The 144179-nt window shown below is 38.6% G+C and overlaps 1 long non-coding RNA gene across 1 annotated transcript; it reads left to right on the top strand.

Moving 5' to 3' along the window:
• Positions 1 to 45487: 45487 nt before the first annotated feature.
• On the top strand, positions 45488 to 103664 carry LOC110207668 (uncharacterized). The gene is made up of 3 exons (XR_013484316.1): positions 45488 to 45691; positions 93867 to 94010; positions 103420 to 103664. It is a non-coding gene; the product is annotated as an uncharacterized LOC110207668 (long non-coding RNA).
• The last annotated feature ends 40515 nt before the right edge of the window (positions 103665 to 144179 follow it).

Raw genomic sequence — 144179 nt, 5'->3', positions numbered from 1 at the left:
GCAGAACATTTCTATTTTCTTCCTGTCGTAATTCACATTATTCTCTGTTGGCTACTGCTTGTAATGGTGAGTAATGGACAGTGCACCTTTGGATTAGCAGAGCTACATTCAATACCTTTTTGAGCAGTGATCGTAGTCTGTTGGGGGGAAAATATCAATTTAAAGGTCAAGTGCTTTCATAAAAAAGGTGATTATTCAGTATTTCATACTTGGAACCAAAGCTTAGTGGGATTCATTGTGTCAGTTTCTTTTGTATGGTGCATATATGCAGAGAAATGGATACCTTAATTATATAATTATCTGTCTTCAGGGAGGATATCTGAACATGAATAGAAGCCGTCAAGATAGGTACATTGCTTTCTTGTGAGCCTTAATCGATGTCTATGGCTATTACAGGTTACAAGTTGACTTTTAAAATAAATATCTAAAATATAAATTACCTTTACAATGCAAAGCAGGCATTTTGGGTAGTAAAGGATCTCCTTAAGCTGACAAATGGACTGTGATTACATGAGTGGGACCCCAGGCTAACACCATTTCTTTTTCCTTCCTCTAATTTTTAGTCATCAGTCAGATTAAAGAAAAAAAAATCTAGTTTCCTAATTAAGCAGGAGGGGAAAGGGCAGACAGTCTACCTTAGTGAATGTGACAACTCAAAGTCGAATAATAGCATTAAAAAAAAAAGGGAGTCCTCTTTATTCTGAACCTCTACAGTAAAAGATGAAAATCCCAGAAGGACTCTGGGTCCTGTCAGATTGTTTGTAGAACTCAAGTACATGTGGCCAAACCCCATTAATTCTGTGTGTGCTTGTGTGCACCCCTAGTCTTCTTGGGGGGTCTTTATGAGTGGGATTCTCTGTGCAGAAAAGGTTAAAAAATGCACCACTGGGACAAACTAAAAATAGATGGAAAACCCATGAGCAGTCGCAACCCCTTCTAGCAGCAGGCAGCAAAGAAAGCTATGCATTGTCTTTCTGCTGAAGGTATATCTAGTAATGGTTCAGTCCTTCCCTCCCAAAGTCGGTCAGCTCCAAATTGTTCTCTAACAAATGGCAGCTGTGTCGTCTTGTTTCTGGGCTGGCTTTAGATTTTGTTTTATGCCCTTTGACATGGGCTCACAGAGTAGATGTTGTGGGTACAGAAAAAGAGAAATATTACTGGAAAACTTTGATAAAGTTGCCATATGTTTCTTGACCAAATGGCTCTGGTTGAATGTGCTACACTGGCCACAGATATATTGTTCTTGCTTCTAAATGGGGTCTAATTACTTCAAGCATCATGGCCAGGGGCAGCACTGGATATGTGCAACTTCCGTATTCCTTGATTGAGACCAAATAATCTTTATGTTTCTATAAAATAGTTTCATCTAATCTAAGAAGCATTTATTAAATGCCCACTATCTGCAAAGCACTGTGAAAGAAATTGGGGATAAAAAGACAAAAGAAGAATCACTGCCTTTGAAGAGTTTGCATTCTCCTGGGTGAATGTGACATATAAAGAGATACGATAATTTGGGAGGAGGGAGAGAACACTGAGAAGGGCTTTCTTTTTTTGGGGGGGTAGGTGAGATGGTACATGAGCTTGTCCTTGAAGGAACTTCAGGATGCTAAGAAGGAATGGTGAAGGAGGGAATGTATAGGGGTGGGAACAGCAGGGTGCTGAAATTAGGGGAGAGTGAGCAGAAAATAATTCACCTTTGATCTGACAAAGAAAAAGATAATGTGGCTAATGGGAAGGATACCCGTACATCGGGCCAACATTCTATTTAGAAAGTGTTTTATTTATTTTTTTAATGATCCCAAGAGGAAGACTAGACCAATTAGACTAATTCATTCCCAAGGATTGCCAAGAAAATGCTGTGCTTTGTTTTCAAATCTCGCCGTTGCCTGTGATGACATCATGGCAGGTGAAGCACCCACCTTTGGAAACAATAGACGTTTGCTCCTCTTGAGTTCGGTTGCCTGGTTTCAAAGGCTTTTTGCCTTGCTCTGATCTGCATGGCTGCAACACATGGTAAATCTTTAACTTCAAGTGTCCTTCTGTGGTGACCAACTAAAATATTAGCAAAATAAATGTTTTATGGGGAAATGTTGGCAGGAGCTCCGGCAGAAACAGGTGGTATTGGGTTATTTCAATATAATGTAATGATGCAGCCAGGTTTCCATCTGGACAGCATGTGGTTGTGTCTACTTAGAGAGTATCAAAGAGTGTGAGTATGCACCAGGGATGCTGGTGGTGTATAAATGCGCAGCTAGATGGCTACTTTACAAAATAATAGTCTGGGTTTCAGGTCCTCTGGGTTAAATATTTTTACTGTCAAAATCTGAGTTTCTTCATAAAATATTAAAGACGAAGCAAACCTCTGACATGCAATAGTGAGCCGTGTAATTATAAGGCAGTTCCTGGAAGCAAAGGAGTGCTCACATTAGAGCGAGGCGTTTATTATAAAAGAGTTCATTACCCTTGGAAGCAAAGACATATTTTAGTGGGAGCCTGTGAATGGAGAGGCTTTTAGCAAGGCTTACTGTACTGTGAAAAAGAGCCCATCCTCACTGGTAAGACTACAATTAGGAAATAGGAGAGGAAGAGATTAGTTGAAAGTAGAGGGGCCTGATGGTGATCCAGGCTATAGTGACATAGTCTTAATTTATAACTGGGGAAAGTTGGTGCTCAACCTTCCTGTTCTCACATAATCCCCCCCCCCCATTCCCAATGCAATTAGAGCATAAATAAAGAAGATTTGGGATTTTATTCAGCTTTTTTCCCCTATTCACTTAGCCCCATAATAAATGATGGGCTCAGTAACCCCTTACATGTATTCCAGGAAGAGGTATCTAATTATGTGTAAGTGCAAAGGTAGACCTTTTTCAGAGGCAGAGAGACATGTCTTTCTTTCTATCTCAAGGAAGAAGACCGCCCTTTGAGATGGAGAGGTGTGGTGCTGAATAAGGGCAGAAACAGTTGTTCGTTGTTTCAGTCATGCCAACTTTCCATGACCCCATGTTAGGATTTTCTTGGCAACGATACTGGAGTGGTTTGTCATTTCCTTCTCCAGATCATTGTACAGAGGAGGAAACTGAGGCCAACAGGGCAAAGTGACTTACCCAGGATCACACAGCTAATAAGCATCTGAGGCCTCATTTGAACTCAACTCCTTCTGACTCTAGTGCTGGTGCATTATCCACTATACCATCTAGCTGCCTCACAGAAAGAATACTTTTGAAGAAAGAAATGTCATTTAATCAACTGGTAAAGGGTATAAGGTATTCACTAGGTGAACAGTTTAATATCTAAAAGGAAGACGAAAAGGACTCTCATCTTTTTGGCCATCACATGCGCTTTTATTAATATTCCAGTGTAGCACAATCATCATTAGGACATGGTCCAGGAAGTAAAGTCGAGGAGATGTAGTGGACAGTATTTTTAGAATCAGGAAGATGGGTGGAGTCAGGAACAGTAAGAGATAAGAAAAGCAGCTAGGTGGTATAGCTGATAAGAGTGTTTGGATTTGGAATCAGAAAAATGAGTTCAATTCCTGCCTCAAATACTGGGAAATCACTTAATCTCTCTCAGCCTCAGTTTTCCTCATCTCTAACATGGGGATAATAATAGCACCTATATCACATGATTGTTGTCAAGGTAGATAACTTATAAAGTGCTTTGCAAATCTTATCCTATGGCTATTATTATCATCCTATCTTATCCTATATCTCCCTTAGCTATTATTATTGTATATTATTATTATCCTCTTATCCTATATCAGCCTTAGCTATTATTATTATCCTCTTCTCCTTATCAGCTTTAGCTATTATTGTTATTAAGCTGGAGGATGCAAACAGAAGAATTCATAAGCCCAAATCTGCTGATATAAGTAGGAGGGATTCTGAGTCTTGTTACCAAAGGGGTAGACGTTGGATTAATTCAGGGCTTACTTCCAAGCAAGAATTTGCTCTGATGGTTCCCTATGTCAAATCTAACGGCCTGATTTTTTCTTCTAGGTTGATATTTAACACTTAGAGCCCTGGGATAATCAGATTCTACTAAATTAAAAGCAAAACTGTCACTTAACATACTAGAGCATCTCACACTTTATCCACCCTCCCCCACTTTCCCTACCTCTGAACTATAAGCTTTGACTTGGTCTCCAAGTATAGCAACATTCCTTCTCCCTCAAGGAGAAACAAAACACATTGTACCATAAAGTGAAGCAGCTCTCTCTGAACTACGGACCCTCTGAGCCAAGAGAAGAAAGTGGAGTCTGAGCCAAGGTTTTGCAGATGGAAGAAAGCAATGAAGGTGAAATGCATATGGATGCTCACTCTCCTCTACTGGCCTTTTGTTTGTAATGAGGAGACAGAGGTAAGGGGGAGGCTTCCAGCTTGGAGACCTTGGGTTGAACCCCTGACTTCCCAGGCAATTGGCACAGGGCTCTAGGCCATGATTTTTTTTTTTCCTGGTTAAGCCTCCATGGAAAGATTTCCCACAGGAGAGCCCATCTGGGGAGAATGTCTCTTCTCCATGAACCTCTAGATCATGACATGAGATGAGGACCTGGCAGATCAGAAAGTCTACTTTGATATTCTGATCTGATCACTCAGGTACTCTCTTTCATGAAGTGAATCAGAACCCATCTATCCCTGCCTGTCTTGTACAACTAATGTCCATATCCTCCCATAAATCCTCCACAGGAATCTGCCCAATATACTGGGGGTTTTCCTTTATACCTCTTGCCATTGTACTGGCTACTGATGAGACATTCGCAAGCTATTTATGGCCTGTATCTATTCTTGCTATATGACTGTTGAGAAGGGTTAAGGGTGGGGAAATAGGAATCATCCCATTGGAAACAAGCAAATCCCTTCTGGGAGACTGAGCAATATGATCTTGGGAAAGTGAGGTTGCTATCCATCCTAGAGGAGTCAGTTTGACACAAAGAAGTATCCTTTAAGAACATTCAGAGTTTAATATAGTGAGCCATCTTATTTATTTCAACTAATTATGTTAATTCAGGCATTACTACTGCTACTCTCAAATCACGTATTATTTAAAATTTTTTTCAACTAGCAAGCATTTATTTTCTCCCCTTCCACACTCTTCCCCCTTTTGAAAAAGAAAAAGAAAATCCTTGTAACAAAGATAGGTGAAATAAATGTCCACACTGGCCATGTCCAAAAATGGATGTCACATTCTCTACATCAAATCCATCACCTCTATGTAAAGAGGTAGGCAGTATGTTTCATTATCAGTCCTGTGGAATCTTGGTTGGTTATTGTATTGATAAGAGTTTTTATTTTTTTCAAAATTTTTTATCTTTACAATGTTATTATACATATTGTTATCCTAGTTTTACTTTCTTCCCTCTGCATCAGTTCACGCAAGTCTTCCCAAGTTTCTCAGACATAATAATAGTATTTTGTTGTTTTCAGATACTATAATTTGTTCATCAATTTTTCAATTGATGAATACCCTCTTAGAATCCACTTCTTTGCTTTCCAAAAAGAGCTACTATTATAAGTATTATTGTTCATATGGGTCCTTTTTTCTTCCTTTGATCTCTGTTGGGTAAGGGCCTAGAAAGGATTTCAGTGGATCAAAGAATTTTGTGACTTTTTGGACATATTTCTAAATTGCTTTCCATAAGGCCTAGACCAATTTACAATTCATCAACGGTGCGTTCATAAGCCTGTTTTCCTCCAGCCTTTCCAGCAATCGTCATTTTTTTTTGACCGTTCTGACAATTTAGTGGATGTGAGGTGGAATCTCATAGAGTAGCTTTAATTTGCATTTCTCTAAGTATTCGTGCTTTGGAGCATTTTTTCATATGGGCATTGATAGCACAATATATTATTTATGAAGCACTTATCTGTGTGCAATCCTAATGTCACCCTTCCCCCTCCCCCCAAACTTTCTTCCCCCTCTCAGATTAATAGAGTCCTAACTTCCCTTCCAGGTGCAGCTTAATTGACTCTACTTCCTCTGGGAGACCTCCTGCAGTCCCTTTGCCCTTAACAACTGTTACTGATACTCATTTCTCTTTTGATGCAAGTGGTCTATCTCCCCAATTCCTCTGAGGTTAGAAACTATACACTTGGCTTAGATGGCTCCTCCTACTCACTCCCTTTCCTGCTTGCTTCCTCCAGCTATTTGTGTTTTCTTTCTCTTGAAATCTCTTTGTATTCTGTCATATCAGTTTACATTTTTTTTGACTATATGTTATATCCTCCTAATAGCATGTAAGCTCCTTGAAGATAGGGACTGCTTTTTGGGAGAATTGTTGGTGATGGTTTTTTTTTTTTTTTTTGCATTTCAAGGGCTAGCGTCATGGATGCCTTATACATAGGAGATGCTTCATAACTATTTATTAGATTGAATTATTGATTGTCTAATGTTTCTTTGTATTTCCAGGGCCATCACTGAATACTGTAGGCACTCATTGAGACGCTTCATAAAGATGATGATATGAATTAAGAAGAGCAGAAATTAGCAGGAGAGAGTAATATACTCCATACTCTGATCTTGGAGATAAAAATTTAGTGTGGTCTTGGAAGAGAGCTCTCCTATGATAAAACTGGATTATTCCAGAATTGCCCTGTTTTAACCCATGCTGATGACCAAAAATGAATGGCTTGGAGTAGATGATCTCTAAGGTTCCTTCCACCTTTAAAATCTATAATCACATGGTCCTTGTAGTACACATGAGTAATTGAGTTTGATGACACTAAACCAGATGTAGAGGCCCAGGTGGTCATCCTGGGATTATAAATTTAGATCCCAATGGGACATTAGAGGCTATCTGATTTAATATCCTCTTTTGTTACATTTGGAGAAACTGAAGCTGAGAGAAATTAAGTGACTTGCCTGTAATACATAACTAGGATTTGAACACAAGTGCTTCTGACTCCAAGTTCAACAGTCCATCCACTCTATGTGCTGATTCTCTGCCCGATGTTGAGAGTGAAGCTAGTCATCTGTTTTAGGCATATAATAGGATATTAAAAAGTAGGAATCAGAGATTATATTGCCTGAAAAAGTTGTCACGGTATCTGAAATATTGTTAATAATCCTTTAATCTTGCCATTTTCCAGGAAGTATATGAATTAATGTAAATGAAGTTCTTTTTTTGTGATTTCCATTTGCCAAGCATGTTAAGGTCGAGACTTATCCAATATACTTATAACTAACCCTGAGAAGATGGGGCTCTTCCCCAAAATGAAAACATGGGAGAAAAAGAACTTCCTTTCTGTTACAGCTGCCTCAAGTTTTTCTGGAGTTGTGAATTGCAACTGTTCCCACATGACTCTGACCAGGGATGGGCTAGACCATGCTGGGACAGTCTTCTGGGTCACTTTCCTGTACATCCAATTTACTCAAATGAATTTGCCTTGGGCACAGTTTTTGCTTGTGATACCCAGCTCTGGTAACCAAATGAACAAGATGCTAAGCCAATATAGATTATAATCATAGAAATTTAAAACTCGAGGGGCTATAGAGAGTATTTAACCCAACCCCTGACTTTATTTTACCAATGAGGAAGCAGAGCCCAGAGATATTAGAAAAGTTAAGCAACTTGCCCAAAGTCACACATACAGTTTACAGGGAAAATAGGAACCCAAGTTCTTAGTCTGATATTCTTTCCTCTCTCCCTTGTTGCCTCCCATGATTTCCCAACTCACACTATCTAAGGGCAGGTGGGGGAGGGGAGAGGTACAAAAGCAAGACCATTGATGGGATCAATGAGGGACAGTTCACAATTTGAGTGTGACAGAAATGACAGACAAATATGAAAAGCAGACAGAGGAACTACAAAGCCAGTGCAATCTGGGGGCATTTAGTGTAGGGCCTGACAGCTCAACGTAACCCACAAATCCTAAGTCTATCTATGAGTAAGGTACTCTCCCTTTAAGGTACTGCCCTTTGATAGGGAGTGATTTAGTCCTGAAAATGGACAGGAAAAAAATACTTTTGCATAAAGAAATATTTAATCTACTGGTAAAGGATGTAATGTAATATCTAGGTCAACAGTTTGGTATCTAGAAGGAATAGAAAAGAGCTCTGGCTTTTTGGCCACCGCACACACTCATTATCACACTTTCTAGCACAGCACAATAATCGTTAGGACGTGGTCCAGGAAGTAAAGTCAAGGATTTTGGACCTCAATGAAAAGTAAAACAAAAACAACCCTGATTCCTCAGGGAGAACTTCAAACCTCAAGCAAAATTTTTGAGACAAAGACACACGGGGGGGGGAGAGAATATTGCCCAACATTTACAATGCGTGCTCCTGTGAAGGCTTTTTGATATCTCTAGAGACTTCAAATCAGCTTGACTTCAAATACTTCTCAGGTCTCTTTTTTTCCTGTGTTCATCAGAAGTCTCCATTCTGTATTCCTTCAAGAATAACAATAAAAATGTCACATTTGTATAGCAATTAAAGCTTTACAAAATACTTTCCCTCCAAAAACTCTGTGAGTAGTCTAAGGCAAATAGAATTATCTGAATTTAAAATATGAGGAAGCTGAGATTCAAAAATGTCAAATGACTTGCCTAAGTGTGGAGGATTTAGGTCTTCTTACTTGAAGAAAAATACTGGCATTTTTTGAATGCCTGCTATTCACAAGGTCAATTGTCAGCTGCCAAGGGTGACAAAAGAGTCACCCATGGACCCTGTCATATTGGAGTTTATAATCTAATAGGGGAGATTATGTACAGAAGTGAATCCAAGAGAATATAAGTGCATGAAAGAGATTTTAAAAGTACTTCTGAAAGTTCTACAAGGAGGGAAAGACTGCTATTGGTTGGGAAAATCAGGGAAGGCTTGCTGATGGTGGTGGCCTTTGAGCTGAATTTTATACCTTAGCACCTTATAGATCTCTCTGTCGAGCCTCTGTTTTGGTGGCGATTTTCTCCAATTTGCTGAGATGACCTTGAATTTAGCCCTGGTTTTCTCAAGCGTGAACGATATCAACAAACTATGTGTGAGCTTCAGACTCGGTAAACAGAGGTTTAGAGCGGGGACCTTTGAGCTAGGGCTATTAAATGCAACTTCCTCATTTGGAGATGAGGAAACGGAGGCACCAAGAGGCCAAATGACTTGGTTAGCATCACACAGCTAGTGCTTAAGGTGGGATTTGAACCTTGGTCTTCCTCATTCAAAGTCCAGTGCTCTACCCACTATATGATACCCCTCCTCTAGTTCAATTCCTTATTTGATAAAAAATACTTTTCAGGAGATAAGCATCAACAGAGAGAATACTTACATTGATGAGATCATGGATTTGTTGACGTATATATTGTGTAATACTAGCCTCGGGAATAATCTATAATCTATTTGAGTGTCATGCAGATGCGTGCATCATAACTGATAATGACCTGCTGAATATCAACACCTAGCTAGAGTCATCTAGCTGAGAAGATGACTATGGCAGAGCCTACAGGAAATGTCACAGAATGAAATAAAAGCCCTTGTCAAAGTCCACAGAGATTGCATCTGGGGCTTCCCTCTTTGTCTCAGTTGCCTCCAATCTTAAATGGTCAGGGGAGTAATATATCTGGGTCACTGGTCTGCTGTTGGTCCAATACTCAATTATTTATTGGAATTGGGCCATCTCCACTTCCTTGAATATGCTGAGTCTGCTCTGAAGCCAGTGCCCAGAATGCCTATGTGCCCCACCTTGCCCTGGTTTAAAAAATCTAGGCATCTACTCCTAGATAAATCAAAGATTTGCAAACCCAAACCTGTTGCCTTCATTTCAAAGAGCCTTGGCTCAGTTCGGATCTATTGGAAGGCAGCAGAAGCTGGAGGATTGGAGAGAGTCCAAACCAGTTCAACAACCCTTAATGTTTTCAAGAAAGTTTTATTTTGCTATAGTGTCTAGTGGAGAGTTTAAGGCTGCGCTGGCATTGGATGAAAACCAGTTCTATTTGCAGCTAGTGACTTCATAAGCTTTTGTAGCATGGACTCAATTAAGCCAGGAACCCCAAAGAAGGTGTGCCTTTCAAGGTGACCTGGTTATTTAATGGAAAGACCAGAGTTATGGAATTAAATCAACTCTCCTCTTTGGAAGAGACATCCTGTATTTTGAAGCTCCTAGGAGAAACATACTGGTTCATTTATAGAATTGTGCTTTTTTTTTTTTCCCCCTGGAAAAGGCTTACCTCCCCTCACCCCTATCATGTCATTTTCACATGGATCTAGAGCAAAGTTTTACCAGGGTTCTTTGTGGATTGTGAAATTAGGTTCTTGAAGAATCCCCTGGGTATTGCGCATTGTATTTCTTTCTGTGATGCCTGTCGCCTTTTTAGTTTGACAGTCACTAATACTCTTATAAATATGACCTCTCTCTCATGTCATCCTTATAGTATCTCGTATGATTTGACAAAGTACAGGTGTGTCCTGTCTATAAAACAGGATCAGAGCTGAAAATGAAACTCAGAGGGATTAACTGACTTGCCTAAGGGTGCATCAGGGTTAAGGAAAAGTTGGGAATTAGTTCTAGGCTCCTTGCCTTCCAAATTAGCTATCTGTGCTAATGTTATCAAGGGAAGTTATTCCAGCTGAGAATTTTCATTTGCAATGTTGACTCATTAGAGAAAAAAACAAATATGAATTATTCAATCAGCCAGCATTTATTAAGCACCTACTATGTGTCAAACACTGTACTGGGCTCAGGGGATACAAGGACAACATTCTATTGGGGGAGATGATGCATACTCAAGCAAGGGGGCAAGGGTGTACAAAATATATGACATAAATACAAGGTGAATTATTTTTGGGGAAAAGCTAGGGAGGGCACCAACATCTGGGGGTCATCTGGAAAAATATTGTGTAGAAGAAGACAATACAGCAGAGTTGTGAAAGAAACAGAGGATTTTGGGAAGCAGAGGTGAAGAGAGTGCATTCCAGCCAGTGGTACAGCCAGTGAAAAGGCACCAAGGTAGGGGATGGTGTTCTGACCACTTTGTCTGGATCAGAGAGTGAAGGAAGGGGATTAATGTGTAATAAGGTTAAAAAAGTAGGGTGGGGCCGGGTTGTGAGGGATTTAAAAGCCAAACAGAAGTTTATCTTTGATCCTGAAGGCAATAGGGAGCCATTGGAGTTTATTGAGTTGGGGAGGGGCACGGGGAAGATACAAGTTCAGAACTGAGCTGTATGCTCATGTCTTAATCCTTGGTGACATCATTTAATATCTCCAAGCCTCAGTTTCATAATATGAAAAATGTGGTAACAAGTTTTGGTCTAACTGCTCTGGGGGATATAGGAAGTAAAGCATACTGCAAACATTAAGGTGCTGTGCAAATGGGAGGAGTTATTATTATTACTATGCTAATCTTTACAGTATTTTAAGAACTTTTTTTTTAAGGCAACTGGGGTTAAGTGACTTGCCCAGGGTCACACAGCTAGTAAGTGTTTGTTTGTTTTTGGTTAGGCAATGGGGTTAAGTGACTTGCCCAGGGTCACACAGCTAATAAGTGTTATGTGTAATCTACTGCACCACTTAGCTGCCCCCGACAGCTAGTAAGTGTTAAGTGGTTGGTCTGAGGCCGGATTTGAACTCAGGTGCTCCTGACTTCAGGGCTGGTGCTCTATCCACTGTGCCACCTAGCTGCCCCCATTTATTGTTTTATATATATATATATATATATATATTTTAGGCAATTGGGGTTAAGTGACTTGCCCGGGGTCACACAGCTAGTTAGTGTCAACTGTTTAGTCTGAGGCCATATTAGAACTCGGGTCCTCCTGACTTCAGGGCTGGTGCTCTATCCACTGCGACACCTAGCTGCTCCAAGAACTTGGAACATAAAGATCTCTGACATTTATAATGTCAATGTGAAAGGGATTCTCACACTGAACCGTATTAAGAAAGACAATACTTTAAGTGCAGAAGAGTCACGCCTTCTTATCAGAGGTCAATGTATGACCCTTGAATATGGGCCTTAGAGTTGGGTCTTTCTTTTTATCACCTGAACACCAAAAGGTAGGAAAAAGTCAGCATAAAGGACTGGTCCTGACCTTCTGAATGCCTCTCCCCGCATTCATTGTTCAACTATGCAGTCAACCAAAGAGGCTTCCACCCTCTGTGTGATTAGCTGATGAGAACCAGTTGTAGGATATTCACTCATGCTCCGAAGTCCATAGGGATATTACGTCATCTGAAGAGTGCACATGTTTGTAGGGACTGGACTTGTTGTCCAGTCCCCCCATAACACTTATCATCTACTCTGTTTCTTTCCTAGTATATGGTGAAGGAGGGCAGTCCACTGTTACAAGTGGATGAAATATAGTTGTGGCCCGGGGTTCTAGTCCACAGAAGCTAAAGAGGATCTGATAGCCAAGGTACCCAAAGCACTCCCCCAGCCTATTACCCCCAATGCTCAGGTTGTTGCTTTTGCTTATTAAGGAATACCCTTTCCCTCCTTAGCTACCACCATGGAGGGCTTAAAGGCATAATAAAAACAATCAGCATGTTCTCATATTTTCCCCCTATGCGAGAAGATGAAGTCATGGCATATGGTCAGATTGCCAGTGCCGTTAATAATAAACCTCAGATAATTAAGCACTGATTTATTCATCTACGTAAGTGAAACAAATTGCTTTAACTGCTTTTGCTCAAGACCATCTACTCAGATGGATTATGTATAGGAAGTTCAAACTAAAAATTATTAGTGCTCAAATTTCACTGCGGTGGAGGTTTATGGTAGCTACAATTAGAAACCTAACAGAATGTGTCCTGTATTCTCTTTGATGGAAAGATCAGATATTAATCTGGGGAAAAGGCTAATTCTCAACACAGCTGCTTCCCTTGCTCTAAGGTTCCAGTTTTAGGTTAAAAAAAAAAGCAAACAAACAACGACAAAAAAACCCAACCTGGAAACATGTTTAAAAAATTGATCATAGCTTATAATAGCAATAATCACCTTGAAATTGGTTGTTACTACAGTTAATGAACAGAGTATTAGAGCATGAGCCTCCCTCTGAGTCCCTCAGGCCTTTAACTAACAAGCTTCTTGTTAACTGCTGGGTTTTTTTTTTTTTAAATCTCTTTAGGGGATTGTTTCAAAAAGATGAAGGGGGTAGTGGGTTGCTTTGATCTAGAGGTGCCCTGATCTTGCCCTGTTTTTCCTCTGATACTTTCACTGTTTTTGCACCTTTGCCCCCAGGGAAACCCAAATACTTTATGACCCCCTGGGTCATTGGCCTCCCTCCTCTCCTCTGATCAACCAGTTGAAGCTGTTGTATGGTAGGATTTGGTGTTCTCTCCTCTAGGCAGCAAAGGGCAGGGCGAGGGGATGTTTTTTACACTGATTTTACAGGTCCTCACCTTCTGTCTTGGAGCCAAGTGGCTCCTCAGCAGGTCGGCTTTAGATCACAGCAGGTCCTCACCCTCTCTGCTCAAAGGAATCTGTGTTATAATAAGTGCTATTTTCCAGAAAGCGTGTTTCCTCTCTGCCTGGATTGTAGGAGGCCTTTCTTGGAGGAGGAAAAGGAGAAAGAGGCTTGTAGTGTCAGGTGAGCAGAGCGAATTTGCTAGGGGATATGTTTACATCAGTGCTGAGTTGCTAAGAAGATCCTACCAGGCCTGGAAAATCCTTACTGTGACTGCAGGCTGGCAAGCCAGCAGGCTTATACTTTTAGTAGAAGTCTGATTATTCCTAAATTATCTTAATGCTAGCATGGAACCACGTTAACTTTATTTAAATGCACCAACAAACTTTCCTATTAAACATTTGAAGAAAAACATTCTATATTTGTGAACTACTTGGTTTCATAAGACTGCTAACCAAACCTTTCTAAATAAGTAAGATTTAGCTTCATGCACTGCTTCAGGCCTAATGAGCTAGTATATCATTTCTTTTCTCTGTTTCTTTTACTAACCGTCTGTGGCAAGAGTCTCTAAAAGCTTAATGAAACCTGAAAAACAGAACTACTGTGTTTTATTGATATGCTACCACTCTGGAGCAGGTCGAGCTACTTTGTTAAAGAGGCAGCTTTTGAGATGAGAACAACCCGGAGCTTGAGTGAATGACATCATGAGTTAGAAAGGCAGCTTGAGAGTTGGAGGGAAGGGTTGAGGCCATAGTCAGAGCCTTGGAGATAAACCCAGAAATAAGAAATGACACACTCTGGGCTAAACATGAGCACTGGGGATTAGGGAACTATTAGGAGCCATCTGGGGCCAATTCACTTCCTCTGTCAGTCCCAGAGAGTTACTAAGGATGTGAAGCAGGCTCAATGGGAAGGCTGGGGTGGGGGGAAGGTGGGAAGTTACTAATGGAAAAGCAAGGGCATATTTTCTGTATTGCTATTATTTCAAAACTTAACTTTCTTTTCCATTTCCTCTATGGCTTCGCTAGGGGATGTCATGATAATTGGAACTGGAAGGGACCTTAGAAATCATGTGGTCCAAAGCCCTTATTTGACAGAAAAGGGAACTGAGGTCCAGAGAGACCCAAGTTTATAAAATTACACACAATCACAGGATTTCAGAGTGGTAAACAAACTCAGTAGCTGCCAAGACTAACCCCTATGTGAAAAGAATTCTCTTAGCTATATAACCCACCAAGTGACCATCTAGTCTTTGTCAGAAGATTTCCAATGAAGGAAATTCCATTTCCCATGGAAACCCCTTCCGATCTTGTATAGATCTAATTGTTAGGAAGTTTTTCCTTTCTTATATGGGGTGTTGCCTTTTTTCAACTTTCCCCTATTACTCCTAGTTCAGCCCTCTTATAAGAAACAGAACAGATCCAATGCCCTTCCAAGTGACAATCCTTTAGATACTTCAAAACAGCCCTCATGTCCTTTCTGGGTTTTTTCTTCAGTCCCTCTAGCTAATCCTCATGTAGCATAAAGATACAGACCCGAGAATTACTAAAGCTGGTCCTTTTACTGTTTCTGCATGAATAGATATTTCAGAACTCCATAGGCATCATAATGGTATTTAATTTTTTTATTACAAGTGAAAATTAATACCTGCCAAGTTCTTTAAAAAATTTTGTTTTTAAAACAGACCTATAATTTCATTGATCTATGCAGCTTTCAGTGATGAACTGAGCAGATCAGCACCTGCTCTTTCACTTACATTCTTAGAGTTGTCTGATCACCAAGGTCAAATGACTCGGCAAGGGCTTCAAAATCTGCTTTTGTCAGGTTTGGGACTTGAACCCGGGTCTTTCTGATTCCATGGTGACTCTCTCTTGCCCAATTAAAAAAAATTATTTTAATTTTCTTTTTAAGCAATTTTTTATTTCCAATAAATGAGGTGATTTTATTTTTAATTTTTATTTATTAATTTTTATTTTTAGTCAAAGATGGTATTAAAAATATGTGGTCAAATAATCACAGAATTTTAGACTTGAAATGACTTAGGACACCATTCAATTGAATATGCCCTTCCTCTCATCCACTCCAGCTCCCATTGTCCAGTTTTCACTAGGCACTGGACATCTGTCAGCTAGTTGCTGACCTCCCCTCATTCCCATCTTTGCCAGAGATGACCCAGAGCTCCACTCCAGTTGGACCTTGTACCTACCTTGAGGAATTTAAAGTTAACTTAAAATATTGATCTTACCATCTCTTCTGTTTCATCCTACCTACTCATCCATCAAGCTGCCTGTGTCTCAATGCTCAGTCAGCTTTTGCTGGTTTTCTTGACCTTACTGTCAGTTCCCACAGGTACAAAGGGTTAGTGGAAGCAGAAGCAGTGAGTGGAAGCTGCAATATTTAAGCCCAAGTACTTCTATAACCTAGGGTCTCTTACAGGAGACCTTAGAGGTCATGTAGAACAACCTTACCACTTTATAGATGAGAAAACTGAGGCCCAAAAAAGTTGTATGATTTGGCCAAGGCCTCATGGCTAGTTAGTAGCAGAATTGGGATTTGAATCCAGGTCTTCTAATTTCAGACCTAGGATTCTTTAGGAAGTGTGGTATGTGGCTGATTCTTCCATTCCTGGTTTCTTGATGCCATTCCCCTTCCCCCGCCATGCCACTCTCAGGATCCTTCTCATTGGAAAAACCTGTACTGGATGCCTAGTCCCTTCCTTTCCACTGGCAGAGATCCATAAGCTACCCCTCTATGGCTTAACTTGGGACCCAACTTTTTTTGTTGTTGTTGAATATTTTTCAGTCACATCTGATTCTTTGTGTCTCCAAGAAGAACCTGTGTCCTGTATACCAATCACTCAGCCTGGCTGGTTGAGAATTGGGAACTAACATTTTCCAAACTGGTAGCCCCACGTCATCAATACAATGTAATGGCCCGTTCTTGGTCATCTAATGGAGGGAGAATCTGCTGACTCTTGCAAATGAGAATTTACTGCAGTGTCATGTTTTAAAGCCTTAACTAATGATCCCTAAGGAGAACTGTTCCCCAACCTCATTAAGTAATTAAACAATTCCAGAAAGTTATTCATGCTGCAAAAATATTGCTGAAGTAACCCTGACGCTTTGAGCAAGGAACATTTTCTCAGACACCATAATGACTCCTAAGCTGGATTTGAGGTTATATTAGATACTTCTTCTTCACCAGGTTCAGTCATGGTAGCTCAAGTGATATTTCCTGACCAGTTGCCAGCTACTCTCATTCTATGCTAATTGGTTGGGCTTTCACATCTAAGCAGATACTCTTTAAGACCATCTGTAGGTCTTATGGGAAAAAATCTTCTAAATCATTAATAATAAGGGGAATGCAGATGAAAATAACTCTCAAGTTTCATCACATAGTCATCAAATTGATGAAGATGATTAAAAATTGAAATAAGTGTTAGGAGGTCTGTGGGAAGAAAGGCACACCAATATACTGTTGTTGGAACCTATAAATTATTCCAACATTTCTGGAAAACAATTTGGATTTGTGAGAAAATTGACTTCATGCCCTTTGACTCAATTATCCCACTACTAGACTGGGTATATACCCAGAGGCATACCGGTAAATGTTTAACAATTGCCTCCCTGGGGGGAAAAATGTATACACGGCATACTTTTAATTTTAATCTGCATTATTAATATTTTCTATCACTTTCTCAAAACTAGACAATCAACAAAACAATAAGTCAAGCCCTGATTTGTAATGCTTGCTGATTTCTGAGGTGTTAATGATCACACTGAAAATTCAACAATAATTCTTGCCAGTCAGTTTGAGCTCTCACAAAATCCTACATTTACCCCCAAGGATGTCAAGGACACAAGAGTTTTGTATATACCAATGTAGAGGGTATCCTTCTCCCTTGAAGCATGCAATTCTTGGTGACCATATGGAAGCCTGGAGTGATGCTACTTTCAGTTATATGTGACTTAAGGGCTTGCAACCTTCAACTGCTGAGCTGGCAAAGTTGATCACTCGGGGTTTTGCAATGAGTGAGGAATTCTCTTATTGACCATTGAACTCTATGTAACTATAACCAAATGGATCTATAAAGAGGGTAACCTACTTCTCTCCCTCTCCCCCTTCATCTCACGCCCTCACCCCTTTCCCTTTTCTCTTTCTCCCCCTTTCTCCCTTTCCTTTCTTCTTTCTTCCTCCCTTCTTCCTTCTCCCCCCTCTCTTACTTTCTCTGTTTCTCTCCCTCTTGCAACTGATTCCATTTTTTCCCTTGGCCTCCAGGTAGCCTTGAACATAGAGCTACTTCTGCTTGTTTTTGGCTGTTTACTTCGGATCACAGGTGAATTAATATCTCACGATACAAGTATCCAGGTAACCTTGTGAGTTTTGAAAGGTCTGGAAGTCTACTGGTATTGTGGTGGTAGCACTATCCATGAGCACAGCAACAGCAGTGACATCCCTGGAGGAGAGAAATAGGGCCATGCACCCCCCCCCCAACTTACTCACTCAAAGCAGTCCTCATGCATTAAGAGTGAAAGGGAGAGGGAAAGGGAGAGAGATTGCCCCTTTGTATACCTATGAGTAGATGCTCAGTAGTCAATTAGGGAATACTTTATCATCCTTGCATTTCAAACTCTTGGGTGATCATCACCTTTTCTGACTCTGAGGCTAATTAGAGAGACCCCACATTTCTCATTGCAGACTGCCAAGTAAGCATGATCTGAAATGGGCACACCCAAAACTTCCATGTAGTCTCTAACAAGGGCAATAAAAATTGCTCCAAAGGGAAGGGAATTTGCTACACTAAAAAATTAATAGAAACATTTTGTGGCAGCAAAAAATGCAAAGCAAAATGGATGCATATCACCTGGCTAAGCAAATTGTGATATATGAATATGATGAAATGATGAATATGGGGCATTCAGAAAATCATAGGAAAATTTGTAAGAACTGATGCAGAGTGGGGAAAGGATGAATACACAATGACCACAATGCAGTGTAAATGAAAATAATACACAAAGGGGAGATGAATTCAGATTAAAGGCAATGACTGATACTACTTGCAAAAAAGAAGTGAAACCCACCTCCCTCTCAGTAACCCATGTTGGGGAGGAATCTGTGGATTGATGAATGTTGCATATTCTTTCAAATGTGAAAGTTATTTTCCTTATATGTTTTTCTTTTAAGAAGGTAGAGTTCTTAGATGGTGGATATTGGGAAATGTTTGTGGTATAAAACAAAGGATCAATAAAGTTTAAAACAACAACATCAAAAGACTATCCCTGGGGATTTATGAGTTTATCTAATATTTCCATTGCATCCCCTCTCCCATCAGTATAGAGGGAGGTAGAAGAATGTTGAGCTTTCAGAGTCAGGGAGGGGTGTGTGTTTGTGTGTGTGTGTGTGTGTGTGCGGGATCATTGCTCTCTGCCCTACTTGAGGAAGCTGCATTTGCCTGAGATGCTTGGTTTTTCAATTGGCTTTCTCTCTTGTAGGAGGACCCCCTGCCCTGAAGTCTGCTGGTTTAAATTGCCAGGCCCTAAAATGGCAATCAACATAATTTATCAGGGAACCTGACTTGAAGATTCAGTTCCCTTGAAGCACTTGAGTGCTAAAAATACACAGGGCCTCCATTTCAACATTATCCAGGGAAGCAAGGCAGTGTGGGTGAAGAAAGGGTTATTTATGATGGGGTTAAGTTGACTTGGAGGAAGGGGTGACATCTGCATCCTGAGTAACTTTAGGAATGTACAGGTGTTATTCTAATAGAGATTCCTGTTGCTAGAGAAGCTGGCTGAGAGTGATTCTTTTAGGATGCTTCACCTCTTGCAAGAATACACTAGTAGTTTCTTCAAATGGTAGTCTGTGCCCATATGCCCCATCCCAGTCTCTCCATCCCTCTTCATTCTGGTTGATCAAATTGTCCAGGGATGAGCCTAGGTGGATTTGTACCTTCTTCAGAGCTCAGAAAAAAAGGGAAGGATTGGATCTATGTGACCTAAAGAAAAGAACTGAACCTGGGTTCAAGGGTTCAATCCTGAGCTGACCTTGACATCTGGAGAGCCAGGGTCTGTACAAATGGTTGGATTCTGGATTCAGTCAAAGGGCCACACCTGAGGACCTAGAGGGCCACATATGGCCTTGAGGCTGCAGGTTCCCCACCCTTGACCTATACTTTTAGTAGTGGGTTTGTATACATTTTTGTTTACCTCTATAAAAATACTTTGCCTTATGGTTTTCATCGTGATTTTCTGCGTGCATGATCTTTAGAGTTGGAGAACACTAAAGAATGTGTTATATCAGGAAACTGAACCCCTATTTGGATTAGGGTCATGTGGATACTTAACGAGAAGTCTGATCTCAGGGTTCAGGATTCCATGGTATCTCATACTTGATGAACTGGGTTCTGGTCTCAGACTCAGTTCTGTGGTTAACTAGCTATGTGACCCAGAAGCTTTTGCATCCAAGATTACACATCTTTGCTGGCAGTAGGGGTCACTTTAGAACTGGACCCCAGGTCTCTCCTAAGTTAGAGAACAACAAAGTAAGTATGCTTGGAGGTGAGGCCCCATATAAACTCATCCAGGGTCAAAGTAATGAATCAAAATGATAGAGGTTTCAGGATAATAACAATGACATGGGGCAGGTAGGTGGTGAAGTAGATAGAGCACTGGTCCTGGAGTCAGGAGGACCTGAGTTTAAATTTGGCCTCAGACACGTAACACTTACTACCTGTGTGACCTTGGACAAGTCACTTAACCCCAATTGCTTCACCAAAAACAAGACAATGACAGCTCACATTTATATATTGCTTTAAACTTTACAAAGGGTTTTGGATATATTATATATATTTGATTGGATATATTATATATTCAATATATATATTTGATTCTCCCAACAACCTTGTGAGATACATGCCACAGGTATAATTATCTTCATTTTACAGATAAGGAAACTGACATTTAGAGAGATTAGGTGACTTGCCCATTGCCACAAGACCCAAAGTATCAAAAGCATTTTGTGTATATAAATTCACCTTTTATCTCTTCACAGGTCCCCTCATTATATTTCAGGAGAATGTCAGTATTTCTATATATATTAAGTCAAAATACAGTGGGTCTTGAGATGATATATATTGGGAAAATCACAACCTATTTGGGTTTTCTTTTAACCTATGAAATGAAGGGGTTAGACTTGGGGGAATGATGATAAATATTTAACTCCCAACCCTCTGGGAGAAAAAAGTATGCACACTTTTAAATTTAATCTGCATTAACATTTCTCCATCACTTAAGTATAAACAATCAAAAACTAATAGATGAACCCCTGATTTTTACCATTGGCAATTTCTCAGGCATATATACTCGCACGTAAAATTTAATGATTGGCTTTTGACAGCTGGTTTAAGCTAATTCCAGCACTTCCCTAGTTGGGGAGAATCACAGGATCACAAGAGCTAGACAGGGTCTTAGTGGTCATCTAGTCTAGTCCAACCCCATCATTCTATAGATGAGGAAAACAAGGCCCAGAGACTTTAACTCTTATCTCCCTGCCAGGATTCTAGCCACATTCAGATCAAAGCACATCTGTATAGCTAATGGCAGGTTAATTCATTAAACTGGACTTTGTCCAAGTTTACTTAGGAAGAGAGTCAAAATTTGAACCCAGAACTTCCAATTCTCATTGGCTGTTCTTTCCATTATGCTAGAGTCCTTCTCTACATGAACTGCAAGCTGAAAAATCTTATGGATTAACTCAGATGTTGGCATGATGGTTGAATTACCTGCAATATGAATATTGTTTCTTTCTCTCTTCCTTTGCAAAATAAGGAGTGAAATTATAGCTCGTGTGGCTGAGAAAGTTCTCAAAATCCATCTCATGAGATTTCAAGGAATATAGCCTTATCTGCATTGGAGAGATGAAAGGAATAGCTCATGTGATACTCACTTGATTTTTGTATTTTATCAGTTAAGCTTTTAAATGTTTTCTTTGAAAAAAAATGAGTTTATTATAAGACCAATAGAGACTGGGGTATTATTTTTCCATCATGAAAGCAGATGTGCATTTGGAAGATGTTGTTTCTGGGGAACCTCCTCAGCCTTAGAAGGAGCTGAATGTGAAATGAGCAGGGACTTTTGATTCCCTCTTTCGATGATGACTCTTCATAATATAAGAGGTGTTTTCCAGTTTCAACAATGTGCCACAGAGCTGGCAGTTACACTCGGAATATTTATTCTCCTCAAATTCCTCACATTTCTGCCAATAGCGAATTAACCTGTCATTAGCTTTACAGATGTGCTTTGATCCAAATGTGGCTAGAACCCTGACAGAGGGATATCTGAATGATCAATGAAGATTTTCTAAGTCCGGAAAGGCAGTGTTATATCATGGAAAGAGCACTTTCCCGGCATCTGGAAATTGGGTTCAACTGCCAGATCTTCCGCTTAGTAGCATGACCTTTGGCAAATCCCTTTACTTCATCTGTAAAATGAAGAGGTTTGACTAAATATTAGATACCGAGCTTCGTTTACACTGTTGATAGTCTATGATTTGCAAGGGAAATTATCATTTGTTTTTGCTGTTGTTGTTGTTGCTGTTGTTGCTTTGATTTCTCTGCTGTTTCTATATGTGTCTCTGTTTACCAGAAATAATTATTCCTTACTGCTCACTACCCAGAAAAAAAGATTCTCTGCCCTACACTGTCTAAAATTCAGCAGCTATTCCTCCATTATAACGTGAGCTACTTGAGAACAATAGCTATCTTCTGCCTTTGTGTCCTCAGCACTTAGCACCCACCATGCCTGGCATGTAGTAGACTCTTAATTAACACTAGTTGATTGACTGATTCTGGGCTTCATCTGAGAAATAACTGTCTACCTCATGGCTTTTCTCTTTTTTACTCTGAAAGCTTCTTCTTTTGGGGGGTTAAGCTGTATACTTCAAATAAATCATGTATATTAGAATTGGAAGAGTCCTTAGGAAAGAACTAATTCAACCCTCTCATTTTGGTGGTGAAGAAAATGAAACTGAGAAAGGTGAAGTAATTTATCCATTATTACCCAAGTAGTAAATGGAATACCTGCCCAGGGCTCTTTCCACTACACTATGCTAGCATCTTAAACAAGAGTCAGTGGGCAAGAGTCTGATCAATGATTTCATATATGTATTTTTGATTATTGAAAGATAATCATGATGTCAAACTGTTAAAAAAGAATACATTATTGTATTGGTTTGAACATGAGGCTATTAGGAGTGTCGTTAGTAAAATCAAACCACACATTGAACAACAATACATTCAGACCCTTTTGGATCTCATGAATTGCATTCTGATTGGTGGTGAAGTCACCACAAAGTATGCTTTGTTCATCTCCTAATGTCATCTAGGGAGGTACTCTTCAATGGGTCACATGTCTGCCAATCATTCATGCCTATTTTAGCTGACTGTTGGTACCCTAGTCTCAGCCTTGCCCAAAGTTGCATGGGATATGGCATTAAGGGCCTGAGAAATAACCCAAAACTTTGTCAAAGCAAAGACTTGCCAGACTAGAAGGAACTTTGAGATTATTTGTCGTCTGCTTCTGGTCAGGACTACCATTAATTCACGTCAGAACAATTAGCTTCTCAGTACCAACACATATTTTGAGGGGAAGATTTCAAACCTCCCTAGATTTTTGTATCCTCTTGAGCTATGGGAAATACATATGGGATCAGTTCCAAGATAAGAAAGGATGCTTTTTTTTCCCCCTATGGAAATTGAAGGCCCCTTTGAATTTGTAGCAGGCTCCTTAAAGTCAAAGTCTTTCTTTTCCAGTTCCTCCCTTCTGGCCCACATGGCATTAGCCTGTAAGGGTATCAAGAAAGCTTTGAAGTGAATGTCTTAGTGAGGAGAGTGTGAGAGAATTCACATTTGTCTACTGCCAGTTCAGCTGCTAAGTGAAAGATAGGTGTTCATGATGTTAAGGGAGAATGCAACTTTCCTCCTCTGATTGCACCCTTCCCCCTGACATCTTTTATCTCTCCAGAGAACTAGAAAAAGGCTTATGGAAGAAATCTTTTCAAAGAGAAGAAAAACCCGAAGTGTAAATTAGTTTCATTTAATGTATATGTGTGTATGTGTAAGTATGTATTCATATTCAACATGTCTGTAAAGATGAAATGAGATGAGATCTACATACTGAAATACTTATATATGATTTATATACACAATACATATATATATATATATGTATATATACACTGTCTATGTATATTCTATGCATAATTTCATAGATTTAGAGAAGGTCTGGGGACTTTTGATACACACTGGTAGTATGACCCTGGGCAAATTTGTTAATCTCTTAGTGCCTAAGACAAGAAGAACTCTAGGACTAGAAACTGATTACATACAAGGCAAATGTATGCATTAGGAACCAATATTTTCCTCAACAGGAACGCCCTACCCTTAAGAATCATTAGTTATTTAGTCATTTTTCTGTAATGTATGACTGTTCATGACACTTTTGGGGTTTTCTTGGAAAAGTTACTGGAGTAGTTTGCTATTTCCTTCTGCAGCTCATTTTGCAGATGAGGAAACTGAGATAAACAGGGTTAAGTGACTTGCCCAGGGTGACAAAGCTAGGAAGTGTATGAGGCTGGATTTGAACTCAGGTCTTCCTGAATCCAGGCCTGGCACTTTGTCCACTGTGCTGCCTAGGTGCTCTGAAGGAATCATATAAATAGTTAAAAAAAAAAAACCTTTAAGACCTTAGAAATCATATTATTGAATTTCCTACTTTTATGGATGAGGAAATGGAGGCCTTTCTGGGTTAAGTGCTTTACCCATGGTCACATAGTAAGTATTAGAGATAGAATTCAAACTCAGGTTCACTTGCTCTGTCCAAAATGGGTGGTCTTGAGAGATGGTAGGTTCTCCCCCTTTGAGGTCTTCTAGAAGAGGGTATGGATATGGATATGACATAAGAATGTTTCATTGTTGAGGATGCCATTTGGGAATGGGTTGGGTTGGAGTTCTGTACCTTTTTTCGTGTCGTAGAACCTTTGGCAGTCTGGTGATGCCCAAGGACTCCTTCTCAGAATGATATTGTTCTCTGGGCAGGGCTATCATTAAGCCAGGTCAGAGCAACGAGTGCTTTCTCTTCACTATGACGTAACCTGAGAGGAAGAGGCCAAGCCTTCTTTAGAGCTGCTGGGGACCTCTGATACATACTGGTGTGTGATTCTGGGCAAGCTGTTTAATAATCTTATGTTATGTATTTTTAGATAAATAAAATAACATATATAGGATTACAAAGAAAACCAATTATATTGAAATAGAGTTCTAAAATATTTTAAAATAAGTTCATGGATCTTTGACAGCTGCCGAGCTCCTTTCCAATTTTTAGATCTGTGTTTCTCTTTTCATGACTTCAAGTTCAGCATTCTCCCCATTATACCATGGGCTTGCCAATGCGTGATTCTGTTGTATCTTGGGGATTAGAAAACTAAACAGATGGATGATGCATGACATCACTAATTATTCTTAGCTCACTATGGACATTAGTTGGTCTTCAACATATACACCCATTCATATAGATAACCCTGTGATTTTTTTCAGATTTTTCTTTACTGGATCTAGCAGTTATTGCTGTTAAATGAAGAATCATTCCACAGAAATAATTGCATTATTGTGAGTTTAGTTAGTTGTAGTGAGCAAGACCAGACTTTAAGTCTCAACAGTATCAAAAGATTGGAAACAAAGTAAATCTCCATTGATTTCAGGTATAGATAAACAAATTGTGACACTTGAATATAATGTATATTATTATGCTGTAAAGTGATGGATATGAAGAATGCAAAGAAGGATGAGAATACTCCTACGAAATGATGCAAAATGAAAAAAATAAAATGACCCTCCCTCCTTTCTTTGCTGAAGTGCACTATGGTATGGAGCACTGCATAGACTGCCAGATATAACTAATGTGTTGGCTAGTTTTGCTGACCTGTTTTTCTTTTTTTCTTTCTTGGTTAGAAAGGATGACTCTTTGGGCAGAGAAATGGGAGAAACATATTTGGAAATAAAGGTGACGCAAAAATAAGGAATCAATAAAATATTTTTAAAAGAGGTAAATGGCTACCTATGTAGTGTGAGATTTCAAAGACACTGGGAAGAGTCTTCCTTTTGGGCAAAATGCCTATTTCCCACCTGACTTGCTAAGTTGAATGTCTCCTGTTGAGTTGTATTTTTATTGGGAAATTTCAGATAGGTAACCAAGTAAAATGAGAAAAAAATCTGTTGGTGTCAGTTTTGAGATTTTTTTTTCCAACTCTGCCTCAGAGTTGCTGCTGGGTTAGTCCTTTATTCTTTTTGATTTATAGAGTTTCTTTCTCTCCTGTATCTAACAGAGTCTCTAAAAAGTACTATGCTTTTCCACAACTTTCACATAGTATAGTAATAGGGCCTCCATTTTGGGAGAAGAGGAAGAGGCACCTGGGAAAAATACCTAATTGCATTAAAAACTTAAATGGATCTTTTATAAAAACAGATAACCATATCCTAATTTCAATCAGTGAATCGACAGCATTTACTAAGTTCCTGGTAGGTGCCAAGTACTGAGCTAGGAACTACAAATAGCATAAAAAAAATCACAACAAACCACAGTTCTTGCCTTCAAGGAGTTTACATTTTGAAATGAGATACATTATGTCCGTAAGTGAGTATATATAAAACAAATTTGATATAATTAATAATTGATTTGAGATTTTGTATATATAATTTTCCTAATAATGGTACAATTGTATAAGATCCCAAAACTATTTTATGTTAGAGTAAGGTCAGAATGTTGTTGTTATTCAGTCATTTCAGTAATGTCCAACTCTTTGTGACCCCATTTGGGGTTTTCTTAGCAAAGATACTGGAGTGGTTTGCCATTTCCTTCTCTAGCTCATTGTACAGATGAGGAAACTGAGGCAAACAGGATTAAATGATTTGCTCAGGATCACACAGCTAAGTGTCTGATGCTGTTTTTGAGCTTAGGTTTTCTTGCCTCTACACTGCTCTATCCATTGTGTCATCTAGCTGCCCTTGGTCAGAGTGCAATAATTTAAAGCAGTAGATTAGTGAGTTAATTCTAGTTATAGTAGTAGATAGAGTGCTGGACCTGGGGTTTGAAAGACCTGAATTCCAGTCTTGACTCAGATGCCACCTATGTGACCCTGAGCAAGCCACCTAAGCTCTATCTTCCTCAGTTTCCTTGACTGTAAAATGAGGATAAGAAGAACACCTACCTCCCAGGGTTGTTGTGAGGATTAAATAAGGTAATTGTGAAATACTTAGTACAGTGCCTGGCACATAGTAGGTGCTTAACAAATCCATCCTTCCTTCTCCAAACGGACAAAAATCAATTTCACCTTTAAGAAGAAGAATAATCTATGAAAGGACTTTCCTAATGTATTCAACGCACTTCATCAATATCTGTTTCACAGCTCTTGGTCTTTGTGGTGCTTTTCAGGCTACCAAGCTGTCCCTAATCTTGTGACTTCACTTTTTTTCCTACATAAGAAAGTCCTAATCTTGGTTGATATATGCTGCCATCACTGCCAGTTCTTATAGCTATTTAAAGAGATCATAGAGCTAGTCTGACAGTGACCTATCTTGGAGAAATACTGCAAATGGACAATGAGCTGGACACACAGCTGAGGAAGAGGAGGAAAGCAGGCTGGATTGAAATTCTTTAAAAGCTGTTCCCTGAAACAAAGGCCCACATGAATGACATTCATATTCTTCTCCTGATACCATAGGACTGCAAGTCACGGAATACCACAGTCACTGAAGAATTAGAGTTAAGTATGTTCCAAGGGGCAATGGTTAGGTTCCTGCATGTTGGTTGTGAGTAGGATGCAACATGTTACTAACAAGGAATTGCTCAAGATTAATGGTGACTGGAAAAGGAAGATGGGTTAGGTAGCCAGAATGAAGTTTAACTGATGCACAACCTCTGTCATTTGCTGGTACTCAAGGAATAGCAGAAGATCTACAGAGGAAAGCCCCAATCCATGGGGTGGTCCCCCATTCCAACTATTTCTGCACGACTCTAATTTTTAGGAGTTATAGTATGGTGTAGACCATCACAAGCCCAGTTGAGAGCACAGATTAATGGAGGAAGCCAAGATTGGTGGTAGGGCATTTCAAAAAGGAATTGGTAGAGTGCAATAAAGTACGTGGTCCTGTTGTGCTTGTTTTTCGAAGGAGGATGAGAGAAAAAAAATAGGAGAGGTGGTGAAAAGTTTAGAGAAAGAAACAACTGACCCACACCAGTACTGCTGTCAGTATAGATGACAGATTTATGGCTACCATGTTATTGCCATGTGGACACAGCCTAGAGTCTTTTTTTTTTCACATTGTATGGACAGAGAAAAACCGAGGAAGGTTTCAGATCAGAAGCAGGAACTACATTATGAAATAGATACAGCAACCAGAGTAGAGATCGAGGACTGGGGCTAGTGAGCTGTACAAGATGAAGTTCTATGTATCCTGTGGTGATGAAGCAATTGGTTTCTTCCAAGTCCTGGTTATGTTTCCCTCTGACTCCAAACTGTGCTTGGGGGGTTGAGGTAGAGCAAAGAGACTTGGGGTTGGTGGGTTAAAGTTAATTTTAAGTTTTATCAAGTCTCTTATTTATTTTGTTACTTTGATTAAACATTTATTCCAACCGCAAAGAGGGGATGAATAACTTTAAAATATAGCAGGGGTAAGAAATTTTTCCCAAGGGTATTGGGAGCTGAGCCAAGAATCTGATTGGGTAAAACCACACCAAACTCTTGTACTAAAGAGACAGGTGTCACCACCTAAGAGGGGGTGGAGCCAAGTGGAGATAGGCAGCCACCTCGTTGAGAATATTTTCCTAGTGGGATAGGGGTTGAGCCAAGAATGTGGTTTGGTAAATACATACCAAACCCTAAAACCAATGGGACAAGTATTGCTGCCCACAAAGGGGCCAACTTCAGGGCAATGAGGAAGCCAACTCTGGGAGTCAGAGAGGACTTGGAAGCTATTTGTAGAGTATTGTGTGAGGGAGGAGGGGGGGTGAGACTGGTAAGTGGGGATGATCATTTGACTAATAGCACATGGCCTTTACTACTGAAAGTCAGGAAACTGGTCATAGTACCCCGGGGTGTTTTTTCAGAGGTCCATGTGTTGTATCACCATCAGATACCATTCATTTGTCCAGCATCTCTGTTCCTGTAGGCCCACTGAGGCAGATGATACAAGCTAGATCTTTTGGCCATCTTCACCTTTTCTGGATCATTGCATCATAGACCAGGAACTGAAACAGACCTTTGAGGTAATCTAGTCAAACTGCTTCATCCTTCAGCTAAGGAAATTGTCTCTTTCATTTGTGCCAGATGGGCTACAATCTGACCTTCTCATTGCCTGACTGAATTTTCAAGACTAATGGGCTCTATTCCTAAACTTTTGTTGGGGGAGTAGTGGGGCTGTCCCTTTTAGTTTGCTACTATTGGCCAACCTAAGCTGACAGATGCACCTGAGGACCAATCATTGGCCATCTTTCTGTCATACTTAGTTAAGGACCCAATAATTTATCTACTTCAAGTTTATATGTCTCCAACCCTCCTTGGGCTTCTCAATATGGTAAATGCTACAGATATTTAAAAAAACGTAGTCAAAAATAAAAATTCATGAAATATCACATGCCTCTCCTTCCCCTAACGCATGTCTGATTGGTAAGGGACATTCTTACCACTGACTTCAAGCCATTTTACCCATAAAGAAGAAGAGGCACAGAGAGATTAGACACTAACATAAATTTATTAAATTAACCAGTAGGATAACTGCTGAGGAAAATCTGCTCTCTTTACCTAGTGCTCCTGCTCTCTTTCAAGGAACCTCATTCTCTTCTAACTTAAGCAAAAGGACTATTAAAATAGCATACTAGAGAGACCTCAGATACGATCCTTAAAATGTAAAGAGGTTTTTAGTAATTGCGATGTTGATGGGGTGGGGAATTCCACAGGAAACTCAATGCAAAAAAGGCCTGAGCCTCAAAATACTGGCAGAGGAATGAATAACAGACCTTGTATACAGGAATGTGGTAGGCATAACTGGGAACAAGGAATGGTTTTCAAACTTAGAGCATCCTGTTTTAAATATTTGTTTAGCAACCATCTTTATTCCACCCATTGAATTTGGAAAGAAAGTCACATGCTATTATATCCATGTGTAATATGCTACATTGCATTTAAATGAATTATTCTATAGAAACATATGTAGATGGGTTTAAGCATTTCAAGGACTAAAAGTTTCTGGAAATGAACTAAACAATTTCTTGGATTTCCCACTAGAGATTTGGTTCTGGGGATAATATTCAGGCTTCCAGGTTTTTTCTTTTTCTTTCTTTCTTTTTTTCTTTCTTTCTTTCTTTCTTTCTTTCTTTCTTTCTTTCTTTCTTTCTTTCTTTCTTTCTTTCTTTCTTTCTTTCTTTCTTTCTTGGCAGGGAGAAAACAGTGTTTGTTTCCTTCCATTTCTGACATTAGATTAATTTTTTAAAACATTCATGGATTCTTTCACAGGCCCAGACTTTTAGTTTAGTGTTGAAAATACTTCAATGCAAAGTCATGAAATAGTCAAAATACCAGAAGATAAATGTTTCATGAAATCATAGGCTCTCAGAGTTGAGAGTGACCCATCAATATATGAAGCAGAAATTTCTATGATATTCTATACAATTTGCCATCTAACTGCCTTTTGAAGACCTCCAGAAATAGGGAATTCAATATCAGACAACCTCCTTCTGCTTTTGGATAGCTCTAATGATCAATGGATAGAGTGTTGGGCCTGGAGTAAGGAAGGCTTAAATTCAAATCCGGCATCAGACACTTACTAGCTGTGACACTGAACAAGTCACTTAATTCTGTTTGCTTCGATTTCCTCATCTGTAAAATGAGCTGGAGAAGGAAATGGCAAACCACTCCAGAAAAAGAAAAGCTCAAATGGGGTCATGAAGAGTTGGATACAACTGAAAAAATGACTGAACAAAAAAATCTTAGAAATTTTTCCTAATAACAAGCCAAAATTTGTCACTTTGCAACTCCTATCTTGGTTCTATTATATTTCTTTCCCCCTGAACCAAGAAAGATAAATCTCCTAGATAAACAACTTCAGTTCTTTCAAATCAATCCTCATGTGGCATTATTTCAAGTCTGCTCAAAATCCTGTCTTCCTTGCTCTAGATGCCCCCCAGTGAACTTTCTAATCTGTAATAGCAGAACTCAACAGAGAACTCCCAATGTAACCCAAAAGGACATGGTCCAATAGCACATGGTACAACTTGCCTCATTTTGGATACCATCTTCCTATTTGTATAGCTTGCAATATTCTAGAAGCACTGTGATACAGAAGATAGGGAACTGGTTTGGGGGGTCAAGGACACTGGTTCAGATTCTGCCTCTGAGACTTACTAGAAGTAGGACAATAGGAAAATCATTTAAATTCTCATTGCCTTAGGTGATTCTCTGTAAGACTGCAAGTTACACATGAATTTCTTATCTGCTTCATTGTGAAGGAATGTAGAACTCCCACACTGAGAATTCTCTATATTGATAAAATTGCAGGTCCTAATCCCTCCTTCCCAGAATTCATAGATGCTTTTTTGGCTGGCACATCATATTCTTGACTGTTTGCCTTTATCCATAAGTCAAAAGCACTGTGATCTCATACTGATTAAGGATTTTTCCACACCTAGCTTACACTTTTGATTGATTCAATCTAGGTGTCTGGGCCCTCTATGATTAATTGGGGCTAGGTGTAAAACCTTACCTTTACATAAGAATAAGTTCACTTATGAAAATGGATTTGCATGTAAGTTTTCTAAAACATACCCAGCACAAAAACTGTGGTACCCCTGTATTTATTAGGGAACTTAGCACATGGCATCTATGAAATCATTTGACGTTCTCTCGTACATCAGGATGAGTTTTTCTGTTGTCAAAGAGTAAGAGAGAAATCAATTACCTTTAGAAACTCTTGCTCTTTTAGGTTTTATCAAGAGAGTGGTTTGAGGTACTACATATTGAAATAGTCCAAAGGGGATGTGTAACTAAATGAATTGAGGAAATTCACAAAATATAGCAATATTAGAAATGTTTATTAATGAAATTCAGTAGCATCACTTCATAGAGAAGTCGCTTGTGAGGGATGACCTTGAAGAATCCATATGTAATTTAAGTATTTGAAGCAAGCATCTATTTGAGATGTAGCATTTCTTTGTCTACTTTTCACATTATAAGTAAAGTCAGTACAGATAAATTATGAGGAGCTAATGAGCTTTAGAAACTTAGAAGCATGTACATCTCCTCTCATATCCAGCTTCTTTCTATATCCCCTCCTCACCAGCCCCTTATTTATGGCTCTTCACCCATACCATTTAGAGTATAATACAAGTGAAAGTATCTTCTTGTCTATGACAACTCTCCGGGGAAATAAGATTGAAACCCACCTTTAAGAGGGAAGAGGTAGTTTCAGTCTGACTTTGTTTTCTGAGAACAGCAATACCTCTTTAAAAAGATGCATTCCAATGATGCACTTCACTGACAGGATCCTTGTTCCTAGAGGTAGATGTAATTGGAGGCACAGAGCCACAAATCAGGTTGTGGGTTTCTTTGTTGCCATATCTGGGTGAGGCTGTCTCTATTTTTCTCTTCATTCTCTTCATTTTCCTCAGGGTAGGCTTCAGCTTCCTAGATCTCTCAGCCTAAGTGACCCTATTTCTCTTAGGATGGGTCCTCTACCCAGAGATTTGGAGATCACAATAGGGTCATACTCCAGGTAACAGCTCCTTTCCAGATGACCAAGATGTTTAAGTTTTGGTAACTGGGTCTCATTTACCTGCATTTTCTCTAGGCCCTTTATTATCTATGGTCACCCTCCTCTGGATATTAATTTTGTTCCTAAGATGTGACGATATTGATACAACACTCCAGCCATAGTCTGACTAGAACAGAGTATAGTGGGGCTATTACCTCCCTAGTCCTTAACACTATACCTCTCAGTACAATCTAAGATTATATTAGCTTCTTGTTTGCCTTCCACTTCACAGTTTTTTAATATTGAGCTTGTAGTCTACTAAAAACCCCAGATCTTTTTCATATAAACTATTATTATCCAGCCTTACCTCCTCTATTCTGAACTTGCAAAGTTAACTTTGTGAACCATAAATGGTGGTCCTGTGGTACAGTGGAGAGAATATGGGCTTTCAAAGTCAGAATGAGAGTTCAAATTTTTCCTCATCATTTAATTCTTCTGATGTTGGGCAACTCATTTAACTTCTCTGGACCTCAGTTTCCTCATGAGTAAAATCAGGGAATTGGGTTGTATGACCTCTGAGATCCCTTCAAATACTTCCATCCTTTGTACATGTCTTTAAAAAAATTAAGTTAGTGGGGCAGTTGGTGGCACAGTGGATAGAGCTTTGGCCTTGAAGTCAGGAGGACATGAGTTCAAATCCAGTCTCAGACACATGATACTTACTAGCTGTTTGACCCTGGGCAAGTCACTTAACTCCTATTGCCTCACCAAAAAACGAACAAAAAAAAGTTCATCAATGAGTTCTGAGTCTGCAGAAGTATCTTTAGCTAGCATTTCCTTTCCCTCATCACTGGAACAGATTTTTTTTCTTTGTCTTCCTCTTCTTCTCTACCCCAACCTTGTTAGGCTCAGGTCAGCTTTATTGGAAGAGGTCTCCTTCCCAGAGGATTTGGTTTTTAAGGTATCTCTGTGTTCATTTAGAAAGGGAACACAAGGTGCCTGGTTGGCTCTATACTACTGGGAAATTCATAATGATTGGAACAATTGTCCTCCAGTAAAAATTCAAGTAGAGACTCTTTCATGCAGAAATCCCAGTGTTGAGTGGGATGGAGGCTCAGGGGGGAGAGGGGCATCTAAAATCTGCAGAGTTATAAGGGCTAAAGTGAATTTCCTATGAGGACAATGTGAAAAGGCTGCCAAATCCCAACAATGGCTATTTTTTATTAAAAATTAATGCCATAGATTTCTAAAGGGTTCACAGAGCAGATGTTAAGTCTGCCTTTGTGGTGATTTAATTGAATAAGAATATTTCCTGTCATTATTATCAATGTCTGGCTTTCCAATGTATCTTAAATCTGAAGTATAAAATGCAGGAAGAAATAATTAATAATCAGTTTCCATTCATGACTATCTGCTGATATTGCCCCCTAGAGATTTTTTTTAGCTTTCTCCCGAGTATTTTTCTTGGAGACAGAGACAGGTCTGAGCTAACCTAGACTCCCTGCAAATTATTCCACTGGGTCCCTATCTGGAGAACAGCCTACACTGTTGATGTAATTCTTTCTTTCCTGTTAGTTTTAAGAAAATAAGCAAATTCTAAATAAGTTTTAGTGACTAAAACTCAAAAGGAACCTGATTTTTTTTCCTTTTCCTTCTCAAGTCCTCTCCCAACCCATTCTCCTTTATATCCAAGATCTGAAAAGACTTTTAAAACAGTTAAACCTTCACTGGGGGACATTTCCAAGTAGGATCCAAGTAAATGGATGGGACTTGTTTTGAGCCAGTTCTGAGCCAGGGTGATATAAAATACAACTTTTGGTGATTTAGCATCATAAAATATTTGCTCAGTAGAAATCTCAGGAAAGTAGAAAAAGAGCCCACCTCAAATGATTCCAGGTCAGGTGCAGCATATAATAGGCCTATTCATTTTTAAAAAGTTATGAGGTCCCTTCCTCACAAATATTACATTATTTACATGGAAAAATGTAGTCACACATTCACCATGTAAGTGCATGTTATTTTAAATTTATTAAATGCTTGTAGCCCACACTTAAGTCTCAGTTACATTCCCATAGGAGGGGAACCCAAAGTTGGGAGTTGAGGGGCGGGAAGGAGATGTGTTGTTCTCAGTTCTGACACGTTAAATTATTGCAATAATGATTTGAAAGGAAATTAGTTAAAATAGGGTAAAATGAAAAGCTGCCAGGGAGCCTTGGGAGTTACTTTAACCTCTTGGAGAAAGGCTGAGTACTGTGGGTAAGCTTTGCTGACATATAGGGGTACCATTAAGAGGCAAGTACTTTTCTCCATTCACATAGCCTGCACCCCAGTTTAGGCCCTAATTATCTCTTAGCTGGACTTTTTCAATTGCCTCCTGACTGGGCTCTCTGTTTCCAGAGTCTCCTCACTCTGCCCCACCTTCCACATAGCTGCCAAAGTGATTTCATAAAGGTCAGATCTGACCATGTCATGACCTTACTCAAGACCCTCTGGCTCCCTATTTTCTCTGCAACAAAATAGGAACATATCTAGTTGCCATTTAAAGCCCTTCATAATCTGGCTCTAGTCACTGTACAAAGGGAGCTGTTACTTACTAATCTGTGTTCATGAAATGCCATCTCTCACCTCTGTGTTTTTATACAGGAAGTCTCTTATGCCCAAAATGCTAGCCTTTCTCAGCTCCAACTTGTGGAGTAATTCCTAGTTCACTTCAAGATTTAACTCAAGTGCTAACTCCTAAATGAAGTCTTCACTGACCTTCCTCATTGTTAGGCTTCTTATACTCAGTCCCACCAAAATTCCTTTTTTTTTTTTGTCCATTTGTTGTTTTCCCCTTTAGAATGTAAGCTTCTTGAGGATAGGAACTGTTCTGTTTTTGCTTTTGAATGCTAGTACCTAGCTCAGCACCTTACAGTCATGCTTTTTAAAAATATTGAACTGAACTCTTTCTGAAACCCTTATCCACTTTTAAACAGTGATCAGATACAAACACATGGAGGCTAATAAAGCACCAAGCTGTAGTAAATGTTGGGTATTTTAGGAGAGATGTTATAATGACCTAGACATAATCAACACTAGATGTGTCAAGGGTAGATGAGGTACCCAGGAGGGTAGAAGGCTTTTTTGTTACTGAAGCTGGAGAGAACCACCTGGCAAGATTTCTTGTCCCTTACGGTGAGAATAAGTTTGTTGCCTTGACATAATTGATTCCATTTTATATCAGGCTGCTATTTTGTGAATCTAGACATATTTCATTTTATTGTGCTTTGTTTTATTGCACTTCTTAGATATTGCATTTTTTTTTAACAAATTGAAGGTTTCTGGCAACCCTGAATTAAGCAAGTCTGTAGATGTCATTTTTCCAATGGCACATGCTCACATCGTGTCTCTGTGTCACATTTTGGGAATTCTCACAATATTTCAAACTTTTTCGTTATTATTATATCTATTATGCCAATCTGTGATCAGTGATCTTTTAAGTTACTATTGTAATTGTTTTGGGGTACCATGAACTGAGTCCATACAAGATGGCAGAACTTAATTGATAAATGTTGTGTGTGTTTTGGCTGCTCTACCTACTAGCTATTCTGTTCTAATCTTTCTCCTCTTCAGGCTTCCTTATTCCCTGAAACACAACAATATTGAAATCAGGCCAGTTAATAACCCTACACTGGCCTCTAGGTGTCCAAGTGAAAGGAAGAATCAATCAATATGGCAAACTTCATCACTATCTTATTTTAAGAAATTGCCACCGCCGCCCCAACCTTCAACAACCTGATTAGTCAGCAGCCATTGACATCGAGGCAAGATCCTCCACTAGCAAAAAGATTATGACTCACTGAAGGTTCAGATGATGGCCAGCATTTGTTAGCAATAAATTATTTTTTAATTAAGGTATGTACATTTTTTGGACTTGATCCTATTGTACATTTAATAGACTATAGTATAGGGTAAACATAACTTTTATATTTACTAGGAAATCAAAAAATGTGTCTGACTCACTTTATAGTGATATTTCCTTTATTGTGGTGGTCTGGAACCAAACCTGTAATATTTCTGAGGTATGCCTGTAATCATTTTGATGTTTGTTTTTCATAACTTGACTTTTTTTGGGGGGGGCGAAGCAATGAGGGTTAAGTGACTTGCCTAAGGTCACATGGCTAGTAAGTGTCAAGCATCTGAGGCTGGATTTGAACTAGGGTCCTCCCGACTCCAAGGCTGGAGCTCTATCCACTGTGCCACCTAGCTGCCCCAATAACTTCACTTTTAATATTAAGATAAGCATATGTTTGGTATAGGTTAATAAACAACATGCTTATATTCATAAATAATTAGTAAACGTTGGAGACTCATATAGAATAGACTACTAATGATTAAATTTAATAAATAACCTCATCATTAGTTTATGTCATCAGGTATCAATCCAATTAATTTGCAGACAAATTAGATCATTGCCCATCAATAAGAATTTGGATGTAACAAGCCAACATCCATAGATAGAACACTAAGAAATCTACTAGAGACCCCTGGTCTCGAGTTTGATGTTGGGTCAAAACCAAGGCAGTTCCTGTGCTCCCCCACATAGCAAACTCAACCATCAGTCATGTCCACTTAACTGTAGTGTTAATTGGCTAAGATTTACAGACCAGAGGACCAGCTTGGATGGAGACACATAGCTTCTGGCTGGGCAGATAGAGAATCTTGACATTGAGTACCAGTATAAAACATGCTTACTGGGATTCCCCAGGAAACCAGATTGGTGGGTTTTTTTTTCAGTTTACTTTTTGCATTGCTTAGTAGAGAATATGAACCAATGTTTACATACATTTGATGAATAAAGTTTGATTGCTAGCATTGAGAAGCATAAATCTAATTAGTGATTCCATTGCATGAGTTAGTATAAGTAATAGTAAATTGGTTTAGCATATGCACTGTGCATTATGCCTCTCCAGTCTCTTCACCCACCCCATTTCTACTCACCATCTTTCTTTGCCAGGTACTCAGTGGTTTCAAGTACCCTGCCTGGTTTCTCTTGTTACATGCTATCAGAATGTCTTATACTCCTTGTGTTGTTGTCGAGTTGTTTCAGTCATGTCTGATTCCTCATGACCCCATTTCGGGTTTTCTTGGCAAAGCTACTGAAGAGGTCTGCTATTTTCTTTTCCTGCTCATTTTATAGATGAGGAAACTGAGGCAAATAGGGTTAAGTGACTTGTCCAGGGTCACATAGCTAGTAAGTGTCTGAGGCCAGATTTGAACTCAGGAAGAGGAGTCTTCCTGACTCCAGACCTCAAACTCTATCCACTGCACCACATCGCTGCCCCAACCCATAGTGTTAGACAGTGTTAAATGTTTGCATCAAAGAGATTGATGTTTTGCTAGAGGAATGAGTGGTTCGCTAATGGTGGGAGGCATTGGAGATATTTTTTGGTCCAGGGGAGACCATAGATTTAGAGATGGAAGGGACCTCTAAGTCTACCTTTCTCATTTTATGGCTCTAGAAAGTTAAATGATTTGTCCAAAATCAAAAAGGTCTGGAGGCAGGATTTGAACCCAGGTCCTTTGACTCAGGGCCAGCGTCCTTTCTTCTTTGCCATACAGCTTCCAGGCAGCTTTTCTTAAATTGTATGTGGACTACTTGCTTATATACATAAGGAAGGGAATAGGAGATTTTGGAGATCACTACCCTCCCTCTGCTTCATTCCTCTAGCTTTGAAAACAAGGTGGGGGGGGCGGTTCAGGGAACAGGGCATTTGCATATGAATGGTGCATACTTGGTTACATATAGGATTGGCTAGAGAATCATATCTTGCTAATGCTTTTCATAGAGCTATATTTTGGTGAAATAAACTCTACAGGCAAAAATATTGTGAAGTCCCTTGGCTAGACCTTTTAGATATTATTAGAACTGATTAATGTAAGAAGAGTCAGCCCTGAACATAGATCAACTAGGTCTACCTGCCTAGTATTATTTGAGGTCAATCCAGCCTGTCTACTTCCAAATACCTGCCCTGCCAATCTGCTAACATGCCTGAAATGACTACTACTGAAGTGTCTTTTTTTAGGTTAAGGCATTGCCTCTAGAAGACTTCTGCTGGTTAAAAACAGCCCTTATTAAGCATTGTCTATGTACCAGGCAACTAGGTGGCACAGCAGATAGAGCACTGGATCTGGAGTCAGGCATACCTAAGTTCAAATCTGACCTCAGACACTAGCTGTGTGACCCCGGGCAAGTCACTTTGCCCTGTTTGCCTCAGTTTCCTCATCTTTAAAATGGGCTGGAGAAAGAAATGGCAAACCATTCTTGTATCTTTGCCAAGAAAACCCCAAATAAAGTCCCAAAGAGTTGGAAATGAATGAAACAAATCAATAACAACAACAGCATGTGCTAATCTCTGAGGATACAAATACAAGTAAGCAAGACAGTCTAGGCCCTCATGGAGCTTACACTCTAGCGAGAGAAGAGAACAGATAAAGGGATATTGGAAAAGAGAGGGGCTGGGAGGGGAGGAGTACCTCCTCCAGCGTAGTGAAGAGATAGCCAGAAGAGGTCTGAAGGCCTAATTCCCAGGAAGAAGAGGAGGAAGCTCATCTGTCAAACCCAGGGGATTCTGGGCAGGATAGAGAGGAAGATCAGAGAGGAGGCAGGATGGTGACTACTGATAACAAATGGTGTTGAGAGTCCTGATCCCCAGGGAGATAAGACAAAAGCTCACCTAAGCAAAGATGGGGTGCTCATGGTCAGAATTCAAGTGTGTAGCAGGAGAATGGACAAGGCAAATGGGTTCTCCAAGAGGCAACATCATGCATTTGTCCACCAGTGAATATGAAGAAACTTAGAGTGGATTTGTTTATCATATGAGTTAGCTATCATGCCTTTTAAAACAAAGAGCAGCTTTCTGTGGATGGGGCACAGAGCAGGTGAGGCCTGATTAGAGGACATTAGAAGAGACTGAAACTAGAGCCTTTCTGAGGATGTCATAGCAGGCTTTCTGGCCAACAAGAGGTCATTTTGAGGCCATTGCTCACCTAGAGATTGGAGGAGAAAAGAAAGGCTCAGATATAGTGAGAAGTGAGTTCCTTATTGGGGATCCTAAAACACAACAGCTCATCCTTTTGACCTTCCAATGCGAGTTAGAAGAAAACACCTGTGGTGATACCAAGTGATGAAACAAGACGCTTAGTGCCCAAAGCCCAAGAGTGCTGCGAGAGACTTTTCAGGATACGTTGAAGGAGTGCGAATGATTACCACCCATCCTAAAGCGCTGGATTCAAGGAACTCCTTCTGCTTATGAAATTCCATTGTCATTTCGGAGGCTTGTAGAGCTGGAAGAAGAAATAGATTGAAGAAGTAGCAAAACCAGCCCTGGTTAGGATGTTATGGGACATCTCCAGTCAGGCAACCCTAATGTAGGAAGAGGCAGGTGGGGGGAATTTGCCTGGTTTCTTCCATGAGAATAAATCATGAATTTTAGTATGTTTAAGGGGAAAATTGAGCCTTACTGAAAGCAGACCTGCTTTCCCCCAGGTTTTTTAATGTTGATTTTCATGGTTCTCTCTTTTGAATCTGCATGAATTATTTTTCTTCTATTAAATATTAATGCACCTTTCCAAGGAGAAAAAAGGGGAAAATTAGGTCTGGCATACTTCTTCTGTGCCACTATTTACTGCTGTTGTGGGAATGCAGCAAACGTTGGCTGCCAATATGTTATTAAATCAAGGCAGTACCACATCCAGATGTTGCATAGGAGACTGTGCATAGTGAATATGGGTTTAAAAAAAAAACCTAACAACACAACACAGTTGTGTGTTCTGCATTTCCTCCAAATAAGCCTATGTTTCCTTCCTTTCCCTACACCTCCCAAACTGGCTTTGCCAGGTACTTCTGTGAGGTCTGCTGTCCTGGAGCAGCTGTGTGCAGTTCCTTAAAGGCTTTGAATGGTAATCTTTTAAAGTGGATTTATTTATTTTATTTAAAAGCTGTTATTTTTCTTTCCAATGGGTCTTTCTACTTGATTAGCTCAGGATCAATACGTCTGGTGGGTTGAATGCAGTGGGGAGAGTGATTTATCACTCCTAGCTTTAGGACCTATCAGGTCCTAGCTTTGCTCTTGTATCCCATCCCCCCTTCAACTCCCATCACCCCAATCTGGAATACTGCTGCCACTTTCAGATGGTCCCTCCTGTCCCCCCAGTTCTTGGTTTATTTCTAATTAGTACCACTAGGAATTATTTCATAGATGCCAGTTTTGTCTCCCTCTCTAAGTTGAGAGCTGCTGGAGCACAGGACCTCTATGTTATTTTTCTTTATATTCCCCAAAGAACCTATTAGAGTCAAGGGTTTTATAAATTGAGGTTGTCTGATTGACTGGACTTTTACATTTACGGTTCCTGATTAGTCATTTGTGAGGTGACTCATTACTAGAAGGGTGAAGTGTTGGCTTCCCATATGTTCATGCCCTATGAAGACCAGTTAAAGGAAACCGGGATGCTTAACTTGGATCAGAGAAGATTCAGGGGGGACATGATGGCTCTCTTCAAGCCTTTATTTCATGGCCTGTCACGTGGAAGAGGGATACAAATTATTCTATTTGTCCTTAGAGGGCAGAATTAGGAGCAATGACAGGAAACTGTAGAGGCAGATTTAGGGTTCATCTAAGGGAAAACTTGCCCCAAAATTAGAGCTATTCCCAAGTGAAATGGGTTGCCTTAGGGGATAGTAGGTTTGCAATAACTAGAGGTTTTCAAGCTAAGAGTTGTTGAGAATGTTGCAGACAGGATTCTGTGACTGATTTTTGCATCCTGTGGCAAGAATATGAGGCAGTGAATTTCAAATGCTGACACCCACCGGACAAAATATGAGGCAAACATTGGAAGTCCATGAACTAGCAGTTTCAAGAGTTATCTGGAGACTCTGTAGGCCAAGTTGGATGGAAGTTTGTTGAAATCCCTAGCCTCTCTCTCAAGACACTCTATTCTTTATCTTATGCTAATGTGACAGGCTGACATTATCTAAGGAAAAGTGTTTCCCATAGGAAACAAGAGATGAATAAGTATCAGGTGTTCCTCTTTCAACAAGTATTTCAAGAGTTCTTATTCCTCAAGCTACAGAATTGAAGATACAAAGAGGTGAATTAAACCATTTTTGACTATAAGAAACTTACATTCTATTGTGGAGATTTAACTTAGAGGTAGATAATTATGGGACTCGTAGGCCAATACCCTAAGATTTAGGTTTATTTTGACCAGGTTCAATTGCAGGTGCTGATCCACACAGATCATTTTGCTCACATTCATAGTTATCTCTGGGAAATCTCATGATAATAATTATGTAGCTTGTATTGAGATTTCCACAGGGTTTGGTAAAAGGATCTCCAGCTTCTATATAAGCACGCAAGGTTACAATGCATACTGGGTATAGAGCAGCCTTTATTTCACCCCACAGAAAAGTCAGAAAACGTGTAAGGGATTAGATACGATTCTCCTTCCTAGTGAATTCCATCTCTCTCTCTGGGGCTCTAGGATCCTTCAGCCTCAAAGCACCACCTTTAGAAGGGAAATAAATTTGGGGTTCCTAGAGAAGCAACCCTTGACAATCTATTGAGTTTAATTTTCACTTCAGAGACCCTCTCAAGTCTCCGTCTTTATGGTGCCCTGAAGGCTTGAACTCATTCAGAAGGAAAATATAATTGGGGTTGCTGGACAGTCAATCTTCAGTGGGGAACCTTCAGCCTTGAGGCCACATGTGTCCCTCTAGGTCTTCAAGTGGGGACCTTCAAGTGGAAGCATATAGAGAGTTGACTTTAGATTTCAGAAGACCTGGATTCAAATCCTGCCCTTGACCCATATTGACTAGTCTCTCAGTGCCTAAAGCAACTGAGATGAAAAATTATAGATGAGTTACTTGTCTGCATTGGTGGAGAGGGGAGGTCTGCACTGGGAGTTCCTCACACTGCTGAATTCACAGATCCAGAACAAAGACCAACAAAAAAGAGGGAAGGGCTAGCACAGCAGGAAGCTAGGCAGGCCTTGAATCAATTCAATTCAAGCAATTTACATAAAGGCATTTATTAAGATGACCTCATAAAGATAGTACCTACACAACATCCCCCCATGAATCAGTTGTGTACGCTCTCACAAATATGCATAGTGTAAGTGGCAAGACTGGGCACAAACCTTGAATACACTGATTAGTGAGTCACTTGAACAGGGAACACATGGCCATGTGGCCAAGACAGCTCATGCCTCCTGTATTGCAGGGCTCTGATGTCTTTTCCATTCTTATATATGTTGTTTCCTAGGTAGACTACTCAGCTATGTTCCCTGGGTCTTCCCTTCTCCTCAGCTGCTAACTTCCCGGGCTAATTCTCCTTTGAATTCATGGTTGGCTCTGTTCCAATTTAAGGGGTCATGCTCTTTAAAACTGATTCCTGCAGTGATCTCTCTCTCGCTCTCTCTCTCGCTCTCTCTCTCTCTCTCTCTCTCTCTCTCTCTCTCTCTCTCTCTCTCTCTCCCCCTCTCTCTCTCTCTCTCTCTCTCTCTCTCTCTCTCTCCCTCTCTCTCCTTCTGTTCCTTGGGCTCCCCATCTCTCTTTCTTCTTCTCTCTCTTTCCTTTCCTCACTTCTTCCTTCCCTCCCTCCCTCATCTTCTCCATCTCCTTCTCCTTCTTCTCTCTCTCTCCCTCTCTCCACCCCTTGCTGGTCTACTGGCCAAGTAGCTCTGCCTAATTCTGTAGCTGATGGGGAAAGGGAAGTGAGACATTCATCCTCCCATGTCCTCTGATGGAGGTGCAGGAATCATACACTCCACAAGGCTACTTCCTCTTAAATCTGTTGATTCTCTTTAGGACTAGCAAGCTTAGCTTTTTGAAGGCCACTAAGCGCATGTCCAGGTTTCCTCCAGCAAATGACAAGCTGCCTTTCCATTTCCATTAGGAAAATTTCTTCAAGCTTTGAAAAAGGATAACAGTATAGAAGCTTTTGTATTTCATTAATATTTTGTTAATTCTATTTTCTTTCACTTTTTGGGATTATTATTATCACTATTTGGGATTATTATATTCACTTTCACTTTCTTTCACTTTCAAGGGTTTTAGGGAAAGAAACACCTCTACCTTACTACACATAGAACATATACAAAGAGAATGCCAAGTATCCTTTACAAGGTAAGAACCTTGTATGCACCAAGCCGTAGAGACAATGAGCTTGAAGAATGGATACCAAAATCTCTGTTTGTTTTTCTGCATCTAGCACTTCCCAGTACAATGCTGTAGTTACTGGTTTTGATCAATAATACTTCCAGAAGTCATTGTTCCCAATTCTGAGTTTCAAGCTACAAAAGCTTTCATTGATCTCTGATTGGAGAATCTGAATGTGGAAGGGAAATGAAGACACCTTCCTTAACTTTTAGAATGTAGTCAAATTAAAAGTGGGCAAGCAGGTGGTACAGTGGATAGAGTTCAAGGCCTGGAGTCAGAAAGACTCATGTTCTTCAGCTCAAATCCAGCCTCAGACACTTACTAGACCTTTGGCAAGTCACTTCATCCTGTTTACCTCAGTTTCCTCATATATAAAATGAGCTGGAGAAGGAAATGGCAAACTACAGTATCTTTGCCAAGAAAATCCCAAATGGGGTCATGAAGAGTCAGTCACACCTGAAACAACTAAACAACACAATCTAGACATGAAAGTGAATACAATCTAAAAACAAAAGGCATCAATTATTGAAAAAAGAAAATTAAATGTCATCTGATCCAGGCCCCTGACCTGATGAGCCATTCTAGGCAAAAATAACAAAAACCATTCATCTGACAATGGGTCCATAGTGTTCACCAGACTGCCAAGAGGTCCATGACATAAAGGACATTACAAACTTCTGCTTTAAGAAATCTTTTTTTTTTCCTGGAGCAAATGGGAGAGCACAATAATATTTTTAAATGCATAAAAATTTTAAAAAGAAAGTTCACGGACTCCAGGTTGAAAACCTCTCCCCTAAAAAGGAGATATGGTTTTTTTTTTTGGCTACAAACAACTGGAACTTCCATTTGGAAGGGCTGTGGAGGCCAGAATCTAAGGCAATTATATTTTGTATATTAATAATAATATATGCTATAGTGGAAAGCATGTGAAATTTCAAGTCAGAGGACCTAATTCAGATTCTGACTCTTACCTCAGAATGTGAATAAGACATATCACTTGTATGGAACCCCATTTTTTCATCTGTAAAATGAGAGTTGACTGAGATGAGTTCTAAGGTCCCTTTCAGCTCTGTCTAGATTTTCTAATAAGAATAAAAATAGCTTAATTTACATAATGCTTTTAGGTTTTGAAATCATATATGCTAGCTGTATCCAAGGACACTCACCTTCATGCCAGCTTCAGGTAACTACCCTCACTGTGCGGGTGTAATGGGAAATTTGTTGGGAACATATGGTACATTTCACTTTTTAGAAACCAATTTCCCTATTTGGCAGCTTCCTACTGCTCCCATTCACTAATGGGAGTTATGTATATATATATCAAAGGGAGGATATACTCCCCATAACTTTGAGTGCTTTTATTCTTTCTGAATACAGTCTTCATTTTCTTTTAAACTCATCTTTTCTGGGTAAATTTCCTGAAGTAAGTAACATGATATTAATAAGGTTGAGTTATTGGAGAATAAAATTCTCCAATTTTGCTTCTCAGGTTTTTTCCAATAGTGAAGCTGGACTGATTTTGTCTGTGAATATGCTTTTGCTGGATTTCCTTGGAATTGGATGGTTTCAAGACTTACCTCTTTTTCTCTTTCATGGATTTCTCCTTTCGACTGCAATCAGTGGCCTGAATTTTAGTCATGAGTCTCTAAGCCAAGATGTCAGATCCCCCTTGCTGAGGGGGATCGACTCAGTGGCTTTTGAATTCCCTTCCAGTTAAAGAGCTATGCTGCCTCTGTGAACTGCAAAATGAAGATCATTTCTGGATCTTGAGTGAGAGACATTGCTTGGGTGGTATTTAGGCCTAGGGTTAGAGTGGGATATACAGCTTGTTATTTAGTATTTCAACATTGCTGCCTCCTGTGCAGCTAAATATAGCCCACCATTCAGGATGCTGTGACTGACTTCATTAACCCAAGTCTTCTGGGCATTCTGAAGTTATTTCCCCCCTGCCTGGGGTGTTACCATTCTACTCCTCACAGCACTATCTAGGTATTTCCAAGTTACTCCCCCAGCCACACCCCCCAATCCCTGAAGGGAATATGGCCCAGAATAGAACATGATAAAAGTACTTCCACCACAATGATTGGCTTCTTCAATGTTCTTTCTTAGCCCTCCCCTCCCTCCTCCCCTGACTCCATTGCCTTTTTTGGAAACTGCAAATTGTTACCATTGCCTGGGCTTCTGTTTGAGGAAATTATTTCTTACCTGTTTTAAACAGCTCTCTGAGATTTCTGATCTTTGTTTGGACTTTGGCTATATTGTTCTTTCTAACCTGCTGGCCTCCTGACTTCTCAATCTGTGCCTTTCTCTGAGCATTGTTAAATCAAGTCAAGTCAACCAGAATTTATTAAGCTGTTACTACAATATGCCAGGTAAGTGCTGGGGATACAAAAGAAGGCAAAATCGGTTTCTGCCCTCAAGGAACTCACATTTCAATGGTGGGAACAACCTGTAAACAATTATGTACATACAAGATATGTCCAGGTTACTTGGAGGTAATCTCAAAGGGCACTAGCATTGAGGGGGGATCCAGGAAGGCTTTTTGTAGAAAGTGTATTCTTTGAAGCCTGCCTCTGGCAACCACTCTGCCACACACCAGGCAAGGAATCTCAAGGCCAAGGATCCCAACCATCCCTCATGAGATTGGTGGAGATGACAGTCTGGAATGTATGTACCACTGTGAGAGCAGCAAATTCTTTGTGAACAAGGAATAAGAATGGGAAGCCTCCCATGTAACTCTTCTTCATGGAATGACCATGGCAGTGAGCCCATTCAGGATGGGACCTCTGCCCTTAGATGCTGTACCCATCACAGCTCACAGTCTACTTAGACTTTACTGGAAGGGGTAGGAATGGGATTATTTTGTTAGATATGTATCTATATATCTATATCTGTATCTATATCTATATCTATATACACATGCACATATACACATACACACACACTTACACACACACACATATGTGTGTGTGTGTGTGTGTGTGTGTTTATTACTAGATTGTGTGAATCACTGGGGAAAAGGGAAAATCACCTACTTGGAAGGTTTTTGTTTTGTTTTGTTTTATGAAATTGTCTTAAATGAAAACCATGCTTTTAATTTATTGCCTGGACTCTGAAGAGCCTTAGCCTGTCTCAATAAAACACTTTGTACTTGTGTCCTGGGCATTGCTATTCTCAGGGATTTTTTTTTAAAAGTGTATTCTTAGCTAAGACTTGAAAGAATCTAGGGAAGCCAGAAGACAGAGATGAGGAGGGAGAAAATTCTAGGCATTGGGGAGAGCCAGTGAAAACACTAGGAATAGGGGGATTGAATATTGTTTTCCAGGAACAGCAATGAGGCCAGTGTCACTAGATTGTAGGATACATGGCAGGGAGTAAAGTGTCAGAAGACTGGAAAGGTAAGAAGGCAACAGGATATGAAAGACTTTAAAAGCCAAACAGAAGATATTATATATGATACTGGAGGTAAGAGGGAAATCCTATTGGATAGGTAGTCTTGACTTCAGGGGCTTGGTGAAGCAAAGACTTTGATAAGAATTCAATTAACATTAATTAATATGTGCTGGGCAATACTTTGCTCCATTGCATAATTCAGGCAAATACAGATTGGGATTAAATTTTTTTTATTGTTGTTTTCCATTGGGCCTCTAGATTGTGGTAATTTCACAAATCACTTCCGTTTTATGGGATCCCCTGTGAATGTCATTGGAAGTAGTCCCAAGTGGTATATATTTTTATTTTCTACCACCCCCCCCACCAAGTTTAAGAGATTGTTTTGGTTTTGACTAATTTCTTTCTTAATCTACCCTCTTCCTTTCCCTACCTTTCCCTTAGCCCCTTTACTTCCTATTTCCCTGTTGGGTAAAATGTACCCAACTCTGCATGTGTGTATGTATGTATGTATGCATGCATGCATGTATGTATTCTTCCCTTCTTTGACTAGTTCAGATGAATGAAGTTCAAGTGTCATCCATACCCACTTCCTCCTTTCTTATGTAGATGTCTATTTGTGCACCCTGTTATTGTGAGATAATTTCCCCCATTCTTCCTCTCTCTTTCTCTTTTCTCCTAGTGTATATTCCTCTTCCTCACCCTTTCCATTCTTCTTTTTAAATCATCAAAATTTAACAGAATTACTCCTAGGCTTTCAATCAAATTAAACTCCCTCTACAACTCTGATGATGATAGAGTTTGAAGGGCTCCATGTATCATTTCCCCATATAACAATGTATTCAGTTAACCATGTTTAGTCTCTTATGATTGCATACTCATGTTTATATTTTTATACTTACATTTTATATATACATTTATATATTTTTATACTTCCCATAAATTCTGTATTTGTGTATAATTTCTACTAAGGTCTGCCCTTTTCATAAAGAATACTTGGAAGTAATCTATTTGATTAAAGGTCCATTTCCCCTGCCCTCCAGGATTATACTCAATTTTGGTGGGTGAATTATTCTTGGTTGTAAGTCTGAATCCTTTGCCCTCTGGGATATATTCCATGCTCTCTGTTCCTTCATAATGGTGGCTTCTTGGTACTTGCTCTCTTTGATTGACTTTAACTAAAGCCCTTTTTACTTTCACACACACACACACACACACACACACACACACACACACAGACAGACACAGACACACACACGGTGAGGGAAAGGGGGAGAGAGAAAGAGAAAAAGGAGAAGTAGAAAGTTTAAGAAAATAGAAATGAAAGAAGAATGGTTAGAAAGTTAAAGAAAGCTATAGTCCATTTGCACTAACAATGTGAACAGAGGATTTGAGAGTGAGGAGTCTGGAGACTTTGGAAAGAATAAGAGTGTTACTTTAAATTTTTCGAGTAGCTAGCCCTGTAATTTGAAGCTCCAGCTGTAAATGGCCTGCATTTGCATGATTATCAAGAGGCAAATTTTGGAGGCGATGTCAGAAAAGTTTCAAGGTAAAGAAAAAAAGGGGAGGGGGCTAATAATTTGGTACTTAGAAAATGCCTGCATATTAATAACCCTTTCCTGGTTCATGAAAAAGAGAAAGAGTTTCTGTGAATCAGGAAACAACCAAAAAGTAATTGAGTTTCATTGGAACATTTTACTTAGATACTTAGGAAATCTTATGAACTAAAGTTAAGTACTGACCATTTTAATAATAAATTTTTACATTGGTATGTGTTTTGAAATTATAAATTTTGCTGTAAATTATGTGACTCCTACCTATTTTTGTAATAGATTATGTTCAATTTGAATTTTAAGAACTATCTTGCTTCCTCCCTACAAAAAGAGAAGTTTATTTAAGAGAGCAGCAGAAGCAAGCCTAAGCCTGCATGAGAACTCTTAGATCAATGAGCTATATAGCTTGGGAAAAATCCTGCCAGTCAGATTCATAACTGTGTAATGAGACTTGGTAAGGAGGAGAGAAATTATGGAAAAAAGGAGAAAATTTGTAATTATGGTGTAGGAAAAGAGCTGGTAGAATCCCTTGATTTGTAAATTTGCAGGTTTCTTGAAACCATCTATTTGTGTAAGGTCATCAGCCATGTGAAAAAGTTTGTGAAATTTCTAAAGAATGAAATTAGCTTGCTGAGAATTTACAAGTTGTTTATAATTTAGAACTGGTCTTTAATAATGATCTTTATACCAGGATGAGTTTAAAGTGGAGGAGAAGAAAAGAAAGAATAAGTAAAGGATGTTGTGAAATTTTTTTCTGGGGGGTGTGAGTCCCAGTAAACTTTTACTGCTTATTGCAACACCATGAGAATGGTAATAATTGTATCCAGTCCTAAGCTGTGATTAGTGAAACTTGACATTTGAGGTAAAAATCTTGTGGGATTGTAATTGATATTATTCTGAGTTTTGAATTATAGTTGTCGGATGGATCATTAAGTTAGTAATTCGCCATTTGAGAAAAATGCCCCAAGGATCTCAGAGGGAGTGTGATCCTGAAGTATGACAGGTAGAGGTTTGTAACTTGGGAAATGGCCAAGAGGGTGACCTTGATGTGGCCAAAGGTAAAATCCTTTTGACTCAGTTTCCTTATTGTGTTATTTCATTTTGAACCAGAATGTCTCCCACCTGATTAAACCTGAGTCTGGCTATGAGGTGGAATTGTTATTGCATGATTAGTTGCCACCTGTGATTTTTACCTGAAATCAAATAGAGCTAAAGATGCTTTATCCTGGTATACATGGGTTATGTCATGATGTGCCCCTAGGCTTAGGCCTGTAGGATCTAAATTTGATGCTGTTATAATCTTATCTTTGCTTTTTCCTTTTATGGCAAATTTCTATAATTAGGGCAAGTGGTCAGTAGAAGATATGAGCACAAGACAATCATGTAAGATATTACTGTTTTTAGTCTGAATGTGTAGTCATTCTATATCCCAAACTAAGTAAATTAGTGCTTGAGCTTTTCCTCTGCCTGCTAATAGTTATATAGTCATGTATAAGATTAAGTCCCTGAAGTAGCTCATTCTTTCAGAATGATATGAGAATAATTGGACAAAGACAAAAAAGCTTATGAAACAAAGATACAAATCTATTAATTCATGAAGTTAAAATCATAAACCTCTTCTGTTTTGTTTTAAGGAATAGACTTTCATTGCAATCAGTCACCTTCATGGAGAGTAGTGTTTGTGTAACATCTATACCATTTGAATGTAGTTAACAACTGAACATGTTTTCCTACAAACAGCTAATTTGATATACTGTTCTTTGTATACAGTTGGGAATTAATTACTGAGTGTATCTATACATCTCATCCCAAGTCTTTTGTTACAGTTGAAGTCAGCCTCTTACAAACAAATTCATTTGTGTAACCATTGAACCTAGGAATAGAAAGCTTCAACCTACAAAGGGTGTTGTTACCTATATTTTCATATATATGATTAGCTCCCTAATGGAATCTGATCTTCCTAAAGGAATTAGAATTGATTGAAGTGGAAAAAATTTTTGAGAAAGCAACAAGACCAGAGAATCCTATATATGAAATGTAAATTATTCTCTGAAGTTTTCAAGTGAACTATGGGTCCCTAATTTGATGTCCCTATTATATCTCTACTGTTAATAAGATGAAAAGTACAAGGTGTAAGCTAGCTTTTACCACATGAACTGGTTATTGGAGAAGTTGGTTATTGTCTTTCGTTCTTGAAGAAAACCAAAATGACATCACTATGCTAGAGTCAAATTGTAGTGTGTCCTACTGTGGCTGATCAAACCAGTGCAAGCTCAGAATGTTCTACCACAGGTCAGGCATAAATGGTCCATGTGAACATTTGGGGTGGATTCTCTAAATTTGCTCATGTCGCTTTTCTTTCAAGAAGCTGAAGTTCTGCTTTGCTCATTGCCTTCTCTGATGAGGGCACACCATGCTGAGTGGTCCTGTACTAGTGTCTCTCATGTCACCCAATCAATTCCAAAGTCCTTAAGAGAAACCTTGAGAGTGTCCTTGTATTGCTTCTTCTGATACCATGTGAACACTTGCCCCTTGTTAGTTTTTATTGGAGAAGTAAAATTTGAGAGGCTGTACTAATTTGTATTGAGGTCTGTTTTGTAAAAGATTTTTGCAGAAACAATTAATGAGCCTGTATAAGTAACTTAGAACCAGAGAAACAAATCTACTGAAGAGGAGACCATTGCAGACTTATTTCCAGAGTGCCCTGAGAGAAGATATTTCCAGAGACCAGACAACTACATGGGATATCTGGAATCCAAAATAAATGGGTTGATTAAATGGACATTGGGAATGTGTTACTAAAATACAAAAGACCTGATGTTAATGTTGATGATCATTATTGTACTACTTTGGCTTTGTATTTCATTGTATAACTGATTTCTCTCAGTTATCATGGGAATAAAAATTATCCAATGTACAATAAGAGAAACTGAGGCAGAGCTCTGAGCCAATGGCATTTTATTAAAGGATTCATGGTCTCATCTAATGAAATGGACCTCAGGTCTTCCTCATGATCTGAGATGCCCCCTCCTTCCAGGGCCCTACTTTTATAGTGTTAGATATATAAACATTCAAGAACAGCTATACCAGATACAGAATAATTCCATTGGTTGACATGTAATGTATAGGCTAAAATAAGCAAAACAGTATATCAGCAGCGTCATGAGTTAGGCAAAGCAAGAAATATCTCCACTGAATAGGTGGTCATAAGATGGGCACCTGCTCATATTGGGCAAGAGAGAATGGTACAGAGGTACAAAAATAATTTTGGTGGACTTTCCATTTAATTGGGCCACCTCTGCCACACTGGGCTTGATCACCACAACAAGGAAAAACAAGGCTGGAGACCCTCCAGCCAGCTTCCCATGATTATGCAAGTGATCTTACTATCTGCAGCTCACAGCTCTGGGGACAAATATATGGATATAATCATATCAAACTGATTGATACTGATTGGAACACAGTAGAAGGTCTTCAATGAATCAACTTCTTCATTATCTTGGTGTCGTGTGAATTTCCCCTCTAAATTAGTCCATAGTTTTAGATATACTTGTATTATGATTAATCAGTCTTCTTCTTACATTAACTGGTTAGGGAAAATTATGACAAGTCTCCCATTGACAAAAAGGGGGAAATTAGGAAGAACAAATGACTCGGATTCCATTTTGTAATTGATTCTGGTGCCATTCTGTATCACCCCCAATGTGCTGTAAAATTGCCCAAGCCAGAAATTCAGCTGGTCTATAATGAGTTAAGTTCAGAAATCCAATTCTCCCAGTAATGACCAAATTACACTGATGCTTTCTTCATCTCCCTTGGGGTAGCATAGGAAAAAATTGTAACAGTTGTGGTAATTTTTGGTGGGTTATGCTATTATGGATTGTGCCTCCAATGTAGTTCATTGGTAGGCTCCTCCACTTCCTCCATGTTAACGAAGCCACTTGTGTACTACTCAGGGAACTTTATGGAAGATAACTGTTGGAAAGATTTTATGAACAGGTCATGAGGGTTGGAGTGTATGTGGAAGCCAGAGTGTGAGAAGATGACCTATGACTCCACAGTTAATGTAAACTACCTTGAATAAGTGTAAACAACAAAAGAAGCTCCAGCTGTCTCAAGGGAAAACTTGTATATAGTCCTGGGCCATCCCTGGCACTACTTTCTTTGTTCTATTTCCAAATAATATCTGATCTGGCCAAAGGGTGGTGCAGAAAGGCAAGAATCCACTATCAGCTCTCCTGCCTCCGAGGACTAGTCTCATGAGTAAATTCCCCCAATTAATCCTAAAAAATTTGTATATATTTCCATGCTGGTGTGAACATCCCTTTGGTATCTCAGTTGTCTCAGAAGGTCTGCCACCCTATACTTGGCATAATTAGGGTAGAATAAATCTTGCATCCTTGCAAGCTGAAGCTGTCTCTTTACACTTAATGCCTTATCTGTATTCTGGCTCTCAGGCTCTTGTTTTCATTCTTGGTAGTTGCTATTCCGTGGCCTCTGTCTTGGTTTTTTGGCTTAGGGGTTTTTTGGGCTTTTTTTAAAAATGTTTTGTCACCAAAAGGACATTAACCTCTGAATGGTGGACCTAGGACATTGTTTTCTATGTGTCACATGGTCCCTGATCTGACCAGTTTTGTCCTAATGCTGCCTCGGTACTGGTGTGAACACTTTGTTCTTGTTTCCATCAGGATCTATATGTAGGGGAACTATTGGCACCAGTGTAGTAGGAGAGGACTCCAATAATTGGGAAGAGGATTTATAGGTAAGTCTTTGTAGTCTGAACCAGAAAGAATTCTTGTTCAGGGACAGTTTGGACTAGAACTGGACTTCAAAAAATAGGTACAATTTAGATAGATACATTGCCCAGAATGTCTTCCCTTTTTTTTCCTTCTTCGTCTGTTTTATCGCCTGTGTAACCCTGGCTTGACTAGCCCATCTCCTAAGCAATTTATATACTGTTACTATACCTTTAAGAGAGAGGGGCTAGAATCTTGGGGCCTGACAGTCAGCTCATTTTTGGAGAAGTCTGCGTAAGGCACTGAGATGGGACTAAAAGAACTTATTTTGTGAGAAGTCTTGAAGAGTTAAATGTGATGGAGAAAGAATATTTTAGAGACCACAGTTAGCTCATGGAGAAAGCATCTGTAAAAATATGTAATTTACTATTATGCAGAAAAAAAGTATGTGAGAGGTTATAGACCTATAAAAGGCTACAGAGATATGTTGAGAGAACTGAATTGAATTGTTTCATTCCTAATAAGAAAAGAACCACGTTAAATTATTCTATGGAGAAGATATTCTGAGGAGAATTCCTAAGAGACCTTAACTGCCATCCTGAGAGAAATAAATTATTGGACTATTATTTGGGGGAGTCAGCAATTACACCTGTTGGTGAGAGGTGACTGATTTTGACCTTTCTTACATCTAATATATAGTATGAATATTTATTTATGTCTTTGAATTATTTGATACTGTTAATAAATTATATACCAGTAATATTGTCTAAGCCTATGAAACATATTTGAGACAGAGAAAAGGGAAAAGATGTTTCTCTATTTTTTAATAAACTAGAATGGGGGCTCAGAGCTAATTAATTAATAAGAAAGTTTGCATTTAAATATTTCCTGAGAAAATTTCAGATCATACCTCCTAGATTGTCTTGAACCTGTTGAGAAAGAATCAGGTATTAAGTCAAGTAGTGGTCTAAAGGGTAGGAATTGTGATTATACCTTAAGGCACCTGACAATTCTCATAACTTTCAAGTTTTTATTGTATCCTATAATACTAACTAATACTCTCATCCATGACATGGCTAGAGGTGGTTAGGAAAAAGCCTGCTATAACTAGTTGGTCACAAGTCATATGTTGAATAAAATAGACTAGTTTGTGGCAAAGATTTGATGGCTCAGCATGCCTTATTTGATTCTACCTTAGAATTTGTATTTAATATGTGTTAATGTAAAATGTTTTTTGATTAGGAAAAATTCTATTTTCTTTGTAGTCCAAGTTCTAATTTTATTTCTTTAGACCAATTAATTTCCTAAACCTCATTCACCAACAAAATCCAGAATCCTAAAATAACAGGTTGCGCTCAAAGTTCAAGGTCCTTGAAAACTATTTTTCTCCCCTGCTTCCACCAGTAGAGAAGCCAAGTGTCACAGCCCAGCTAAATTTTTCTGCAGATATGTTTCCCATAAAGTGCCACTAGGTATTCCTTCCTCTTTGTTCCCTTCCCATCAAAAAAGACTAGGCAGAGATGAAGTGTGAGGTCACTTGGTCATAAAGCTATGACTTGCTTCTCCTCTTTTCTCCTCCTCAAATGGAAAGTCCAGTGATTTGGTTTCCTTCGTGAAAATGAAAGTTTAAATTGGAGGAGGGAAAAGAGGGCAGAAAAACAATCTTCCAAGCTGTGGGACACCAGTTATCTTTAACAAAAGCCACATTTACCCTCCAAATCATCATCCTTTAGTGTCCGTGCATAGCTAGGAAGGTGACTAGGGACAGGTTAGGTAGGCTGAGTTGTAGGGCTTTCATTGATATCCTGGTCCATCTGGATTCAGACCTCTTGGGTTTTTTCTTTTGGACTTGTGAAATGCATGTAGAGTCTCTGAGAAACCATTTACAGTTGTGATTGTGGAAATAATCAGTGATGAAAATGTCTGCTTCTAGAGCAAGGGTCAGAACCATTTTAATTCTGAAGGCAAGCAAAGGGACTATGTTATACCTAGAAAAGGCAATTAGGCTCTCCTAACAAGGTTAAAGCATAGGCACTGGGGTACAATAAAGAAAAAAGAGGCTAAAAGACTAGAAAGGGAAGAAGGAAAGAGGGAAAAGGAAAAATTGACTATGGTGGGGAGTGCTAGTATCTTTCAGTCATAAGTTGCTCACACTCAGTGAGCCTTTTCCTCAGAAGATATTTATGATTCACCTGAAGCTTTGTGATTGGAGTGGGGGTCGGACAGTGTATGTGCAAAAATGGGAGATACAAAGACAAAAATGAAATAGTCCTTGCCCTTATAGAGCTTATATTCTAATGGAGGAGATAAGATGTATATAGCTAGGTGCCAATTAATGTGAATAATGAATCCTCTGAAGTAGTCACATTATTGAAATTCACATTATTGGAAGTTATATATGTAAAATATGGTAATTGGTTCCAATGGAAACATGTAAAGGAATTAAAAAAAACACAAGCTATATGTTTATTAATGTAGTATAACAACAAAGGATAAAAAAGTCTTTCTGCTTTAAGTCTATTACAAAGTTATAGAAAGCAAAATTTTCATAAAAATTACTGAAATTTTAAAAAATTACTGAACTAAAAAATTAAAATTAATTATCTAATATCACATACCTAAAGATAAACATAAATGATATGACAAAATGCCATTATTTTTGTTTTAAATTTTTAGCTGTGTAAACCAGTGTCTTTTCTTTCTTTAAATCTTCATACGCATGCTGGTTAAGATCAAAGAGCTGTAGCCACATCTCAGCAAATTTGTATGGTTACATTCTTACATAATAAGCCAAGTGTGGTTAAAAGATCTGTAGCATTATCTAAAATCAACAATACTTTAGATGCAATGTTATCATTTCTTACAATATTTTCAACAACTGGTCTACGATAACTTGAAAGCCATTCTTTGAAAATAGCTTTATTCACCCATGCTTTCTGATTTAACTGCCAAAGAAATGGAAGTGATCGATATTTGTAGCCTCTTGGAGTTTAAGGATTTTGAGACCAATAAACAAGCATTGGTTTTCATATAAAACTCTCTTCTTCATTACCTCCCAATAAAAGTGTTAGACTATCCTTAGATGCTTTAAATCCAGGTTGAGTTTTTTTCCCCCCTTAGAAATACAAGTTCTGGAGTGTTCTTTTCCAGAATAAGCCTGTTTCATCTACACTAAAAATTTGTTGATCAGCGTATCCACCTTCTTTGATTATTTTCCTGAGAGTATTGAGATATTTAGCTGCTGGGTCCTCTGATAATTTTTAACATTATGCAATTGAACTTGATTTTTAAGGTAAATGACAAACCAGTGCTTTCAGTAAGTTTCTTTGCTAACCACTTCATTTCCATTTTTTCTCACTGCCTTAATAAATTTAAAGCTACTGTCCAAATGGCTGCTCTGCAAAGAGGAATACATTTTTGATTGCAATCTTCAATTCATACAGCTAAAAAATTCTCCCTTTCTGTCATTATAACATTTCTATTCCTTGTAGTTGTTTGCAAACCACAAAAGGCTGAATTAAATTTTCCTTTTTCTTTTATTTTGCCTATGTGTTTTATAACATTCTGTGCTATAGATCCAGGCATTCTGACAACTCATCTAATTTTAAAGTTACCATGATTATGTTCATGTGTTTCAGTTACATTACATTTTTATTCTAATGCAATAACAAGCTGCTTCTTCTTCTTCTTCTTCTTCTTCTTCTTCTCTTCTTCTTCTTCTTCTTCCTCTTCCTCTTCCTCTTCCTTCTTTCTTCTTTGGCCTCATACTCCTCTTCTTCTCCCTCCCCCTTCTTTTTCACACTGGCAGTGTTTCTATCTGAAATATTCTTCATTTTGTCTATTGCAGATAAGCAAATGTAGATTGATGATGCATCAGCATGTTATAACCCTCAACTAGCTCACATGAATCACATTAATTGAATTTTTGTTTGTTTCAAATTTGACCTGGTATTTTATAATTTGCACTAAATCTAATTTTATGTCATTCAAAATTGCAACAATAGTGACCTAGCTGAATATTTAAGTATATAAATAGAACATACAAAATGAACACAAGGAGGATGGGCAGTTACAGCTAGGGGATCAGAAAAGGCTTCATGGGTATGGTGTCATTTGTGGACACTAGCATTTCCAAGAGGCAGAGGTTAATCAGGAGTGAATTCCAGGCATGGAGAATAGCCAGTGCAAAAGGAATGGAGACATGAGATTAATTGTTGTGTTTATGGAACAGTGAGTCAGCCAGCATGGCTGGATTCCAGAGTATAGGCAAGGAAACAATGTATATGAAGACTGGAAAAGTAGGAAAGGAAGAAATTTAAATGCTAAATATTAGAGTTCATATTTGATTGTTGAGGCTAGATGGACTACCTGTCTTTTCTTAAGGGAGGCATGGTATTATCAGACTTGTACATTGGGAAAATTATTTTGCTATGTTGGGCATGGATAAGAGTGGGTAAAGTTTTAGGCAGGAGACCAAATAGGAGGCTATTACAGTAGTTCAGGTGAGAGGTGATGAGGTCTCAAACTAAGGTGATGACTTTTCAAGTATAAAGAAGATGTATGGAGATGTCGTAGAGCCAGAAATGACAAGATTTGGTTAGATTTGATATATGAGGTGAGTGAAAGTGCAGAGTTGATAACAACAAAGTTGGGAATGTGGGTAACTGGGAGGATGATGTTGCCCTTGATAACAGGGAAATTCAGAAGAAAGTAGATGTGGGAACAAAGATAAAGGGTTCTGTTTTGAAAATATTGAGTTTGTGATGTCTATGGGACATCCAATTTGAAAGGTCTAATGTATAGTTGGTGAAATAGGACTAGAACTCTGGAGAGGGACTGGGGAGCTCTAAAGAAGGGCAAAATGTATCAATTTAAAAAAAGATAAGAATAGAGCCTGCAAACTTGAAGCCAGTAGGCTAAATTTCTATTCTTTACAAAATCCTAGAAGACCACTTTAAAGGGGTTGGTTTACAAGTTGTGGCATATGATTATAATGGAAACCTATTGTGCTATAAGAAATGTTGAGGAGAGTGGTTTTAGAAAAATGTGGCAAGACGTATATGAACAGATGCAAAATGAAGTGAAAAGAACCAGGACATCATTGTGCATGGTAATAACAATGTTGTAATCATCATCAACTGTGAAAGACTTGACTACTCTGATCAATACAATAATCCAAGACAATTTCAAAAGACTTGTGATAAAAAATAATTCTGTCCATCTCAATAGAAAGAACTGATGAACTCTGAGTGCAAATTGAAGCATAATTTTCTCATTTTCTTTATTTTTCTTGCTTTTTAAAACACATGGCTAATGTGGAAATATATTTTGGATGATTTCACATGGAGAATTGATATATTGCTTGCTTTTTCAGTGGGTTGGGGAGGGGTGGAAGGGATGGAGAGAATTTATAACTCAAAATTTAAAAAGAAAGGGAGAGAATTTAGAACTCTAAATTTAAAAAGAGAAGAATGTTAAAATTATAATAAATTAAAATGTTAAAAAATAAAATGGTTGGTTAGTGAACTTTTAGTAAGGGAAGCAGTGATTACCACAATAAAAGCTAGTATGATTTAACCAAGAATGGGACATGTTCATTAACTTTTAAGTGTAGTGCTACTATACTAGGCAGACCAGAAGAATGCTGAGATTTTAGCAAGACATTTGACAAAGTCTCTAAAACTATCCTTGTGGACAAGATAGAGTGATGATAAGACAGAGGAATTCAGAATTATTTGGATGACTGGAACCAAAGAGTAGTCATTAATGGGTTGATGTTAACTTGGAGGTGATGAGTAGAGTGGTCCTATGCTGCTTACTATTTTTAGTAATGATCTGAATGAAGGTATTAGATTTTTCAAATGTGCAGATAATCTGAAGCTGGAAAGCATAGCTAAACAATTTGGATGACAGAGTCCAAATACAAAAAGGATGTCAACAAGGTAGAATGATGAGTTAAATCAGGTCTTGTTGTTGCTCTGTTGTGTCCAAGTCTTTGTGACCCCATGGACCTCCATGGGGTTTTCTTGGCAAAAATACTGGAGTGGTTTGCCATTTCCTTCTTTAGTGGATTAAGGCAGATGGAGGTTAAGTGACTTGCTCAGGGTCACACAGCTAGTAAGTGTCTTGGGGCCAGATTTTAACTCAGATCTTCCTGAATTCAGGTCCTGCACTTTATCTGCTGAGTCATCTAGCTTATGATCAGGGCTTATGATGGTCAATTGTTAAATTTTCAGTGTGAGTATATACAGTTTGGAAATGGGCAAAAGTTACAAACCAAGACTTGATTTATTATTGCATTGATTGTCTAAACATAAGAAAGTGAGGGGAAAATGTTAATAATGCAGACTAAACTCAACAGTGTGTTATATATGTGTTCTTTTTCCTCACAGAGGTGATTGCTAATCATTTGTTAGCATACCTGTGGGTTAAATATGAATAAGATAAAAATTTTAATGGGATAAATGTAAAGTTCGCTTGTGTACAAAAAGTCAACTTCATATCAGGTGATGAGAGAAGAGCATTTAGAAACAATTACTGAAAACAACAACATCTACAACCATAACAAGTGACCAGAGTTTGCAGTGGGCTACTATATGAATCAATAGTGTGATGTCATAGCCAAAGAAGTTGATGTGTTCTTAGGTTACATTTAGAGATGAAAAATATACAAAATGAGGGAGGTAGATTATAGATTCTGTGCCCTTTGCCCTGGCCAGATCATGTCTCTAGTACTGAGTCCACATTTTAGGAAGGACATTGACAAACAGGAGAATGCCCAGATGACAGTGGCCTAGATGGTGAGAGAACTAGAAATGGGAAACGGTTAAAGGAATTAAATATGTTTAACCTTGAAACATGGTACATGACAGGTGCTTTCAAGTATTTGAAGAGTTGCCACATGGATGAGAAGTTAGAAGTCTCCTACGTGGCTCTACATGGCAGAACTAAGGACAGTGCCTTCCTGCCCTGTCCCCCTACCAAAATGCAACAAGACAGATTTAAGTTCCATGTAGGCAAAACTTTCTAGCAATTAGAGGCATCCATAAGTACAGTGGACTACCTTAGGAAGTAGTGTTATTGTTAAGCAGAAGTTAGGTGACAACTTATCAGGTATGTTGCAGAATGGATTCTTTTTTGGTACAGGTTACTCTAGATGACCTCTGAGGTTTTTTCCCTACTATTAGCTAGTATCTGGGCCTAGTTCCCTTCTAGGGGTCATATGAGGCCTACAGGCCACGTGATAAATGCCTGCTTACCCCATGGACATTTTCCTCAAAAGTTCATTGTCACTTAGTAACAACAGCCTTTATATCTATACTCCTCCTTGGTGGAGATTTCACATCTGTCTGGCATTTTTCCTTATTATTTTCTTTCTAATCTCTATTTATGTGAATGGTCTTGGGAAAATCACCAGAAAATACAAGCATATTCACAGATGAAGCTTTTATGTAGGGTCTTAGAATTTTCACCATAACTAGGTTTCTAACTAGATATTCTATTTATACAAAATTGTCCTCCTCCCCCAATGTCACTTAAGAAGGTACTTTACTTTTAGTCATTCATAGCTTTTGATTAGATCAGTTACAAATTATGGGTTTAAAACCCACTGCACATTGAGCATAAATGCACAGTAATGGAATGTGGTTTGTTGGGCACTTGAAGGAATCACATACAAAAGGTTTCTGAAGAGCCATATTAGTACTGATGTAAGTAGACTGGAAAGGAGGATGATTCAGACCTATTCCAGGGGTTATTAAATATCTGAATTGATCTACGTGATCAGTTATATATCAGACAATTGTATTTCTTTTGTATTTGGCTGAGATGCAGGAGACTTGGGTTCTGATTCCTGCTCCATGATGAATTTTCTCTTTAATATTGACAGGGATCTGTGCTGTTAACATTTTTGTATTAACATTTTTATCAGTGACTTGGAAAAAGACATGGATGACACACTTATCAAATCTGCAGATGACACAAAGCTGGGAGGGATAGATGACACTGGATGACAGAATCAAGATTCAAAAAGGTCTTGACAGGATAGCATATTGGCTAAATTAGACAAAAGTTTTATTAGATTAAATGTCAAGTGTAATCCTCGGTCCAACAATCAGTTTCACATATAAAAGGAGGGGGAGGGGAATGGCTAAATAGTAGCTTGTCTGTACCTGATCTGGGGGCTTCAGGAGATTGCAAGCCTAGCGTGAGCTGAGACAATGATATGGCATCCAAGAAAACATAGGTAAACTTAAGAGTTTACTATGAGAAGCTTAATAAACTCCAGGAAGAAGGAAGTGATAGCCCTGCTATACTCTACCCTAGTGAGGCTGTAGATAGAGTTTTGTATTCAGTTCTATGTGTTTAGGAAAGACATTGATGGGCTTAAGGAAGACTAGAAGACTGCAGTCAGGATGGTGAAGGGGCTTATATCTATACCATAGGAAGTTATTTGACAAACTGGAGGAGGTGGTTCAAGGAACTTAGCCCTAAGGAGAGAAGTCTCAGGAGGGGCATATGATAATTGTCATAAAGCATTTGAAGGGCTAGATCATGTGGGAAAGGGACTAGAATTATTCTCTTTAATTCTAAAAAGTAAAACTAGGAACAATGGAGCAATGAAGTTACAAAGAAGCAGGTTTAGAAGCTTCATGTAAAAGAGCAAACAACCAATTGAAACAATAACAAAAGGGCAAAACTCAACAAGGAAACAAAAAAGTCCATCTTCTTAACAATCCTGGCTGTCCAAAGGCAGAATGGGCTGCCTTGGTTTCAAGCACAAAATGCATAATCACTTATGGGACATGTTATAGAGAGAATTCCTTTTCAGGTATGGGTTCGACTAGATGACTTCTGAACTCAGAAATTCTATGATTTTGATTCTGTGACTTAACTTTTCTGTAGCATGATGCCTCATGCCCCACATTATCCTGTACTCCACCCCTATGGGTTTACTAAAAATCATAATTAAAAGGGTAAGGGGAGAGACCACTACTCAAAACTAGCATTTCCTATTGAAGTACCATGATTCCAGTCTCAGAATCTCCCAAGTAAGTAGAAGGGTCAGAGAAGTCCAAGGGGAGTAGTATTATGAGTGTATTATAACTCAGAAGCATCTAAGTGTATCTCATGGTGAAGAAAATCACCCAGTCCTAGAAATGAGAATAGGAGCTTTTGGTACAAAGAGGAAAAAGTATCCTCTCAAGGTTATGACTGAAGCCTGCAGAAGACATTCTTCAAGCTGGCATTAAGGGCTAGAAAATTTCTTCTTGGCATCCACATCTTTTTTTTTTAATATCTCCAACCTTTATGAGTTCAAAATTTCATAGTCTTAGCAACATGCCTCCTCCTCCCAAGCCTAGGTATATCTTCTTTAAGAGAAACTAGAAGAGACCAGAAATACACAGTTCCAATGGGCTGTAGGAGTCAGAACCCCATCTTATAGCATTTTCATTATCAGTGGCACTATGGGTTTTGTTTCTTCTTTCTTTTGTTTTGTTTTTGAAACTAGGTCTCCCTATCTCACCCAGGCTCCATTTACTGTGGCCACTCACAGCTCAATACCAATACTGAATGTCGTGGGTGCCTGTTTTTTCCAGCCTGGGCTGGTTTGCCCCTCTTTAGGCAGCTTGGTGAGGTTCGTTATATTTGTGCCAGAACATGGACATCTGATTGGCTTTAGCCTTACTCATTTAAGAACTCCCCCTGGAACAGGGATAGCAAGAGATTGCAACAGCCAAGACATCATGGGCCAAAACCAGCCCTGAAGTTACTTCATGACATTCTTAAATAACCTTGAGTTATTTAAGCCAGCAGCAGTGTCTCCCTTCAGGTGGTGGAGCTTCTCTCTCTTTTTTCACTTGTGGCCTCCACAATATCCCTGCCACAAGTCTCTCTATACTTCGGTGCATCCTCCACTCTGCTGTGAAATCAATCTTCCCAAAGCACAGGTCTGATCAGATCACCCCTCTGTTTGATTTTTAAGGCCCTTCACAAACCTGGCTCCCTCTTACCTTTCCAGTCTTCTTACATCTTGCTCCCCTCCATGTACTCTGTGATCCAGTGATACTGACCTCCTTATGGTTCCTCAAATAAGACATATTTTCACAATGATTTGACCCCATGCTTGGAATTCTTTCCCTCCTCATTTCTGCTTCCTAGCCTTCCTGGCTTCCTTCAATATCAACTAAAACCTTACCTTCTACAAAGAAGACTTTGCTAATGCTGCTGCATCAGAAATGCACTTAATGCTAATGCACCAAATATAATGCTTAATACTATTGATTATGTCCAAATTTTCCATGTATATCCTATTTAAACATAACTGTTTGCATATTGTCTCCCCATTAGATTGTAAGCTCCTTGAGGGCAGAGACTGTCTTTTCTCTTTCTTTGTAAGCTCAGTACTTAACACAGTGCTGGGCACTTAATAAATGTTTGTTGTTTAGCTGATTCCTGACCCTTTGGGCTTCAGTTTCCTCACTTCAAAATGGAAGATAAAGCATATGCTCTCTAATGTCTATTACATCTGTATCACTGTAGGATACTCTGTCTCTGTCTCTGTTTCTGTGTCTCTGTGACTCTCTGTATCTCTCTGTCTGAATGTCTCTGCCTCTGGGTCTGTCTCTCTGTCTCTGTCTCTCTCTCCATTTCTGCCTCAAGCTGTCTCTGATCTCTAGGTTAACTTTTTATTTTGTTTGTTGGGAAAATGGTGTCCATACACATTAAGACAATTTCACATAAAACAGAAACCAAGGTGTAGAATTTAATATTCTTTGCCTCCCTCCAGCCAACATTACTAAGTATCTGATCAAACTAGCAGTTAATAATGGCCTCAAGCAAGCTGACCAGCTCCTTCAGCATCTCCTTAGAGCTCCTTCTTTATCTTGTTAATGTAGGGATTACATTCTCTTCAAAGTGAGAGAACGGACTATATCAATGGGAAGGTAAAAGCCCCAGGAAAGTGCTCTCTCCAAGAAAACAGGATGGCATACAAATATTTCTGTGGTTTGCAAGGCTACCAAGGACAAGAACATGAAAAGGAAAATGAGGTTGTGCTTGGGATTGCTTTCCTCAATGCCAGTATGAGGGGAAAACAAAACAAAACAAAACAAAACAACAGTAGGAACATGTGAGCTGATGTGAGTAGGAAAAGGTGTTTGTTGGGACTGTGTTCCAGATCATGTAGTGCTGATGGTCTGGCTCTTCAACTAAATACCAAGGTCATGGTGCGGGATCCCTAGGTTATTATGATGAAGGGACAATCAAATGAAAAAGAATCCATACAGAGAAAAAAGTCTTTCTGGCAGAAGGAAATCCGTAAGGATTGGAGATTGGTTTTGGTTGAATTTTTGAAAACTCTAGATATGTAACCCAGTTTGTAACAATTAGGCCACCCAGATACAGCATCCCTGTAAAATGTTTTCACACAGTGCAAAGATTACAGAGAATTGCAGAGTAAGAAGGGTCCTAGTCTAACTTATACCTGAACAAGATTCCTTTGTAGAAGAGAGCCTGAGAGTGAGTGATCTCACTTGGTCTTTGTCTGTAGACCTCAAATGAGGAGGAACTCACTACCTTCTGAGGAAGCCATTTCATTTGGGTAGAGCTCCAAGTTTTTCCTGACATTAAACCTAAATTTGACACCACAAAACCATCTCTTACATATCATTACTTCAGTTGATCTCTGCTGCATTGATATGAATATTCAATCCTTGAGAACAGATCACAATTTGTCCATGACTTCTTTGAAACTCTTGGCTGTGTGTATCCTTCCATAAATCTTCATTGGAAGATTTATATATAATGGAGACCTTCCTCACATCTTTTGTTAGTTTATAGATACCGGTGCAATACTCAATTTCCAATTCTTGGCCACCATAAAAAAAGCTGCTAGAAATATTTTTGTATGTGTGGGTCCTTTTCCCATTTGTATGGTCTCTTTGGGATATAGACCCAGAAGTGGTATTGCTGGGTCAAAGGGTATGCACAGTTTTATAGCCCTTCGGACATAGTTCCCAATTATTCTCCAGAATTGCTGGATCAGTTCACAACTCTACCAACAATGAATAAATTTCTCAAAGTATTGACTGATTTGATCTCCTTGTTTTCTAAGGAACTCTCAAAAGTCTTCTCTAGCATCACAATTTGAAAGTGTAGATTCTGCAGCACTTAGCTTTCCTTATAGTCCAACTCTCACAGTCATACATTGCTGGTGATGTCTTTGCTTTTTAGTATGCTATCAAGATTTGCCATAGCTTTTCTTCGAATAAACAAGAGTCTTTTAATTTGATGTCTACAGTTGCCATCTGCAGTGATCTTTGAGCCCAGGAACATAAAGTCTGATGCTGCTTCCATCTTTCTCCCTCCATTTGCCAGTAAGCAATGGGACCAGTTGCCATGATCTTAGGTTTTTTTTTTTTGATGTTAAGCTTCAAGTTATCTTTTTCATTCTTTCACCCTCATCAAGAGGCTTCTTAATTTTTTTTTTTTGAGTTTCTGCCGTCAGAGTGGTATTGTCTGCATATCTGAGATTGTGGATATTTCTCTCAGCAGCCTGAAATCTGTCTTTTGATTCATCCAGATTGTACTCTGCATTAAAGTTAAATAAATAAGGTGACAATATACAGTCTTTTTGTATTGCTTTTCCAAGCTTACACCAATCAGTTGTTCCATGTTTGGTTCTAACTGTTGTTTTTTGACCTGCATACAGGTTCCTCAGGAGACAAGTAAAGTGATCTGGTGCTCCCATCTCCGTGAGGACTTGCCACATTTTGCTGTGATCCACAGCATAGTCAATGAAGCAGAAGTAGATGGTTTCTTTTGGAACCCCTTTGCTTTCTCCATAATCCAGGAAATGCTGGCAATTTGTTCTCTAGTTCCTCTGCTCTTCAAAAACCAGCCTGCTCTTCTGGCAAATCTTAGTTCACATATTTCTTAAGCCTAGCTTGCAGAATCTTAAGCATAATCTTGCTGGTGCATGAAATGAGCATAATTATTCAGTAATTATGACATTCTTTACCTTGGCTCCTACTTAATCCTTGCCTCCCAACTTAGCTTTCCTATTTTATTCCCCAGAATCTTTCATTCCTGCCCTTCTTCAAGCAGTTCCTCACATCAGAATTCACACTGAAGAATGTTTGCTACCAAATGTTCTTCACTCTGAAGAAGAATCTCCACTCAAGCAAGACCTCTTAGGAAAGGTATCCCTCAAATTCAAAGGCACACCCAAAATGGCATGCCCTCTATTGAATTAATAAGTAGTGAAAATATTGGCTAAATGATATATGAGATGGGGTGTGTCAGTTTCAGTTGTCTGGGTGAATGGATATAGAGACAGTATGACTCAAGCCCATAGATAATCCCCAGACCTCATGGTTCTTTTTGGCACTTGTATTAATCTCCTCCTTCATTAACACCCTACTAAACCCCTTGGTAGCCTAAAGTATTAACTTCATTGTGGAAACATACTAAGTACCTAACTGGCAAGGTCCACAAATTAAACAAAGTTCTTCTGAAGGAAGATTCTATAGAAACATAAATACTGTATTCATCTAAGATACATATGCTCAGTCCAATTTTTCCACACTCAGGCCATTATCTTACACTGAACCAGCCAGCTTCTTCTCTCTCACATTGCCTACCAATCCTCCCAGTATCTGACCTTCTCTCTCAACTGCTCATTAATCCTGTTTTGAGACCAAGTCTTAAAAATATGAAGATATTATGAAGAAAACAGTACAGAAGGCATACAAAAAGAGGCTAACTCAGAAAGTTTAACTTTTTTCTGTTGACTTTACCTTTTCTTAACAATAAATGTCAATTTAAAAAATGGAACCGCATAGGGAATGTATGTTTACTCCACAAAAAGGAAACAAGGAAAGGGCAGAGGGGATAGATATTATCTTTGTGGTTGTATAAAAATCCTTGAGGACATTTCTCTTGCATCATGGTCCACAAAATGACCAAGGTAGCAATCAAGAAGAAATAAGAACTCAGTGTTCTTTTTTTGTCCAGATTTTATTCTGATGTAGACCGTATGCCCGGTAAGTAAGCATTATATTAATGCTACATAATTATTTATAATTATTAATAGTTTATATAATTATAACTGATTAATATAATATTAATTAATAATACTATTAGTAGTAGTAGTAGCATTATGGATACTACTTCTTTAAAAATTTTTGCTGATGTCTTATTTATACATCATTTTTATTTATGAATCTAAACATCTTTCCTTCCCTATCCAGTGAGCCATCCTTCATGGCAAATAAACAAAAAAAAGCAATTTAGCAAAAACCAATCAATATGTAAACCAAGTGTGAGGTAATATAGTGTAAGCATATACAATATTCCACACACTACATTGCTGTAAAAAAGGGAGGGAGATGCTTTTTTTCTTAACTGTATTCCAGAGCAGAGTTTGGTCATTATAATTACACAGCATTTGGATTTACTTGTTTTTGTTCTTTTCATTTATGTTTTTATAGTCATTGTGTATATTGTTTTTTCTAGTTCTGCATCAGTTCATATAGGTCTTCCTATGCTTCTCTGCATTTTTCATCTTCATTGTTCTTATGGCATCTTAACATTTCTCTACCAAGAGACACAGTGTAGTGTAGTACTTAATAAGCTGGCCTTAAAGTCAGGAAGACATGTGGTCTAATCCCGTGTCTGACACATATTCCATATGTGATTGATCTTAGGCAAGTCATTTACTCACCATGCAACCCTATAATACTATAAATTGTGAAGAAGGTGATGACCTATACAGGTAGAGGAGATTTCCTCACTTGGAAGTTCACTATATGAATAAAATCACAGGTATACTCCCAACTCTTTCCCTGTCATATGCCATACATATTCCTCAATAAATGGATAGCTACTTTGTTTCTAGTTTTTTTCTGTTTCAGATTTTATTTTTATTTACAAATTCTCTCCTTTCCTTCACTCCTCCCCCATGCATCAATATGGTAAGAATCTTTTGTGAATGCAAAAAGTTCCAGTATGAATATTTTTGTATATATAGAGATGCCACTTATTCTTAATCAGTTCATTTTTATTCAGGTTATTTGTAACCTATACTCTTATAGATGCTATGGGTCAATTTGGAAGAAGTTATGACATGCTAATGCAAATTAGAGACTAATTACATACTGGATTGTTCAATGTTTACTGTAATATCAATCAAGCGTAGAGAAGAGGGGGAAGAGTATAGGCTAAATTCATTAGGAAAAACCATTCAGATGAAGACTTTGCATTGGACCTTCAAAGATGTTTCATACTTATCCATGTATGTGTTGATTAATTGAGGTGATTAAGGGTCTAGATTAGGGTGATATAGGAATGGTGAAGAAAGAGTTCAGAGGGACTCACTTTTTGATAATCTTGGAGTAGAAATTGTTTCTCCCTGTCTTTCTCTTTCTTTGTGTCACTGTTTCTGCCTCTTTCTCTTCCTGTGTCTCTGTGTCTGCCTGGCCCTGGGGGTGACTGCAGTCTGAGGCAAATTGGTGAAGTCAATTAGAACTGCCATATCTTGAGAAGAACCAGCCACATGCTCACTTTCCCTTCTGGATAACTCCTCAGTCTGCTCTACCTCTGCACCAACAATGCTTGCTGGTGACTGATGAATCCTTGCCTAGAACCACAATCTTATGAGAAGGTCTGGCTGTGCTGCTTACTCTATTCCTGGCTGCCTCTCTGGTCAGCCACATCTCCATGCCAATTTGTTCCACTTCCACATTGGTTACCTGGCACAGTTTGGTATCCTCCTTTCCTTTTTCCCCCTTTCAGCTCCCCTTTATGTTTCGTCTTCTCCTATTAAAATATATGTTCCTCAAGAGCAGAGAATGTCTTGTTTTCTTATTTTTGTATTTCTGACGATAAATGCTCCCTTTTCTCTCTCCCACCCCTCCATCCATTTTTCTTCCTCCTCTGTTCTTTTTCCCTTCTCTTTCCCTTCTTCTCTCCTTCTCTCTGTCCTTTCTTCTCTCTCTTTGACAGCAGATGTTTGGAGCTTTGCTGATCCCAAAATGAAAAGTGGTTTTGTTGGCTGATGGGAGTTGGCGTGTCCTCAAAGTCAGTTTCAAAGCCGTGGAATTCCATGGACTTGGAAGTTTATGTGAATTCTTAGACTCCTCTGGGTTGATGGTATCCTGGGCATTTGGAAACTTTTGCAGACTTTTTGAGTGCTGAACACAATTCCAGAAACTGGGAGACTAGACTTTTCTTTTAAAAACCTGGAAGTGTAAGATTTATTTGCACACCATTTTTATAAGTGCCCACAGGGATAAATAGAAGTCAAGAGAAAATAAATCTATTCCCGTCACTAACTGGAACAAAAAGCAACACATTCTAATCCTTCATTTCAATCCCTTCTACCTGTGTGACCTGAGCGAACAGCTTCACTTCTCTTGGCCTAAATTTCTTCACTTATAACATAGGGGCATGGATTAGATGATCTTTAACTTCCTTTCCAATTCTAGATCTATTGTCCTTTTTAAAAAGTTTGACATCTCCCCATCTTTGCAGTAACTCTATAATTCTAAAACAAAGATTCCCATAGCATGTAGGGCTTAGTCCGCAGCAAGGGCCCCAACATTTATTGAGGAGCTACAGATTGTTTTAATTATCAGGTTAGGATAAGGTATGTGGGATTGGGAGTGCAAACCATTGACAAAACTGCTGTAACCAGGAACTGTGCAGAGGAGATCTTGGAGACAGCCATTTACTGCATACTTTAATGGAAAAATGGAAGCAGATATCATGACAGTTATGGTGTCTAACTTGGATTTCAACTAGTTAAAGCTTTTAAAATCTCTCAGTAGGTTTTGAAGCAACTTGGTATAGTGGATAGGGCACTAGACCTGGGGTTAAGAGGCCTTGGATTCTTTTTTTTTATGACAGATCACTTAGCAGAGTACAGAGATATCTATTTCTTAAGAAAGAGATAACTTTACAAGTTACGTGTTTTATTTTATTTTTTAAATTTTAATTAGTCTATCTTGATTTATAAATAATCACTTCCATAAGATTTTGAGTTCTAAATTTTTCTCCCCTTCCCTCTCCACCTCCCTCCCCAGGATGGCATGCAATCTGATATAGGCTATACATATACATTCACATTAGTGATGTTGTAGGTAAGAATTAGAACCAACAGGAGGAACCACTAGAAAGAGGAAACAAAATGCAACAGAAGAAAAAATGAATAGCAAAGAGTATGCTTCGATCTGCATTCAAACTCCATTCTTTCTTTGGATATGGATAGCATTTTCCAACATGAGACCTTTGGAGATGTCTTAGATCCTTGCATTGGTGAGAAGGGCTAAGTCTATCAACATTAGTCATTGCACAACATGGCCGTATACAATCTTCTCCTAGTTCTGCTCACTTCACTCAGCATCAGTCCATATAAGTCTTTCCAAGTTTTTCTAAAGTCTGCCTGCTCATTTCTTATAGCACAATAGTATTCCATTACATTCATATACCACAACTTGTTCAGCCAGTCCCCAATTGATGGGCATCCCCTCAATTTCCAATTCCTGGCCACCACAAAAAGAGCTGCTATAAGTATTTTTGTATATGTGGGTAAGAGGACTTGGATTCTAATCTCCCCTCAGATACATATTATTTGTGTCACCCTGGGGCAATTTATTTACCACTTTGTGCCTCAATTTCCTCATTTGTAAAATAAGGACATTGGGTTTAATGACCTCCAAGGTTCCTTCTAGATCTAGATATGTGATTCTATAATCCTATTTATCTCTGGTCTAAAAAAATTCACTTGAGAAACATTCAGAGATTAGACTTCTCTCCAGGAATTAATAAATGCTATTGGAATAGCAGTTCATCGTAGCTCGCTAGCATCTAATCTTGCGTCATTAACATGGTCCAAAAGCCTCTCTTTTTCTTCCTCTCTTTCTTTCCTCCTTATTTTTCTTTCTTCCTTTTCTTTCTCCCTTCTTTCTTCTCTCTCTCTCTTCTTGCTCTTTGTCTCTTTCTTTATTTCCTCTCTTTGTCTTGTTTTTATTTTTCAGCTTCTTTGATACTCATAAGGCTTTCTTGTGGCAGGATGCTTCTGTTAGTAGATTCTGCTTTCTTCTTGTCCTTTATGGAAACTTCTTATCCCATGCTTATTTTCCCATTTTGATTTGCTGGCTAAACCCTAGCATCTCCTGTGACCTGGTATATGGGAAACCAATCAGGTATACCTATACTGGAACCCATGTCCTACCTATAAAACTCATGTCCTTCACTTGCCTAGTTGCTTTGACCTGGTATGCAGGAGATGAAAAGAGCCTAAGCATTCCACAGATTGACTGAAAAGAGAGGAGGAAAACTTGGCCAAATTCTGTTGTGCTAGGTCTAAGGGGAGTTTCTCTGAAGGATCATTGCTAATCCACATCCTTCTTCCTGCTCTGGCCCACACATCATTTCACCTCAAGAACAACTCCCCACCCCCACCCCAACGGCTAAGACATAGTCATATTTACCCTCTTCTGGCAAATGAGACACAGATGTATCCATTTTCCAGAACCTCTCTTTCCTTGTTCCTATTCCTTCATACCCCTGCTCTAGATTTTCTCATTTTATGCCTTGGGCCTGTCCGTGTATAAATTTAAATATGTTACAAAAAAAGAAAACAACTATTGCTTCATGCCTTATTGGCTTCTTTGAATCTTTTTATGAAAGCCTCTTCTAAGTCCCCAAACTATTGGAATAGCCTGGGATAGTAATTCCTGACATTCTGTATTCTAGGGATTGCAAAAGGACTGGAGTTTACAGTCAAAGCCAGGCAGGTGCCAGTTTATTTACCTTCTTCCTGCTTTCCTTTATGGACTATACCTCCCTTTGGGGCTGCAACACTTCATTCCCATACCTGGAAGGTACACATGGACACAAGGCTGCCAGAGATCCATGCTACTGTTAGAGATGAAAATCACTCTCAGGTCTGGGAAGGAAGAGGTGGTGAAGGGAGGGCAGTTTGGAGTTAGCAATCAAAGGGTCAATTAGTTGCCTGCAGCAAGGATTGAGTGTTTGCCCACGTGTGTATGCACTTTCTGAGTAGTTCAGCTGTTTAAGGCTTCACATCTGGTTCATATTTAAATTGTGCAGCTGAGCTGTCCCAGGAAAATCATATCGCATGAAGGGAGTTATCAAAGAGTGTTCCATGGGCTTTTTAAATTAATATTTTACAAAGTGTATTAAAATGATTTTGGAACGTGCCCAGATTCCATTTCCCTGGACAGCTCCCCTCTGACACATATCTAGTTTGGAAGCAGCATCTGCTGAGGCTGATCAGCTCTCTTAGTTCTCAGGTAGACTGCACTGGAGAACAGCAAGCTTTGTAACAGACACTTTCTCTAATTTGATTCAGCTGCTACTTTTGAGTCTTCTCCTCCAACCGCCTCACCAGGCCCCACCCACACTCAACCATCACTAAAGTTTTATTGAGTCTCTCAAGGTAGATGTGGCACCATGACCAGGACTGCCAGTGTCACAGACATTGAGGTTTGTCAGGTCTGAAAACTGGAAGAAAGGGGTGATAAGATTTCTCACTTGCTGTATCTGATATCAAGTAGAATAAGTTGATGATGACCAGAAGATGATCTCTAGTGCTGCAATTGTGTGACCCAAGTTTATTTTCCTTGGCTTCAATTCTGCTGCTCAGACAACCTGAGCTTTGGTTTGGGGCACGAGTGATTTCTTGGAGTCCATGAACTTGGATGGGAAAAAAATTCATCTTTATTTTCACTGACCATAGTTTACCTGTCAGATCTATGGAGAAGGAAAGAATTTATGGACAAACAAGAGATAGAGAGCACTACTAGATACAAAATAGACAATCTTGATTATATTAAATTTTAAAAGTTTTTGCACAAATGTAACTAAGATTAGAAGGAAAGCAGAAAGCTGGGAAATTATTTTTTACAGCAAGTGTCTCTGATAAAGGCCTAACCTCAAATATATAGAGAATGGAGTCAAATATATACAAATACAAATAATTCCCCAATTGATAAATGGTCAAATGATATGAACAGGCAGTTTTCAAATAAAGAAATCAAAGAAAGCTATCTATTATCACATGAAAAAATGTTCTAAATCACTATTGATTAGAGAAATGCAAATTAAAACAACTCTGAGGTACTACCCCATTCCTATCAAATTGGCTAATATGACAGAAAAGGAAAATGATAAATGTTGGAGGGATGTGGGAAAACTTGGACACTAATACACTTTTGGTGAAGTTGTGAACTGATCCAACCATTCTGGAGAGCAATTTGGAACTATGTCTGAAGGACTATAGAATTGTGCATACCCTTTGACCCAGCAATATCATTACAGGTCTGTATCTCAAAGAGATTAAAAAAAGAAGAAGAAAGGACCTATTTGTACAAAAATATTTATAGCAGCTCCTTTTGTGGTGGCAAAGAATCGGAAATCGAGGGGATGCTCCTCAGTTGGAGAGTGGCTGAACAAGTTGTGGATGTGATTATAATAGAATATTACTGTGCCATAATAAATGATGAGCAGGTAGATTTCAGGAAAACCTGGAAAGACATATGAACTGATGCACAGTGAAGTGAGCAGAACCAGGAGAACATTGTACACAGTAACAGCAATACTGTAGGATGAAGAATTGTGAATGACTTAGCTATTTTCAGCAATACAATGATCTAAGACAACTCCAAAGGACTCATGATGAAAAATGCTAAACTCCTCCAGAGAAAGAACTTATGGATTCTGAATGCAGATCAAAACATACTGTTTTTCACTTTCTGCATTTTTTCATGTCTTTTCCCCTTTGGGTCTGTGTCTCCTTTCACAGTATGACTAATATGGTAATATATTCCACATGATTGAACTTATAACTTACTGTGTCTGGGAGGGAGAAAGAATTTGTAACTCAAATTATTTTTAAATGTATGCTAAGATTGTCTTTATATATAAATGGGGAAAAATAAAACAATATTTAAACAATAAAAATATTTTCACTGACCTCTAACTGAAATTTAACATTTCCCTTAATTATGAATATAGGCAACAAATCACAGTAGTATTAGGCTTCACCCAACTGCCAAAGGGGCTACAATACAGAAAAAGGTGAAGAGGCTCCTGCTCAAGAGTATAAGCTAGTTGAAGGCAGGCAAGGCAGGCACTATTTCACTTTTGTCTTTGTCCCAGTACATAGTAAGTACTTAATAAATGCTTGTTGATTGAGTGTTTAGCTATGGTAGTTTGTGAAATGTGGATTTGCTATATGATCCAGGGGTCTAAAGAGACTACCAGGAGGAGGCTTCCATTGAGACCTATGATACCTGCTTATTCTCAATGACTAGGATAATGAATGAGTCCCCATGTATACTCAGAGGACCGTGAGGCCTCAAACCAATTCAAGATTATGACTGATGTCTGGCTAGAGGATGGGCATTTGTGGCAAAGACTCTTTTAACAGCTGTCCCATAATGGTTCCTAGGACTCCACATGCCCCATCTATCATCCACAGTTTATCTTGCAGGCACTGCCACCACTAAACAGCTGTTCAGAGCTCTGGTCTCCCTGTTAGTGGTGAAATGGATTTCTAAGGCTCACAGGGAAAGGGCAACTCATCTGCATTCAAACAAATGTCCAAAAGTGAACAAGGAGGCAGTGGAGGAAATGGTCTTTTATTAGGAGGACATTGGTTTAAATGTCACTTAATACCTCTATGATCTTGGGAAAGTCACTGTCTAGACCACTTTCCTTATTTGTAAAATGAAGGGCTTGGATTAAATAACTTGTAAGTCTCTTCCAGGTTTAAAGTTATGATTCTATGAACTGCTGCTATCGTAGGAGGCTTTTCCAAGCTCAGTGGGCTCAAGCTGAGATAGACTAGCTTAAATTAAACAGAAAGGAACTGCTTGTCCCAGGATCTAAACATAGACAACGAGAAGAAGAATGTCCTTAGTCCAAAATATGGCACAAAGACAATCTAAATGTCATGCTATAATTTTTGCTTCACAAATAAATTTATTGTCTAAAGAATAGAATTTTGCAGCTGAAAGGAACCTTTGAGATGAGCAAGTCTAGTCTGCCTCTTCTTTATTATAGAAGAAACCAAGGCCTGAGTTGAGTGGTTGAGTGATTTATTTAGGGGAACACAGGTTGCTAATCCCAGAGGCAGGACTAACATCCTTGCCTTCTGTTCTCAGTTCAGTGCCTTTTTCATTACATCCTTGAATAACTTTGAAAATTCAGTTTCTATGCTGGCCATGGAGTCAGAAGGACCAGAGTTCAAATCCGGCCTCGGATACGAACTGTGTGACTTTCTGGTAACAAAAGCTATGTCTTCCTAAGCTTTTCTTCTCCCCCTTTCAGATGCTACTGCTTGCTTTTTTCTGCCTATTCTTTTTCGTTTTTTCTAATGTGAGGGACTTTGTGTTATCCAGGACTTCCTTCAGTAATGTCTCATCTGTGCTTGTCTTCCCTGGGTAGTACCTGATGCTGTAAGCCTTTCCTGTCCCACAACCTTGCTATCTCACTTTCAGGAAGATGATAGCGTTAACTAGCACTTCAAGGTTTTTAAAGTACTTTACATCCAGGATGTCCCTGAAGTCTTAGTTCAGTTTCAACCTTAAATGCTTAAAACTTCACGAAGACTTAGGGGATACACAGTATGTTTACTCCTTTGTTTCCTCAGAACAATCCCATGAGTGTTATTGTCTTCATTTTACAGATAAGGAAACAGAGATACAGAAGTTAAGTGCCTTGCCCATTGTCACACAGCTAGTAAGTGTCTGGGGCAGGATTCAAACTTGCCTTCTTGGCTCCAGCTGCTATACTCTATCCTCTGTTATCCACTGTGCCACCTAGCTATCTCTTGCTCATTCTGTCTCACCCTTGTTCTTTGCTAGTCAATCTGATTAAACAAACAAACAAACAAACAATTCCACAAATGCTCACTTATTAATGGATAGCCATGGGTCAACATACAGCTAACATATATTTTCTATGTTCCTAATTGTTTATATGGGTCTCTTGAAGGCAGAAAATCTTCCCCCAGTTTCTTTGTATCCCCAGTGCTTAGAACTTGCCTATCACATAGTAATAACTTAATAATTCATGTTATCTGACTGGTTAGAGGCAACCATACAAAGTAACATTTTTATTTTAAACAATGGGCCTTCAATGCTTTAGTCTAAAGTTCTGGTGGGAATTTCATGCTGCGGCAGGCTAGCAGAAGAGAATATTGGGGGCAGTGGGGGACATTTAGGTTAGGGCTCTCTATAGTTCTGCCAAGAAAGTGGCAGGACAAATATCCCCCCTTTTACTCTCTTTTGGTTGGCCAGGGACTGACCGTATATATAAGAGGACAATTTAGTTGGAAGTTGGTTTCTGAATTTTTTTTGCCCGTGGAACAATTTAAATCAAATTCTTTTCTGTAGCTCTGCGGAAAACCTGGACATTTCTGGTTTTGCTCTTTCCGAAGATAATTTCTGCTGTTTAATGAGATCTGAGAATGAAGTCAGGCATGAGTTGGAGAAAGGTCACAGTGTGTGCTCAAAGGTATATTAACCACTGCTGGCACTGACATCAGTCTACTTCCAGGAGGACAAAATTAAGCAGCAAATAGTAAATACTTTCAATGGCACTTTATTGCAAGTAGGACCATTTACAATGAAATAAGAATATGAGAAAGGTTTCAAGGATGAAATGGGAATGCTCACAAATAGAACACATCTTACTAGTTAGACTTGGAATGTGATTCCAGCCAAGGTTAATGGGGAAACAGTTAATGAAGGGTATAGAATCCAAAGCTGCATGAGGCCATATTGTGTCTTACAAAAGGTAATTAATACTCGTGACTTCAGCTAAATGGATACATTTTATGCAGTATGCAGCTTGAAATTCTGCACACCATACAGAGAGGTATCTCCCAATTCTTTATAGCTTAAAGGAATCCTCTTAATGCTACAGCAGTCCTCCATTTCTTCAACCTACTTTCAATGTGGAGACAGTGTGGTGCAGTAGAGAGACTACTGAAATGGGGATCAGAGAGATGTTGGCCCTATTCCTGGATCTGAATGGCCCATTCAGATGTGGGATCTAAGAAGCACACATGCATAACAAAGATTTTATTTTTCTACTCCTGTTATCACTTCTTATGTTTTTCATCCCTACTTCCTCTACTTGACTAAATATTAATTCATTTTTTTCTTTTAAAGTTTTTTTCAAAGAACAAAAATCTATTTTCTTTTTAATCCCACTCTAGGGTGGGGGAAGCAAAACAAAGCCTTTGTAACAAATATGAAGAGTCAAGCTCAATAAATTCCTGTTTGGGCCACATCCAAAAGATATATGCTCTCATTCTGTGACTTGAGCCTATTACCTCTTTGTCAGGAGGTGGGCAGCATGCTTCATTATTAGTTCTTCAGAATCAGAGTTGGTGATTCTAAATATTAATTTTTCAGGAATGAGATGGTTGGGGATTGGGCTAGGAGATCTCTTTCAGGGTGGATATTTTTACAACTAAGATGAATAGAGTGAGAGACTTTAAGCTTGCTGGCTAAGCAGCAGGATGATCATAGTATCATTGATTGAGAGCTCAAAGGAGCCTTAGAATCCATTTTAATCCAATCCCTCATTTTATATTTTAGGAAACTGAGGCTCAGAATGGTGAAGTGACTTATTCATGGTCATACAGGTAGAAAGTAGAAGAATCTGGATAGGAGTCTAGCTCCTCTTACTTCAAAGGCAACATGGCAGATTGGAGGGAGCACTAACTCTGGAGTCTGGAAGATCCTGTGTTCAAATCCTACCTTAGCTACTTACTCCCTGTGTTATCCTATGCAAACCATTAAAACTCTCTGAGCCAGTTTCCTCATCTGGCAAATGGAGATAAGAGCCTGTGCCTCACAGAGTTGTTGTGAGGGTCAAATGAAGTGAAGTATGTATAGTATTCTGCAAAACTTAAAGCCCAGCACATAGCCGGTGCTTAATAAATGCATCTTGATTGAATGCTATATAAATGTCAGCTGTTATTAGTATTGTTGCTATTTTAATTTCCACTGAATTGCATATGATCTGGAGAGATATGTTCCTTTATTTGATCTTTTTACTAAAGCTAAAAAATACTTAGGCTGAGACCCCAGTCCAGAAAATGGGAGGAGGTGACTCTCACTAAGGTAAGCACTAGCTATGATAGTTCTTCCATTGCATACATGCCCCTGCCCACTGGGCTGTCTGAATCAGCTATATGAAACCTCTCTTTTTTGTCTACTTGAGCAGAGGGTTTTAAAGTAGGGCATTTGCACAGGCCTCTCCTTCCATCCAGTGCTCATTGTATTGACAGGAATTGCTTCAGCTCAACAGTTTCATCAATGTGCTCAGGCCTGTTTAGAAGTGGCATCCTGAGGGCAGATTCCACTGTTAGCTCAGACCCAGACCTTATTCCATTACTGCTTTTTAAATCTCTCCCAGGTATACTTTTAGATACTTTTCAACTCTCTGTCTCTCTGTCTCTCTCTGTCTTTGTCTCTCTGTCTCTGTCTCTCTGTCTCTGTCTCTCTCTCTCTCTCTCTCTCTCTCTCTCTCTCTCTCTCTCTCTCTCTCTCTCTCTCTCTCTCTGTCTCTCTCTCTCATATCTCCTTTCTATCTTCCTTGACATACTGTTTTCTACCCTCCTCCCACCTCATAGCTTCCCCTTCCCCAAACTCTTTTCCTAATGTTTTGAATAAAACAGCTTGAAAATCCCAGGTCAAATCCTGGCTTTCTTTTGGACAAGAAGTAGCAGCTTTATAGTATTAGCCTCCCGGTTCTACCTGCCCTTGATAGACTATGGGTAGGAAAATGCATGGTGGGATCAGCAGCCCCAGAGCCAAGTTTCAACATTGACAGCTGCAGAATTGCACCTATTGATTGCAGTGTAAGAGAGAATGTTTCATCAACCTTTAATTGAGCCGATTCCTAAATAGAATAGGGTCAGCATTTGCTGTGCTGCTGAGTCTAAATAGCCGTTACTGAGCTGTAGTTGACACCTCCGTGACATACCTACCATCCCTGGCAACCCTTGCAAATCTGGTAGGTTCCAGGAGTTACAACTCTCTGGAGGGTTGACATTCGTTTGCACAATGGGAGAGTAAGCCATGGACTAGTCAAAGAAACCCAGAAAGAACACTCTGACAAGTCTTTTCTTGTTTTTAGGGGTGGAGAGAGATGAAATGAGGTGGGGGAATCCCAGCCAAGTGGGGAGGAAGATACTACTCTCTTCTGAAACATTTTAACCTCATTTTCAAGTACAGAACATTGCCTTTTTGAGAGGTTGCTCCTTCGCATCCTCAGTTTCAAGGAACAATTTGATGAGTTGTTCCCAATATTTTTGTTTCCCCAAATCCGTTTCAACAAGAAAAAAATATGTTGTGAATTCCCAGTGGAACTTAATATGCTACTTAAAATATTCTGCAGTTCCTTGTTAAAGGCACCATTAAAGAATTTTAGCGTGGTTTCAGCTTAGTAGTTCCTTTGGACCATCATTGGGAATCCCCCCCTGCGGCTCTCAAACCACCTAATGAGAACCACTGAATTAATCAGTCAGTCAATAAGCTTTTATTAAGTATCTCCTATGTGCCAGGGACTGTGCTAAGTGCCGAATGAGACTACTCTACCTTCTTGGATGAGCCAACAATTTCAACACAGTTTTTCCTCAGTCTGCCTGTATTGTGAGTTACCTCAAACATTACAAACAGCCAAGTGGGAATGAATCTAGTTTCCACTGAAAGGAGTAACTGGATTTCAACCAAAGATACATTGTACAACTCCACAGTGACTTCCTTCCAATTTTAGCTAGGAGAGGTATTGGGAAATTTCCTGAAATTCGTTTCCTTATACATTCATTCTGTTTATATCAAATAGGTGCCTCAGTTGCCCCCATTTTGACGTATTATGCTTCTCAAAACCTCTCATGCTTTTGAGAAACTGCCACTTATGATACCCAGTGAAATCCCAGCCAAATTTCTCTATTCATTTCTGTTTTTTTTTTTTTTTTACTTCTGTCTCCTGCCCATCCCATCTGGTTTGAGTGAGTCTATATGTGGGGTGATAAGAACCTATTTGGAGCCCCACTGCTGTTAAAACGTTCTAATTCCTTTGACTTCACCCTGATTACATTCCTATGCCAGTGTCTCCTTTGAAACTTCTCCTTACTGGTGAACAGTCAGAGGGCTGTATGGCTCTTATGCATTTAAAAACTACATTCCCCAGGAGTTAGCCCTGGCCATGGAGACCTGCACTCTGTCTTTTAAGCAGATAAAAAGAGAGGTCAGTCAGAAGTAATTCCCCTACTCCTCGTATAAACAATTTAACTGCTGCAGCAACATACTTGCTTGGAATTACTCCCTCAGATTCAATTCCCTTTTCCTGCTCCACTTGTAAAAATGGTTAGTGTCCTCTATAAACTGCAGCTCACCAAGGTGCAGGGCTAGCTGTGCAGTTGTAGAATAAATGTTAATCTAATACAGGTTACTAGGTCAAATGCAATCACAGGCTTGTGGGAAAAGCTTAATACTGTTCTGCTCCTTCTAACACAGTAAACCTGGATATTATATGATAGGTTAAACACCACTGAACCATGGCAAGAATTTTCTTGAAAGTAGGATTTAGTACAAAGGAAACTACATTGGAATAGTGACCTAGGATTGACTTTGCTCTCCAAGAGAGCATTCTAAGAAGGTGAGGTATGCTGTGAAAATGGTCATCTTCGAAATGTGAAGTCCCAGAATTCCTTGGTCAGCAGAGGATTGTCAGAGCTGCAGTGGTAATATAGGCTTTGTACCTTCCCGGTTCTATTTTTCAGTCCTTCCTCATGCTCCAAACATATGAGTGGAAGTGTGCTTATACACAGACACACACACACACACACACACACACACACACCCCAATACATGCCCACATATGTATACCCAGCTCTAAAAAATAAAATGTCATAGGATGTTCTGCTTTATTCTGGATACTAACAAAAATTAGGTAAACCTAAATGGAAAGTGGGATGAGTATTCCGGAGGCAGTGCAACCATTTGAGTTATGCTATACTTGGATCTTCTTGGTGATAAACTTCTAATTTACTTTGAATGGATTTCAATATAGTTATGAATTCCTTGTTTTAATTTATGGTCATAGGCCAAAGCTGAGGTGTGCATATAGACCAAGTATTTATAATAGATGCTTGAGCAAACAAATGAATAAATAAATGAAGAACTTTTTCAGGAAGGGTATGCAATTTCTTTCTTCTTTACTTTTACCCTTCCCCTTTCCCTTTCTCTTCCCCTTCCCCTTCCCTTTCCTCCTCCTCCTGTTTTCTTCCTCTTTCTCCTCCTCCTTTCCCTCCTCCTCCTTCTCCTCCCCCTCCTTCTCCTGTTCCTCCTCCTTCTCCTTCTTCTTCCTCATTTTGAAGGTGAAGGCATTACTGGCCTTCTGGGAAGGCTTAACTGCAATCTATCCTGGAATCAGGAGTTGGACTAGATGAACTCTCAAAGTCTTGGGATTCTTCATGTATATTTATATGTAAAAGGATGTTTATCACCATTGTCATAAGACAATGTTCTCCCTAATTGATTTTTATTCCACAAAGCAAACTTATAAAGGGGTGGAATAGTAGGAAAAGATATGTGCTGGGAGTCAGGAGACTAAGTCTTAGATTTGGCTCTGTGCTCAATGAGCTTTGTTACCTCCGGCAAATCATTTCACTTTCCTTTGCCTCAGTTTCTTTATCTGAAAATGAAAGTGTTTGACTAGATGATCTTTAAGAGTCTATAAATGTCCTGTAAGATGCCAGGGGGAGACAGAGGTGAATGAAACAGACATGAAATGGGCCAACACCACTGGAGGTAATTGGACACATAGCTTTAATGTCATCTTTTTTTTCCTCCTCCAAGTCCCCTCCAGGCTTCAAGGATCCTTTTGATTTGAGATAAATGGAGATGTAACATGGCTCTCTCTTTACTGAAGCTGATCTCTTAGCATGTCAGTTGAGTTATATTATACAGATATTTGATAAAAGTCTTCAGCCTAGCTTTGCCATTAAACAGTAGCATTTATTAAGCACTGCATTCCTGGATGGATATTTAATGCTCTTGGCATTGAGGTATGAAGCTGAAACTTAAATCACCCCAACAATGTGAGACCCTTCAGAAGGTCTTATAAAGGGAGAGGTTTAGTAGAGTTGGGAACTGTTTGTTTTTTTTTAATAATCAGACATTGGAAAACAAGCCTAGTGAATGGATTTTTTAGCTGCTAAACTCAATCTGCATCTAAAATTGAGAAGGCCTTATATCAGGGGTTCTTAACCTGGTATCTATGAAACTGAGTGGAAAAAATTACACATTTATTTTAATATAATTGTTTTCCCTTTTAATGCTATGTATTTTGTTTTATGAATTTAAAAACACTATCCTGAGAAGGGATTCATAAATGTTACCAGATTGCTGAAGGGACACAAAAAAGTTAAGAACCCCTGCTTTATACGACGATTATTTGTGATCTAGTTATTGCCAAATAATTTCTTCGCAAAGATTGGTTGTAATTGCCAGACTATCCCTAGCTGCCATTCCTTCAGCTTTCATGAGAAACCTTCTCCTTCTTGTGTTGAGTTACTGTCCACTACTAGGTCTCTGAGAAAATGACCAGAGGCAAGAGTGTTTTCAGTTTCTTTAGGATTCAATTTTCCTGTGAAAAGGTATGGAGAATTAAAAAAAAGTCAAAAAAGTCTCAGTAATTCCCACTTAGCCTTTCTAGATCAGACATAGGTAAAGAACACTCTAGCCAATATTGCTTTTAGTCATTTGATTACTAAGTCTTCTATTGGGAAGCAATATAAGAAGCAGCATGGACAGTGGGAAGGGACCAAGTTATCAAGTATTTTAAAACTTATGTTCCTTTTTACTGCAAATCCCTATTTCTGATCATATTGTCCAAACATACAGTACCTTTGTAAGAGGTACCTAAACTCTACTTAGAATCCTAAATGTTGTCCACACATATTGGTGAGCAAGAACTGAATCCTAATCTCCTGAGCACTTGAACATTCCCATAAGCGTCCTCCGTATTGTTAATGTCCAAATTATTGTCACATAGAATTGGGAAGGAGGAGCCTGAAGGGTATTTCCCAAAAAGTCCCAAGGTAGAAGGAAATGGGGATGGAATGGATATTGCCTAAAGAGAGATGTATAGAGCAGGAGCTAAGACCACAGCCTACCATCTCTGAGGCAATTATAGAATCATTCATTACCAAGCAAGTGACAAACAGTTTAAGTGATGATGTGAGGGGTACATAGCCTTGGAGGCTGCAATTAATAATGTGAGTTTTATCTTTTAAACGGAGTGATGATCCCTCACATGCAGTGAAGGCAGCTGAAGGTTTACCAGATGGCAGGAAATCCATATGATCTGTTCTGCTTATGGAGGTTTTCTTGCAAAGTCAGTGAGACTACTGGACCACAAGACGTCAAGAGGCTAGCCAGTTACTGCTATTGTTCTTCAGCACAATGATGGTGGTTTTAATTTTTGAAGGCCTGTCTTGTGAATACAGAGTATGTTCTTTAATGTTTCCATTTGAAATGGTTTCCCCATAACCCAGAATCTGACATGGAATTCATTTGCCGTGAAATTAAAAAAAAAAAAGGGAGGGGATTTGGAACTGAAGGGTCGTGTAAATGGGCAAAACTTGGGTAGTTCCACTGGTTTTCAAGAATTGAGTGATTGCCCATTGAGTAAGCAATCCCACAGGTTCCAGGATACAGAGAATGCAAATGTATTTAGCCCACATTAAACTAGAGGAGAGAAAAACAGACATTTCCTCACTGAAATTGCTTTCTTCAGTGTCAGAAACAAAACAGGGCTTGCATTCAGGGAGTCAGAATGTGCTCTTCAAACCCTGGAATTATTACAAATCATGTTAAAGCCCCTGTACTTACTGTGTGACCTTTCTGCCTCATTTTAAGTACTCTAGAGAGGCTATTTTCCCCCAGACAATTACATAAATGAAGGATAGCTACCGTGTATAAAGTCATTCCCGCTAAGCAATATGGCCTCTAATTTCATCACAACATTATAAAACTGATCAGTTTCTTTGTATAAAATCTTAAAAGGGCTCCATGGACTCTTTAAGCCAAAAAAGAGCTTTTGAAAGCAGTTCAGGAAATCGCCATCACAGAAGCGATTTCCACGTGTGTCTTTCAATATGACAGTCTTGCGTTTTGGGTGCTGATCTTTTCTGGAGCATAATAAGAAATGATAGCATGTCTTCTCTGCCCTCAAAAGGGGGTGCAATTAAAATAAGGAGCCAAAAGTTTCACATAAATAACTGTTACAAGTAAACCATTGTCTTTCTTTCCTCTGCTTTTAAGCCAGCCTGTTCTCCTATTTGAAAGGAGTGCCCAATTCCCATCTAGGTCAGGGGAAATTATGAGTGTGTTGGAGAAGTAGAATTTGGATTTTAAACAGAGCATGTGACCTGAAGAATGCAGAAAGATGGCATAAATTTGCATCTTTTAAAGAGAGAGCATTTTTTAAATCACTGAGAGGATTTTAATACCATAAAATGAAAATGGGGATAGTAATGGGATGAGAAATGCCACCCAAAGTCTTTTACACAAACTTTGCCATTTATCTAATCTATTCATCATCAGTATCCACCTAAATTTATATCCATATCTATATATGTCTCTTGACGGGTAAGTACAATTTTTTGTTCAGTTGTCAAATGAACAAAAGTCCATGATTCCCTATACAAGCCTCTTTTTTTGTTGTTCTTCATAAATTGAAATGTTTATGTTAGTTGATGCTTGTTACATTCATTATAAAAAGTTAAAATAAAAAACAAGCCAAACAGTGAAGTGTAATGGGAAGTGTAGGCTTTAGTCACAGGACCTGGGATTCAAATCCCAGTATTGTCATTTATTACTTATGTGACCTTGGATAGATCATTTCATCTATATGGGCCTCAGTTTCCTAATCTGTAAAATGTAAATGTCATTTTATGTTCCTTTCAATTGGAAATTTTCCTAAGTAGATACTTGATAATTTGGCTGTGGTAGATCAAGGAGGTTTTCTTGTAGGCTTGTCGTGGCTGATGAACTGAGCCTGGAATGAAGGTAGGGATTCTAATAAACATTTGAATGCATCCTACATGTAACTGAGGGTGTTAATTAAGCTCACGACTCATAGAAAATAGTGGTTGGTGAAGCTCAGGAGAAAAATTGGATCTTAACAACTTGCCTTTCCCCCTCCCCCCAATAGTGGTGGGGAGAGGTGAATTCCAACGACTTAAAGTCTTTCATGTCGTTCGAGAAAGATTTCTGTGTCTTCCACTTCCCTTACTTTAGTGACATAAGAAGTATGAAACTGATCAACTTTTTTGGTTCTAGTTATACCTGCATATCTCTTGATGGAAGAAATGTTCTTCTAAGAACCTGTGTTAAGTTTTGCTTCAAAAGAAAAGAAACCAAACAGTGTTGCATCCATTCTCGGAAGTATCAAGAAGCAAGTTTTTATTGAGAACCTTAGAATTCATGAGAGCAGATCCATGAAAGGATAGGCAGGATCCAAAGTACTAAACTTCTACAGGGGAAGTCAGCCCAAGAAGAATGAGAAGGTCTTAAAAATGAAATTCTAATAACATCCTCAAAGGATCCCAATGAGGAACACAGGGGAAGCTATCTAATAGAAGTGACATAGATATAAAGGGAATGAGGTGATTAGATTAGATTTTTAAAGATATGATACCTGAGGAGGAATATAATAGAGTGGCATGGGACTCAAATAATAATAGATGATAATAATAATAATAATAATAATAATAATAATAATAATAATAATAATAATAATAATAATATAGCCAGCATTTATATAGCACTTTAAAGTTTGTAAAGTGCTTTATAAATATTATCTTATTTTATTCTCACAATAACCCTGAGAAGTAGATGTTATTTTTATCTCAATTTTCTACATAAGGATGCTGAGACAGAGAGAGTGACTTGCCCAGGATCATAGAACTAATAAGCATTTGGAGCAGGATTTCAGGTCTTCTTGATTCCAAGCCCTGTGCTCTATCTGCTGTGCCACTTAGCTGTCTCTAGTGTTAGGATCTCTAAACCTCAGAATAAGATGAGTTAATTGTTGTTCAGACATTGTCATGTTTGATTCTTCATGACCCAGGTAGTAATGGCTTTTATTGACTAAGATGGGTTTTCTTGACCAAGACACTGGAATGATTTGCCATTTCCTTCTCTAGGTTTTCCATTTCCTTCTCCATAAACACTAAAGACAATTAAAAAATGACTTTTAAAATGTATGTATGGGGAGGGATGCAAAAAAAATCAGAGAGGGATAGGGCTGCTGTTCTGGTAGATGGGATGATGAAAAAGACCAATAAATTAAAGATAGAACTAAACACAATTTTGTTTTTGTTTTCTCTACTAAGGAGAAAGATCTCCAGCCTGGGAAGGAGAGACCAAAAATAGTAGGGAAGTGAAACCTAATGTAAGTGAGAAAGAATACCTAGATACCCCCAAGAAATTTGGCAAAGATTAATAAAAAGTCCTATATTTGGCTTCCAAAAGTTAACTGTATGAGAATGGGGGGAAATTGCTAGAAAATAATTTGTATGAAAATTATCTGGGGTGCCAGCATACTGTATGCTCACTTTTATTCGACCCTGTGATATGGCAGCCAAAAAAGCTATTTCAATCTCAATTAATTGAGATACAGTCACAGAAGGAGGGAAATGATGGTCACATTGTCCTTTGAGTTGATTTGATCCTGTCTAAAGCATTGTTTTTAGTTCTGAGTACCACTTTGTAGAAAAGCCATGGATAACTAGAGGGAGTCTGACAGTGGACAACCAGGATGGAGAGCAGACCAAAGACCATGAGGATCAGATGAAACAACTAGGCCTATTTAAGCTAGCTATACCTAAAGCACAGTTTGACCATGTAACCTCCTCCCACCCCAACTCTAGAAACTCCCATGGCTCTTTATTGCCTCTGGAATCAAGCATAGAATCTTCCATTTGGTTTGTAAGTCCCTTCGCAGCCTGATCCCCTTCTACATTCTCCTTACATTTTATTCCCTACCCATGTAGTCTACAAAGGGAGAGGGAGAAAGAGAGAGAGGGAGAGGGAGAGAGAGAGAGAGAGAGAGAGAGAGAGAGAGAGAGAGAGAGAGAGAGAGAGAGAGAGAGAGAGAGAGAAAGTAGTTGGAAGATTATTGTTGTTTGTCCTTTGTTGTTTCTCATCCTTTGTTCTTGAAGAATACTGGAGACATCAGGAGGGTGATGTCTTGACTTGTAAGTGAACTGGATTTAAATCAGGCAGAGCTGGGCAAAGTTATCAGCTTCACTCTCCTCCAGAGTCATTGGAGTCCAGTGGCAAGATACGGCCCCCAGAAGTATTAGCAGTTGGAAGATAAGTTCAGAGAGGAAGACACAAGCAAATGGGGAAACTGAAAAAGGCTTCTTGCAAAAGGTGGCATTAAAACTGAGATTTGAAAGGAAGCTGGGGCATGGTGAGGAGGACAAGCTTTCTGGGCATGAAGGATAGGTAGTAAAGGTGTGGAGACCAGAGGAGAGGCTACATAGCTATTAAGTATAGCCACAAATTATTACTGTGGTTGAGTAACATGAAGCAAAGACCAGGCATTAATCATGGCCTCAGCTCACAATTCATGCTCTGTGAGGGCTATTCCAATACCACAGCCTTATAAATGGGGGAGGCAGGATAGTGCAGCAAGATCACTGACTTGTAGTGAGAAGACATGGGTTTGAATCCAGTCTCTCACTAATTACGTGGCCTTAGGCAAGTCACTTAAGTTATCTGGGATTGAGTTTCTCTTCAGTAAATTGGAGACAGTCCATCTCTAAGGTCTCTTCCAACTCTAACTTTCTGGGATTTTTGGGCTCTCAAAGACAATTATAAAGAAGGCCAGTGCTCTCCAATAGCACCATTCAAATGAAATTTTGTTCCTTGTCTCTGACAATCAGTTAATCTGATCATAAATTGACTAGAATTTATTAAGTACTTACTGTATGCCAGGCAAGAAGCAACATGGCATTGTAAATTGAGAGCTGATCTCAAAGTCACAAAGATCTTATTTCAAGTTTTACCTTTGACACATACTAGCTTCATCATTCCTGGCAAGTCCTTTAATCTTTCTATAGGTCTATAGGCAACCGTTTGAGATTATAGATTTCAGAGAAGGTGCTAGCCTGAAGAGTATAAAATAAATGAAAAAGCACATTTTTAAAGCATGTGCCAAGGAATGTGCTAAGCATTGGGAATACATAAACAAAAGCAAAGACAGTCCCTGCCCTTAAAGAGCTTGTGCCCTATTAGGAGGATGTAACCTATTGATACAAGGAGTTTTCTCATCCAGGGAATCCCTATATCAGTGAAATCATAGGTTTAGTCCCTACTCCTATCCCTCTCCAAAGAAGCGTCAACTAATTTTTAACCAACAATTCCATTCAAATGTTTGAGTTAGTTGTTCATAAAGGCATTTTTAAAACACTATTAGGAGTATGGGATGTTAAAACATGCATTACTTTTCAAGGCTAGTAAAAACAAAGAGCCATGACCTCTGAGGTATTGCAGGAAGGTAAGACCTTTGCATTAGGGCAACTTATAATCTTTCCAGACTTAAAACATTATATACAAACTGAAAACATGATCAGGGAAAACTCTACCTTTAGAGATTTTGTTCAAAATCAGCCTCTGATGTAGAATGATATTTACATAGCTTTAAAGTGGGCCTTTTTTTTTTTGGATGGGAAAAGGGATGTACATATACACACACACACACACACACACATATATATATATATATATATATATATATGTGTGTGTGTGTGTGTAATATATATTATATATATACATATATATAATATATACATACATACACATATATATACACATATATATACATATATACAATATCTATCTATCTATCTATCTATATACACGTATATATCTGGGATTTTTGTTCTATCCCCTCATCCCTATTTTCCCCCCAGAATTTTAACTTCTATTCAAAAGGATCTCTTTCCTTTTCTCATTCAAAGGTCAGACTTTTTCTCCCCAAGATGGACAAGAGGCAGTCAAGTCCCATTGCCAATTCCAGGAATAATGTCTTTCTGGTCAAGAAGAAAAGTTAGTTGAGGGGCTTTTTTGGTGAATTCTGTTTTCTTTTAGTTCATGTTAGCCACATATCTCAGAGAACTGCAGTCTTTTCTCTTTAGTTTACTTGAGAACAAAAGTTCTGTCAGAAATAGTCCTGAAACCACCTGAGCCGTTCTTTCATATCTTGAAAAAATAGTTTATGGGGACACTGAAAGACATTGATGTTATCTTTTTAATATTCTGAGGAATAATCCTATTAGACAAGAAACAAGGGAAACTGTTATGCCCACAAGGCAGAATTATCCCAAACTGATTGGGAGAGATCAGGTTACCCTGCAAAACCCTCATTGTGTGTTGGTTCTATCTCTCCATCAAGGGCTTGGTGAATGAGCAATATTTGTGGATTCTGCCCATCTCTCTTAGCAAACTTTGTTCTATGGAATTAGATACAACTCTGACAAATTAGAAATGTCCCCCGCCTTTGCCTCACTGTCCCCATGTAGTATAGTCTGCTGATTGTGCCCTGGCCTTCTGAAGTCTTGGCGTGTCAGATCCATCAAAAGCAGCCCTTCCACAAGGCTACACTTTTTAATAAGCCACTCTGTCAGCACTGGGTTCCTTAGGTCTTCCAACCTCTCCTTAATCTTTGGGACGTGATGACTTTCCTTGCTATTTCATTTGTGGAAGAAGTCCCGGCCCAGAGGAAGAACTACATCTCTGTTTACAGTGTTATGTGCAACAAAATTAACCTTGGAGCTGAAATGTAAAATAGAAAGGATCACATTTTAGCCTTCTCGAGAACAAGGGGTGGGGATTAACGCATGAGCACCCACACGCGAATGCTTGCCCAACACGTACAACCACAACTTTTCATTTTTTTTTCCTGCTGCTCCTTAGCAGCAGTTATCATGCCTTCTTCCCCCTACCCCAATGGATAGCACTGAGAAGGGACCTCTCATTTTCTTGATTCTTGCCCTAACCCATGTCGCCTATCACCACCCACCTCTCATTTAATAGATGAAAAACAAATGAATGACTAATAAACATGCCTGAGGAAATTTGGAGAGACATTGGGTTATTCTGCTCCTTAGGAAGTCTTTGGCTCCAGAGGAGTAGAAGGACTACCTTAGGTCAGGAAAGGAACCTTGAGTAGAAAGTTTGGCTCCCAGAAGAACAAGTCAAATCTCATTTGAGTAGAGCAGCAGGGATAACACCATGGGGGTGGGCAAGACACAGTTCCTCGAAATCCCAGGATAAAGGCACTCCTGAGGAGGCTACCCTAAAGGATGGGGACATCTTCAGTCATTCTGATGTGCATCTGGCCACTGGGTGCAGATGGCTCCAGAGGAGAAAGTGAGGATGGTGACTTTGCACAGCCCTCCCTCCCTTAAATCCAATTTAGTTGCATGTCATGACATCACCTCCCTGATGTCACGGTCCTCTTCAAGTACAAAGGACAAACAACAATAAACCACAACCCTAAGGGGTACAAGAATCATAAGGTGGGGCACTATTTTTAATTTTTTTAACTAAATTAATTTTTTTGTTACATTTTAAGTTCAAATTGTCTCCTCTCTCCCTTCTTCTCCACTCCTCACTAAAGTAAGCCACCATTTGACACAGATGGAGATATCTATCTATCTATCTATCTATCTATCTATCTATCTATCTATCTATCCATCTATGTCTCTCTGTCTATGTAAACCCATACTATGCATCTTTCTTCATATATCCTTTGTATTTGATTTGAGTATTTATAATACTCAATAAACCCCTGTGTGTGTAGGTATAGCCCCTTCTGAGGTGCGAAATGAGGAGAAATGGCCTCAACATAGATTCTGTCCTTGGCCTCTTAGAAATATTTCTGAAGGAAAAGACCATTTTTGAGGGTTTGCTTCTTTTCCCTCATCCCCCAATCTCATGGACAATTTTGCACTGGTTATCAGTTTTACATTTGGTATCAGAAATTCCTTAGGTAGGAATATTGACATGTGGCTCTTCTGGTACACAGTTTCTTATGTGGTGGAGTCATCACACTAAAATGCAGTGCTCAAAAAGACTTTAATTCAGAAAGCATTTGTTTAGCTTCTCTGATGTAGCTCGGCATTCAGAAACAAAAACAAATCAGTTTTTACCCTCAAGGAGCTTACATTCGACAAGCACACATATACAAAGTATTAATGATTGTTTTGGAGGAAGAGCCAGCAACTGAGAGGGATCAGAAAGGTCTCATGTAGGAGCTAACACTTAAGCCTACTCTTAAATGATCTACAGATTCCACGAGTTAGATATGAGAAGAGATAGAATTCCAAGCAAGGGGAACAGCTTTTACAAAGGCATGGAGGGGAGATCAATCAATTAATCAATGTGCAGGTATTTATTAAATTCTGCCTATGTGGCAGGCACTATCCTGGCACTGGGGATACAAAGCTAAATATAAAAGGGTCCCAGACCTCAAGGAGCTTACATCAATTACATAAAGACATTAGGAGAAACATACAATCATCTAAGTTATATACATAATAAATACAAGGTAATTTTGGAGGGGAGGACACTAACAACTGCTCAGGCTTTAAGTTGAACATGGAGCTTGAGCTGAGTTTTGAAGGAAACAAAGGATTTTTAAGAGGGGGATTTTAGATGAGGATTGAGTACATAGGAGCCTTAAGGGATGGTCTGCACAAAGGCATAGAGATAGGAGATAGAATGTTGTGTATGAGGAAAATCAAGAAAGCCAGTATGGCTGGACCACAGAATGTAGGAAGGGAAAAAATACAACAGATTGGACAAATAGGTTGGGGGCTGGTTTTGAATGACTATAAAACCAAACAGAAGATGTTATTCAACAAATGTCAGGTATCAGGGAGAGACCAAGATGGAGGAGGACTGAGAAAAGGCTTTGGATTTGCAAAAGAGGGATCTGGTGTCATCAGGAATTTTTATCCAAAGAGGCAGCATAGCCACAGGAAAGATCACTGGACTTGTTGTTAGAAGAATTGTGTCCTCGTTACTGCTATTAACTTTGTGACCTCAGACAAATTATTTTACCTCACTTACATACAATGTCCTTGTCTTTAAAATATGATGGCCAGCACACCAAATTTCTCAGGTTCTTTCAGCTCTAAAATCCTGTGAATCTATGAAACCTACTTATGGATGACCCCAACTCTTCCTTCTTTGAATTGCCAAAATGAGTGTGGGCTTTCAGTGTCCAAGAATTTGTCTTTGCCCCAGAAATACATCGTGAGAACACTGGGTCTTCCACAAGCCATTTTGAAGTTTCAGTATTTTGACCCCAAGTTTCTTCTCTAGGGTATTTCTTATCTGCCTCCTTGGCTTTTTGGAATTGAATTATTTGCTAAACCCATTCTCATTCTTCTTGGCCTTTTGGATTTTGCTGCCTTTCATTGCATTTTATGCTGTTTTCACTTTCTACTTAAAAAAAAATAGGCAGAACAAAATAAAGCAGTGTGCCAGCAGAGAGGGCTTTTTCCATTTAGGCTGTGGAAGCCGCCGTAACAATTACATAGAAGAGAAAAGGGACTTTATTGTAGGTGTAAAGTTGAGGCTACGCAAAGCAGACAAACAACCATGTCAGAGGCCTAGGAAATTGTGCTCTAGTGATCAAAGGATCAGTGGGCATGAAAAGACATTGTGAGTTTGAATGCTGGAGTTTCACCATTACCTGCTCACTCCTTCCCCCCTCCCCCACTCCTTCTCAGCTCCCTTCCTGCCCCTCCCCTCCCTGCTTTGGCTTTGTGCTGTTTGTCTCCTGACTTTTTGGAACAAAATTATTGTGACTTGGGTGACTAAACCACCCCTTGTCCTTCTTAACTCCTTTGATTTTTTTGTTGTTTTTCATTGAATGCTGTAAATTATTTCTGTGTGCTTAGAGTTTTGCATTTAAAAGTCCTTTATAAAGTAATAATAATAGCTCACTCGTATACAAAATACTTTGTACATATGATCTGATATGACAAAAAAATTTGATTCTACTATTTATCATTAGAAAGTGATTAGTTTATTTAACTTTATTGAATCTTTTAAAAGAATATCAACATTGCATGTCTGTACAAATAACTAAATACCCCTAGTAATTTAAATTATATTTAAATTAGCTAATTTTAACACATGGAATATTTCAGTCACTCCCCAGAATCTTTTGTCTGTTCATTCTCCTTTACTTTTTTTCCCTCACATAATTTAGTTCGTGGTCCTTCTTCTATTTCTACTATTTTCTCTTTACCTTCTTTTCTGGATTTTTCTGGATTCCTTGTACTTGTCTTCATTGCATTATTGTATTCAGTTATATTACTGGATGACAGTTATTTAACCATTCCTACACTATTAGCTATTAAGGTTACTTCCATTTTTTTTATGAGTACATAGAATGTTGCTATGAAAAGATTTAAGCACATAGTTGTGTTGTGGTTTTTTAAATAACATTTCAAAGTTACATTACCATTATTAGAATTATTGGTTCAAAAGACATGATGATTTTTGTGATGTTTTCTGTGTATCACCATATTATTCTTCATCTTTTCCCCCAAGCTTTCCCTTCTTTCTTCTTTTAATGCTGTTGAAGATGCCACAATTCTCCCAGTCACCCAGATTCACATGCCATGCTTTATTCCTCATTGCATCCCCCCATGTCCAACCAGTTGGCATGTCCTGTCAATTCTACCTTTTTAATATCTCTCATTTTTTTCTCCCTTCTCTGAGATTGATACTATCCCCATGCAAGCCATCATCACCTTGCACCTGGACTATGATTGCAGTTGTCTTCTGGTTGGTCTCCCTGCTTCAAGTCTCTCCTGACTCCAGTCCACTCTCCACGTCAAATTGATCCTTCTTTCTAAAGATCAGGTATGATCATCTCACCCTCCTCACCCATTCAACAAACTTCAGTTGTTCCCTATCTCCTCCAGGGCCAAATATAAAATCCTCTATTGGCATTCAATTTCATGACCATCATCATAACCTATCTCTTTCTACCTTTCCAGTCTTTCTAAACTTTATTCCTAACCTAAAAAAAATCAGAGATCCAGTGACATCAGCTTCCTTTCTGTTCCTCACATAAGATACTCTATCTCCTGTGCATTTTCACTGGCTGTGCCCCAAGCTTGGAATTTTCTCTTCCTCATGTCCAACCCCTGAGCTCCCTGGCTTCCTTCAGGTGCCAGCTAAAATCCCACTTTCCCAAAGAAGCCTTTACAATGCCCCTTAATGCTAATACCTTTGCTCTATTGACTATTTCCAGTTTGTTCTATAATATCTTGCTTCACAAAATTGTCGGCATGTTGTCTTCCCTATTATACTGTGAGCTCTTTTAGAATAAAGATAATTTTTTGCCTGACTTTGTATCCCCAGTGCTCAGTACAGTGCCTGGAACACATTAGGTGCTTAACAAAATCTTGTTGGTGATTGACTGATTCCAATTCCACGGGTAATGAATGTATTGCAACCAATATTGAGTTTCATCAGTTTTAATGATTTTTGACAATTTTATTGGTGTGAAGTGGTACCTCAATGTTGTTTTTATTTGATTCTCTTTGATTTTAGAAAGGTTGAGCATTTTTCAAGTGATTATTAACAATTTGTATTTCCTCTTTTTAAAAAAAAGTATTTTAAAATTGATGCCTTTTGCTTTCACATCAGATTCATTTCCAAATATATTCTCCCCCTCCCTCCAACCAATGAATCATTCCTTGTAGCAAAGATTTAAAAAGTGTGTGTGTGGGGAGGCATTTCAGTCAAACACCAACAGTGTCAGTCAGTGTGATCGACATTCTACACCAATAGTACTGCCATCTCTGCAGTGAAGGGAGTTAGGTGTACTACACTCTTCTTGGAGGCCAGACTTAGTCATTATAATTTTTTGTGTTTTCCCATTTGAAAATAATCTGTTCGTGTTCTTTTATCATTGCTTTATTGTTGACTAGAGTTATCACTGTGGCTTTTAAAATAGCTCCTTGTATATTTTGGATGTTGTGAGAAAGAACTTTAATGACAAATCATGTACTTCTGATAGAGTGTGTCAACATTGTGCATGCAGTATTACGTTAGACTGTAGAATGGTCTTGGGCCAATGGGCTTTGGGTGAAACAGCATTTTGTAGTGTAAAGAACACTCAGTGTAGAATGTTGGAAAGGGGGGGTGAGGTTATGGTTCTGCTATTTGCTAGCTATGTGATCTCAGGCAAGTTGCTTCATTTCACTTTGTTCATTTCTAAAAGGGGGCTAATAATATGGTACAGTAGAAAGAAAAAAAATGACTTGAGTTGAAGGAACCACATTCATATCCCATCTCTGCCACATATTACCTGTACAACCTTGGACTATCTGAGCCTGGGTTTCTTCATCATTAAAATAAGAGTGTCAGGCTAATTGACTTCTAAGGTTCCTTCCATTTCTAAATGCATATCTTATGATTTAAACCTACCTTATTTGCCTATACAGAGATTTAACTAAGATGATAGAGCTTAAAATATTAAGAAAGGTAAAAGAGTTATATAAGTATATAACACTACCATCTTCAGTGGAATGTATATTCAAATGTACTTTTACATTTTTGTCCTCATTTCAGTGTGTATCAAAACTTGCCTTTTCTCTATACACTGTCTGCATAGGCAATTCTTTCCTTCCTCTATTTGAAAAAAAAATTTACCCTCATTTTCATTGACTCTTGGTGTAATGAAGAGTGCCTTAAGTCATTGGAGTCTATGAAACAAAGAATATAAGACATGTGATGAAAACATTCACCTGGATTTCTCCAAGCATGGTCAACTTTTTCATCTATAAAACAGAGGGAAAGAGGTGGGATTAGCCACTCAGCATCATGAGAGTGACTTTCAGGGATAAGAAAATCTTTATTTAAAACATTACTATTAGCTCCTCAGGGGAGCTAGGTAGCACAATGGATAGAGCATGCTGAGGTGGAGTCAGGAAGAACTTAGTTCAAATTTGGCCTCAGAAACTTACTAGCTGTGTGACCCTGGACAAGTCACTTAACACTATATGCTTAAGGTTTCCTCATCTGTAAAATGAGCTGGTGAAGGAAACAGCAAACCACTCCAGTGTCTTTGCCAAGAAAACCCCAAATGGAGTCCCAAAGAGTCGAACATGACTGAAACAACTGAACAACAATGGATTTGTTGATCATCCTTTGAATGTGTTCTGTTGGAATTCAGCTTTCTGGGCAAAGCAATTTTTCTCTTTGCAAAGTTAATTTAAAAAAACAGTGGCCAAGGTTTTTACTTTAAAGAAAAGAGAACATAGCAACCAAAAGAACAACAGTAACTAAATACATTATTTGAATTGTTTCTGGAAATGGTGAATAAATCTGTAGAAGTAAGTACATATGTCCTCCAATTGCCATGACCACTGTTACTAAGAATGACCTTTGGGAAAGAAGATGGGATCCCCCCCCCCATACACACAGCATCTAATAGGTTAAAATCAATTTTATAAATAGCTATAGCTTATTCATCAGGAAGAAGAAATATATGAACTAATTTTATATGCCAGACTTACAGTATATAATTAAACCAAAGGAAACTACATTAGGTTAATATGGATAACTAGAATTCAATCCACAAAAACAAGGAAACTGAGTTAAAGGCAGAATCTCTGACCTCAACTCAACCTGTTCCATTAGCAGACTGAGGAAGACCAAAGTGCATTCTGTGTTATAAAACATAAATGTTACTGAAACAAGATGATGCAAAAGGAAGTGAAAATAGATGACCTTGGCTTTCACTTTGACCCCTGCTTTGTGAGTTTTTTTAAAGGTAGAGATTAAAACAAAAAAAAACCCTTTCTTTTACTCAGAAGAGGGACAAAATTTCTCCAGCTACAAAATATATTTGATGAGAATTAACTGTTATAACTAGGCAAGTAATAATATGTTTTGTAGTTTATAAGAGTATTCTACTTTGATATATTTCTTTCCACATCTGGTTTGGTGATGATACATTTGAATTGTCTGGATGATATTTTATGCTTTTAGATTTTTTTTTGTTAAAAAAGCAAAAATGTGTAGCATAAAATATTTGAAATATAAAAATATAACATACTTTTAAAATGTTGTTTGGAAAGGCAAATCTAGGGGAACAATTCATGAAATAAACAATTAAAATTCTTTCATTTTCCTCCAGCCTCTGAAAGCAAAAACAAAAATGATACATTGCCTTGGTAGCCAAAGACAGTGTTATAAAACAAGCCAGACCCTAACCAAGAGTGTTCCGATTCATATAAATTCACTCATTCATTTATTCCTTCATTCAAGAACTATTGATTAAGTTCCTAGTCTGCGTAAAGCATTATGCTAGTAAGAGATACCAAGACATATTTAGAGATACAAAGATAAATAAGACATGGTGCCTGTTCTTATGGAGATTACAATCTAGTAGGAGGGATTAGGGTACATACACACTTATACAATAGCTATAATGTAGAATAAAATGAAAAAGAACATAAAAGAGATGCAAAGGGCTATGTGAAATCTAACAAAAAAAGATAATTTCTGACTGATGGAATGAGGGAAGGTTTCATGGAAGAGACAGCTTTTGATCTGGGCCCCAGAGGATGGTTAGGATTTTAATAAGGAGAGGTATGGATGTCAGAAGGAGTATTTAGAAGGGCACACATAACCACAAAGGTCCTAAGTCAGGAAAACAGTGATTGCATATGAGGGATGATGAGTAGATTCATTTTGTCTGGGATGTAATACAAGGTAAAGGGAATATTGTGGGATAAAGATGGGCAAGGAGCGAGACATCAGGTTATGGAGGGCCTTGAATTCTAGAAGGTTCTGGCATTATTAATCTTTTGTTTGGTGGGTAATAGGGAGCTACTTAAGAGTTTTGAGCGGAAGAATGACAGGATCAGGTTATGACTGTCCTTATGCAAAGGCTAACTTAGAATGTAGCAAGCAGAGAGGGTAACCTTCTTAAGACAGTGCTTTTTATTAGTCTGGGAAAAGATGCTGTCCATCATGGAAGGCTGGGCAGATTTCCAGGGTCTCCTGAATTGGGTTTTCTTGTGTCTTGCTTACCGCATGTGGTATTATACCACATGTGTTATAAATTGTTATGAATATCCAGCATATAAGACAAGCACCATGAGGGAATGATCTAATTGGTCATTTAGCCCTCACATGCTATATCACATGTTCTCTGTCATTTTGGGGGGATATTATTTGGAATAGGAAAGAAAAAATATTTAAGGGTTTGTTTTTCTAGCAAGAGTTTTCCCTCAGTGTCCAGTAGAATCAAAGAGAGCTCCATGTTCCACAATATCTAATGAAATCAAGCCAGTAATAAAAACAAATGCCACAAAATTCATGAGAGATGGAGCAGTGACACTTTCAATAGAGCAATCACTCAAAATGTCTATTTTCTTAATAAGTTTGCAGCACATTGCCACTTAAAAGCATGGATTAGAGTGAATTTCCTGATTGCTTAAAAAGCATTGAGGAAACATTATGCTCTTTTAGGTCAATGCTGACATGATCTTAATGAAATGACTTAAAGAGTTGATTGGTAGAATGAAGTCTATTCCTAGAGAGGCTGAGCAGGGACAAAGTGTTTAATCTTTCTCTTTCTTATTTTCATTGGGCTTCAAAATTAGGCTAGTTAGCTAGTATTTTTTTTTTACTTACTCCACAATGGTAGAGCTTAATTATTTTCTGTCTACAGGGTGCTTTAAATATCCCACAGATAGGGTCTAAGTAAAGAAATATCAAATCTACTGACTTACTTAGGTGGTTGGCAGGTGCCATTAGGACCCAGTGTGATAAGACAATCAGGAATGCATTGGTTAAACTGACAGCACCTTGAGGAAAGATTATTACTTATTTTATTGCTTTTATGTTTTATTGTAGAAGAAATAAGGAAAAAAACCCTTTACATGTTTCTTTCTCTAGCTGTCCTGCCTTCTTTTAGCCTCTCAAATAGAAAGCAGCCACAAAAGTCATGCTTGGTTTGGTGCAATGGGTTGCCATGAGCAAGAGGGCCCCAAGAAAGGGCTCCAGTATGTTGGATAGGTTCTCAGTTTAAGATTTTACAGAAGGACATGAAAAAGAAGAGGGCAGAAAGAGTGTTTGGATGGGTCCTGATCTGCCTTCTCCACATCGGGAGGTTATGGATTCATTAAAGTGTTTGGTCTGGCTGACCTACCTCTCAATGCCACACTTAAGGGCCTTGAATGTAGAAGATGATTAATAAATATTTGTTGAATGGAATTGAAATGGTCATAGGTATTATATTCCAAGGTATTTTCAGAGAGTAGTTGGCTTTGTGGTCAAGTTTTCTTAACTTTTTAGAAGTTAAATTCTTTCAGCAGGCTGCTTCAAGAACCAAAGCAATTATAGGATAAAGAATCTTGTAACTTGTATATTGATCTTGGAGCTATGTTTAGGATGTTAACCTAATATAACAAAAAATCAGAAGCATGGAAAGGAGTGAAACCAGAGGTTTTCATGTTTAGCAAGATATTTTTATAGCGGCAATAGAATGGGGCATAAAACTGATGATCCAGTTTTTAATAAAAACATCTGTTTCTGCTCCTTGGTCTTTTCATTTTATAAGAGTCTCTTTGCAACAAAAATGAGTCACAGTTATAGATGTATGATGGCAGCCAGTTTGTCTGAGTCCTCCTGGAAGATAGGACCCTTATAGTGGGAGAACAGTCAGTTGTGAAATGGAAGGAAGTTGTTGTTGTTTGTCCTTCCTTTTCAAAGAGGATCAGCGATATCATGGATGATGTCTTGACTTGCATGTGAATTGGATTTAAGTGATGCCGAGTTGCCTAAATGGAAGTAACACTGGATTTGGATCCAGAAGACCGGAGTTCAAATCCTAGCTCTGTTACTTATTACCTATGTAACCTAGTGCAAGTGACTTAACTTCTGGGGGCCTCAGTTTGAGGTGGCATGGTAGAATAGAAAGACTGCTGAATTTGGTGTCAGAGGTCCTGGCTTCGCCACTCACTAGCTGTGTGACCTTAGGAAAGTCACTTAACCTCTTGGACTTCAGATCCTCATTTCTAAATTGAGGAGGCTGCCCTAGTTGTCCTTCTCAAGCCCCTTTCATCTCTACATCTGTGATCTTAAGATTTATGAATAAACTTCAATACAACAGTCCAATCTTTAAATAACCCTATGACAGCTAGACTAGAGGCTGATAGAATGGTTGAAGATAGTGTGTGATCTAAGACAATTTTTGAGATAGGAAGCAATACATACCGGATAGCAATGGTGCTGTAGAGAAAGAGTTTCCTGGAACAATGGTTAATTTTTTATCTTCATTTAAGATTTGACTCTGTTGGTATCCTTCCTCAGTAGTCAGCATGCATATTTAATATTCTGTTTGATTTTTTCTTTATAAGGTGATTCTATCACCTTGTGATATCTTGATATCACATGATTTGATAAAAAATGGTATCTTGGATTGAGACAAGCAGGGACTGGTAACAGGAGGAGTCGTACATGAACCTGAGACAAGTTGGCAGGTGAATATCAGGCTCATTTGATGTGAGTGCAGGGAAGAAATTCGACTACACATATACTTAGCAGATGTTTATCAGGCTCCATAATGGGAGTATTGCAAAAATCTTCAAAGAAGGCTTTCTTTCCCCCCAGTCCTCCTGGATGCAATTTTTAGTGAAACATGTTGGGTTTTTTTCCCCTTTATAAAAACCTATAAAAATGTCCTAGTTGACATGCAGTGTTGTGACAAGCTATCTCAGATTGTGTCAATCATATTGCGTTATGTTACATTAAGTGACATACTGTAATGTGATTGATACAACATGGGATGACACATCATAATACAAAATATCATCTGGAAAATTTAGAAAAACAACAGAAGACTTGAAGTGCCTCAGATCCTCTGGCTCTGTGTGGAGGGAAAAAAAAGAAAGGCTCTTTCTGATGAGGCTGGCTATTTGGGAAAGGCTTCAGGTCATGTCTGTATCTCTACCTGCAGCTTTTCATGGGTAATTAACAGGTGAGGCTTTAAAAACCCTTTCCTTCCTTCAGACTGACAAGTATGGCTGAGTCTGAATTGAATTTCTCGGAACCTTTTGGCTTATCATTAATAATGAGTGTATCTGTGCCGTGCAGAGAGGGCTATGTGCATTAACTTCTCTGGGCCTAGACAAGTTTGAGGCCACAGAATTTGCCCTTCTTCCCTGCCTTTCTCTGGTTTTCAGCCTTAAACTGGTGTTCTTTTTGTCTCTTATTACTCTTCAAAAAGAAAGACCACGCATTTTGCTTTTTTTCTGAGTGAAATGGGCCTTCACCTTTATTCATTCCTTAGTTTGTGTTTACTGAAACTAGTATATTGTCAAATAGAATATGTCATCAACTACATGCTTCAGAATTTTTAAAGCAGCTGCTTGGTGCAGGGGTGGGGAACCCTCAGCCGCGGCTGCATGTGATCTTCTAGGTCCTCAGGTATGGCCTTTTAACTGAGTCCAAGTTTTACAGAACAAATCCTTTCATTTAGGGGATTTGTTCTGTGAAGTTTGGATTTAGTCAAAGGGCCGTACTTGAGGACGTAGAGGGCCACATGTGGTCTCTCAAGGCTGCAGGTTCCCCACCCTAGTGCTAGGCATTGTACTAGGCTCTAAGGATCAAAGACAAAGAAAACAGTCCCTTATCTCAAGGAGTTTACATTCTATGGATAAACAAATACAATGTAAACATATAAGAAGGATTGATCAATCAATTCTCCTCAGTCAATTTAATGAAAATATCTTTCCCTTTATAGAGTCTGAACATGCCCACTGGTGCCTTGTTAAAAAGTTAACAGAATGTTTCAACCTTTCTTTAGAAAATTCCTTTTGCTTTAGTCTGTTTTACTTGAAATGTTTTTAGAACTGTCTCAGCCCACTTTCCTACTGTAGAAGTAAGTATAGTCCAGTGAAACTAATTGAATCTTTGTTTCATGACCAAGAGTTTAGGACATTTGGCTGAAATTGTACTGACACCATGATAAACCCTAGATGTGTTTTATTGTTAGTATTTTTGTTTGATTCATATTACAGTCACACTATGACTTTTAAAAAATTATTTGCCTGTTCCTTCTAAAAGTGAAGAACAGTAATAATTTCTGATTAACTTAGGGTTCTAATTAGTTGAGTTCTAGTTATTCAAATGATCATTCAACTTGGATTTCTTCCCTATCAAATGAGATAACGTTTGTAAAGTGCCTTGCAAACCATGTTAGCTACTAGCTGCTATTTTATCTCCCTTTATATCCTAAAAATAAATACTATAGAGATTCAAAGAATGAGAGAGATAAGTGTGGGCTGGAATAAACATGGAAAAGTGTTATGGAGGAATTAATGCATCATTTGTTTCTAAGGAAGACAAAAAAGTTCTGAGGAGGAATCACAGTTATTGAATATTAGACCTTATTGACAAGCTAATCTTACCTCCACCCCCAATTTTTCAGATAAGGAAATTGATGTGTAGAGGAGGTAAATGACTTGTCCAAGATCATGCATTAACAGTAGGATGAGAAGCAAGGTCTCTTGACTCTCATACTAATATTTTTTCTACAATGTAATCATTTCCTTCCTCTCTACCCCAATACATGGTCTATGATTTTTTCCCCTCATAATCATCATTAAACTCTTCAAAGGAAATTTTACCTACATAGCAATGTTAAGTTAGGTCCTAGAGAACCAATAAGGTCTTTCTGAGTCAAGCTAGAAAATGATTCTAGTCCTCATTTCTCCAACCAAGGCAGCATGATCATAGACTCGTATTCACCATTTTCCTCTCTGTTCAATATCTTGTTGCCTCATAGAGTAATTTTATAAATCAAAATTGTCTTTTTCAATTTTCATTGTGGCCACATTGGCATTCTTTTGAATGGAGTTCAATTATGGTGATGGCATATATTACTTTGAATCATTTTACAATCCAATCAATACACATGTCTTCATAATAAATATTGATGCTACCTGAATGCTTAATACTAGTGTCTTCCATGTCCAGAAAGGATGCTGTGACTAAAGCAGCTCTGTATAGTTCATATGTATTTTGTATTCCCATAGGACTCTCACGCTCATGCTTGGTTCTCCAAGGGAAAAAAAAATAATTTGTGAAATAAAAAGACCACCCAGATAGTCCAAGAATATTTAGAAGTACCTTGTATGTCTCACCTCTTCTAAGTTCAAATAATTTGTTTCCTACTGAATTCCTATGGCTCAGATAATGTAACTTAGGTCACTGACATCTTACCTGCCTTTTGTTTTTTTAATAGAACAACCTGGAAGAGGAGAATTTTTCAGTCAAGGCAGAAGATAGAAGAAACACAGCTGCTCATAACTTCTATGAAGCTAGGGCAGCCTGGGAATGAGGAGTTGAAAAATTCTTCTCTGCCTCCCTAAATGTCTTTACATGTTTCAGCACAATTGTTACTCATTAGTTAGGATCCTATTTACATTTTATCATCTATTTGTTCATTTTCAAGTGAGGTATATTGCTTTGATTAAAGCCAACAGTGATCTTGAGTAAATGATGATGTATTTGAATTTCTGAAAACATATCTCACTTTATCGCAGGGACTCAGGCTCAATCACTTTCCTGTGCTGTCATCTGCTATTGAGGCACAGAGTCTCACAACTAATTCTTAAACTTTACAATAAAAATATAATTAGAATCCTACTTTATCAATTACATTACATACACACCAATATACACATAAATATGTACATACATATAAATAGGGAGGGTTGTTTCAGGATCTAGGACCACAATAATTAGCATCACAACCATTTATTAAACATATAATGTGTTAGGGGAATTGTGCTAGAGAGGCAAAGACAAAAGCAGAAGGAAAAAGTCTCTGCTCTCAATGATACTACGTTTCTTTGGAAGTGAAACATTTAACCAAACAAGTAAATACAAGTAAATTTCAGAAGGAAGAGGGTGCCAACAATTATCATGAAAGACTTTCCAAGAAGGTGGCACTCAAACTAAGCATTAAAGGAAAATATGTGTTCTGTGAGGCAGATGTCAAAAAAGAGTGTATTCCAGGCATGGAGAATCACCTATGCAAAGGCAAGGGGGCTGGTCTGGAATGTTGATTACAGAGAAGAGCAAGAAATCTAGTCTGGCTGAAAAGGAGAGTGCACAAAGGGAAGTCATGTAGAATAAGTCCAGAAAGATAAGCAACAGCCTGGCTGTGAAATGACAACCTGAGAAGTTTGGTTTTTAGCTTAGAGGCAATGAAGAGTTAAGGAAGATTCCTAAACAGGAGAGTGACATGGCCATTAGAAATGTGTTTTAAGAAGATTATTTGGAGTGTGGGGGAATCTATTGGGAAGAGGCAAACCCTGAGGCAGGGAACCCAGTTAGAAGGCTATTGCAATAGCTTATGTGAGAAGTGATGATGGCCTGAAGTAGCATGGAAGCCACATGAGTGGAGAGAAGGGAACAGAGGAGAGAGCCCATTGGTAAATTTTCAGTATGAACATTCACACTTCAGAAATCAGCACTGACTATAAATCAGAGCTTGAGTTATTTTCTTGATTGTCTAGAATTAAGAAAGGGTTAACAGCGAAAACTAAAAACGAAAAGTGTGAGTGTATATTTTTTTCCTTAGATAGTCCAGTTGTTAAACATTATCAGAACACACCTGTGTATGTATGTATGTATGCATGTATGTGTGTGTATGTATATATATTATAATGTGTATATACATATATATGTATACATATATATGTGTGTATATGAATGGAATGAAGTGATTGCCAGACTAGAGGTCTAGTGACTCTATGCTAATAACGATAATGATACTGGTGATGATAATGATGATGATATTTGGCATTTAAGTAATGCTTTAAGTTTTACAAAGTTCTTTATATTCATTATCTCATTTTAGCTTCACAGCACCCCTGGCTGTTCTGGAGTTAGAGTTATGAGACCTCGTAGCTGATAGTATATGGATGGTGATGTGGGGCATTGAAGGTGTGGGAGGGAGAAGAGTTCACTGTAAGTCTGATATTATGAACCTGTATTAGTGGAAGGATGGTAGTGCCCTCAACAGAAATAGGCAAATGAACAGGTTTAGCACTGAGATAATCAAGTCCTGTTTTGGAAATGCTGAATTTGAGATAATTATTGGATAGTTAGAGATGTTCATCAGGCAGTTAGTGAGGCACAACTGGAAAAGAAAAAAGCTCTTGTCAATGAATTTGGTTCTGCCTTTGCAAAACATCTTCTCCTTTCAATTTGGTAAATTATGACTCATCTCAATGCTAGTTTGTGATATTGCTATAATCAAATGGTTGAATTTTTGGCTACTTTTCAGAGTGGAGTTGTGACAGGCAGAGTGACCATGACCTTGCTGATTGGTTTAAAGAAGAAAAAAGTCAGAGCCCCTCCCTCATTGGTGAGTGTCAGAGTCATGATGTTTCTGAGGAAGTATAGAGTTCATACGGAGAACTACACTTGAAATATTAGTCATGTTTTTTCCTGGACTCATATTGTAGTTTCTCATATCTCAGTCTTGTTTCTTTTAAATCCCGGTCCAGCTTTGGAGTAAACTAGTTTTGTGACTGCCATATATGGCAGTTTCACTTTAGTCTGATTCTGCGACTTCATGGTACAGAGCAGAGGTGGCCCACAATGTTCCAGAAAATGTAATTGGGAAATAATTAACAAAATAAAAATACAACACAACATTTATAATGTTAATATGTAGTTTTCTAAGTCAATATGCACCCTTAGGGACCATTATGTATTATCTAATGGCCACCAAATATTCCTTATATGGAAACTTTCTTCATTGATGCAGATTGATGAAGGTTACCAACCCATGAGTATCTTCTAGCCTTAGAGCACTGCTTAGGAGCCCTAAGAGGCTAAACAGCTGGCCTGCAGTCAAAAGCCTGGGTCTTCCTGACTGTGCCACACTGCTTCTCACACTTTCTCTTGTGATTTCACTTCGCCCCAGAGACATAAATAAACATTGCTTAGTGTCAGAGCCTTTTATGAACCAAACTAGAACCCCCTGTTCTCAGTGAAGGATTCTGTGTCATTTTATTTACGTACAAACATTTGTATTTGTAACTGAATATCATGAGGCACAGACTGAGGGAAAGTGGAAGAAAAGGGGGCTGCGTTTGAGGGAATGTGTATCGCATGCTGGAACATTATCAATTCCAGGATCAGTAATCTGTTCTGAGAAAATTACATTGCATCTGTCAATAGACACAATAATTCAGTGCCTGCGATTTGATAATGGATAATCACACAAATTCAGGAAGCTGGACCATATGTGATTCGAGTTTTCTATTCCCTTATTCACCTTAATTTTCTAGATGAGCAAAATTATCTAGTCCTGGAAACAGAGAAGTATAAATAGAAATAGAGGATGTCGGAGCTTAATCTTCCTGTGATATTCCTCACTGGACAGACAGGCATCATGCCATGTTTAATAAATGACCCTGGAATGGAAGAGAAAAGGGGTATATTTGGAGAGAGTCATAGTCCTGGGGGATGAGAGTAATTAAAGTAATTAAAGGGCTTTAAAATATGATGGAAGAAAAAGCTGAGGAAATTGGGCATTCTTGAATTAGGAGAAGAGAACGCCATGGATGTGCTTTAAAAAGAGGATTAAAATATGTGGAAAATATTGTGTTTGCAGGTATAATTGAAAGAGAGTGAGAATGAGAGAGTGGGAATGTGTATGTGTGTGCAAGAGAGAGAGAGGAGAGAGAGAGAGAGAGAGAGAGAGAGAGAGAGAGAGAGAGAGAGAGAGAGAGAGAGAGAGAGAGAGAGAGAAGCTTTATTTTATAGCAATAGGAACTTAGGTAATAGATCAGGAAATTCTAGTTCTAATTGGATATGGAGATGGTAACATATCAAGAAATTCTTTCTGATTCTAAAAGTTCTGGGGCATGAATATAAGTAAACTAGTGCTCCCATCTTGAACACCACCTTCCCATGTTATATTGTTGCTTTTAATTTTTAAATCATCGCCATTTCTGAATAGCCTCATAAGCTTAGATGTTAACCCTCCCTTGTAACAAAGAAAAACTATTCATTAGAAATAATTGATACAGTGGCTGAGGTTGACAACATACACATCATTCTGTCAGTAGTCAAGAAGAGGGATGCATGTTTCATTATTGGTTTTATGGTCACCACATTTATTCAAAGTTCAGTTTTCTGTTTTTTTAAATTTTTTCTGTTTTTAAAATTTAAATTATAGTTATTATATACATTGTTCTTTTGTATATGTATACACAACAATTTATACACATATAAATCTTATTTTTATACACATATAAATCTTCTTAGCAAAATATTTAATTGTAAAAAAGTATTCCATTATTGCCACATGCCACAATTTGTTTAGGTGTTTCTCCGTGTTCACTCAAAAGTGCTGTTGTTTCTCTCTCTCTCTCTCTCTCTCTCTCACTCTCTCTCTCTCTCTCTCTGCATTATATGCCATTTTTTCTTTTTTTTTAACATCTTTTGGGGTATGTGCTTTTTTTTTTTACCATTTTTAAGAATAAGGTTATTGATTAGTTGGTTAAATTGGTTCAGGGACAGTTTTGCAAGGAAATATGGAATAGTCTAGGATATTTGTCAAAGACCCTTTAGCCATATTATTCTGTGATACCATTTCCATTTTTATTAGAAATATTTCTTTAATTTGACTATTATGTGATTTCTCCAGAGATCATACCAAGGGAGATAAGTATTGACTGCTATAGAATGATAGTATTGATTGTTGACATTCAAAGATGGGTAGAGATGTAAAGAGTCAGTGGTATATAATACCATAGTCATATTTGGTTTTGAAAAGCATTTTTTTTTGTATAGAGTCTTTGTATAGAGTTGGTTCACATTTCAGGAATTTGAAACACTTCATATTAAATAGTTATATCATACTGTGAACATCAGGAAAGTTGTCTAACGTCCTTATCTCTGATCCTTGCTCAGATTCATACCTGATACAAGGCATTCAGCTAAGCCAGGGGTAGAGAACCTGTGGCCTTTCAGTCAAAGGGCCACACTTGAGGACCTAGAGGGCCACATGTGGCCTCAAGGCCGCAGGTTCCCCACCCCTGAGCTAAGCTGAGCTATCCTCTTCCCTTTAAACTTTTTTCTTCTAGTTTATGTTTTTCTTGGAATAAGGGTGGGCAAGAAGGGGAGGTGATTCAGTGTTTTGGTTTATTGCTAGGAGTATAGAAGAAATAGTAAAATTTCTCACTTTCTCTCCTTTTAGTCAATACTCCAGTGTGCTTCAATGGGAGTACTCTCTTCGCCAGTACACATCACAATTCAGCCACACTTTCTCATCCTGAATGATTCTTGTCTATGCCCTTTTATAAATTTTTCACTGAAGATCTACCCTCTGTGTCAAAGGCCTTGCTTTTAATATTTCCATTTAGTTCTTTTAGTATTTTATGGATTATCAGGACAATGCAAGGGCTATTCATCTTATTGGCATAATTATCTATTGATAATTAATTAACAGATAGATCATCATGCCAATAAGAATTTGAAAACAGGGTATTGTTCCTGAGAACAATCAAGAGCTGACTGCATTGTGCATATGTATTATACTTCATCTCCTGAGAAGCCTGTAGGGGTTGATTGGCATCTGATAGGTCATTAAAAGACCTATTGGAAAAGGTTTAGGAAAATACTGTTTTCCTGATTTAACAAACGTAGTATTTGAGATGCATAATAGCTAAGTGTTTTTCCTCAAGGCCTTATAGCATTAGTACTGCAAATGAGACTCCAAAACTCTCTCCACTAGTTGACATTGCTTCATTGAAAATGGATGTCTCCCTGAAAACTAATGCCTCACATCAAAAAGAATGAGGGGCCTTGTCTTTGTGAAGTATTTCCTTTTGAAGTAATCAGTTCCTTAAGTGACCAAATAGAGTGTGAAAAGAACAGACAGGATACTTTTGGAACATGCGCTTTTGATGATAGGGCCACAAAACCCTAATTATCGTGTGGCTTTTTTCTATGTCCTTCCAGCAAGAGGGTATGCCAATACTCTTTTGCCACAGCCCTCATTTTAACCCTTAACCAAATACTTCTTACTTCACTACCATTATCCAACTGTTTTGTACCTGTGTATTCCATCTCCTTGAGGGCAGAAGCTATGTATCTACACTATTACTACTACCACCACCATCAAATAGTCAACAAGTATTTATTAAGCACTTGCTATGTGCCAGGTACTGTGCTAGGCATGGAGGCCACACAAAGAATGAAACAAACCCTAATCAAAGGAGCTTAAGGTTTGCAAAGTGTTTTATGTGCAGGTTATCCCAAAAGTTTTAGGCTTTAATTGTTTAAAACTGTGAGAAGACTTTTGGGACACTGAATATTGAGCTTTACAACAACCCTAGGATGTAGGTACTACAGGTTTTTATTATTTTCATTTTATAGATGAGGGAACTGAAGCCCATAGAGTTTAAATGACTTGTTCAGGGTAACATAGAGGGTAAATTAAAGGCAAAAATTGCAATAACTCAAGATCAGTATGCTAGCCATTACTTATTACCTTCTTGCCTTTTCCTAGCACTGGACTCTTCTAAGGAACTCAATACAATTTTGTATTGTATTTGATAACAAGTTATATCAATGTATTATATTTGATATGAATAGATATGCTTATGCTTTAAAAAAAGACTCTTACTTAGAGTAAAATGTGCTTTCATAGCTCTTCAACTCCCCATTCAACCACCCCCTTCCTTTCCATGTTGCCTGAACTCTCCAGCTCAAACACAGGTCTTACAGTGTAAAATACCCAACTTGCAGGTGCATCAGTGGTTTAGGGAGGGCTGTTAGCAGCCTCACTCAGACCTCCTCTAACCTGTCACCTCTTGGACACAATTGAACCTGAGTCCTTGCCCTGGGAAAAAGAAGCTTTATTAAACATTGCACGTGTAGGATTTCATGACTTTTTCAGCATTTTTCCTTTTTTAAAAATTTTATTAAAAACCAAATGAATGGAAAAGCAGAAGGATTGATTTCATTTGCCCTGGGATAAAATCCAAGTAGTGGTAACATCAGCTACATATGTTTATGTTTGCACACGTGTTTGTAGATTATTCCTTTTTGGGAGGGGGTGGAATTTGGTGATAATTTTGTAAAATAAAGAGAGAAATAATCCTTGACAAAGCCATAAACCACCCTAAGAACCATCATAAAACTTTAGCCCAGTGTATGATTTCAAAGCAGGATTTGAGAAGCAAAAGCCAAGATTAAAGTCAGAATAATATGTGCTTTGTGCTGCCCTATCTGCCCTCAGTATGTAACATAAAACTCCCACCTCCTCTGTACACACTACAGTGACTGGATTCTGCAAGGTGAAAATGCCCAAGGGAGAGCCAGCTTTTCACCTCTAGGTCAGGGAGGGGGCTGGAAACTGGCCTTGTTAACCAGGGGCTGAAAGTCATTACCATCTATAGACTCTGTGCTGCGTGCAAGGAGTGGGAGACTCAAGCAATAAGTCTTCTGACCCCCAAACACCTTGGTGGGCTTCTCAGCAGAAAGCCAAGTGACTGCCTGGAAATGAATGCTTGTTTGACCTCTCCTCCTTCAGACAGATTTTTTCCCTCTTCTGCATTAAGTTGAGGCACTTGAGAATGTGGGGCCATTCTTTTTCCCACCTCTCTCTATCTCCTCCCTCATAATTTTTGTCACTTCACCTTCCACACTTGAATTCTTCCCTACCCTTCTTCAGTTTTCTTTCTTTCATTTTCGATCTTAATCTATTTAGTACCACTTTTGTCTTCTTTTTCCTTTCTTTTTTTCCCTCCATTTGTCCATTCCTTTTCCTTTCTCCCTATCTTATGATCCACTCTGCCTTTCCTCTATTCACCTCCTTCTCATCTGTCCTCTCACATCATCATCAAAGCTGGAAGGATGTAAGAGATATTCCAACCCCTTCATTTTTCTTTCAATTTTTGCAGATTCATAACTGGTAGAGCTGAAAGGTATCTTAAAATTATCTAGTATAACTGCTACATTTAATAGATAATTCAGTCTGTCAACAAGAAGACTGAGGCCTGGATTTTTTTTAAGTGACATACCCAAGGTCTCACAGCTAATTAATGGCAGGTGGGGGGAAAGGGGCTTGAATGCAAGACTCCTGATTTCTAACTGGGGGTTGCTTACATTATACCACAGTATTCTGCTTTCCTCCTTCCAAGATCCTCATTTCTTCCTACACTTTTCAGATAACATTTTAGAAAAGTGGCTTTGGATGTTGGGATCATGCAGACTTCTAGTCAACAACATGATTTGTTGAGTAGTAAGGAGTACCTAAGAATAGTCAGCTGCTAAATTGTTTGGAATAAACTGAGCTTTGGACTGAGTGAGGTGGTATAGCAGTATGACCTGGGTTCCAATCCCACCTCTGACATTTGCTGTCTGTATGAACCTTGAGCAAGTCACTTTCTTGTCCTTGGCCTCATTTTCATCACCTCTGAAGTGAGAGGGTTGGACTATATCACTTTTGAGATTCTCTTCAGGGATAGAACAAAGTTGTTCTTTTTTTAAAAATCTAGATAATTCCCTCAGGCAAGTCACTTGCCTCTCTGACTCTGTTTCCTCATTTGTAAAATGTCACGGTTGAACGAGATGATGTCTCAGGTCCCTTTCCCAATTATGATTCTAAAAATTAGGAAGTTTTTTGTTGCCAGTGCTGGGAAGGGGGTAGGAGTTGAAAGATACCCCACAAATAAGCTCATTCTACTCTCTCCTGAAGATGCCATGCTGTTTTTTTTTTTACTTTTCTTTGTATCCCCAGTGCTTAGTAGAGTACCTGGCACATAGTAAGCATTTAATAAATGCTTGTTAACTGACTAACTGGGGTCAGCTGACTGGAAAAGTTTTCAATTCTACTTGAGTAATTCCAAGGAACATTCACTGAGCTCTCTGTCCCTCTCAGGAGAGGGTGGTGTTAGGGCTCTCAGGAAGCCAGGACAGCCACCTACAGAGGTAGATGGAGGTTGGAGCTGCCCAAGAAAAGCCTCTTTACCTCTACTTGTACCCTTGTCCATTGATTTGACAATTCAGCCTGCAGCACCTGTCTGGGGTGAGGGAGTTCAATTCCCTTTGAGCCCCATCCTGCTACCTTCCTTCCTCCATCTCTGGTTCAAAGGGATTGACAAAGAGTTTATGACTTCCAAAGCAATGCCTGTTGCTTGGTGACTTGCTTTAGAGTATGTCCAAAATAACCTCAGGAAAATCATTTTTTTTTTTTAAAAAAGGGGCTGGGAGAGGGGGTAAAGAAAATAAAAGAGGAAACTCCCATTTTCTGAGTACAGGCAGTGCTTGAGGATCCACGTGGGTCTGTTTTTTCCTCTCTCTGCTATTTCTCCTCTCTAGGCTCTTACATTGCTTTCGCACCTCCAGCTGAATTTCCCGGAGCCTCCCCAGCCCGGGCCTGGGTCCCAGGAGGCCCACATGGAGGCCCCAGCAGCTCCCCCTCTGTGTGGAGCTCTGGCGGCAAGCTGCTCGTCATTTCTCTGAAGATGTTTCTGTTTTATCAAGGCAAATGAAACTTCATGGACCATTTCTTCCTTCCTTCCTAAAAGCAAATGCCGGTTTGAAGGGGAGGGGAAAGGGAGAAAGGAAGAAGGGGGGTTGTGGGGAAAGAGAAAGTCACTTCTCAGCACCGTGGTAGAAAAGTGCTGACCCAGCAAGGGGCGCTGGGATTCAAAGCCGGGTACTCCAGAGCAGATGGTCGACCACCCGAGCCCATTAATCAAACCAGTTTCCTGAGCATTCTGTAGTGCATGATTTTTAGAGATCAAGTGCTCAGTATGAGGAATAGCACTATTTTTCTCTCTCTTAAAATTTTTTTTTATAGGAGCAGATCTTTTTCCCTCCTAGTCCAGATGCTGCTTTTTTTCTTGTTGTTATTTACACTTTTTGGGTTTAAATGCAACAGATGTTTCAAGGAAGGGTTTAAAACTAAATTCCTCATTAGGTAGGCTGACAGATAAATCACACACCTAACTCTGAAGTCTTTGCCTGCTCCTCAAGCACATAGGCAAAATGTCTTGCCAATTTGGGGTAGGTGGGGAGGGAGAATGCTGAAGATTATTGGTTATCTTAAGGAATGAAAAAAAAAAGATTAAGCATTTACTGTGTGCCGAGGACTGTGCTTCCTTAATGATGGCATGAAAATAGGTTAATGATAGCTGGCATTATGTAACACTTTAAGGTTTGCAAAGCTCTGTACAAACATTTCATTTTATCCTCACAACAACCCTGGAAGGCTAGTGCTATTATTACACCTCCCACTTTACAATTGAGGAAACTGAAGCAGAAAGGTGACTTGCGCAGGGTCACATGGATAGTAAGCTTATCTGACAGGGTCACATGGATAGTAAGCTTATCTGAGGCAGGATTTGACCTTCGGTCTTCTTAACTTCAGGTCCAGCACTCTATCCCCTAGCTGATGAGGTGATGTTTGTAAGTTTTCAAAACACCTTCACATCTATTTTCTCATCGCATTTTCCTAACAATTCTATTCTAGGGGTCCTTTTAGCTCTAAATTCTATCTTCTGTATTTTTAAGGCAAATATAAAATACAACCACCATTTATTTAGTATCACGAGCACTGTCCTTGGTGCTGAGGAAAATACAAAATTTAGTTAAGATAAAGGCCTTGCCCTTAAGGGGCTTGCTGTCCAATAGGCCCTGTGAGTAAAACCCAATATCACATAACAAGTATTTAGCAAGTCATAGAACAAAGTGCTATTATTAGGTCTGAGGGTGAAGGTTATCATTGACTGAGGGAATCAAGGAAAGCATGCTGGAGAAGATTGGTTTTGCACTGGGATTTGAAAGAAGGATAGAAACTGAATGGAGAAGAAGGGAGAGGAGCCATTGTAGGCAAAGCAAATAGTGTGAACAGAGGCAGGGAGGTGAGAAAATACAGGATTTGGGGAGAGAAGATGAGGAGGGAGAAAGTTGTCCAATTTATTTAGAATGGAGAGCATGTGAAGGGAGGTAATATGAGACAGGACTGGAAAGATGATGTCCTCATTTTACAGATGAGGAAACTGAGTCACCAAAAATAAGTGACACCCCAAATCACATAGCTATTTAATAGCAGAATCCTTATGTACCTCAGAGAGTCAGCATGATCCAGTGTAAAGAGCATTGTGTTTGGAATCGGGGAATTTAGGTTCCTATTCGTGATTTGCCACTTCTTATCTGTGTAACCTTGAGCATCACATCACTTCTTAGGGCCTCAGTTTCCTCATCTGAGAAGGCTGTAAAAGATTACCTCTGAAATCCCTTCCAGTTCTAAATATATGACCTGGTGATCTAATATACAGTGAGAGTCTGAAGTGAATCATGTAACATCTCTCCCAGAAGAATCTTCTGAGGACATCAGCACAAAATGAATTTCTTCCATTTCTGGTTAAGCCATTGAATCCTTACATACCAACTTAAAGGGGAATGAAAGCTAGTTTCCACAAAGTGTTCTTTTCTCTGTGGCTTGTTCCTGCTGGGCCCTGCCTTGGCAATCCACTGAAAGCAATTACAGTGCAGTCACTCACTGCTGCCTCCACCATCAGGACCAAATGTTAATCCAGGCAGTGACCCTGCATACAAGATGTGAACTAATATCAGATCTGACTTTGTTCAACCCCTCATTCATGTAACTGCCTCACTGGGGGGATGGTATTACCAAGTGGGAGATGGCATTTATAATAAGGAGTCAGAGAAGGGAATAAAGGTGAAAGTAGCTCCATAAGAAATAAAATGCAATTTAACAATCTTAAAAATTAAAAATGTCATGTTCTGAGGTCAGCTACAAACACATCTCTCAGCTCCCTTCCCTAAAACCATAAAAGACTGATTTTGCCTAGAACTGTGCACCAGTTTAGACCAGAAAGGAGTTTTTCAGAAGCTGCCTTATGACAGGAATATTGCCTACCCCTTCTGCAGAAAGGACTGATGGGCACTAGATCTTCAGCTACAGCCTCCGGACTCTTAACTCAGCTTTTCTTGGTCTGATACATTTGGGTTTCAGAGGCTGGCACTAATGGAAAAGAAAGGGTCAAAAGAACATGGTGGCTACATGTGCCTTTCCCTGGCAAAATTCATGTTATTCCCCTTGTCAACTCTGTTTTCCAGTCAAACCGAACTAAGAGTTATTTTCTAAGCTTAAAGCTCCATCTTCCATTCCATCTCCTTACATTCATATAAGCCATTCCTCAAGTCTGGAATGCTCTCTTGCCTCATTTCTGCTTCTCAGAATTCTTTTCTTAAACCAAGGCCGCAATGGGGTGGAGAGAGACAAGTCCTCTACAAAGCCTTCTCCTATTCCTCCAATTATTATTGTTCTCCCTCCCTCCTCAAGTCTTCTAGAATTATATTAATGTATGTATATGTTATGATTTCTGCCCTCCTCCCCTGAATGTAAGCCACTTGAGGGCAGGAGCTACAACTAGCACCTAGTAGGTATTTCACAAGTGTTTGTTCTTGAATTGAATTAAATCTCAGTCTAAAAACCAACCAGAATCTCTCTACCCAAATCCTTTCTGTGTAGGGATCCTGGAAATGTTCATCCTTATGCAAATAAACTTTCATTGATTTAGAATCCAACTGACCAGAATGCTTAAATGATAAAAATTTGTTTTCATCCTGTGCAGTGATGATTATACTTCTAGTGATGGCCCTGAGGCCTCACAAGACCCTTAAATGTTTACAGAAGAGGGTATACACTTATTTTTGTTTTTGTTTTAGTGTATTTTGTCCCATTACAGTTTTTAAATTAAGTGAACCCTTTTATTTAATTCATCAGGACACAATTCCCTGCCCATTTTTGATATTTAAAAAATAGATTTTGCCCATTCACTGCCATTTCAATGACTAGTTTAAAAAATTGTACATTAGCTAACGAAGGTCAGGTCTCAATCTTGAGTTAAAACTATACTCTTGATCATTTTTCTTTTGCTTCTGTGTCATAAAGGCAGCCAACAAAGAAGAATTCATATTCATCACATGGTGTGAAATATCTGCTGTTTCTTTGCTAAATAAACAGGAGCATGTTTGTTCTAGTCCTTAACCTGGGGCAGATTCTAGTCCTCTTTGGCTAGGGAATTTTAAAACCATGATCAAGCATTAGGATTCTATGGATATCATTTAAACATGTGCCAACTGGGGTTCTCAGAATTAATCACAGGTGATTTAGAAAAGCTTGCATATTGTGTACCTCTCTCACATGTATAAGGCTCACAAACATGCCCAAAGGTTCCTCATAAAAATGTAGAATGGACTGAATCATAAAGGACATCTGCCCCCTGCTTCCTCCTCCCCTACCCCCTACTTCTCAATACCTTGCAAATCTGCCTTCTGATACCATCAACTGCCTGAAACTGTTCTCTCCAACGTGATTTCTTAATTGCTAAATCCATCGATCTTTCATCAAGTTTTCATCTTCCTTGATCTCTCTTTCACTTTTGACATTGTTGAAAATCCTTTCTTTCCCTATACTTTCTCTTTTCTGGATACTACCTCCTCTTGCCTTCCATGATAATGTTTTGTTCTTTTTCCATCTCCTTTGCTGGGTCATCATCCATATTCTGTCCGCTTATCATGGGTATTCCCAAGGGATCTCTTCTAGGACTGCTTTTCCTTTCTCTTTATACTCTCCTGAAGATCTTACTAGATCCATAAATTCAAGTATTTTCTCTGCACAGGTGTCTCCTAAACCTATGTATCTATCTCTGATCTCTACCCAGAACTTGTTGCCCACTACCACGTATTTTCTGATATATCTCCCTGGATGTGCCAAAGGCACTTCCAACAGTCTCAGGATGCTCTTCCAAACTTTACTATTTCTGTTGGGCTGAATTAAAAAAGGAGATCCTATTGCTTTAAAAACCATGGATACAGCTATAACACAAGGTATTAGATGTAGGGTGAAGAATTGAGGCTCTGATCTGAGGCTCTGCCCAACTTCAATTCCTATACTAAATTAGAGAACAAGAAAAACTTGAAATATAGTGCCAAAATTACTGGGACTGTACTTTTATTTACTCTTTTCTATAAATGGGCATTAATGTTGTCAAATTTCATATATCCAGTGAAGGGAATGAAAACTTCTCAAAAATGATCAAGATCATCTAGGGACTGTCCTTGATACAACAAATAACATAAAGAAACAGAACCACTGAGTTGAATGAGACCTTAGAGTATATGTAGCTCAAAACTTTAGCTTTACTAATACAGAAACTAAGGGGCAGTTAGGTGGCGCAATAGATAGAAGTCAGGAGGACCTGAGTTCAAATCCAGCCTCAGATCAAACCCTTGACCCTTACTAGCTGTGTGACCCTGGGCAAGTCACTTAACCGCAATTGCCTAACCAAAAAAAAAAAACTAATAAGGAAACTAAGGGCTAGAAATGGTTAAACAATTCACCTGAGTTGTCACTACATATCAGAGCTAGGAATAAAACCTGGTTTCTTTGAACATAACATACCTTTAAAAAACACCTCAACCTAACACTCACCCCATGGTTTGTTCAACTTCTTGTTTAATCTGTCCAAGGCTGGGCAGCATTGTTTGTTGTAAGACCTGAGTTCAGATCTTCTACTCTGACACTAGCTGTGTGCTAAGTTGCTTAAGTATTGAGCCATAGTTTCATCATCTATTCAGCACTTCTTAAGCTATGGGTGGTGACCCCATAGAGGGTCATGAAAAATTTGGCAACAGTAACATGTTTCTGAATGTGTAATGGACCAAAATTTAATTAAAAACAAATGAGTAATGAATTGTCGGTGTTTCTGGCAACACTGGCCCGTATTGCATTGTGCAACTTCACTGCAGCCTTCGTTCTGAACACACAGCATTTGCACTTTGCATTGTACATGCCGTCACACTCACACAATGTCAACGAAAGCTACTGAAATGCAAAAAGAGGTCATGAGTGGAAAAAGTTTAAGAAGCCCTGAATATATTGGGATAATGATATCTGAAGTATCTGCCTCATGGGGGTATTGGTGAGACTCACCTGAGATAATGTATGCAAAGTGCTTTGCTAGCCTTATAGTGCTAGATACATGTCAGCTGTTGTTTTTGTCATTGTTGTTAATTCTATAATGTAATGGTCAGCATTTGGTGCCCCTGAAAAAAAGGGGATATTTTATGATGAACAATCAAATAAGGTTGAAGGGTTTCATTATGGTAGTATAGTTAATATACTTAAAAATGTCCTAATATAACCCACTGGTCACCCCACCTTGGAAGTGACTCTGTAGGGCTCTGATATCAGACAAATAACCATTTCCTTTCTCTGTTCCCTTGAAGTGGAGTCAAGGAAGAGGAAAAAACAGGCAGATGCCTCAATTTGGGCCAAATGACCTGTGTAATAGGAGTGGTTGCAATAGATTGTAGAGAACTACACACTTGCCATTTTTTCTATTTCTGTGTCATAAAGGCAGCCAGAAAGAAGAATTTGTATTTGTCACAAGTCATGAAACGTCTCCAATTGCTTTCCTAAATAAACACGTGTGTTTGCTCTAGCTCTTAACCCTGGGCAGATTACACTGCTCTCTGACCAGGCAATAAAAACCACTATCTAACACCAGCATTCTATGAGTTTCATTTAAATATGAGCCAGCTGGAGTTCTCAGCATTAATCACAGGTGATTCTAGAGAGCCTCAGGTATTGTGTACCTTTCTCAAATGAAGAAAGCTGAACGTGCTCGCCCACAAATCCCCAGCTAACGGATGGGACGGTCAGCATCAAGCAATGATGTTATGAAAATCCTACTTCGACAGCTCCTTACTGTTTCTGGAGATGTGACTATAAGGAACTAGAGAAAGACAATGTGCTGGGCTGGGTGTGGAGGTCTTGATTTGTTTTGTTTTAGATTGTTGGTGAGTGGATTTATTTTTTTCTTTGGGGAATTTAGAACATAGCTTTGCGACTTGGGTATCCATTTTGGCAATGTAAATAACATTTTATGTACTCAGTTTATGTTCTGTACTAGAATGGCAAGGATTGGATTTGGTTATGGCTCCTAAATTGTCTAAGAAAAGAGACTGTGTCTCCAAGGTGGATGTGTGTATGCGTGTGTTTGCACAGACATATGAATGTCCCCTGCTGCAGCTGTCTGGTGTCCCTGTGTCTGCCAGAACTCCAAAGGTAGATCTTGTCTTGTCTGATGTGGTCAGTAACCTTGTGAATAGGAAAATGAGGTTGATGCAGGAAATTATATTAGTAAATCAGGAACTTCTTCCCTGAATTGGAGGAGGCAGAGGACTTTTATGGGAAGGAACTGTTATCAGTTCCAACCAATCCAATCCTGCTAGCATTTATGAAATGCCAATTATGGGCTGGGCACTGTGTTAAGTGCTGAATGCTGACCTAGGATGAGGACAAGGAGGACTCCCAGAATAATTTCCATGACCATAAACAATCAGGCCATTGAATTCACATTTACTTTTAGGCATTCCTTGTCGAAGTTGATTGTGGATAATTAGTAAGAATAGGAAATGTGGCCACATTTAGGGGTTTATCAAATGATTTCCTACTTTTTCCAGGTGATTTGGGCTTCTGAAACCTCATTTTTAAACTCATGAATACTGAAAGAAATAATGTGCAGTTGGTTTTGATTAATTTATTCTTGAGCTGTAGAAATATTATTTAAATGCTCAGAAATGTATGAAAATCCAAAAAAAGTATTTAATAGGCTTTTAGAAATACATTGTTCTTATGAAACAGGAAGTAGTTATTTGCTACACATGTACCTTAATGGATGGAAATGCCAAAGAGCTCCAGTTTGAGTAAAAATTTTGCACCCTCAATTTAGGGTGGGTTTTTAACCTGACTAAATAGTAAATATTCCTATCCATGACCCATCCATTTGGATTTCTTTATGTATCCTTAAGTTACATTTGTTTTCCATCTCATTACTTTACTTCTTGAAAGTTTTAATTAACGATTAGTTGATTCGTTGTTTGGTTTCCATCCAAGGAAAAGTTACGGTTGTGACTTTTTATTTCTAGATATTTTATTTTTCAAACTCCTTCCAGTGGGTTCTTTCTGGGTGCCATTGGTCATCAAATGTGGGTTAGCAAATTGTTTCCATGTTATTAGCTCTTTATTTCACTCATTTTTTATTGTAAGTGAGATTCTAAGCCTCAGGCCAGCCAGAGACTGCTTGACTATAATCTTCAGGTGGGAAGCAAAAATTCCCCATTTCTCAATAATAGCTAGTGTCCTTATGTTTGATATGACACAACTATCTGACACTGTTTTCTTTTTATTGGCATCAACCTCCTCAGTGACTGCTAATCTGTAAGTATGTTTGTGTGTGACCTTCACTGTCATATGTCTTCATATACATGCTTTCCTAAACAATAATAGTAGTATGTGTGTGTGTGGGGGGGGGAAGCAAGCCTTTATACCAGGGGAAAGGGACTTGGGCCATTTCTGTTGAATACTCTGGCAGGGTTAAGTAGAGTAAGGAGATAGTCCAGAATCAAGAAGAACAATCCAGATTGGCAAGCAAAACTGTCGGGAGCTAGAGTCAGGTTACCCACGCCATAGTCAGAGAAGGAGAGAGGGAGGAAGGGAGGGAGGGAGGGAGAGAGAGAGAGAGAGAGAGAGAGAGAGAGAGAGAGAGAGAGAGAGAGAGAGAGAGAGAGAGAGAGAGAGAGATTGAAAAGTGGTAGGAAGCTGATGTCAAAGAAGATGAGTAAGGGTGTAAAGTCAGGAATAAAGAAGATTGATAGTAGCTTGCCAAGCCAAAAGGATGTTGATATTTTGTTTTTGTTTCAGTAGGTCATGAATGATGGTATCATTTTGACTTCTTTATGCTTTCCAAAGTTGCTCCTAAGTGTGGTTGCAATGGCTTTGTTAGTTCATGGTCCTCTCAACCAATAGGAAGCTGGACATTAATTGACAAGAACTAGACAAGATGGTGCAATAGGCTTCCTATCTTGACCATGTCTTAGACACACATTAAAATTTCCTTAAATTAGTTAGATGCCCATAAACCTGGCATCTTGGTCCTAAAAGGGAAAATGTAGCAGCCTCTTGTAAGTCAGTTTTTGTCTTTATTATTCTAAAACTTTTTAAAAAATATAAAATGGGTATGTAATTTGATTCACTAACCATTTGTTGCCTTTTGTGTACAAGACATTTGATAAGGTTGAGTGGTATTTGGGCTCAGGAGGCCTGAGTTCAAATTGTTTTTCTGCTGCTTAATCCTCGTCTGATCTTGAGCAAGTAATTTAATCTCTATGAGCTTTAGTTTTCTCAATTGTAAAACAAAGAGATTAGGTTCAATGCCTTCTAAGGTCACTTCCATCTCTAAATTAATAATGATCTTATGATCTTAGCAATCTGTTTCAGAGAGGTCAAATAATTTGTAAAAGATCCCATAGCTAGCAATTGGTTGAGCTGAAATTTGAACCTAGACCCTCTGAATCCAAATCAGCAGCTCTTTAATTATGCTGTATGCCATTGATTACCTGACATACTGATTACCATATTAATCAATCAACCAGTCAATCAGTAAGCACTTATTAAGCACCTACTATATGCCAGTACTATGCTGGTATTGGGGATATAAATACAAATGTAATAGGTGATTAGTCAATGAGGGCCAAGTCTTGAAAGTAGGTTCATTAACTCCTTTCCATCTCCACATATATATACATGTAAATGGCAGCAGGTAGAGCCTGTCAAAATAGACTTTAACAATAATAAATTATAATTATTACATAATTGTATATCATATAATTATATAATAATTGTATTACATACAATCATGTAATAATTTATCATATCTAATTATGTAATAATTATATTATATCTAATTGTGTAATAATTGTAAATTATAGGCTCTAATCATAATAAAAACAACAAGATTACATTCTAATGGGGTAGACCACAAATACATACATAAATATAGATTGTTTGGAGAAGTTCATCAGTATTATATGACCAGTTCCACAATGGTATGCTTACATGGATTCTAGATAATGGAAAATGGTCTCACACTTTCCCAGTCACCAGTGGAGTGAAGCAGGACTGTGTGCTTGCTCCCATGCTTTTTAGCATGATTTCTGTGATGTCGTCAGATGCCTTCAACAAGAACAAAAATGGCATCAATGTCAGCTATTACATTGATTATTTAACTTCATTTTGTTTTAATATGATTTATAATTCATTATAAATATCATAAATTATAAATATTATAAAACACGTAATTTATCAAAGTATTTAACTTCAAAAGGCTACAAGCCAAGACTAAAGTAGAGTGGAAGTTGGTGCACAACTTTTTGTTTGCAGATGATTGTGTGCTCAATGTAACCTCGGAGGCTGAGATGTAACAGTATGGATTGATTGTCTGCCTCTTGTGCTAATTTTGACTTGACAATTAACGCCCCCAAAAAAGAGGTTTTCCATCAACCAGCACTGCACCATTCATACATGAAACATGGTTACAGTGAATGGATAAATTTTGAATGCTGCGGATATAAGTTCACTGACCTTGGCAGCGTAGTTTCTGGGAACATACACATAGATGGTGAGGTTGATTCAGGCATTTCCAGAGCTAGCTTGGTGTTTGGGAGTCTCCAAAGGAAAGTATGAGAAAGAACAGGTATTAGGTTGCCTACCAAACTGAAGGTCTGCAAAGATATTGTGCTAACCTCATTCTATACCTGTGAAATCTGAACAGTCTACCAGTGCCTTGCCAGGACTGAATCACTTCCATCTGAATTGTCTTAGGAAGATTCTGAAGATCACCTGGTAAGATAAGGTACAGGACACTGAGATCCTTTCTTTATACGAATTGTCAAGCTTTCAAACTCTACTGCAGAGAGCACAATTCTGATGGACTGACCTTATTGTTTGGATGTCGAATGTATATTTGCCTAAAAGACTTTTTTTCAGCCTAAGACAAGGTTTATTAGAACATCCGTCATATTGGGCAGGCTCTTAAGTAATCTGAATGTTAGTAGCTATTGGCTAGATTTTAAGAATCTAACTCCTAAAAGACTATTTTGTAGAGAACTTGCACAAGGCAAGTACTCACACAGAGGTCAGAAGAAATGTTACAAGGATACTCTCAAGGTCTCTCTGAAAACCTTTGAAATAGATTGGGAAACATGAGAGACGTGTTTGACACAGTTCTGACACAGAACTGCCCAGCATGGTGTCCCCACATTAAAGAAGTTGCTATACTGTATGAGCAAAACAAAATCGCAGTAGCTTAAAAGAAACACGAGATGCATAAATTTAGGCTCAACTCCATTCCAAATATTCATATGACTATTTGTACTCAACCTATGGTAGAACCTTCTGAGCTCATATTGGTTTCATCAGCCACAGCCAGACACATTGTACCTTGACCCTGATGTAGTGATGTCATTTTGGTCCTCTTCGAGAGTGATAAGGAGCTTATGAATGTGGGAGACTGGAAGGCTGATGGTATCTTTAATAAAAATAAGGAAGTGTGGAGGTAGGGGAGGGTTAGGGATACAGATATAGATATAGATATAGATATAGATATAGATGATATAGATATAGATATAGACATAGACATAGACATAGACATAGACATAGACATAGACATAGACATAGACATAGACAGACATAGATATAGAAAATTTTAATTTTGGATGTGTTGAGTTTCGGAGGTCTCCAGAATGCTGAAATTTCTGATAGACAGTTGATGATATGAAACTAAACTGAGTCTATCTCTATATCATCTATATATATATCTACATCAATATAATTTATAGCTATATAATCTATATATCTATATCAGCATCTATATCTTTCTGTACTTATCAATCATCAATCTATGATAGACATGGCTTGAGGAAAGAAGAGAAGATTTGGAGGAGTGAGGTACAAAATCAAATAGCAAGAAATGAAGGGATTGCCTTGCTGCAGTGAGAGCCCAGGTGAGTCAGATAACATTAATTTGTCATGTACCTAGTCAACACCAGGCTGTGAGAATTTGTCTAGCTGTGATTACCAATTTGTGAGTAGATGGACAAAGAAGCAGTTGGTGGGAATATTGTAGGATGGAGGTTTGGTGAGAGGTGGCAGTGATAGAAGAAAGGAAGCAAGGAGTTAGAAAAAAAACAGAGGGAAGCCTAGACTGGAAATGCCTAATATCAGGTTGAGATTGGAGGAGGAAGAGTAAAGTCAGAGGAGAGGTAATAGCCTGAGAAAGAACTGAGGAGTGCAGTGAGTGGAGGTTTTGATAAAGGCCAAGAATAGGTTTGAGGGGAGAGGGTGGGACAAAGCATAGTGAGAGGTGCAATGATGTGAAGCTATGGTCTGATAGGGATATGTCAGAGTTTCTAATTAGGGAGGCAGAACACTTATTGTACTATGGCCCTATGTGGTATAAAATAAAACAAACAATTCTGGCCAAAGAGTGAAAAGGATAGGGCCTAGCTCTGGGCCCACTTTGAAAAGTGTCTGTGATGGTGGATCTCATAAGCTTTGCTCTCACAGAGTGTCTCATGGTTGTTAGGGGGAGCAAATGAACAATAGATATGAAGTGTAGTCTAAAGAATATTTGTCTGGAAAACACTGGTGCTTCTAAACTTTAGCTGATTGTCTCTCTTCCCACCTATCTCCCTTTTCTCAGTCCAGATCTTGGGATTTCTGAAGTATAAAGGAGAAGAGATGGATAGGATCAGCATTATTTCCCTTTCTTATAAAGTCCCTCCAACTATGTGGCTCCAGGGGAGAGAGTGAGGCTGGTGCACAGCCCTGCCTCACTTAAATCCAATTCACTTGTCATGGCATCACCTCCCTGATGTCATGGTCCTCTTTGAGAATGAAGGACAAACAACAACAACAACAATAACAACTAGGTGAAAATCTCCCTGAAAAGAAGACTAAATCCAGAGGGGCCTTGAGAGGGATTTTGTTTTTCCTACTTTCCAGTGAATATAACTAGGCCAGCTGGGAAGAGCCAGTGCCTCTGCATGCCTGATGGCTTAGCTGGCAGGCTTAGCTCAGGGCTGTACTTAAGAATTTTTGTGTTTAGAAAAAGCACCGTACCCCATGCTGAGTGCAAATGGCATGAAAGTGTGTCCTCTGTTGAATGGAGTCACGTGTGTTGGGAAGAGAGACATCAGCTGACTGATGGGGTAGGTTTGGAGATATGGGGGAGAGCAGGGCAAGAACATGGCTTAGCAGAGACCTCCATCTTGTAGCTTCCTAATTTACCTTGTTAATTACGTCTTAATACACTGGTTTTGTTCTGTTGGAGCACTGAAAGGCTATCACTGGCCTCTAAATTTGCATCCTAGAGCAAAGCTCTCCTCACCTCACTCTCGTTACATCTCTGTAAATCCTTCCAGCCTTGCTACAAGGACATCCCAGTGGAAAGAACTACTGCATACCATGCTATGTGCCATAGAGTCAAGGCTACCCTGGACTACCTTTATTCTGGCCTAATTCTCCTTCCACAGTGCTGTGAAACGGGATTAGGGGATGGGCATGAGAAGAATCAAGTTCATCAACTTATTATTATTAATGATGATATTATAAATTATGGATACCATAATTAGTCAAAAGCATTATCAGTAATAAACAAGTAGTATATGTGGGGGGAATTACTTCAGGGTGGAACAGTGATCATGGATTTCAGCCCATGTTCTCTATGGTAAGCTATTACAGTGCCCGACTGGGTATTTCAAAGACTGAGAGATGCTTAGGCCTTCTCTGTGGGATCATAGGATTGGAAAGGATGTCAAGATTTCACATTGATCAGCTTCTTACTTTCAAGTGGACCGAAACCTAAAGTCTCCTATTTGGCTGCCCATTAAGAAGGCTGTGAGGGTAGGGAATAATACAGCTTCCCTCCCTAGCTGCAGTGTGCAGCCCCAGGAAGGACATCAGGTCTGAGCCAGAAATGAAGGGGCTATATGGAGGGATTAGACGTATATATAAAAGAGGAGAGGGAAAGAAAAGGAGTTAGAGGATTTGGATATTAAACCAATGATGCTGACAGGTTACCAAGCCAGAACCAAGATGCTGCATGTGGAAGGAACTGTTAGGATGCAAAACAAGCACCCCGAAGCCCTGGAGCCAACACTCTTCCAGCTGAATAAATGAGCTAATTCTACTCTATCAGCCAGTAGATGTCCCTCTCTGTTACATCCCATCCGATCATTACCTTAGCTATCAGACAGTTCTGGTACATTACACGGCGATGCTGCAGAGAGAGGATCTATGATATTAAGTTGACTCTATTGCTTTTATGAACTGGCTCTGGGAGACTAGAGTACATTCCCATTACTGAGATGTGTTGTGTGCCTAACCAAATGCTTTTGGAAGCAGATAATTAGGCAATCCAGGAAATGTGTATTTAAAGAAGATATACAATGAGGATTCAGACTTTGGGCTTGAAAATGGCTCACTGGATGAATGTTATGCCTGTTTCCTCTCATGGTACAGGCTTATTTTTCTTGGGAAGTTTGGCAGGGCCCAGACTTCCTTTCTCGTAGAATAGTCACTGTGGAGTTACTAGTGAGTGGCTTTTTGATTTTGAGCGTTTGCCAAGTAGCCCACCAGGATAGTTCCAGTCCTTCTGAAGAAATAAATCACTCTTTGGCCATGTCCAAGAAAAGAAGATGCTGATTTTTAAAATGTAGCTTTCCTGAATAGAACAGCAGTGACTAACATACAACTAGTATGTGTACGTAGCCTTGTCCCACATCATGTTTGGAATCTGAAAGCACTTAAGAATTAAATAATAAAAGACTCTGGGTCTGGAATAAATTACTAAAAATGCTAGTGCAAAGACAAAGCATTTACTATACTTTTAAGGCCCCAAAGAGAGAGTCTGAGGGAAAAGGTACTTTTCATATGAAATTTAAAGAAAACATGAAAGTCGATGAAGTGGGGAAGGTCAGGAAGACTTTCCCCAAGATTTTTCCAGGTGGTCAAAAAATGACGCCAAGATGATTCTTACATCAACTGGTGGTTGAATTGTCAGAGGAGAGTCTACTGGCAGCTTCAACTAATGACCCTATTTTGCTGTTAGGAGGCTCTGGTTCTGGGCTTATTTTAACTGGAGGTGTGGTTCCATATTTGGTGCAATTTTAGGGGGCTATGAAATCCCCCTTCCCAGAAAAATAGTGCTCCCCACTTTGTCATTGAAGTGTGAAATAGATAATACCCTTTAGTCTACTGTTAGAGAGAAGGTTAAAATACAAATGGCTCTGTAAGAGAGGAAATATATTGACTTTATTCTAAGGAGTAAATGGTTGCTATTAAAGTGAGAGTATATAGAGAACAGAATTTGATTCGCAGGGGGAAGGAATGAACAAAGTTACCCCTGGTGCCTGAATGCAGCTCTAGGGAGAGAGAAAAAGGGCTCAGAAAGAGAAGGGTGAGGCACTGAAGACAAAAAATCATATACTTCATAATTTTGCTATGGGGTGGTCCTGAACCTGATGATATCTTTCTTTTATATAAAGCTTTAAGGCTCACAAAGTGATTCATACATATTATTTCATTTTATCCTCACAGTAGCCCTGTGGAATAGGTACTCTCATTCTTATTTTAAAGATGAGAAAACTGATGCTCAGAGTTTGTGACTTAACCAAGATCATATAGCTGATGTCCAAATTATGTTTTGAACCTTGGTCTGACTCCAGTTTCAGCACTCTGCTATGCAATATCGTATCTCCATGGTCAATTCTTTTTTAGGTTGCCCATTTTTCCTCCCCTTTTAGAGCAATGGTTCTCAAGATGTGGCCTAGGGACTCCTGAGAGTCCCCGATGCCTTTTCCAGTGTCCTTCAGGTCAAAACCATTTTCATAATAATACTATGATGTTCTAGTTTCTAATATGGCAGAAGTAAATATCAATGGGTATGATCCATGTAAACAAATGCTCTTTGAAGGATCCTCAATAATTTTTAAGAAACCAAAGAAGAGACCAAGACCAAAAAGTTTGAAGACTGCTGCTCTAGACTGTGTAGACTTTCTCTAACACAGTGATTCAATGCTTTATGCACATGGTCTTCATGGTTATCACTGAGGAATATGTGTTTGTTTCAGGAGCACATGTTCAGGGAATGAAGGCTCCTGAGGGAGTGTAGGAAAAAAAAACTTAGAATTTCTTTGGCCTTTCCCAATGGCAACACACATACACTCACGAGAAAGAAAATTAGCTACTTGTGGAACACCTCTGATTTATCTAAGATTTTGTGTAAACCTCACTCATATTTGGAATGGTGGTCTCAACCCTGAGTGTCAAGAAAAAAGGATAACCAAAATAGAAGTTTGGGAAAGAGTTTGTTAGAGAAAATTCGTTTAAACTCAGTCCCACAAGTATTTATCAAGCAGCTATTCTCAAGTCACAACTAGATATTGGGAAGGAGGTAAAATAGGTAGAAGATATAAATACTATCCTCAAAGAGCTTAGCATTTCATTGTAAGATAAGCTAATACACATGAAATGGTATATGTAACTATATATATGTACATATATATATAACTATGTATAACTATATATATATAAAAAATATAAGCAACATATGATCTAGTGTACAAATGGATAGGCAATATATTGGCTGGACTTGCTAAAAGAAGACCTAAATTTCAGGTTGTGAGAATGGACCAATCAGTCAGTAAGCATTTATGAAGCATTCACTATGTATCCGGCACAGTACTAAGCAGTGGGGATATGGAGACAGGCAGAAACACTGTGCCTGCCCTCAAGAAGCGCACAACCTAATGGGGGAGACTGTGTATAAATGTCTAGGTAACACCAAATATATACAGAGTAGATGGAAGGTAGTATCAGAAAGGAAGCATTAGCACTAGCAGCAAGGGGAAATCTGGAGAAGCCTCCTGCAGAAGATGGTGTTTGTATCAAGTCTTGAAGAGAGCCAAGGCAGTGAAGAAGTGGAGGTAAGAAGAGAGTCTTCTAGTCACAGGGGATATCCAGTTAAAAGGCATGCGATTGGGAGCTGGACTACCATGTATGAGCCATGGCAAATGGGCAAGTGTAGCTGGATTGCAGAATGCATAGAGAGGAGTGAAGTGTAGAAGACTTGAAAGGTTGGAAGGGTCCAGGTTGTGAGCTGCCTTCTCTCTGTAGATTATTTCTAACTTATCCTGTGTGTATCTTGTTTGTACACAGTTGTTCGCATGTTGTCTTCCACATTAAACGGTGCGCCCACAGAAAGCAGAGACTATCTTTTACCTATTTTTTTTATATCCTCAGTGATTAACACAGTGCCTGGCACATAGGTGTTTATTGATTACCTGCTTAAGAAGACATGTTGCAGAGAAGGTGCCAATCTCTGTTGCTAGAAGGAGTTTCCTTGCCTGGGACTTTCTTATACTGAAGAAATCCCAGGTCTAGCCTATATCCCTATCCCAGATAACTGGTCCAGTACCTAGCACATAGCATTAAAAAACACATGTATGTGTGAATTATCATTATTAAAAATAGCAAGCATGACCAGATTTCTGTGGAAGAAGAGGTTGTTTGGGGTTGTAGGACTTTCCAGAAGATGTTCTACTTGATTGAGTTGAAACCTGAAGGATGGGTGCACTTCTAAAAGCCAGAGACATATGAATAGGTTCTTCTAGTAAGACTGCAGGTCTGGAGGTAGGAGTGAGAGTGGCATGTGGGAGAGAGTAAGAAGACTGCCTTGATGTATTCTGCTAAGGGACCAATTGGTAAGATTATTGGATAGGTAGAATAGGGCCAGAACTTTGAGAGAGAAAGAGATTGGGTTTTACTCTCTACACGAAAGAAGAGTCACTGAAGGTAATATGGTGGGAGTATCCCATAAATTCCACTTTACTTTTAGGGCACAGATAGAGAAATCACTTGTCCCCCTAGTGAAATTTATAGGATATATGTCTGCATTTCTCTGCCTTTGTCTCTGTGGTGAATTTCAGAATTCAGGAAGCTTTGCTGTCTCAAGTGCCCTTCACATCTCCAACCAGGTAGCTCTCATATGAGAAATTTTAAAAGTTAGGGTGAAGGGTTGCTAGGTTTCCTCATTCTATAGAATCTCTGCCAAATATTTGGTCAACATCTGTCAATTCAAGATCTGCGAGTAAACCTGGCTGGTGGCTGAGACCCTACCCATTGTTGTCTTTTAAGATTGAGAATTTTATGGGAACATTAATGCATTGTTGGTGGAGTTGTGAACTGATTCAACCAGTCTGGAGAATAATTTGGAACTATGCCCAAAGGACTATAAAACTGTGCATATTCTTTGACTGAGCAATATCTCTACTAGGTCTGTATCCCAAAGAGATCATAAAAAAGGGAAAATGACACATGTACAAATATTTATAGCAGCTCTTTTTGTGGTAGCAAAGAATTGGAAATTGAGAGGACGCGCATCAATTGGGGAATAGCTGAACAAGTAATGGAATATGAATGTAATGGAATGCTATTGTTCTATAAGAAATGATGAGCAGGCCAATTTCAGAAAAAACCTGGAAAGACTTACATGAACTGATGCTGAGTGAAGTGAGCAGAACCAGGAGAACATTGTACACAGTAACCGCAACATTGTGTGATGACCGACTTTGATAGACTTAGTTCTTCTCAACAATGCAATGATCTAAGACAATTTCAAAAGATTCATGATGGAAAATACTATCCATGTCCAGAAAAAGAATTATGGAATTTGAATGCAGATAGAAGCATACTATTTTCTCTCTTTTTTCTTTCTAGTGGTTTTTCCTTTTTGTTCTGATTCTTCTTTCACAACGTGAATAATGTGGAAATATGTTTAATATGATCATACATGTATAGCCTGTATCAGATTGCATGCCATCTTGGGGAGGGGAGAGGGAGGGAGAAAAAAATTTGAAACTTGAAATCTTATAAAGTAAATGTTAAAAAAATAAAAACAAAACAAAAAGACAGGTAAAAAAAAATTGAGAATTTTAACCTTACTTGACTCTTCTCTCCCCCATCTGAAATGCACAATTTCATTTTCAGTGCCAAGCTGTTTTTAGGAAGAGTTTCTGTCTGTCCTTTCAGATAGCAGAGGCTGATGGCATCTTTAACTCACCCCTGCTGCCCTCCAAGTGTCTTGCTCAGCCTTGTACTCAATGAGACATTTATCACAGCAGCTAAAGGCCTGCAGCTTCAGAGCATATCAGAGATACAGGTGATAATCACAATCAGTAAGGCCCATTCTAGCAGGGTTAAAAGGAGATACAGTAAACTTGGGCAACCTTGCTCTGATTTCGGAGGTGGAGATTTATTTTCTGGACTCCTTGAGTCTTTCTCTAGAGAGTTCGTTGTGTAAGTCTCTCTGACAGATTTATCCTGGGATCCTGTCATCAGTGGCTGTTTTCTCACTGGGCAGGTGGACAAAGAAAGCTGGGTAAAGGCAGCTGCTGCTGAGAGGTCGCAGTTGAACTTGTGCCACAGAACACACATAAATTGTAAATCTTCTGAAGGGTCTTTGCTCTTGTTTCTTCTTTGTTTTATTTTTTTTTTCAGTCATATCTCTATTTGCCAGAGGCCTGGGCATTATTGTTTACAGAAGAAATTGGTAAAGGCCTAAAGAATGTAGAACAGGTGCTTCTCAGAAGGGACAGGTAGATAACTGCAGATATTCACATGTAAGGGGGTCTGGAGGCAGGGAGTGCTGTTCCTTCCACCGAAGCAGAATGACAAATTCCCATGACATTGGACCACTATTCAGAGTTTGAGGGTGAGGGTGGTGTGTTATACCACCCATGCTGCTTCTGTCACTTTATGTATCTCCCCTATAACTGACTTACAAACCTCTAAGTAAATTATGTATTCTACATGGTAGATTATCCCTAGATCCAGAGGTGGGGAGAAGGAAAGGAATTAGGGAAAAGATTATGGAGAGTCATGAAAATCAAAGAATGTTAGGGCTAAAGAGATCATCTGGGTAAGTTTCCTTCTTAGGGAAAAAACAACCTTAGAAAGCTTACATGTCTTCCCTGAAGTCACACAGCCACTTAGTAATGGAGCTGAGACTAGAAATTAAGTTGTTTGGTTTCCAATTCAGTGCCAAAAATTGGGAATAAAACTATGTTGTATTGAAGTGATTTCTTCCTCCTATAACACCTATATCCCTATCTAAAGATAAGCTATCTTGAGTAAGCAAAGTTCAAGAATCATATGGACAGTATAATTCCCTACACACACACACACACACACACACACACACACACACACACACACACACACACACACACACACACATATATATCTCTACCCCATACAAACAAAACATGATACCCACAAGAAAATCATGGTAGTTATTGGAAAACTGAGACTCCTAAGTAGCCATTAGGACATTGGCAGCTTCTCCAGGTCCATGCCTCAACATTTTAAGTGGCAGTTGCTCATGCCACTGTCCACACCTCACAGAATGATGCCCTCTAAATGCATGAGGACTTATTTTTAGTTTTCTCCAAATAGTACCAGCTGTTCTTAGGGCTGTACCCTTTAGGGTGTAGCCCATGTTTTTACCACTACTGTCAGGCTTTAAGAAATGTAATGTATAGCTCTTTTATGCCAGGTCTCTTTATTTCAATGTATAGGTCTTTAAAAAAAAGTTGGGGGAAAAGATAGCTTATGATTCCATGACCTAAGACTCTAAAAGGGAAGATGGTTCCAGAGGCCCAGGAGGTTTTCCTAAATGAAATGCTGATGATATAATAATGAGTGATCCCAATGAAAAAGAAAAGGGGATGTGGCTACATGAGGGTTAGGGGAAGAGGGAATCTCTGATGAATTTACAGCTGTTTCTGTGAGTTTTCCCAGAAATATGATGTGATTTTAAAGTAGCACATATAAATATGGAAGCAAGAGTACGTGGTTAAGGAAAAACGCAAAATAATAGCAGAATTGAGAAGAGTGACAGTAAGGGTTCAGGATAAACTGAGACTTGCATAAATGCTAAATATTAGAAAAAGAACTTTAAATTGGTGTTTGAAAGCAGATGAAAGATAAGAAAAAGGTAGTTCCAATGTATGAGAGCAGATATTTATTGTTAACAGACAATGGGAGAGAAAGTGGAAGTCATCAACTCCAATTTTACTTCTCTCTTTTCCATCAAGTAGTTCAGACTGGAAAAATAAAACAAATCTCTTCAAGGGGAAATTGAAACCCAAGATAGATGAGGAGGTTGCAAGAGAATAATGAGCTTCCCTAAATGACTTCAGTGCTTCTGGTCTGGACCAATTACACTCAAGGGTATTGAAATAACTTGCAGATATGTATAATAGCTAAACTACTGTAGGTGAGTTTTGATGAAACCTAGTACACTAGACAGTTGCTAGAAAATTAGAGATGAGCCTGTGTTCTGGTTTTCTAAAGGAGGAAGCAGATCGATTTCAGAAAATTTAGGTATATCATTCAATCCCAAGCAAAATTCTGGATGGTGGCATTAAATAATAGTCTGTGAATTCTTAGGGAAGAGATTAACACTAGGAATCAACTAGAATTCACTAGGAATGAATTACGCTAATTTTGTTTCATTTCTCTTTTTTGGATACAGTCATTAGACTAAGTCAGAGAACATCTGTAGGCACAGTATGGTTGGATTTTTGTATAGCATGTGACATAGTCTCTTATCCTTGAGGATAAGATGGTAATGAAATGGCAAAATGTGTGTTGGGTTATATTATTATTGGATAGAATCAAAATGTATTGAATTACCATACTTGAAGAATGCTGAGTAGTGGATCAAGTCCAACCTTGAGAGCCTTTCAGAGGTTTGCTATGGAGCTTTGTCCTTGCTATTCTCATTGACATGTTTATCAAGAATTTTATGTGATATGAGAATTCTATAATCTTCCCTCCCTCCCTTCCTTCTTCCTATGTCTATCTATCTCATCAGGAGGCAAAGGTGGAATGAAGAAAAAATGAATGCTTGATAACTGTTTTTAAAAAGATGAAAATATAGTGGATAAGTTTATCAAACAGGTGGATGATGTGAAGTAGCCAAGAGTTATAGATATATTAGGTGAGAAAATATTAAAAACTCTTAACAGGTCAGAATGAGATACTGAATCTATCAACATGAAATTTGACAAAAATGGATACAAAATCAGGTTAAAAATCAACTGCCTAAATACAGGACTGAGGATAAGATGCTTATGTGAGAAGGACCAGAAGATGTTAGTTGACTATAAATTCAGTATTGAGTCTTTTTATGATTACTCAAAAAGCATGTGTAATTTTAGGCTTCATGAAGAGAACGTGTACAGATAAAATGAGTACTCTAGTATATCCTGGTCAGACCTCACTGAAAGGTCTGCATTCTGTTTTGAGGGTCACTTTAGATCTGGAGAAGGCTATAGAGATCATCTGGTGCCAGAATGTCATTTAACTTACAATACAACTGAAACCCAGAGAAATTAAAGACACATAGCTATTAGCAGTAGAACTGGGAATGAGGTCCTGGATCCACTTATGCTCACTTCGGCTCTCTTTTGACCACATATAAACTGAAGCATATAGGTGAATGGACAGTAAGAATGGTGAAGAGATTCAAAACCATGTCATGAGACAAATCATTGAAGGAACTGGGTATATTTAACCCAATGAAAAGAAAAGAAAACTTAGATGGAACTGTCTTCAAGTATTTGAAGGTCTGTCATATAAAAAAGGGATCAGGCTTATTTTGTATGGCTCTGGAAGGCACAACCAGAAGTAATAGGTAGAAGTTAGAGTTCATATATATGTGTGTGTGTGTGTGTGTGTATGCATATATGTATGTATGTATATAGAATATAATAACAAAAGAATAATATTAATATAAGCAAGAACTTCCTAACTATTAGACTATTAGAACACCTAATATGGTAATAAGTCCTCTATCATGAGAGGTTGGAAGACTACTTGCCATGTTTTTTGTAGGGGGGATTCATGCATGAAATGCCTCTATATATCTGTGGGCACAGCTTACTGAAAGCAGAGCAACCAATCAGCTGGTAATTCATCTTCATGATAATTTCATCCTTCAAAAAGTGAAAGAAATGACAAAGAGAACTGACATTTTTCATGATTCAGACCAAAAGTAAGGATATGGTTGCTGAAGTAGAAATGACAGCAACCTTGGAAACAACTGACCACTTCATCATAGAGTCCCATGTTAGAGAAGGACAACACTGCTATGCACAGCAAAAATTTAGGGGGCTGAGAAGATCAGATTTCAAAGGGTCAAGAAAAAAGGAGGATTGAATAGGCCTGGGTCACAATTGGAGCATTATGGAAAATGGCTTATTTATTTGCCACAACCAAATTGAGGATTAAATGCTGAATATTGTGAAGGGGAAGCTGTCCTCAAAGGGATGAATGAAATTTTGAATATATCAGCAGAAATGATTCTGATCATGACAAAACTGCTAAGAGCAGTTTAAGTCTAAAGAAAATGATGTAGATACATAAGGAACTCACTGGCAAACACATTGTAAGAAGTCATGTATAGAAGATCGGAGCAAAGGCAAGAATCGGAGGATGAATACAAAGAAAAAGTAGCTCAATTTTTTGAGTTGTGTCAGAAGTGTTGAATTCCAGAATGAGCTGACATTAACAAGGAATGTGGAAGATAGTAATTTTTAAATGATCTATTTAGAGCATTAGCTCTTAACCAGGGTTACAACCATTGCTGTAGGGATGCGAGTAGATGCTAACAGATAACAGGGTGAACTATTCCGTGTATTTTCCTTCTATTTTCTCTGAATGGCCAAAGAGAATGATCTCTGGACTGGGAAAGATTAGATGAAAATTATGAGTGAGGAGATAAATGGCATCTGGCTATCCTCAAAGAGTTCCACTTAACAGGTTGAGACAAACTATATCCTAGAATACTAAAAGAACAGAAAGATGTGATTTCTGAGCCACTGCAAGGAGTTTTTGAAAGATGTTGGGGAATATGAGAGGTGCTATAGGACTAGAGATGAGCAAATATCATCCTAATTTGCAAAAAAGGGACCTGTGTAGAGTCTACAAACTATAGACAAGTGAGCTCGCCTTAATTCCTGCTATAATTCTAGAATACACTGGAGAGTGGTTTGTGGGAATTTAGAAAAGGAACCAGTGGTTACCAAAAACCAATATGGCATCTTTAAGAACAATTCATATTGTACTGCAGCTATGTGAAGCAATGGATAGCTAGTAAGTGTGAAGTGTTTGGTCTGAGGCCGGATTTGAACTCAGATCCTCCTGACTTCAGGGCTGGTGCTCTATCCACTATGCCACCTAGCTGCCCCTTCTCTGTGCATTTCTTGTTTGCTTTTTATGACCTGCTTTGGGGTTAGTAGAACAAGAGAACCCAATACTTATGAGCATCTGATGCATCATGCTAACCATACCTTTAACTGAACCAACTGCTGGATATATGCATATGCCCCTTTGTCCTTGGGGAAGGGATAGCCCTGGTAGACATGGGGTCAGGCATCCAGACAATTGTGGTTCTTCATTTGCAGTCAACAAGGCAAACAAACAAAATATCAAATTTTATTGCCATAGGCTGAAAAAAAATGAGTCTTCCTGCTAATTAATTTTTAATTGGCAAAACATCATTAAGCCTTTGAAATTTTCACCCCACCTCAAGCTTAAAATGAAAATATTGTACTAAGTTAAAATATTATAGCCCATAGATTTTGGCAGTTTAATAAAGTCAATCCACAGATTATGAGCAAAATGGAACTCAAGGTCAGGAGTGCTGCACCCGGGTTCCTGACAACTTCGATGACAATCCTATGGACTTGGTCCAGAATGCCTGGAACATGTTCCAGGAGGCTGGGAGGGATCCCTGGTCCCCATGGCAATGGCTAACTTCTTGGCTCCCAAATCTGTCATGGCTCAAGCATCTGTTGGTGGGTTTCGTCTTGTGTATCTTCATAAGGATTGTGTGTGGTTTGTGTTTGCAGTGCCTCCCTTGGTGCAAAGAACTGATTCCCCAGCAGACTCCCAAATTACAAACAACAGAGACTATGATCATGCAGTTGAGGATAGAGGAACGATACAGGTCCAATTGTGGTGCCTCATAATAAATATGGTTAGCACCAAAGTGGGAATTGTGCAGTCAGCCCCTGGTACAGAGTCCATCTGGGTGACCCACCCTTTTAACCTTCCTTGACCTTTGGGTACTTAGGCAGCCAGTCTGCAAGAGAAGGTTATCTGCATGTACACTAATCTCACCTCTCAATAATACTATAATAGGGGAGCAGCTGAGGTGACACCAATCCCACCTTCTTATTGAAAAAATATGTACCAATCAGCATGGTCTTACCCTTATGTGGAAATTATTCTACTCCTCTGCACAAAAGGAGTGGCACAGTTTGAATCTGGTTCCTGGCTTCACTCCCACTGCTAGGTGCATCAGGGTACAAATAAACTCCTTTTGTCTTAAACAAACAAATAAATAAATGAAGGAACTATCTGGTCTGGAGTAGAGCAGCTAGAGGAGGGAAGGTGGAGGAGGGGGAAGGAAACAAGCATTTCTATAGCACTTTCTCAGTGTCTGAAACTGCACTAACTGCTTTACAATACTATCTCAAACCTAATCTGAGAGTATAGTGGCAGTGGAGCAGCCCAGAAGCAAGATATATGGTAAATCCTGAAGGATCTTAAGTGGCAAGTGGAAGGGCAGAGGGCCTGGATGATGCAAGATCTTCCATCTTCTCACTAAAATATCATCCAAGCTGAGTGAGCAGTTAAGTGGCCCAGATCAATTCTGGGTGGCTCTAGGAAAAGGGAGGAGATGAGGGATAAAGGATAAAGGACATCCCTGGAGGTATCAGACCTTCCAAACTCCTGGCCACCCCAAATAGATTCTGAGGAAATACAGGGTTGCAGAGGAATGGGAAGAGGGGTACGACTGGATGGAATGTCATGTAAATAATATTCTTACTTGGCCTCTTGAGTAAATGTCTTTGTTGAGATTAAGTCATATGTATGATTTGTTAGCACAAAGCAGGGCTTTCAGGTTAGGGCTCAGAAGTTAGAAGTAGCACAATACCTCTCCCCCGTCCCCATTGCCCTAGAATTCTGATAACTGTCTCATCTCTGTGGAAACCTACCCTCTGAGTGCAAGTGCAAACTGGAGGAGAGAGTGAGCCCAGAGAGAGTGAGTCCAGAGTTATGTCTGCAGCATTCCACTAATTTCCAGACCAATTACCTTGTTTTTTTAAAGGAAATAATAATATATCATAATTGTTTAATTATATTTAATTAACTAATTTTATTTAGATTTATTTATAAGTATGTTTATATTTAATTAATTAATACATAATTAATTTAGTACTTTAAGGTTAAGCACTTTACTGATATTATCTTATTGATTCTTATAACAACTCTGGGAGGTAGGTGTTATACCCATTTTTTAGATGAGGAAACTGGTACAGATAGAGGTTAAGTGACTTGCCCACATGTATACAACTAGTAAGCGCCTGAGGCTATACTTTACTTCACTTAATTCCAATTGCTAAAAATTTAAAAAAAAAAAAGAAATACATAGATAACAGTTTAGGGATTTGGTCCTTAATTATTAGAGTCTAAAAAACAAGTAGCCAAACCACTGATTGGTGTTAGGGTCATTTTCCAACTTAACTGGATCCAGGAGCCCACTGGGGTTGCTTCTTCTGCTAGAGATCTATCATTGATGGCTTCACATGAGAACGATGTATCCTCCTCCTCTGCTTGGTAACCTTGGTGGAAGTATGACTGGTTGGCAGGATCTGGAAAAGCCCCTACCCAATGACCCAATTGGTTTATGTATACCAAAATGTATCTGTAGCCCACAGGCTCTGTCAGTTCAATAAAATCAATTTTCAGGTGTTCAACTGGTAGGGCTGCCCACTTTCTCCCTCTCTTGTGACAGTTTCTTCTGTGAAGAAGAACAGTTGACAAAAAAGGTAGCTAGAGACCGAGTGATGAACTTCTGCATAAACATTGTGGGCAAACCATGACTGGAGAACTTGAAATACAAGGGCCTCAGTTCCCAAATCAGTATCAGTTCAAGCAGAAGTGATAATCAACTGACAGATTAAGTAATAGGTCCATAAGGCACACACACAAATAATATAGCAAGCAAGGTTACCATCGGGGGAATAAAGAAACCCAATATAACTGTAGCTTTAGGGGTGTTAAGTCCTTTGGCAGTGTCCATGATCTTTAGGAGTCTGGCAAGCACCTCCTATGCATCTCTCAAATAGCTGTGTATGGATCAGATTAGTGGAACTGTTTCTTCTACTATCTCTACTTTCCAGGTCACGTGTGGAGATTTTCTAGGTAATACTGCTAAAGCCTGCTGGTGATAAGACAGTTTTACTTAGTAAAATGTGACAACAATCTAATCAGTCTGGACTTCCAGTAATTAGTTCATGTGGTGAAATCCAGTTCAGATACCCTGGGTCTAATACTATTAACAACATAGCTATGAGAAGAACACCAAATTAGGAACCCACAATTCACCTGAAACTTCAGAGAATTTCCATTTTTACATACACTTCTCTTTCTCTTATCCAAACACTATATCTGATATGGACAATACTATCAATAGGTTGAAGGAAGAATCTTAAAAGGATCTATGAGGGCCTGACTCGGAAAATGAGCACTCCTGTCATTTAATATTATCAGACAAACTGCAAAATAGGAAAAAACATGTTTTAAATTTCTGTACAATTGCTAATTCAATTTTATAGGTAAAATCCTTAATCCAGCTTTAGAACTTGTTACCAAAATATGCTCAAAGCCTATTTTTCCTTAGACACATTTGGAAGCCAAATACATACACACGCATACACACACACACACACACACATACACACACACACACACACATACATGCACATCCATATCCCAGTCCTTAGATTCCTTACAATCCATTCTTGTTACTTTCTCATAGTTTATTACTCTATTCAATTAAAAAAAATTTCACCCTCATCCCCATATCATCTTGAAAGAATGAAGTACTTCTAAATATACAGGAATATATAACTATAGCAAAGGGATATTAAGCCTAAGAACTTACTTACTTGTTTAGGATAAGTACTTGATTATAAGTTAAGATTAAAAATAGTAAGATCTTTCATACTTTCACCCTATTAAAGTAACTCAGATGTTTTAGTATTTATCTAAATTAATAGACATTAATTAATTAATAATAATGGCAACAACAATTTCTCCTGCTTACCTGTTTTGATTTATAGAAATTTTCTGTGAAAGGAAAAAAGAGAGACAAATTTATGACAATATTGAGACTGTCCTTTCAAGGGGACTGACTGACATAAGCCATAACTGAGGAAAAACTCCCTTAACTCTGATTCCAAGTAAGAGTCATAATTAACAGCCAATTACACAGCTAAGTTTAACATTATTGACAGGGTATTTTAGCCAGACTCAGAATTAAGCAGGTGGGAAAATTTTCTGTTCATAAAGGAAATAGCACAAGGAGTATAAAATTGTGCATACCCTTTGACCCAGCAATACCACTACTAAGTCTGTATCCTGATGTGATTTTTAAAAAGGAAAAGAACTGGGACAGCTAGATGGCACAGTGAATAGAGCACCAGCCCAGGATTCAGAAAGACCTGAGTTCAAATATGGCCTCAGACACTTGATACTTACTAGCTGTGTGACCCTGGGCAAGTCACTTCACTCCATTGCCTTACCAAAAAAAAAAAAGGAAAAGAACTTATATGTACAAAGATATTTGTAGCAGCTCTTTTTTGGGGTAGCAAAGAATTGGAAATTGAGAGGGTGCCTAACAATTGGGCATGTCTGAATGAGTTGTGCTGTATGATTGTGATGGAAAACTATTGTGCTATAAGAAATGATGAGCAAGATGCTTTTAGAAAATCCTGGAAAACTTCCATGAACTGATGCAAAGTGAAATAAGCAGAACCAAAAGAACATCATACACATTAACAGCAATATTGTACGATGACCAACTGTGAATGATTTAGCTATTCTCAGCAACTTAATGATCTAAGAAAATTCTGAAGGACTTGTGATGAAAAATGCTATTCACCTTCAGAAAAAGAACTGATAGAGTCTGAATGCATATTGAAGCATACTTTTTTAAAACTTTCTTTATTTTTCTTGAGTTTTTTGTCTGTTTTCTTTCACAACATGACTAATATGGAAATGTTTCGCATAACCTAACATGTACAACCTATATAAAAGTGTTCACCTTAATGGTAAGGAGGGAAGGAAGGGAAGGAGAAGAAAATTTGGAACTCAAAATTTTAAAAAATAAATGTTAAATTTTTTTCCATGTAATTGGAAAATAATAATAATAATAATAAAAAGAAATGAGTAGAATGGAAACACCTTGAGGGCAGGTGTTGGTTTGCTTTTGTGCCTGGAATATAATAGGTGATTAATAAATGCTTGTTGTTTATTTAATTTTATAAAAGGAAATAGCACAATGGAGAAACTGCATCAAAAGACTCTTACCTTTGCCTATGTAAGGTTGTCCCCTCAACTTTTCCCAGGCACAGACATCTACCTGTAGCAATACTTAGACCACACTCCCTTTGGGCAGCACACAGCATTCCTCTTGAATGGTGGGCTTTGGCTTAATGACAATTGTATCTGAAATAAAACTCAGAATAATATCAAGTAATAGACCTGGGAATTTTCACTAATCACAGCTTAGGGCTAGGTTATCATTATTTTTCTTCTGCTGCAATAAGTTAATAAGGAACATAAATAAAGGTATTTTAGATATTCTTCATTTATAAATTAAGAATAACCACATTTTGGAGTTTTACACATTCAGTGAATATGTGACAATGTACTCAAAACCCCAGAAAAATGCTGACTACAAAAAGCCTCCAATCCATATTGCCTATTAACCCCTAAAGCAAACATGAAATCTTTGAATCTAAGGTTTATTGTTACTTTAAGCTGACTCAAAGATATAACTTCAATTAACAGGTTCAATTTCATAATTTTCATAAATGATAGCCAAATAATCTATTAGATAAACTTCACTCTTGATTATAAGCAAACTTTTAAGTTTCTCCACTTTGACTGGGAGTGGTCCTAGTTCTCAGACTTCATTACTTTAGATTACAACATGCTGTCAGCAGGGTTGATAAGATCTTATAACCCTACCCAAACAGAAAGTCCTAAAAACTTCACAGATTGGAACAACCTAAGAGGTCTTTGCTACTTTAACCCTAACCAGTAAGTTATCCATCTTAAAGCAAAATATATCCAATCAAACATTCAACAGTTTTCAAACATTTCAAACAGTTCAATTCATAATATAACAATATCAAGATTAAAAGTAAAGTTACTTTTCTAAAACAATTTCTAATACAGTGGTTTCCCAAATTTCACAATACAAGAAAAAGTTAGAAGCCTAACAATAACATAAAGAATATTATGGATTCTAAAAATTTAACATAAAACTTTTTGTCAGTCAAATAATATTAGTTCATTTGAATGCATTTCTTAATCCTCATATATAAATCGCATGTATTTGGCATTCTATACTAATTACAATCAAAACCTGGCATAGAGTGCTTACATTTAATAAATAACAGCTAGCATTTATATAGTGCTTACCATGTTCCTGGCACTCTTTTAAGCACTTCACAATTATTATATCATTTGATCCTCACAACAAGCCTGGGAGTCTCCCCTAGATGCATGGGTTCTGTTATCATCCCTTTTACAGATGAGAAAACCGAGGTAAACAGAGAAGTTACTTGCTTAAAGTCACACAGCTAATAATTTTCCAAGACTGGATATCAAACTCAGGCTTTCCTGATCCACATATTTTCTAAGCATATTGTCTCAGTGTTAAATCGCAAATGTATTTTGCACTAAAGTTCTGATTTACCACAATTATCCTACTAAAACCACATTGTAATTTAGTTTCAGGCCAAACTTCAACCATATTAAATCTGGATGTACAATCACAAATGTTAACTTTCAAAATCTCAATTTCCCTAAGGGCCATTAGCTGCCAGCACCCCAAATTATAGAGCCCTCTGCTTTTAGTTAGCTCATTTTCAAATACTCTTGGTGACAGTCCAGGTTCACAAAATGGAAGGCAAATTAGACACTAAGGGTCCTAAAACTCTTCAGATTTCTTTAAAATTATCCAATGAGCCAAATCAATTCTTTTGTGTTCTGATGTAACCCCTCCAGGATCACAGTGAATAATGGCCTCAAAATTCTGCCAAATTTTTGCTTCCTTAACTTTGTTTTCCTTCTCTTTTCTTTTCTTTTTTCCCCCTTAAAGGTCCTTCTGATTTGGTTTTTAAGGATGCCATGCTCTTTGGTGCTCTGAGAAATCTGGATTATATGGAGGTCCTTTGCAAACTGGTATCTCTAGTGGGCATGGCAATGAGGGATAGTATCCATTTGAAGGTCCCATCCCACAGCACCAATAATCTATTTGCCTAGGTTCTAGATTTTCAAATCTGTTTTTTAGCATGAGCAGCTGAAAATAATCAAAGGTTCCATATTTATCTGGCCAAATTTGTTTCCCACAATTTTCTATTTGCCTAGTCTGGTCCTTATTAAACATTCCCAGGTAAACTGGCAGTTTTCCTTTTTCCCAAGCTTTTAACAGCTTGCCTAAATGGGAGTTGGCAAGGGACTTAGCCTGTCCTGATCCCATAATAATGCCAGTATTTCTTGCCTTTCTGCCCCTTGACAACCTAATGTTGGGCAAGACCAGCTACTCACTACTGCCTTCTTCATGCAGAGCCATTTCTTTATCTTCATGCATGAAAGAGAGAATCAGGTTTGGGTGTGGGACCTGTTTATCCTTATCCTTCCTGAGTTTGGGGAATTTAATTCTGTGACCACTTCACAGCTGACTAACGACTGACAGAGTCCAGTCTGACCCATGATCAGACAAAAGTCTGAGTGTTGGCTGTGGAGTCAGATGATGAGCTCACTCAGTGATAGTCATGTGAGTGAGTGGTCCTTTCATGGTTGCCAGGATTATTAAAAGAAATCTTGGTTTGGACCTTACCCTGATCAATAAGGCAAACTCAGGAAATAAAAATAGG

Source organism: Phascolarctos cinereus, unplaced genomic scaffold (assembly GCF_003287225.1).
Source record: "Phascolarctos cinereus isolate Bilbo 61053 unplaced genomic scaffold, phaCin_HiC Scaffold_2;HRSCAF=192, whole genome shotgun sequence".
In the NCBI taxonomy this organism is placed as follows: Eukaryota; Metazoa; Chordata; class Mammalia; order Diprotodontia; family Phascolarctidae; genus Phascolarctos; species Phascolarctos cinereus.
This window is presented reverse-complemented; position numbering and strand designations above follow the sequence as displayed.